This window comes from Ptychodera flava, chromosome 1, assembly GCF_041260155.1.
Source record: "Ptychodera flava strain L36383 chromosome 1, AS_Pfla_20210202, whole genome shotgun sequence".
NCBI lineage: Eukaryota > Metazoa > Hemichordata > Enteropneusta > Ptychoderidae > Ptychodera > Ptychodera flava.
Window position 1 is genome coordinate 11,388,150 of NC_091928.1, and position 144,179 is coordinate 11,532,328.

The 144,179-nt window shown below is 37.2% G+C and overlaps 4 protein-coding genes and 2 long non-coding RNA genes across 8 annotated transcripts; 1 reads left to right on the plus strand and 5 right to left on the minus strand.

The window, feature by feature from the left end:
- Positions 1-7,132: 7,132 nt before the first annotated feature.
- LOC139130126 (arylsulfatase B-like) lies at positions 7,133-45,609 on the minus strand. The gene is made up of 15 exons (XM_070695850.1): positions 45,310-45,609; positions 38,573-38,684; positions 38,201-38,252; positions 37,738-37,841; positions 32,320-32,426; positions 31,834-31,904; positions 31,207-31,308; positions 30,397-30,460; positions 30,159-30,256; positions 29,658-29,800; positions 27,485-27,543; positions 26,729-26,846; positions 26,051-26,094; positions 23,745-23,837; positions 7,133-8,123 (listed from the first exon to the last, which is right to left on the minus strand). Exons 4-15 carry the CDS (start codon positions 37,773-37,775, stop codon positions 7,948-7,950), a joined length of 1,113 nt encoding a protein of 370 aa, XP_070551951.1. The 5' UTR covers positions 37,776-37,841; positions 38,201-38,252; positions 38,573-38,684; positions 45,310-45,609; the 3' UTR covers positions 7,133-7,947.
- Positions 45,610-61,913: 16,304 nt separating this feature from the next.
- LOC139130132 (uncharacterized) lies at positions 61,914-68,605 on the minus strand. 2 transcript variants are annotated; one of them, XR_011551799.1, is made up of 3 exons: positions 68,012-68,605; positions 63,081-63,230; positions 61,914-62,918 (listed from the first exon to the last, which is right to left on the minus strand). It is a non-coding gene; the product is annotated as an uncharacterized lncRNA (long non-coding RNA). The 2 variants fall into 2 exon arrangements; XR_011551801.1 differs by lacking the exon at positions 68,012-68,605 and adding an exon at positions 64,965-65,167.
- A 3,511-nt stretch (positions 68,606-72,116) lies between these two features.
- On the plus strand, positions 72,117-78,099 carry LOC139130141 (uncharacterized). The gene is made up of 4 exons (XM_070695868.1): positions 72,117-72,374; positions 74,597-74,723; positions 75,885-76,085; positions 77,080-78,099. Exons 1-4 carry the CDS (start codon positions 72,321-72,323, stop codon positions 77,103-77,105), a joined length of 408 nt encoding a protein of 135 aa, XP_070551969.1. The 5' UTR covers positions 72,117-72,320; the 3' UTR covers positions 77,106-78,099.
- A 1,877-nt stretch (positions 78,100-79,976) lies between these two features.
- On the minus strand, positions 79,977-86,429 carry LOC139130147 (uncharacterized). Its single transcript, XR_011551806.1, has 3 exons — positions 86,324-86,429; positions 85,368-85,459; positions 79,977-81,889 (listed from the first exon to the last, which is right to left on the minus strand). It is a non-coding gene; the product is annotated as an uncharacterized lncRNA (long non-coding RNA).
- Positions 86,430-100,203: 13,774 nt separating this feature from the next.
- On the minus strand, positions 100,204-101,400 carry LOC139142886 (probable G-protein coupled receptor No18). The gene has a single exon (XM_070713072.1). The coding sequence runs from the start codon at positions 101,398-101,400 to the stop codon at positions 100,204-100,206; it is 1,197 nt and encodes a 398-aa protein (XP_070569173.1).
- Positions 101,401-139,784: 38,384 nt separating this feature from the next.
- LOC139130153 (histamine H3 receptor-like) lies at positions 139,785-143,921 on the minus strand. 2 transcript variants are annotated; one of them, XM_070695896.1, is made up of 2 exons: positions 143,760-143,921; positions 139,785-143,506 (listed from the first exon to the last, which is right to left on the minus strand). In XM_070695896.1, exon 2 carries the CDS (start codon positions 142,809-142,811, stop codon positions 141,588-141,590), a length of 1,224 nt encoding a protein of 407 aa, XP_070551997.1. In that variant the 5' UTR covers positions 142,812-143,506; positions 143,760-143,921; the 3' UTR covers positions 139,785-141,587. The 2 variants fall into 2 exon arrangements, with proteins under 2 accessions (XP_070551997.1, XP_070551990.1); XM_070695889.1 differs by having other exon boundaries at positions 143,723-143,921.
- Positions 143,922-144,179: the final 258 nt, after the last annotated feature.

Here is a 144,179-nt window from a genome sequence, read left to right on the forward strand (position 1 = left end):
GAATGTCTGTTTTCTTCCATTTCGAGCGAAAATGAAAAAAAAAAATTGAAAAGAACCGGCGAGCTTGCTTCTGGTATTGCAAGTATGGATCAATGATACGAAAAAACTCAACAAGGTACCTTGTTGATCATGAGCTTCATTATTTACTGTTTCATTAATAAAAACAAAATTCACACTTGATATTTTGAGATGCCGTACTACAATCGTATCCTTTTCGATTTTAAATATTGATTTGATTTTTGTAATTTTACATTTCTACCGCGTCTTTGGTTCGACAAAGAACACATTACTTGCGCCTCGTAGAAAAACAATGGCATCTACCAGCTGTAGATTCTTCGCCGCTATCGTGACCCGGTATCGTGACGACCGCTTGCTTTAAGATATTTATTTCATCAGATTTGAATGTAGAAATCTAAATCTGTAATGTTGAGACACTGTACTACTAGGGTGTTATTTTCGATATTTGGATGTTGCGTTAGTTCTATTCAAATTTACATTTTACTGTTGTGATTCGGCGACATAGTACGTTGTCACTCTGCCACCCCATAGAAAACAATGGCCTTTTTACTGACCGTAAATTCTTCGCCGCTATCGCGCCGATCGCCTGCCTCAAGATAGTGATTTATTCAGGTATGAATATAAAAATCTAAATCTATAATCTAGAGATGCTTTACTACAAGGGTTTTATTGTCGATGTTTAGATGTTGCGTTAGATTTATTCAAATTTACATTTTGCTGTCGTGATACGGCGACGTAATTTACCACGCCAAGGCCAACACAAAACAATATGCCATTTTACCGGCTGTGATTATTCACCGGTCCCGTGTCGATAGCTTGCTTGGAGATTATTATTCCTTCAGCTATTGATTTAAAACATTACACCATCAATGTTGATGTCATGTAATCTTATGGTTTTAGATTTTTGAAGATTTGCTTTATTTTTAGTATTGTTACAGACGCAAGTAATTCAGAGACATACAATGTCAAATACCCTATCGTTAATAAAGGCTTTTTCACCGGTTGCAATGCTTTACCGACCCCATGTACATAGCTCGCCTCATTATGCTCATAGCTGGCACAATGTAAACAAAAATTACACATATTATCTATAGATGGTATGCTTCAATTGCGAAGATTTCGATTTTTGAATGCTTACATAATTTGCTCATTTTTCCTGCATTTATATTGCTGGAATTCGGCGACATCAATATGCCCTACGCGATATTGTGAACATTGGCTGTATAATCAGTCTGCTGACGTATTTCAATATCTGACAAATTTGAGGAAGTATATCTAGTAAAGATAAATACAACAGTATCATGTTCTACATTTTCCCTCCTATATTAACAGCTGTTTTGGGATATATAAGTATTATAACTCACTATAGCGGCTTTTCTTTCTGGACGCCGCCATCTTGAAAAATCTCTTGTTATTGACAATGGCTAAAGCAGAGCTTAAACGACGGCGGCGCTGCACTGAACAATTAGAAGGTCATTTGCTTCGCAGCGAACATATAGCTGGCAAAACACTAAATATCAGAGTTTCTAACCTATCACGTCATAGCTGAAACATATTTCCTGAGGGACCATCGATCGTAAAATCTAACGTACTAACACTTCCTTAGTTTGGGGAGGGGTCGTTAGACCCCAATCGTTTTTCTTACACTAAATCGCCATTAGGGTTCTGCTATAACAAAATACAGTTAAAACTAAGTAGCTCAAACTCTGGGACAACACAACAAGTAAATAAATTATAATACAGTCACTGGACACGTATTCGTGTACGGTTATGTATGTGACAGAACAGTCACCTTAACGTGATTATGCGGCGTAGTAATATCTTTGCGCGCACCCAGTAAATTGATGGGTCAGAAATAACGACAAAAAGTAACGAAAAGGCGTAATTACAAGTCTGTGGAATAATATAGTATTATTTGTACATTAAAAAAGTGTAAATAAGAAGCTTGTGTATCCTTATAAATGCTGTTTAGAATTTTGCAAATGTGTTCGTGAAGAACAGGTTTTAATATTTTATACATAATACTGTTAAACAAGACAGTTTTCCTAATACCAATTTCGCATGAAGGAGTTTCGGTAGGGAGATGACACCGAAATCAAGAATTCCGTACTTTTTATTCCGTCAACTTTTATGATCGGCGACCCCTTTGACTTTTTTTTGACGTTGAACTACTGCCCGTTTCCCCAGCATAGGACAAATTAAAACCAGACTACAAATAATTCGTTGAAACATTGTGTGAATTCAAAGAGCGTCCCCTAGCGGTCTTGTACAAAACAACGCATACGCATGTCTAATAAAGTGGTTCTATCAGTCTAACAGTCTTTATTGAAATTGCTACTTTATCCTAAGGGATTAGTTGCTTTTTGAAGTAAAGTTTTGTTACCTACAATGGCAAATCAATGACCATTATCTCAAAAACAAAGTTTAATTGATCTTTAACTGTTTGTCTTCATCTTAATATCGCTATATAATATTTACATTTAACAACCTCAGTACACGGCTATCATATTTGCGATGTATGTTGGTTTCAGTAAAGACAGTCGAGAAACGTTGCTTTAGAAATATCAAAGCTGTAATACTTAGAGGGCGGTGGCCTTTTGAATCTGATTAAATATTGTAACATAAAAATATCAAAACTGTAAAACAGTTTGGAATGTAACAAAAATGAATTCTCTGTGAGATTCGTGTGTGTTAATCAAGGAAATTGTTGGAAATAAAACTATTTATAAATAACTATGTTCCACTTTCGCTGATGAGAGTATTTACACACGAATGTAAGTGACCGAACCCATCAACACTTCTTAAGATGTGGGTTTGCATGAGCTCACAATGGATATGAAATAAAAACCTTGTACAAGTCTTCATGTCTATAGCACATGTCTTTTAATGTCATACCTTTGTGTAAACAAAGTCATCACTATAGTTTTATAGTTTGATCATGCATTTTTTTAATTGAACAGTAACATTTTTAAGCACAGTTTTTTGTTTGTTTTCTGTCGTCTACAGTTACATCACTAGATTTGGCGATGGAAGACTGAGGGCGTGTTTGGTACAGGGCCCCATTTTGTGGTGGTTGTTTCACGTTGGACCGAGATCGGTCATCTTTCCGCTTATTTCATGGTAAATAAGCAATTAGGAGCTTTTTCCGAAATAAACAGCAACGATAATAGTTGCACGGTGTATAAGGTGTTCATTAACGTTGAACTCGGGGAAAGTAAAAATGGCGGCGGCGACGTCGTGAGATCAGTCTTGTTGCTCCGGCCTACTTTTGACGACATGTATTTAAAGTGAAAGCTCAATCAAAATACACTCTCTAAAAGTGTCCAAAGTTAGGTAAAGATCTTTTATGCGTATCGTAAACTATAATAAACCTTTACGTGCTTAACAGATTAACACCGCTTTGAAGAGCTTAGTTTATAAATTGACCACGAACAAACATGGTTAGCGACGTTTCAAGCTAACAGCGGCAAAATCCTAATTGAATCCAGCTTCTCCCAACAGAAATCTACCCTTGGCCAGGTGCGACTATCAGAGGCAACAGTCAAAACTTGTCACGTCTATCAATATTCAAAGGTTGTTTTTTTTCCTCTCTGCTATCAAAAACTGACTGTTTCGTGATATTGGTAACACATAATACATTTTAGCTGACACTATTGTAAGAACATCGAATTAATTTTAACTATTTACAAAACGTATTTCCCTTTTTACATAGAATATTAAAATGCATTGTGGCCAAGGTTACAAGCCACGTGGTAGACAGCACGTCAACAAGTGGTGTGTGCGATAAAGTTTAGCGCTACTACATCTGAGAGCGATGGCGCAGTGATAAATCATATGCTCTTTTTATTCACCCTTTCACAAGCATTGTGCAATGCGACTAGAAACTGACCCATGAAACCGCTCAAGAAACATTTGCTTCAAAGAGATTTCCGAGACACTGGTCTGGGCGACAGAGCCAGCATGGTTGGGCTTCCGCTACACAGGCAAAAGGAGCATAGGAAAAGAAGTCAGTATATTGTTGTATAATTTTTTTCCCAGCTCTAGGGTGTTAAAATCAGTCGGTCTACCTTGGCGTCTCAAACGGAATTGTATTTTTGTAACTGCTTTCTTTTCATTAAGATTTCACTTGTTAGCAACAGCATTATAATATTTTAAACCTCATAAATTCGCTCAATACCATAGCCTATTGTGTAAGGATTGGCATTCGATTTTTTTTGCGGCTATGCTATTCAGCAAAAGATGTCATTGGTTGGGCGATAGGATCAGCTCAAACCTGGCCACTTCCAGTCTGAAATGTCATCTGTACCTTTAAGCGTTCACATTGGTGTTGTTTCCTCTCCGACATTATCGAGTGAAACAGAGAACTATTGTCCTTGACTATATCTGTCCATTATTACATGGATTCATTACATGAGCAGTGATATCACTCAGTTATTCGGCTTTAACTTTATAACATTTAAAGCCTTAGAACTTCGCTAAAATAGCCTCTTGCTCAAGGATTGGCATGCTAGGTATCTCTTTCCTTCACTCTGTTTGATAAGTAGATCAGTCAGTCATCCTTTCCTGTTATCTACCCAAATTCATTTTTACACCTCGATAACGTACTGTTGCTCTCCATACCATCAACTTCTAAATTCTGTGCACAAATGATACATGCCTTGGAAACGAGGAAGTATGACCCCATCCTCTACCCTGGGCGTATAAGTCCCTTTGACATGTTGAAAGTAATCCAAAAATCTACATTTAACCTCAAATTTCTTGTCTGTTGTCAATGGTATTAGATTTTTCCCCACACTAATGCCATTCCGCAATTCACTCCCATTAATCACTTCTGAAATTCTAAAGGACAGTTGGAATGGTAAAGCTTCGTACATTTATCTTGGTTTGAATTGGCGCTAGGTTACACCTGTCAGGGGTACAAAAATCGATATCCAAATATAGCTTCCTCTTAGTCGTCTGTCATAGGATGTTCATAACTCCAATGCTGAGATCAGTAGAGATTACAAAAATTATACCATTTTCATACCCATCCAGCAGTTTTACAGGGTCAAAAGAAGCCAAAAGGACGGGAACTCAAAGGCAGGACCGTGGGAAAAGCAGGCTTCGTTTACGATCAAATGCAGCGAGCTAAATTCATCCCTAGAACCCAGCTTGTCCATTATAATAAAGAGACAAAGAAAACAAACAACTAAATCTCCTCGTTACCGTTTTCAGATCCCGGCATCCGAAGCTTAAAACAATTTAATAGTCAAACCAGATATGAACTGAATGTGCTCACGTATTGATATCCGGTGAACAGGCTAGAAAATTTTAGCATTCACTCAACATAACAACGTGTGCTAATATGACACCTGAATGGAAGGAATGACGAGTTATATGAATGACTTGTACAGATTTTGAGTTTGACAAAATTACAATTTTAGTTATCAAGCATTGAAATTGACTGCTGATGACTCGACATGTATTGACATTTATCAGACACTACTGGACGCATGAAATAATACAGTATGACATGAATTACTGCATTCTTTTTTACTGTTATGAAATTGTGTAAAACATTTGTACCTTTGACCTGTCTCAAACGACGACGAGCAAATCAATTGTACCTTTGACCTGTCTCAAACGACGACGAGCAAGGAGATGTTACGCAACATTTGCAGACCTCAGATTAATCACTAACCAAAACACAAGAACAAAGACAGACATTGTATATTCTGACAGCAGTTCAGTTGAGCACACGACGCGGAGTGGAAGACAGACTTCTGATAAGACTATACGTGTATACGGTTTACTGCCAGAGTAACTACCTTTGACGAGGATTTATTGTATTATGTTTTTCAATATTCCTGTCAATAAACTCAATTCATACCAATATAATGGACACCCGTGTGAGGCGTGTAATAAGAACCATTATCATATACCTACATTCACGTGCCTGTGTAAAGCTATGGGAGAAAGCGCCCTCAGATATATGTAATATCATTATATGAGCAGGTTTCATCAATTTTCCGTACAGTACTCTCAGAGTTAAATCACTAATTACAAAACTTTATTCAATATGTAAATGAACTAATTATTAACTTTACGAGCCCAATGCTTCTCAGTACAATTAAATATTTATCGGATCAATATCTGTAGCAAGTTTCATCAAATGTAATGCTGTAATTTTGGAGTAATATCACTAATTGCAAAGTTCATTAAATATGCAAATGAAACCTTAATTAACTCCACACAACTAAATGCTTTACACCACAATCTATCGGATTAGTATCTGCAGCAGATTCATCAAATTTGGTGCAGTTATTAAGGAGTTATATAACTATTTACAAAACTTCATAAAATATGCAAATGAGCTATTTTTTAACTTGACACTGCCAAATGCTTGTCAGTACAATACAATATTTATCAGATCAATATCTGTACCAGATTTCACTGACTTGGGTGCCGTAATTTCAGAGTTGTATACCTAATTACAAAGTTCATTAAATATACAAATGAACCCTTAATTAACTTGACACTACTAAGTGATTTACACCACAGTTAGATATGGGTCAGATCACTATCTGCAGCAGAATTCATCAAATTTGGTGAAGCTATATCAGAGTTATATAACTAATTATAAAACTTCATAAAATATGCTAATGAGCTATTTAAACACTTGACTCTGTCCAATGCTTTTAAGTATAGTTAGATATATATTAGATCAATATTTGTTGCACGTATTATTAAGTTTGCTGCAGGAATTTTAGAGTTATGTCACTAATAACAAAAGTTCGTTTTATAAGCAAATGAGCTGATAATTGACATGACACTCACAGTATCATCATTATGTTCTGAGATAGTCATCTGTGTAAAGTTTCATGAAATTTTGTGCAGTATTCCTTGATATATGCCTATACTGTCATTACCCTCTCCATAGGGAAACCATTGTACGGAAAAAATGATATTGCATAACTTCATAAATATGCAAGCAACACTAATCAAAATCTAATCAGTTCTTGCAAGTAGCATATGGTACCTGTGTACCAAATCTGACTTGAATCTGTTCAGGCGTTTTTGAGTTATCGTGTAAACAGACAGACAAACACACATAGACGGACAGACAGACAGGCATCGCTATAACATTAGCCCACGTGTGAACACGTGAGCTAATCAAACTTTAATCTTCTCAAAAAGTCAAACCAATGTACAAACGCGATCCCTACCCCGTCAATTATAACATATCGTCACAAAGCACAACACGTATCTGAGGGATTTGTTAGTTCACTGTAACTTATATTATGATTAGAAATTCTTGACAGAAGTAGGGATTATGAAGTGTAGATCGCTCAGGGGCTGTAACGTCTGTTAGCATAGCGATGACAAACAAAACTTTTTAACTACAACTGACAACGGCATTTATTTTATCTGAAAGAATATTCCGTTTACAATCAAAAGCATACTTTATTTAATAACTTGAAGAAGCTGCAAAAACAGGATATTGGTAAAACCAAGACAACACATACGCTACGCTTTATTAACCATCTTTCCACTGTACGCATGAAAAGACACCCATGTAGCATTGCACTTTACTCAGAATGAATAGGCAATGATGATGTTTCAATAATAGGCTTAACACAAGTGAATAACCAAGATGATAGCTTTTGCAAACAACTTTAAACCCTCTGATACATAAACGTAAGACTGTCACGCCACAATAATTAAACATAAGAAAATATCGTTTTCAAACCCTCCTTAATTGGGTTGATTGGGTTATAATATATATTACAATTCATTTCATTCTAACAGAAGAAATATTTTAAACATTGCACGAGAGGATTATTTTCCAAACGAAACAACATATTTATACAAGTCACGCATGGTTCCTGAAGTTTTAGCTGCAGTGTGATTGTAATCTCTCGATTTGCGGTGGCTAAACCTTTGTTTCTATTAACACCAACCAGGTGAGCACACACCACCAAAGCGTGCAGATGATGCCTCTTTCGTCAGGACAGGGGCTTGTAACGCAGGGTATGTCTTCTTTTTCAGTTCTTCAAGTCGAACTAACATTTCTTCTAATTTGTCCGGCATAGCCTTGCTGAGGTCGTTTCGTTCCGTTGGGTCATCTGTGCATGCAATGCCAAAGGAGAAATGTGTATTGATAGCAAATAAATTGTGAAGGATTAGAGGAGAAAACTGTTTAGTCCGTGGGCTGGAGGGGCCCACCTTTCACCCCCCTCATCCCTACTACATGGGTATTTTTTTGTCTTTTAGGACCTGCTGAACAAGAAAAAACACTGCATGAAAACCCAATAATTCAGATAAATTCACATTAATGAGTTGCCTGTATTATAGTATAATACACGTGAATTCACATGAATCCACGTGAATACAGGCTTGCTGAATACAAAAAATGGATTCTTGACTGTATTCATCTGTATATGCACTCTTCAGCTAAAATACAGGCAATAATCCATGTTAATACAGTAAGTATTATAGGGTTTTCATGCAGTGAAAGATGTTAACATGGATATTTTGGGATGCACTACCTATCTGGGCTGGTTTTTGATTTGCATGTACCGCAAAAAATGGTGAAAAATGGGTAGGGGTAGGGGGTACTATATCCTCCCCTACATTAAGTAAACTAGCATGATATAGCACAAACCGTACATTTTTGGAAAGCTCAGATTCTGCTCTTTATGAGAAACACCAAGTTTAGCAAAATTAATTTGTGTACATAGAATAGGACGACTTTAAAATGAATTTTTTTTAACAATTTTTGAAATTTTTTACCCAAAATACCATGTAACAATTGTGATTTACTTTTTATTAAGCAAAATTTTGACAGCTTTTTGTGTTTGAATTATTTATTTCAACATATCAAACAAGAAAAACAGTGTTAACATTAGATATTTAACTATACACTACTTCTCTGGAGTGAATTTTGAATTGCGTGTATCTGTGTGGGGTGTGCAAAAGCTAGGGGTAGGGGTACAACATTCTTTCCTTGATGAAGTAAACTGGCTTGAAATGCCATATACCTTATAGTTTTAGAAAGCTGAGATACTGGTCTTTCTAAAATGCATAAAGTTTTAGTTAAAAAATGATGTCATAGAATTGGATAACTTGAAATCAATTTTTTCTGGCAATTCAGTATTTTTAACCGGAAGAAAATACGATAACTATTGTTTCCTCCTTATGAAGCAAATCAAACAGATTTATGGATGTTCTTTACTAATTGCAACGTGCTGAAGAAGAAAATAAATGTCAAAATTGGGTATTTACTATGCATTATTGTCTCTAATCACTAAAATAGCAAATTTTGCTACACTGGTATATCGTGAATGGGCATTTTATTGTTATGCAATGAACTAATGCACAGCCTTAAAAAGAAGACTTTAAAACGTACACACATAGTCGTATTGCAATTTTCTCCAACAAGTAGATAAATTATTGATGACTGTCTATTTTAATAATTTAACTTTTAAATATTTTTCGATAAAATAATTTAGATAAGGCGTATTTGGAAAATTGTCTATGCCTCCTTGTCTTACTTATACAGCAAGCATTACTAACAATCTATTAGGCCGAGGCTAGAGGGGGCGTCTACATGTACCTTCCCCCCAAAAACCCCACAGGATAACAAACTTGTAATTTTCAGAAGCCTTGGGATCCCTAGAATAAGAAATGGGATTTTAACAGACAAAATATAGGGACTCAATAGCTGTTATGGTCATGTTTTGAAGGGTACCGCAAAATCACGATTTTGTGACCCACATGGATTTTTGTCAAACCTGTCTTCTTGTACGTAATCTGCTGAGCTTACTGTTTAATATGGCCTAGGTTGTGGGGTATCATTAGAAAGGTAATTTATTCTTCTTGAAAATGGTATATAGCAATATGCAATATCTTCTATAGTTTTTATGAAATAGGGCCATAATTTACCCCATATCCAAAGTTTTTGTCACATCTAAATTCCACCAATTTTTACCTATACATAATACAAAAGGCAATACTGTGTATTACCTTTGTGTTATTTGCTACAAGTACATGTTAGAAACTTGGAATAAACTTTTAACAGAAAAAATATTGGGATCCTGTAGCTGTAACAGTCATATTTTGAAGGGTACCGAAAAATCACAGTATTACTGACTCTCATTCGTTTTTGTTAAACCTGTCTTCTTGTAAGTCTTCTGCTGAGCTTATTTTGAACATAACGAGGCAAATAGGGTACCATTAGAAAGTTAATTTACTCTTCTTTAAAATGATATGTTGCAATATGCAATATCTTCTATAGTTTTCATGAAATAAGATCAAAACTTACCTCATACCCCAACGTTTTATGTCGCAAATTACCATCAAAACTAATCTAAAATTCCACCAATTATTTTCCTAGACACATTACAAAAAGCAATTCTTTGTATAAAATATCTTTTACTTGGTACAGGGACATGTCAAAAATATGAGTTAGACTTTTAACAGACAAAATATTGGTATTGAATGACTGTTACTTGCATGTGTTGAAGGGTACCGCGAAGTCAGAGTATTACCGACTCGTATAAGTTTTTGTTAAATGTATCGTCTCTTTAGTTTTCTGCTGAGCTTACTATTTACTATAGGCTAGCTTATGGGCTGCCATTGGAACGACAATTTATTTGGCTTTAAAATGACATATTGTAATATACAATATCTTCTATAGTTTTCATAAAATAGGACCAAACCGTACCCCATACCCCAAAGTTTTATGTTGTAAATTATTGATAAATTCTATAAAAAAGACAAACTTTGTATGAAACCTATTTTATTTGATACAGAGACATTTCCAACTATGAAAAATACCATTAACAGGATAATAATTGTGATTTAATAGCTGTTAGCATCATAGTTTGAAGGATAGCAAGATATGTTGCTGAAACCCGTGAAATTTTATTAAACAAGTTTCCATGAAATTTATCTGCCAACCTTTTTTTTATCCGTAACGCAGATTGTAGGGTATCGTCACAAAGCTTTTATCACTCTTTATTTTAGCAAATGATAAAGTGCATTATCATCTGAAGTTGTGATGAAATGGCAAAAAACTTACCTCAGCCCTTAGTTTTATTTGCAAACTACATCTGTTAGAAAACGTTGCAGTTTGCGAATTTGGGATATGGGGTAAGTTTGGTCCTATTTCATGAAAACTATTAAAGATATTTCATATTACAATATGTCACTTTAAGGCAAAATAAATTTTCTTTCCAATCATAGCCTATAAGATAGGTTAGAGTAAAAAGTAAGCTCAGCAGATGACTTACAAGATGACACATTTAACAAAAACACATACGAGTTGGCATGACTGACACTTTACAGTACCCTTCAAAACATGACAGCAACAACCATTCATTCCCAATATTTTGTCTGTTAAAAGTCTATCTAATATTTGTAACTTGTCTCTGTAGCAAATAAAACAGATTTCGTACAAATCATTGCCTTTTGCAATATGTCTAAGTAAAAGTTTGGTAGATTTGAGATTAGTAGTGACGGTAATTTGCAATATAAACTTAGGGGTGTGGGGTAAGTTTTGGTCTTATTTCCTGAACACTTAAGAAGATATTGTATATAACAATATGTCATATCAAAGAAGAAAAAAATACCTCTCTAACGATACCTCAATAACCAGGTTATGTTAAAAAATAGGCTCAGCAGAAGATTTACAATAAGACAGGTTTAACCAAACGTATGGGAGTTGGCAATACTGTGAGTTTGTGGTACCCTTCAAAATATGACTGTTACAGCTACAGCATCACAATATTTTTTCTGTTAAAAGTGTGTTTCAAGTTTCTAACATGAACCTAAAACAAATACACTAAATTTAATACAAATCAATACCCTTTGTATTATGTCCCGGTAAATAGCTGTCAGAATTTGAGATTAGTTTTGACGGTAATTTGGAATATAAAACTTTGGGGTATAGGGTAAGTTGTGGTCCTATTTCATGAAAACTATGAAAGATATTGTATATTGCGATATACTATTTTAAAGAAGAGTAAATTACGTTTCAAATGATGCCCTACTTGCTACGTTATGCTCAAAAGTAAGCTCAGTAGAATACTTTACAAGAGGACATTTTAACAAAAATGTATGCGAGTTGGCAATACAGTGATTTTGCAGTACCATTCAAAATATGACCGCTACAGCTACAGCATCTGGATATTTTTCTTTTAAAAGTTTATTTCAAGTTTCTAACATGTACCTGTATCAAATAAAAAACATTTTCTTCAAAGCATTACCGTTTGTATAATGTCTAGGTAAATAATTGGTAGAATTTAAGATTAGTTTTGACAGTAATTTGCGACATAAAACTTTGGGGTATAGGGTAAGGTTTGGTCCTATTTCATGAAAACTATAGAAGATATTGTATTACAATATTTAGATATTATTTCCTAATATTTTTCTTCGTTCAGCGAAGGAAAATACGAGTGACGTAATGACCGTGTCACCACGAGTCGGAGACGAGTGGTGACATGGTCATTACGTCACGAGTATTTTCCGAGCTGAACCACGGTCCCTCCACAAAGGGCCGAGGCTGAACGAAGAAAAATATTAGGGAATGATATACTTATCACATGCACAAGCCAAGAATTCGTTATTTTTTGCAAAATAAAATAAGTTTTCCATGACGATTCCGCGTTTAAACTTTTGAACTACTTTAGGAATAAATATCAGTACGCCGTGAACAAGTTGTCAATCATTTCCAGTCGTCCGTCGTGTGCGTTAGCGCTCACGTTCGTTCGTGTGTGGAGCAAATGACAGCTCTTTGTCTACACCTTCCGCAAAGTTATACTCTATTTCAAAGATATCATAGTCCTAGAAATTTATCACAGACGAAGATACGCTATTTTTCGGGAACAAATATCGACTGAATCTCGACGGCGCGAACACTGTAAACGTCGCGCCTGACCCTGTTTGCAATGCGTACGGAACCCCCGGTATACGCGACCAGCTTCGAGTTCGTTGTTTCCGCAAATTATTCACGTAATTCCTTCGGAATATACAGGCGGTACACTCTTGTGTTTACATTGTTCGGATTAGTAATGTCGTAGTCTGTGAAAATATCGATTTCATTACACGACTTTTGATCGTGGGAGAAACATCGGCCGCCATGTTATTTGTTTACATATTTACGAGCACACCGAAGATCGACAAAAAAAAGGTCCGACGCACCAAAATCGATGACATAGACGCGGGTTGTCGTGACGTAGAACGACCAGTAAATAAATCCCGTATTTTTTGTTCGGAGACGACAAACATGGCTTGTGCATTTGATAAGTCATGTTAAAGCCAAATAAATTGTCTTTCCAATGGCAGCCCATAAGCTAGCCTATGGTAAATAGTAAGCTCAGCAGAAAACTAAAAAGACGACACATTTAACAAAAACATATACGAGTCGGTAATACTCTGACTTCACGGTACCCTTCAAAACATGCAAGTAACAGTCATTCAATACCAATATTTTGTCTGTTAAAAGTCTAACTCATATTTTTGACATGTCCCTGTACCAAGTGAAAGATATTTTGTACAAAGAATTGCCTTTTGTAATGTGTCTAGGAAAATAATTGGTAGAATTTGAGATTAGTTTTGGTGGTAATTTGCGACATAAAACGTTAGAGTATGGGGTAAGTTTTGATCTTATTTCATGAAAACTATAGAAGATATTGCATATTGCAACATATCATTTTCAAGGAGAGTACCCTATTTGCCTCGTTATGTTCAAAATAAGCTCAGCAGAAGACTTACAAGAAGACAGGTTTAACAAAAACGAGTGAGAGTCAGTAATACTGTGATTTTTCGGTACCCTTCAAAATATGACTGTTACAGCTACAGGATCCCAATATTTTTTCTGTTAAAAGTTTATTCCAAGTTTCTAACATGTACTTGTAGGAAATAACACAAAGGTAATACACAGTATTGCCTTTCGTAGTATGTATAGGTAAAAATTGGTGGAATTTAGATTAGTTTTGACAGTAATTTGTGACATAAAATTTTGGGATATGGGGTAAATTATGGCCCTATGCCATGAAAACTATAGAAGATATTGCATATTGCTATATACCATTTTCAAGAAGAATAAATTACCTTTCTAATGATACCCCACAACCTAGGTCATGTTAAACAGTAAGCTCAGCAGATCACGTACAAGAAGACAGGTTTGACAAAAATCCATGTGGGTCACAAAATCGTGATTTTGTGGTACTCTTCAAAACATGACCATAACAGCTATTGAGTCCCTATATTTTGTCTGTTAAAATCCCATTTCTTATTCTAGGGATCCCAAGGCTTCTGAGAATTACAAGTTTGTTATCCTGTGGGGTTGGGGGGGAGGTGCATGTAGACGCCCCCTCTAGCCTCGGCATAATAGATTGTTAGTAATGCTTGCTGTATAAGTAAGACAAGGAGGCATAGACAATTTTCCAAATACGCCTTATCAAAATTATTTTATCGAAAAATATTTAAAAATTAAATTATAAAAAAAGATAGTCATCAATAATCTATCTACTTGTTGGAGAAAATTGCAATACGACTATGTGTGCACGTTTTAAAGTCTTCTTTTTAAGGCTGTGCATTAGTTCATTGCATAACAATAAAATGCCCATTCACGATATACCAGTGTAGAAAAATTTGCTATTTTAGTGACTAGAGACAATAATGCATGGTAAATACCCAATTTTGACATTTATTTTCTTCTTCAGCGCGTTGCAATTAGTAAAGAACATCCATAAATTTGTTTGATTTGCTTCATAAGGAGGAAACAATAGTTATCGTATTTTCTTCCGGTTAAAAATACTGAATTGCCAGAAAAAATCGATTTAAAGTTATCCAATTCTATGACGTCATTTTTTAACTAAAACTTTATGCATTTTAGAAAGACCAGTATCTCAGCTTTCTAAAACTATAAGGTATATGGCATTTCAAGCCAGTTTACTTCACCAAGGAAAGAATGTTGTACCCCTTACCCTAGCTTTTGCACACCCCATACAGATACACGCAATTCAAAATTCACTCCAGAGAAGTAGTGTATAGTTAAAGTGTGAGTCATGCCACATTTTGAGACTTTTTCGTTTGACTTGGGGCGTATACTTTAGTTCTGGTTGACAATAAAATTGGTATTAATAAAACAAACATTTACATACAAACTGAAGCTTATTTGAGCGGTTTTTAGACGGTTGTAAATATGTTATTTCGACGAAAACACGGGAAAAATTGCACTTTTCGATTTCAATCATGGCGACATTTTCCGGAAATTGCCGAGCTCGCCCCGTTTTGGCGTAAGTAGCTGTGACGTCACTAATAGAACGGGTGATGGTGACTTCGTGCATTGACTATGGAGATAGTGATAATTTCATGAGTGAAAGCTGTGCAACTGAGAATGTCATCGTCACAGAAGATATGACAAAGCTGTTCAGAATTTACAGGCCTGCAAATTTTAACAGTCGGAACCTTAACCTAAACGAGAACAAGAGCGGAACTCTTGTTGACCGTCGCGTCATTGACAAGCCCACCGTGACCACAGTCAAACACACCAGTGCACTACCGTACACACAACCACAAGCTATCAAAATATAAGTATGTCTGGAGTTGCCATCTCACCTTATTATTACTTCTCAACACAAATTGCCTCGCTCAAAATCTGTGTATAAAAATTTTAATTACGCCATGACGCTTGTAGATAAATGTATGTTATGTAGGTCATTCCCCCACACTCATCATGACCTGAGTTCATTAGTCTAGAACATTCTCAAGGTCACTGCCCTTAATGACCTCACAACCTTGAATTCAATTAGTCATGTTTGGAATGTTCTGGAAAGTTGATTAGTTGTGTAAGGGAGATAATTTTAGAACAGTAATTAGCATGTCAATAAAAGTTCTAGATTGTTCTTATATGCCTTTATAAAAGGGACGGTGCACAGCTTCCAGTCAGACTTTTGGGATCGTGTCTCTTGTGTGTTACTAAACTCCAGCAGTAGTCATTCTCAAGACTTTTCAAGACCTTCACTGCCAACGCTGGATTTATACTGTGGACTTTGTGCAGCTTCAAGCCTGCAAGCCAAAGGACTGTTCATTCATCCAACTGACTGTTACAACTCTGAGACTGGAGCTTTGCCGTCCCAGCTGAGATAAGTAATCTGTACACTTTTAAAGCTTGTACTCTATCCCTGACTTAGTTTTATTTTTGTAATAAATTTTGTTTTAAACGTTAACTGCTGAGTTCACCCTTTTGTTCGTTTTCTCTGCACGTAACAAAATTGGGGGCTCGTCCGGGAGACGAATATTTTGAGCCGTTTGACAACATTTTGCCTACCTTTTCAAAACTACTGTATACTGTGAACTCAGCAAAATTCAATCATGGCGGAATTCAAGCCAGACGAATTTATGGATGACCTTGATCAGGACACATTTAATTCCCTCAGAAAAGACAACCTCATAGCACTGGCCAATTTCCTTAAAGTAGATGTCAAAAGATCTATGCGCAAGCGAGAAATACAGTTCAAGATTGCAAAACATTTAGTTAATTCTGGCCATTTTGAGGAGTCTGCCTTAAAGATTATGAGCCTGAGTCTTCCTTAAAACTCAAAAATTGGAATTAGAAATACAGGCAGATTTCGAGCTAAAAAATTGGCATTAGAAAAAGAAAAAGAATTACAAATGAAAGAAAAAGAATTACAAATGGAAAAGGAGAGACAGGCATTAGAAAAAGAAAAAATACAAATGCAGTTAGAAATGGAAGAAAGACAGAAAGAGAGGGAATTGGAAATGAAAGAAAAGAATTGCAAATGGAAGAAAGACAAAGGGAGAAAGAAAGAGAGGAAAAAGAAAAGGAAAGAGAATTAGCAGAACACCGACTGCAGTTAGAAATGAGACGTTTAGAGCTTGGAAAGTCAGGAAAATTCTTCCCTTCAGACGGTTTTGACATCACTAAGCATTTCAGGCTAGTTCCCCCTTTCCAAGAAAAGGATGTTGATAAATATTTCCTTCATTTTGAGAAAGTTGCTCAGAGTCTGAATTGGCCTAAGGAGTCCTGGTCTATGCTTTTGCAGAGTGCTTTGGTGGGTAAAGCCAGAGAATTTCATTCAGTTGTCAGTAGAGCAGGCTTCAAATTATGATTCTGTGAAGGAATTAATTCTCAAGGGCTATGAGTTGGTGCCTGAAGCTTATCGTCAGAAATTTAGGGATTGTGAGAAGGTGAAGGATCAAACTTATGTTGAATTTGCTCGAACAAAAGAACAACTGTTTGATCGTTGGTGTTCTTCGGAAAAGGTCAGTCAGAATTATGACAAATTACGACAACTTGTTTTGATTGAGGAATTTAAAAGGTGCATCCGGAGTGACATCAAGACGTTTATCAATGAACAAAAGGCAGATACATTAGAGGTTGCTGCACGTTTGGCCGATGATTATTCATTGACCCACAAATCTTCATTTCTCAGCAAACCATCCCAGTCCTTTTCATACAGAAACAATGCAGGTAAATTTAACTCCTCCTTTTCATCCAAGAATTTTTCAAAGGAGAGTAGGAAATCAAATGACAACAGTTCACAAAATTCAAGTAACACTTCCACATCATCAGATCCCAAGTCTCAATCTCCTTCTGACAAACAGTTCGGTACACTTTCTTGTAATTATTGCAAGAAAGACGGCCATTTAATGTCAGATTGTTTCAAATTGAAAAGAAAACGTGAAGGTCAAAGTGGTCAAAGTGGATCTAAGCCCACCGGCTTTATTTCTTCATCAACTCAATTAGAGTCTAATAATGTGTGTAACACATTTTCTGAGGTTAAACCCCTCTTATCCCCAATTAATGAGGTCAAGGTCAATTCTTCTCAAGATAGCATTATGGGTATTTTCGAACCATTTATTCACGATGGTTTTATATCACTTTCTAGTGATTTTTCTTCCGCTACCCCTGTCAAAATTTTAAGAGATACCGGGGCTTCCCAGTCTCTTTTGTTGGCAGATACCCTGCCGTTTTCTGAAAAGTCATTTTCAGGTTCTAAAGTTCTTATTAAGGGGGTAGATTGCAATGACTTTATTCCTGTTCCTCTCCATAATGTCTATTTGTCTTCGGACTTTGTTTCTGGACCTGTGGCTTTAGGTATTAGGCCTTTTTTGCCTTTTGAAGGGATTCACCTTCTTCTTGGAAACGACCTTGCTGGGACAAGGTCATTACTAATCCACTTGTGACTGATAATCCTAGTTTAGATCAGGATCCAGAGCCAATTGAACAAGAGATACCCGATTTATTTCCTTCATGTGCCATTACTCGAGCCATGTCAAAGAAAACTTCTGAGAATCAAAATACTCTCAAAAATAATGTCACAGATGTTGACTTAAATGACACCTTTCTCAGTCAGGTGTTTGACACGGATCATTCCGTTATCCCTCGTGGATTTGAAACTTCCAGTAAAACTTCTGCTGACCAAAGTCAGACATTTTCTAGATCAAATCTCATTGCAGAACAACACAAAGACCCAGATATTTTGTCTTTGTTTGACAGGGTAGATGATGAAGGTAAAACTTCAGATAGCTCTGTTTCCTATTATACAAAATCTGGTATTCTCATGCGTAAATGGAGACCTCCAGATGTTTGGTTGATGACGATTGGGCTATAAAACATCAAATTGTGATTCCAAAGCCCTATCGTGCTGAAATATTGCGCCTGGCCCATGAAACGCCCTGGGCTGGTCACTTAGGAGTCAGGAAAACTTATCACAAAATTCTCAGTCACTTTTATTGGCCTAATCTCAGGCAGGACGTAGCACATTTCTGTAAAACTTGTCACACATGTCAAATGGTAGGAAAGCCGAAATCAGACCATTCCAAAGGCCCCTTTACAGCCAATTCCTGCATTTCAAGAACCATTTAGTAGGATACTAATAGACTGTGTTGGGCCCCTACCAAAAACAAGATCAGGAAATGAGTACATGTTGACAATTATGTGTACATCAACTCGGTTTCCAGAAGCCATACCACTGAGAAACATAAAGACAAAGACTATAGTGAGAGCTTTAGTCAAATTTTTCACTTTATTTGGCCTCCCTAAATGTGTCCAGTCCGATCAAGGCTCCAACTTTATGTCTGATATTTTTCAACAAGTAATGGATCAGCTAGGCATTAAACAGTATAGGTCATCCGCCTATCATCCAGAAAGTCAGGTGCTCTTGAGCGATTTCATCAAACTTTGAAAAACATGATTAGGACCTACTGTTTTGACACAGAGAAGCAGTGGGATGAAGGAATTCATTTTTTGCTCTTTGCTGTTAGAGAGTCAATTCAGGAGTCTCTTGGTTTTAGCCCATTTGAGCTTGTATTTGGACATACAGTCCGTGGCCCACTTAAGCTCGTTAAAGAGAAATTCCTATCAGACGACGATGATTGTCTGAATATTTTACAATATGTGTCAGATTTTCGTACAAAACTCTCTAAAGCATGTGAATTAGCCAGAGAAAATCTTGAGTCATCTCAGCAGTCAATGAAAACCAAATATGATAAAAGCACCTCAAAACGGAAGTTTGAACCAGGTCAAGAAGTTCTTGTTCTACTTCCAATTCCTGGCAAACCACTCCATGCTCGTTACTTTGGGCCATACCTAATTGATAAGAAATTGAGTGATTTAAATTACATCATAATAACACCTGACAGGCGAAACAAAAACAGCTATGTCACATAAATATGCTTAAGCCATATTTGGATAGGGATAATCCTACTATAACTCAGCCTGTCAGTGCAGTCAGTTCAAGCCATTATGAAGATAGTGATACTGAAACTGACTTGAGTGAAAATACTCTAAACTCAAAGCTGGGCTCGGTCAAGCTTCAGAACTCAGAAATCCTGGAGAAGCTGGAGTCTACAAAGTTGGCACACCTCTAGCCAGAACAACAACAACAGGTGAAAGAACTGCTCCATGAATATAAACACCTGTTCCAAGATGTTCCAACGAGGACAAACGTCATCTATCACGACGTTGATGTTGGGGACAGTAAGCCTGTAAAACAACATCCATACAGACTGAATCCAACAAAAGCGAAATATCTCCAGGAAGAAGTCAAATACCTGCTGGACAATGACTTTATCGAACTCAGTAAAAATAACCGGACTTTGCCGTGCATACTTTATGCCAAATTCAGTGCCATTTCAAGTTTTCCAACAACAAATTGCAAGAAGATAGTCATGGGACATCCTGTTTGCTACTTTTCACACAAATTTAACAAATCCCAGAGAAACTACTCTACAATTGAAAAAGAGTGTTTATCTTTGATATTAGCTTTACAGCATTTTGAAGTTTATGTTACTTCTTCAAATCAGCCAATAGTGGTTTATATTGATCACAACCCTCTTGTTTTTCTGCAGAAATTTAAAGGCAAAAATCAGAGATTGCTAAGATGGAGTTTAATGTTACAGGAGTTTAATCTTGACATTAGACATATCAAAGGCAGAGACAATTTAATTGCAGACTGTCTCTCTCGTATTTAGAGTTTACTGTTGTTCACTTTCAAGAAATTTTACTTTAGAGTAAAGTACAAAATTGAGTACTTAAATCCTTTTCAAGATTACATTTGTAAAAGAAAGATTTTTCTTTGAAAAATTTTCTTTTTTTCTGAAGAGGGGGTGTGTTATGTAGGTCATTCCCCCCACACTCATCATGACCTGAGTTCAATTAGTCTAGAACATTCTCAAGGTCACTGCCCTTAATGACCTCACAACCTTGAATTCAATTAGTCATGTTTGGAATGTTCTGGAAAGTTGATTAGTTGTGTAAGGGAGATAATTTTAGAACAGTAATTAGCATGTCAATAAAAGTTCTAGATTGTTCTTATATGCCTTTATAAAAGGGACGTGCACAGCTTCCAGTCAGACTTTTGGGATCGTGTCTCTTGTGTGTTACTAAACTCCAGCAGTAGTCATTCTCAAGACTTTTCAAGACCTTCACTGCCAACGCTGGATTTATACTGTGGACTTTGTGCAGCTTCAAGCCTGCAAGCCAAAGGACTGTTCATTCATCCAACTGACTGTTACAACTCTGAGACTGGAGCTTTGCCGTCCCAGCTGAGATAAGTAATCTGTACACTTTTAAAGCTTGTACTCTATCCCTGACTTAGTTTTATTTTTGTAATAAATTTTGTTTAAACGTTAACTGCTGAGTTCACCCTTTGTTCGTTTTCTCTGCACGTAACATGTAGTAGAGATCAAGTTAAAATTGTCCACCGTTCATAACACATCTTTCCTATCAACAGCTAGCTGGAAGTGGAACAGGCTGAGGGTCATGTTAGCATAACACCAAAGGTAGTATTCTCGCCGCAAAATCTTCAGTTTGGCGTTAAAAAACCTCACATGAACATTGGCACTTTTAAAAATATGTGACCGTAAAGACTTGTCTAGCCAAATTCTCGGGAAGAGATAAATTAAAATTGACATGATGTAAATATCGGGCACACTGGCACCCGAGGCCGGGCGGCTCAGCTGGCCATTTCTGTGATTGAGTGATCAGCTACGCTTCCGCAGGTTTTTTTCTTGATTAAGTGTCAGCGATATAAAGGACAGTGTTCATTGTTTCATGACTGCGAAATTCTCAAAGAAGCTAAAATATTTTAGGGGAGACTTAGTCTAGCAGAAGGGAACAGATGACGACAACGCGACTGCTTCGTCAACAGTATAAACTTCTTTGCTACACGTTGTGTCACTGTTACTGGCAGCGCCGTGCTGTATTATACACAACCTATCGTTCATTCTCGCAAAGAGTCAGTCAATCAATACGTAAACTTTTTAGGAATATAAAATTAGATATCTCCTAACGTTACTAATTATAGAGTCACACATGCATGAGATCTAGTACTTGTATCCATTTATTTATTTACAATCACTTTCGTAAAGCAGCTGAATCGGCGATCAGTCTTGGGGGATGTAAACACGGCCATACTTCTCCGCGGCCCCCGCATCCTTGACATGTTTTGGGCAACCTGTCGCAGTCTTGCTGCTGTTCTCGCTCTTGTCCACAGTTGATGATGATACACGCGAACGCTTTCTGGTGACAAAGGTCATACTGGTACGGCATTTCGATCACATAATCGATGTAGTAACTCCAGGAATTAAAGTCTATCTTACCGTACATCAGGCTTCCGAACCGTGTTTATTCGACGCGAAGTCACGGCACTCGAAAATGTGCACCGCAGAAAACGCTTGTCTGAATGCGTCTTTTCGACCCTTTCTTGTAATTTTGGCAAATGCGGCTAATACGGCATCCTACAATGCAATAAACTGACAATGGCTGCAGTTACTTCAGCCACCAAAGGCGTAACTTCTCACCATGTTGAAGCCACAGCGGTAAGCATTCGCTATGGCCGAGGTGAACACACTCACTAGTACATTCTATTAGTTACGTCATTTCCGGTGGCAATGCCCGCGAATTCCGAAAAGACCCGAATGGCAGCTAACTTCAAAGTCGCACAACATATTGCATTTTTATAATATTTAACAGCGTCGTTTCATTGGGGTGATGCATTTATTTGATAAAGTAGGGGTGGCCAAATCATATAGCATGGCTCATTTTAAGCAAATTAAATGCGGGACATACACTTTAAATATCTAATGTTAACACTGTTTTTCTTGTTTAATATGTTGGAATAAATAATTCAAACACAGAAAGCTTTCAAAATTTTGCTTAATAAAAAGTAAATCACAATTGTTACATGGTATTTTGGGTAAAAAATGTCAAAATTGTCAAAAAAAAATTATTTTAAAGTCGTCCTTGTCTACGTACACAAATTAATTTTGCTAAAATTGGTGTTTCTCATAACGAGCAGAATCTGAGCTTTCCAAAAATGTATGGTTTGTGCTATGCTAGTTTACTTAATGTAGGGGAGGATATAGTACCCCCTACCCCTATCCATTTTTCGCAATTTTTTTGCGGTACATGCAAAATAAAAAACCAGCCCAGATAGGTAGTGCATCCCAAAATATGCAATGTTAACATCTTTTTTCTTGTTCAGCAGGTCCCAAAATATCCAATGTTAACATCTTTTTTCTTGTTCAGCAGGCCCATGTAGTAGGGATGAGGGGAAGGGTGCACGGTGGGCCCCTCCAGCCCACGGACTAGTTAATGTCAATGTAGTGTCACCATTTAAGTTCAGCGCGACAAGGATGTTTTCTTCTGTTCTCCTGAAAGTTTTCTGAAATAATAATTTTATGGACTATAATATGCAATGCTCTTGTTTAAAAACGAATCTCATTTAGACTAAAGTGCATTTGTGAACAATAAAAACGAATATTAACCACATACACGCTACGTTGACTAGTTACACACTACTAATTTTAGCTAAGCATTAGAAAAAATGTTATATAAAGAGAACGAAAATGACGGAAAATACATTATAAAATACTGCTACTGGAGCCTTAAGCCGATCATACAATTAAATTATTTTGTTAAAATACTAGTGAGCTATACAATTTAATAGCCTTGTAACAGCGTATTTCTATAGGAAATGCTAGTGGTTGAAATTATTTCGATTGTTTTTTCCAAAGATTCAATAATGATAACGACCCATGTCTTATCAAAACAAATTAATACCGGTCATATAGTTTCGAGCACGGGTTAAATGAGGCGAATTGGTCGCCACTAAATTGATATTTGCAAGATTTTTGTTGATATTAAGGTTTGGTAACCAATGATTGCCATCTTCCGTGATATTCTAACACATCGGAACGGACACTCCTACCCTTTAGGTTAAAAAGCCTTGTGTACTCTTTAGAGATACGACCATCCTCTGCTTCTCCGAGGGAGTAGTTTTCGGGAGGAGGTAACCAGTGACCTGAAAACAGAAACACATTCATCAAAGATGCAGCAGACGTGATCCACCCTTCCATCAATGAAACCGCCAATTAAGATAGTTCGCGCAGCGAAAGAAGAAACTTTTGTTCAATCTTTCCTCTGGCAAATTTTCAACCATTTTTCAAAATTATGAATAAAAATTGGGATCACCGTGAGAGTTTGCTACTAGAGAAACAACATATCCCATACTTACCGATGTTTGAAATTCAAAATGGCGGCAATTCTTTCTTGTCTTTTTAGGGGGAAATAAAATTCTCGATTTTTACAAAGCTATATAAGCCTTTGAAAAGTGTATTTCCTAAATGATTTTCAAAATTAGACCTGAACAATTGCCGGGCTACAATGTCAAAAATTTGTGAGTCTGAATACTCCCCAGGGCACATTCTACCTTCCATAAGAAGTTGAAGAATGACTTCAAATTGTGTTTGTTGCCTTCTGCATTTAATTCTTTAAATTTGTACAATTATCTATCGCTGTGTTTGGATTTATATAAATTTTATAAATTCAATTGAAACAAATAACAAGACAATGCCTGTCCTTTAGTACAATAATATGCAACCATTTTCTGTAACTCTTATATATGTATAATTTTATGTTATGTTTGAAGCTGAAAGTCTTGATCATCAACAAATACTTTTGTCTGTTTAACTTTCTCCTTTTAGGCTGCAAAAATGTAAACTAACAAAAGAAATTTTAAACTCCAGCTCACAGAAATCTTTATACAATGCAATTGTAAAACAACCTAGTATGTAATCTAGTATACACACAGTTTGTGACAATTCGTTCTATGTGGAAGTCGAATAGTGTAGCTTGTGATGCCTATTATTAATATACATACTCTTAAAACAAATATTAACATTTAACATCAAGTTAAATTTCCTAATAGCAAGTTCATTACAATTACATCATGACTATATGGATTTTGTGTGATAATTGTACAGTTTAGGTTAAATGATGAATAAGTTGTACAAGTGAGCCAATATTTTAGGGGATCACCAACAACAAGTACGATATGCGTCTGTACATTTTCCATTCTTGTTTTTTTTTGTTGTTGTTGTTTGTTCTGGTATACACATAATTTGTGACAATTCGCTCGTTTGCCAATATGAGGCCTAATATATAGTCTATTTCTAAGTCAATAAAAGAAAGTAAACAAAATTTCAAATTGATAAAAATTATTTAGATAACACCAAGTACAATGTATTTCTCATATATACATTAGCGATTTCAAAGGTTTACTTATCTCCTTCCAGACATAACAATCCATAAATGGTATTTTCCTCCAAAAGAAGAGAAATTTGTTAGATAGAACTATCCGTGACAAGAATGTTACATCTTTTATTGGAGATTTAGTACTATTAAAGCATACTTTTAGGTTAAAATCATCAACTTGAAGGAAAACCTGTTTTATATGAGGGCATCTTTTGACGGATTTTAATAGACAGCTGCGGTCAAGGGTTACAATAATGTGTATTTGTTTGCATGTGAGTTTCTGCAACGGAAACCGTCGCTCTTGCGTACAATAAAAAAGGTTATAATATGTCTTGTCTACGAAGAAAACGTATTCTCAGAAACGTTTTCATTTGGTTGAATGCAACGCTTTGTTATTTAGCTATGGTAACATTTCACAGCTTGCTTGTACAAGGATAGTAGATTATCCATGTAATCTCTTCATGTAAAAGGTTTGCGACTGACATTGATGAAACAACGTTGTATTCAAAAGCGACACATAATACAATGTATTGTAAGACCAGCTTTCATCTTTCGCACCAAGAATACGTTTGACCAAAATAATCTGGTGTAAATCCAACCGTATTTTAGTCGGGGTATTTAACACCTCCTGTCCTGTGTTGTAGTATTGGTTTGCAGCTCTATCGTTAATAGGCCATATTTTTTCTGGATTTCCATAGAAAATACAACCTTGAAGCAGGTTTTGTACTGCAATGATTAAGTCATCGGGTTTAGCAATACAGGAGGTTAGATACAGTCTTCCTGACAAGGGTTGGTGACTTTTCAATATGTTCATGATGTTAAATATCATTGTAAATAGTGATTGAAGAAAAGTATTAAAACTAAATAAGTAACCGGATAGTAGCGTCGCTTTACTGATATGTGTTAACATTATTTGAGGCATGTGCGTACATCGAAATTTATCAGTGTTTAGCTTTATATGAATCAATTACGTTTGCTTACTTGGATTGCCAGCCCGTCCGTGTATCAATTTGTAATCTCCCATCCTGAAACATAATCAATGAATATATTTTAAATCTGTGAATTTGGTAAGGTAAAGATTTCAATCGCAGTTTAATCTGCAAGATTAGATATTCAACTAAGTTGACGGTCTAACTAAGCCTTCAACCTCTAGGAGGAATTAAACTGTTGTGAAAGAGTGTCATTTCCAGCTGTCGTATCGAGAATCTCATCCTTTTGGAGCTACATATAGTAAAGGTGATTTCGCTAAAGGATCGCGGGATCTTTCCGTGTATGAAGTACAAAAATTTATGGCGCAGTTCAACTCTTCCCGCTTTATAAAGAATGTGGCAGTTTTTCTCACAAAAACTCACAACTCAAAAAATGTATATTCGTGTTGTCACAATTTTTCAAAATTGTGAATGAGATTAGTTTTGTTCGTTTACAAGTTAAAACCATTAACAAAGTTCCAAAGCTCACCATAAACATAATTATATATTGGTTTGAATCGAGATTTGTGCCGCTTACAAAATTCTGCTGTTTGACTTTCAGACCGTTATCATATCATGTCCCTAGCGATATTGATTCCTGCATTTTACGATAGGATGATTACAAAAAAATAGATGAAAATTTCAGCATTATTATGTAAGTACTAAAGTGATATATGACGTGACGACTTACCGAATGGCTCGCATAGGAATATCAGTTTCTTCGTCAATATTGTAAACAAATTCTGTACGAGGTGAAGGGTCACCTTTGGATATTGTGTCCCATAAATTGAGACCGTCCATGTCTGAATCTGAAACGAAGTGAGGTTTACATTTTAATATATTGCTTCGTAGAGTCGCTAAAGTAAGGTCAAGAATGTAAGTGCTCTTGCTATGCTGTATATCTGAAATTTAAAACTAGAGTTAATGTAGAACAAGAAGAATGAAAAAGCAGCAATAAAAGAGTAGTACATAAAGGCGTGATTAAATCATTATAACCAAAAGTTGAATTGCTTTTTAACAGTATTTAAAGAATGAAATATGAATTTTTTGCACAACGTGACCCTCAGGGTGAAGGTATGTTCTTCAGAAATTCTACATACAGGAGGAAAAAACCCAAGAAATCCGGTGATTAAAATGCATTTGCATATATTTAAAATTGTGTCTAATCTCATCAAACTTACGACGGCTAATTGTGGTAGAAGTGAACCCGACCAATATAACATTTTTCGTCGACAAATTAGTGGAAAGTTAAGTTTTCCTTGCAAAGCGTGATTTAAGCAAAATACGTCGAGTTATGTGCAGCGACCCCTTACACGGACGAAAAAAACTAAATGTAAAACTAAAGAACGACAGAATAAGTACATATAATTGTTTACAAAAACATCTCTTTCAAAGTAGTCTGACGTAAACAATCTTTATGCAAATAAGAATTTTGAACTTTATTTACCTGATTCACCACCGATTAAGTTGACCAAAGTCGGAAACCAGTCAACAATATGCATCATCCTGAAATATCGCAATGGACCCAAAAAATCGTCAACAATTTGCTTTTCAATACACCTTACAATGAATTGGTGGAAAGTATTAGACATCATTTACCGTATGTAGCGTACGCTTTGAACTACCTCGCGAACTCACATATTCGCGCAATATTTTCTAGTCTTCTATATGTGTGCGCATTTTGTAGCTCTTTGAACCAATAAGGTTTTCACCATCTTATTATTGGAAAATCAAAATGTTATTTTTCCGATAGAGTTTGCACATGCATGGCAGCAATTTGGAATTTCTGTTATCTGTATTTTTAGGAAAATGTGTTGCTATAGTACCATATTCTCACGACGATCCCCGATGTTGAAGAAAATGATGGAAAATTTATTTGGCTAAAATTTGAGCAAAATTGTGTACACCATATCACCAGATATCTATCAATGTATCTATGTATGTATCTATGTATCGATCTACGTATCTCTGTATCTATCTATCTATATCTATCTGTCTATGTATGTATGTATGTATGTATGTATGTATGTATGTATGTATGTATGTATGTATGTATGTATGTATGTATGTATGTATGTATGTATGTATGTATGTATGTATGTATGTATCTATCTGTCTGTCTGTCTATCTATCTATCTATCTATCTATCTATCTATCTATCTATCTATCTATCTATCTATCTATCTATCTATCTATCTATCTATCTATCTATCTATCTATGTATTTATCTATCTATCAGTCTGTCTATCTATCAGTCTGTCTATTTACCAATCTACCTACCTACCTACCTACAAACTAATAATATCATATCATACAATACCATATTATATTATATTATATTATATTATATTATATTATATTATATTATATTATATTATATTATATTATATTATATTATATTATATTATATTATATTATATCATATCATATTATATTATATTATATTATATTATATTATATTATATTATATTATATTATATTATATTATATTATATTATATTATATTATATTATGTTATGTTATGTTAGGTTAGGTTAGGTTATGTTGTGATATGTTATGTTATGTTACGTTACGTTATGTTATGTTACGTAACATTACGTTACGTTAAGTTACGTTACGTTAAGTTACGTTACGTTACGTTACGTTATGTTACGTTATGTTATGTTACGTTATGTTATGTTATGTTATGTTATGTTATGTTATACTATGTTACATTATGATATTATTACGAAAGTACCGCCGAGGATAAACGTGGACATTGACGCAGATTGGCGCAGCGTGTCATCTTACCCAAAGGCCGATGCTTGTCGCAAATGTCCAGGTGCATTCTTTGCGGTATTTTCGTGATAACCTTATTATACATAAACATACACGACTAAGAAATCAAATTGCCCAAGTATGAACCGTTTTTGTGCTTTTTTGAAATGTCAAAAATGATTCTTCCGATTTATAGCACAAGTGTCGAACGCTATCCCGGCGGCGCCTTTGGCTAGTCTGTGCACGACACGTAAGATATGTTCTGTCAATCGACCAATGGGTCCTTTGAAAACATTCAACAGTGAATGCGCAGATCTATAGCCGCCAGGGATGGGGCGCCTTGGAACCGTAAATTTTTGGGGACGGGCCGGCGTTTCGTAAGGCTTTTGAGCACACGGAAAATTCTATTGTTCTCGATGGTAGATGTATCATAATACATTTTTAGCATAAATGATGATATTATGTGTGATCCTGGTCTTACATTGCCTTCGATAGCAAAATGAACCTAAAATTTTACCAAATACTCGTGTTTAGAAGATTTCGTAATCGACATTTTGTATATATGTTAGCTTTTCGCCATCATATTATTACTTTACAGTCTCATGGTGTGTGGTTGTGACGTATATCACAATTGCATCACTATTTAGTAAGATCAAGGTCATTCTAAAAGAAAGATAACCTAACATGAGATAAAAATAAAGATAATCACAAGAAACGATCGGTTAGAGAAATGAGTTCTCTTTTTCTTGTATCGTTGGTTTTGCATAAAGAATCGGGCATAATCTAAACCTTTTGATATGTCACTTTATTTTGTAAATACTCACTTTCTTCTGCAAATACAGAAACTGCACAAAACTACTCACTCGTTATTGATATAGCCAGTCTTCTTCAGCATTGGACCATGAGCGAAAGTGACAACCCGTGTCCCGCCTTCCCACAGGGTTTTCTTGGAACCACGAAGTGGCCAGTTGTTACCGAAGTTATTATCGTTTGCTGCTCCCCCATTCTAAGACAAAACATAAGCGCTTTAGTTATCGGTTTGTGGCTTAAACTGACAGGCTTCGTAAAAAGAGGACGCAATTCTTCAGTGTCCTTGAAAAATGCAGTGGTTGCTGTTGTCGGGTAATTTATGTCTTTGAATGAGCGAAGGTTCACTCAAAACATTTTGTACCACGAACATTCATTTGTATCTGTTCGACTGTTTTCGATAGTTTTTGTATGCATGTATATATATACGTTTATGTCTTTCTATTGGGCACCAGACTATGAATGGCCAAATTGGTACTCAGGCAGTCATTCTATAAAACCGCTGATCTGTCACCCTGTTGCCAGTTTACCAATTATCCCCTTCTTGTACTACATACATCTGACTGGAAAATCAGCAGTGTGTTAGTCAACAACCCATGTTTCTTGAATGCCTTGACAAGACCAGCCACCGAGTCGTCCATCGCTGTTATCATGGCTGAAATAATCCCAAAAGGACAACAGACAGAGTTATTCAGGAGCATGTTGCTAGTTACCATCTACTAAAATGCTAAAGAATATCGACCATTTACGTAAGCGACAAGACAACGTTTAAAGAAGAATAAAGAACTAGTTTACCTAGTTTAGTTCTTCGTCCCAGATTCTCCACAAACAAGTACTTGTTTAGGTACTTCTCAGGAACCTAAAATACGTGACAAACAAACAAATATTGAATAAACATAAATATGCAATGTAATAGAATGAAGTTTGAAAGAAACGTAAAGACTGATCAGAAGTAATATAATCACAGAGACAAATTATTGTATGTCGGTTTACTGTGCGGTGATATAGACACTGTATGTGTATTTCATATATTGTCGAGGTAGCTTAAATTGAAAGTAAACCCTCTTTTCAAGCAATTGTGATATACATGCTGGTGCATCTGAATTCCTCGACATTAAACGTATGGCACGGTTTTCTGCTGAAGCGGCATTGTATATGAAAGGCTATGTTCATATGTTTTATTTCAGCGATATGGTAGGTGAAAGTTATGACGATTTTTCCAATGTCTGTTTTGTCTGTCAACTATAATTCTTGCGCTACTACCCAAAGCATGTTGAAACACTAAGTGTTTAGTTTGTAAACACATAGTCAACATATGTCTATTGCACAGTTTTTGTATACATTTGAATTCATGGCCAGACACTATTTTACTTGCAAATAATATCAATGCAAATTACATATACAGGCTGGGTTGTCAATGTCAAGCGCAATATGGTGTATCTCAACAAGCCTGTTGGAGTAAAACAAGTTTCGGCAGTAGTCGACATCTAAAACTATGACTGCGAAAGTATCAGCAACTGTCGTTTAACGTAAGATAATAAGCTTATAACCAGTTTAGGAAATTAACTTTTGAAACACAAACATTACGGTACATGTACAACATACCTGCAGTGGTCCGTGCACACTTTGCAAAGAGTAGTACATAAACAACGGCTTACTCTTGTCGTGATTGGCCACATAGTTGGAAGCTTTCTCAGAGAACAGGTACTGTAAGGTCAGAGTGAATTCACAAGATAGACTTGGTCAGCATTTTCGTGTAAACAGACAATCCCGCAGACGATAGGCATGTTTTCAATGGCAGTACATATCACTTACAACGGAGTCTAGTGCTCTGTGGAACAGACAATTTTCTGTCGATAAAGACGGTATGCAACCGTCCACTTGTGTATAGCCCAACTTCTCAAGAAATTGCAATTTCGTACTTATATCCGCTCTAACAACTCATGAACAAGTCATTTGGTCACACATTAGGGAAAGCATATTTCCCTAATGAGTAGTGTATGTTTTACAATGAACATATTTTACAACTATAGTTTAATACATTATATTTTTCTGTAATAACTATGTTAAGCTTTGGATTTGCATAGGAAAGAAGTGAGTGAGAGAAAATTGCAAAGTATAATGTAAGAGAAGAATTACTTTTAGATGATAATCTTTTATTGATACTATTAGACATTTTTCAAACGAATTACATAGGGATACTATTAGATAAATATTTTGGCAAAAACCTACCGATGAATAGACGCCTTTTTGATCCCAATCCGGCGTAAAGTCTTCTCTTAAATCTAAGAATTTTTTCGCACCTAGAAGATGTTATCACAAATGACGCCTTTTTTTGAGTCGTCTTTTTGAGCCATAGTCAGATACGAGAAAAAGCAAGAGGCAGCAACAATGACAATGGTGACCATGGTTACGTCCCGTTGACAATGACACTCCTACTAATAATGACATAAATTTAACTTTATCGACAACCCTCATGAGCACAAGAGGCGGTAAAGCATTTTACGAATCCTGCTTCTAATAATTTTTCGGTGATAAATGCTTAGCAGAGAAATATCAGACGATAGGCATAAAATATTTTGCCGATGTAATCATAGAAAATGTGCTTTTATTTGTATATCATCGTGATGCTGCCATATATTGAATCAATCAAACTTAATGACAAGTAATTACAGTAACAATCGCAATATGCCATGATAAGTAGTAGCACGTACTGACCAGTTCTATGTGTGTAATAGTCAGTAGCAGCCGTGTAGAAACCGTAGAAGTGATCAAAGCCTCTTCCATTTGGTGTATACTCATCTTTACAAAAGCCCAGATGCCACCTGAATGGGAAGTGTAGTGAGTGAAAATATCTCTACCTTGATGTACTTTTTAATATGTCAGTAAAACAGATAAACATGTACTTTCAAATCTGTCGAAATGCCTTTTCTTGAACTTTTCGACACGCACTGTAATACTCAGTATTTTGCACCTGCGTCTGTAGGCTATGGAGTTTCGTCATACAGTAAGTTTCGGTATCAGTGGACGAGGAGTCCAATAACTTTAACACGGAGTACAATAATGCAGGTGCTATTGAGATCTATTTGACGTTTGAGTTCATCACACCTTTACGTCAACACAGGTCAGAACAAGAGAAGATTTACATTTTTACAAACAAATATTTTACGAAACTTTCAGTACTTCACGCAGTGAATAATAGTCAGTCAAAACCATTGAGTTTGAGTAAAATCATTCTGCTGACCTACAATCTCTACCGCGCACCCTGCGCTGCGCGATTAGCGGACTCGCTGAAGATGTTCCAAGTCTGCTCGCGATTGCTCTAAGGAGTGCGCGACAGGCGGCAAAAACGCCTTGAATTCAACTTTGTCTGGTAAAATTGGACTAAAAGGTGTATAATTATAAAGTTATTCACAAAATACATGGACTTATGTTCAGTACATCGTGAGGCGGATGTATTTTCCAAGACGCATAGCGTCGAGGGCAATACCTACGCCGCACAATATTTACGAGGACATATATCCTCGTATTTTGTGAATTACTTATTATTACATGCCTCGTATATCGAACGTCACGTACTCCATATGATTCAATGGTAACTCGCCGATGACGTCGCGGGCCGTATAATCATCACTGGACAGAAAGAGAACTGGAACTATTTTCAATTTGACAACATTTGGATGTAAAAGTGTTCAAATTTCATGTTTCGCATAGGAAGTCCGATTTTAGGAAAATTTTGCATAAAAAATTGATAAACCGTATACAGTACGTGTCAAAATAGGAAACGCATGTACGGTACGGATACTGTACGGTACGGTACGCGTACGGTTCGGCACGGTTCAGGTACAGATCTGGTACATGCACTTTCATGTTGACCATATTGCTCAGTACGATACGGTACGGTACGTTAACGGGTACGGTTGACGAAATTCTGGTGGTATTTGACATAGCCGCATGGGCCGACAGTAGTAACAGTAGTTTAAATATATTAATGCTCCGTTTGATGCTGAAAATCGTTCCATTTTAACAGATTTTCGTCTAAGACGAAAGTAAAACACTTGATTATCATTTACCAATAAATCTAAATATTTTGAGAGAAACCTGTGTAAGAGAGGCATGTATAGCCCAAACAAGGGAATATGATGTACCGTCAGGGCAGGAGACAATTTGTCCTCCTTACCTCGGCAAAATGTCACCTACCCTCGGGCACATAGTCCCGTGTTTGGGCTATAATATATAATATTGCCAGATGACGCGGAATTTAATATTTTAAGGTGTTACTTGAGTTTGAGTTTCGTCTTAGACGAAAATCTGTTAAAATGGAACGATTTTCAGCATCAAACGGAGCATTAATATATTTAAACTACTGTCACACACGTAGTAAAATAAGGAAAGGGTTGAAGATCACATACACTGTGTCACGATGTCTTCCGTAAAACTAGTGAACGCTTAGAATATTCATGAATTCGTAAGTAAACAGAAAGGTACACAACGTATTATTCATAAATAAACGGTAAAGGAGCTCCCTAGTGACCTGCCATTGAGAGAAATTTCTGAAAAAAGTCAAAAATCTGAAAGCCTTAACCTCGCAACCGGTCGTGTAGAGAAATGTTGGCAAAAATTCCACACTTTACATTAACAGCCCACGATCGGTCGTGGAGAAAAATTACCAGGGAAAAAGTCCAAAGCCTGAAAGCCATCACCTCATGACCGATCATTGAGAAAATGTCGGGCTAAATTCAACACATTACAGCCACGACCTCACGGCCGGTCGTTGAGAAAAATTACCGGAAAAAATTGAAAGCTTGAAAGTCATAACCTCATGACTGATCGTTGAGAAAATGTTAGGAAAATTCAACAATTTATTACTAGCCGTATCAATAATCAAAAATGATAAAAAATTGTATTTCTACCTCGCATAAATGTAGGTCTCAGTAAGTTTTAATTTTATTTATTAGTAAAATATGAAAGTCTGACAAGATCTTCAATCTGAATTTGAATTTTTCTGAAACATTTATTATGGAGACATACCATTACATTTCCCTGTTTCTAGAATAAAATTGAAAAAATTATCACTCAGAAATTTTTCTTTTCACCTCGTTCAATTTTTCCTCAAAAATATTCAAAAATCATTGCAATTTCTCTAATATTTGCATTTTTTCACAAAAATGTCCAAAAGGCCATGGTCTTCGTAAAAGGGGAATTCTTTTTCGTTGTGTTTTTTACAAAAAGAGAACATACGTCTAACCTTTCAGTATCAAACGCATTGATATATGGTCAGTTCAATACATGTTTTGCTGCTTAACTGCGATTTCTACCACGTGCACTGCAATACGCGGGTTGAAGTTTCGTTCTGTTTGTTTAGCGGACGCGAGGATTGCATTCCCAGGCTGCTCGTGATCACGCTGCTCAGAGCGCAATAGAAATTCTAAACTAGCGTTAATTTCTACTTTTGTGATAAAATTGGACAAAAACGTGTATAATAATAAAGTATGTCCTCGTACATCGTACATTTCGGTATTGTCCTCGACGCCACGCGTCTCGAACAGTACCTCCACTGCACAATGTACATGTGAATAGTCTTATATTATTGTTGACAATAAAATGTCAGTCCGACACAGTTTGCATTTGTTGATAATGCAGTACATATCTTACATAGAGGGTCGTATTTATAATTCCGATATTTTCAAATCTGTGTGCTTTCAATAATAGAAAAAATTAAAACTGCAAGCAGCGTTGGCGGGGCCCAAGCGGTTAACATTGTTTTAAAGTTCTTCAACTGATCATAAAATGTACAAAATTTGAGCTTGATAAAATCTTTTGCATATTGTTAAGAAGGAAATTGAACATGATTTCATAGTTACTGTTGGTTTTCTAGTAAACGTAAGTAGGTTTACGCAAAATCCAATACGACGGCAGAACCGCTTGACAGATCCAAATGTCTTTTGCAAGCATGAAAGAAATCACTCTAAGGATGACATGAGTAAAATTTCAGCTCAATCAGTGGTTTAGTTTTGAAAAAGGACAATTTTGAAGATTAAAGTATGATTTCCACAAAATCCAAGATGGCGGCCAAACCATGAATTAGATATGTGCATATTTAATGAGGTACCAGATATTTCACCATATGGTCTCCCATCATACCAAATATGAAGGATGTAGCACTTGTGGTTACTGAGTTATGGACATATATGTATATTTGAGGTCAAAGGTCATCGTGGTCATGTGACATTTTGTCAAAAAATTTCTATCCAATACTTATCCCCCTATACCAAGATCAGGCCTCTAGCTCTATTTGCTTGCCCAGAATTAGATATGTGATATTGTAATGACGTGCATGATGTGGCGTCATAAGGTCTCCAATCCTACCAAATATGAAGGGTGTAGCACTTGTGGTTACTGAATTAAGGACATATATGTATATTTGAGGTCAAAGGTCATTGAGATCATGTGACATTTTGTGAAAAAAATGGTATACCATACTTATCCCTATATACCAAAAATCAGACCTCTAGCTGTATTGGCTTGCCCAAAATTAGATATGTGCATATTTAATGAGGTACCGGATATGGCACCATATGGTCTCCCATCATACCAAATATGAAGGGTGTAGCACTTGTGGTTACTTAGTTATGAACATGTACGTATATTTAAGGTCAAAGGTCATCGAGATCACATGACATTTTGTCACAAAAATTGTAATGCTAAGTTATGCCTATATACCAAAAATCAGACCTCTAGCTCTATTGGCTTGCCAAGAGTTAGATATGTGCATATTTAATGAGGTACCGGATATGGCACCATAAGGTCTCCCATCATACTAAATATGAAGGATGTAGCACTTGTGGTTACTGAATTATGGACATATATGTATATTTGAGGTCAAAGGTCATCAAAGTCATATGACATTTTGTTGAAAAAATTGTATCCGATACTTATCCCCATATACAAAAAATCAGACCTCTAGCTCCATTGGCTTGCCAAAACTTAGATATGTGCATATATATTTAATGAGGTACTGGATATAGCACCATGTGGTCTCCGATCATACCAAATATGAAGGATGTAGCACTTGTGGTTCCTGAGTTATGGACATATATGTATATTTGAGGTCAAAGGTCATCAAAGTCATGTGACTTTTTTTAAAAAAATTGTTTTTCGTAGTCATCCCTATACACCAAAAATCTGACCTCTTGCTCTATTAGATTGCCCAGAATTAGATATGACTCTTACATAGGCCAGAATTAGCCATTTGTATAGCTTAGCTGCATAGGTATAGGGCAGGTCAAAGGTCATTGAAAAATCAGAAAAATAATACTTTAAAAATCTTCTTCTCAAAAACTGCCAGGTCAAATTCCTTTAAATTTATTATATAGCATCTAGTAGTATGGCCTTTAAAGTTTGCGAAAAGATTTTGGTGTTAGTTCTGGAGAAGGTATTTTTCGAAAATCCAAGATTGCGGCCAAATCATGTGACCGATCCAAATGTTTTTCGCAAATTTAAAAGAGATCACTCTAATGATGACATGAGTAAAATTTCAGCTAAATCTGTATGTTGGGTCTGGAGAAGAAGATTTTTAAAATTAAATTGCGATTTTTGAAAATCTAATATGGCCGCCAGGTCACGTGACCAATCGAAATTTGTATACCCAGGTGCACGAGATCTCATAGGTACCTATTAGCCCTGCAAGTTTCAGAAGTTTGCGGTAAGCGTTGTTTGAGTTCTAGGTTGATAAAAAAGAGCGGAAGAGGAAGAAGAAGAAGCAGAAGAAGAAGAAGAAAGTTGAACTCCCTAAAACCAATAGGGGCCCAGCCGGTCGGCTTGGGCCCCTAAAAATTACGTGCAATATGGATCAAAATCCTTGAAAATGATACAAAGGTTCAAATATTTGTTCGTCCAATACAAATAGTATCTTGAGGAACTAATACGCACTTGTGTGGGTAATCATAATTTTTGTCTTTGATTGAAAACATGTTTCATACACTGTCGTTGTAACGTTAAATTTCCGTTTCTAAGACCATCTTTGTCTATCTCTGATTCTTTTATTTTTCTCCTTTCGTGACTCTCATCACCGCTGTTTAATTTCCCTTTCTCCAAAGCACAGGATATCGACACTGTATCAGCTGCTGTACTTACTTTCCCACCATATACGTAGAATACCCCTGCTCTTTCATTTTCTCTGGTAGGACTGTGAACTGTAACGGTATTCCGGTCGGGCTGTTTTTTACCAACACGTTATGCTGTTGGAAAAGCAGAGAGTGTCGTTTCTTTGCACTGCCATACGGGTATATCTAACATTTTCTGTGCTCAGAGTTACTTACAGTTGTAGCGATCTGACTATTGTGACCGATGCGTCGATAATTTTACAGTATCAGAAAAATTACAGTCCTGTGATATTTAAAGTGGGCTGACTGTCTGTTCACCGACATGAAAAGAGACTCGTTCTAGCTTATTTTTTCTGACGAATCTAGTCTTGTGAGTAATTTCCTTGTATCGGACAGGGATGCACTATTGTCCGATTCTCAAATACCGACCTTAAATATTAAATATTTTAAAATTCATGATGACAAACTTCCAACAACACAACGAACGATAGTACCTGTAATCAAGTGCGGTAGGCGAAATATCCAGTCATGAGAGATGCACGTGACCTTAACAAAACAGAAGGAGAAAAATATTGTCAGTACTAAAATTCCGATGAATGATTAGTTGTCTGTCTGACCGGAAGACTGACTGACATACTTACTAAATAAATGACTGAGTTTAACAGTGTTAAAGGTTGGTAATCTGAGAATGAAATACCGTTTTGATATACTTTGTCAATTACTTGTACAAACTGATATTCAGTAATTGTTTGAAGCTATTGTGTAAATGAATATTTAACCGCTTTGTTTTTGTTAAAGCCGAAAATGTAATCCCCCTCCCGAATTACTCAACTAGCCCAGGGCCAATAATCTTCCTTATTACTCACGGTGTACATGCGGGCAGCGTGTACGACTGGTTGAAGATGACGCCATCTCGTGCCAGCGCATCCAGAGTCGGTGTGATGACGTATGGATTGTTGTACCCGATATCATTCCATCCTGAAAATCAAATTTGAAGCTATACAATAGTTAAGTTAATGACGTCTCTTTGTCAAAACCCACTATAATACAACGACATTTATTAAATACTATTATATAGGGCTCAGCCCTTGGTGTCGCGCCAGGCGTTGAGATTAAAAATGTTATTTGTATCGATTCATGATTAGTAATCATAAAGGATAAAATAGAATTAATTGTTACTTTCTATATACCTTTGTACAAGTATGACCGGTTTACCCTCTAATGACAGTTCACGTACACGATGTCAGACCCTGTAAGTATAGATTTTCCGTTATGTGTAAAAAAGTTTGACATAAATGTTCAATATTTACTATGATTACTATCTATTGTGTTAATAAGGGACGTATTATGCCATCATTAACTTTGCAATAGTAACTGTACTGCCCAACTTCCGATATTGTAAGCTGAAAACCAGCGTTACTCCTAAAAACGGGTAAATTTTGCACATAGTTATTGACACAGAGGGCGCCTTTCTAAGATTCAATCCCAGCGTTCTTTGCGAATGTTCTTGTTCATATACACGACAGTTTTCCTCTTCTTTTAATATTTAGGCGTGATAAGAAATTTTGTATCAGCGACAGGGTGGATAATACTAATTATTCGCTAATAAAAAAGATATATTTTATTAATGGCATGTTATAAAATAATACAGAGCACGTTTCAAATTAGTTTATTTACGAGCACTCAAACAAACATGGCGGCGCCCACGATAGAAGGGTATGTAACCTCCACAAATGTAATAATCTCCACAAATGTAATATCAACCACAATTGTAACAAAATGCACCCATAAATGTAATATCGCCCATAAATGTAACAAAAATCAACCATTAATGTAATAAAAACACCAACCACAAATGTAATAAATGGTAACCATAAATGTAATAAAAAAATCACCCATAAATGTAATACTTGTCAACCATAAATGTAATAAATCTATTTTGTCGTCGCAATTGAGGAATAAGCCCTTAAATATTGATCTATGTAATAAGGAAAGCAACTCCACACATTATTCATTTCTTAATTGTTTGTGTTTAGCGTGTTTTGTATATTTGAGAGTGTATTTTACCTTTCCCTATTTTGTGTACAGAAATGATCGGCCACGGCTGGACACAACTGTAATATGAATGTCAGTGCAGTCTCTACTCCAGCATGAGAGTGGGGAAGACTGTATAACACTACAGTCCTTTAACGTCGTTTTTTCGAAAATTGCCGTACTTTCTTAGTCAATCGCCTCAAATTCGTCTTCAGTGGATAAATTGTGTGGAATAATAGATAGATTGTCTGTATTCCTATGTTGTCCAACTTGAAGTTTGTTCCTTCACTAGGGATGCCAGGATGTCTAATTTTGTTCTACTGTGTTCAAGGTAGTGTTCGTATTGTTTTTTACTAGATTGAAATATATGTTCTCGTCAACATGTTTTGTGTCGTAAGTTTCTGTTGTAAGGTTTTATATTTCTCTGTTATTTGTTCTGAGTCATCTGTCATAAACTTTGTTTGGTATCACTGGTTGACGAGTATTTTGAAGCTTCCTTATTATGTAATTATCAGTGTCTAGAACTGCTGTTCCACTTCCATTATCTAACGGTTTGATCAGTACCTCGCCGTTTTCTGATAGCGTTCTCAAAGTATTCTATTCTGTGTTTCGGAAAGGAAACCTAGTTTCAGGAAAGTATGCAATAACATTACACTAGTCTTATTAAAGTTATTATTTACTCAGGGCATTGATAAACAAATGATCACATATGCAAGTTCAAGTTTACTACATTTATGGTTGAGTTTTATTACATTTATGGTTAATTTGTTTATTACATTTGTGGTTGCGGGTTGTTACATTAATGGTTGACTATTTTATTACATTTGTGGAGATTATTACATTTGTGGAGGTTACAGGGTACACTTCCGGTTACTCGCATAGTATATTATGAATACGCGCATGCGTAGTCAGTAAGCCGCTGGCGCGACTACTAAGATAGTTTCAATGTCCTCAAATAATTTCAGAGATTAAATGATTATGTATTACTTCATTAAATCCATTCCGGTACGATGCTGAGTTTCCATAGCCATGTAAAATCCTTACCTTATGGGTCAATTGCTTGCCTCGCGTTGATACATAACTTATGGCTTTAATTTAGCATTTGCAACTGTTACAGTACTGCGATCGTTTGCCTCTCATGTCGCATCGTTCGCATGGCTCGTACTGCACCAGCAGCCCTTGGCAATTGACTGACATAGTGAGCTTTAAAGGCACATGACTTGCAATCTAAAGCTATTGCTAAATTCTTGTAGTGTTGCAAAAATAATAATTTGTTAATTGTAAGGTGAGGGGATTGAAATTTAAAATAAGTAGGCTGCATTCACAAGCACCTCTGGAGAAGGGCAGGAGATTTCAGGGGAGACATGAAAAAATATAAAACATGTCAGGGAGATAATAAAGAATTGACATTGCAAAGGGTAGGAAACTTGAAATTTATTGAATATCAAATTCCTTTCAAATACCTTCTGGCACTTTCATTTCCAGCCATTTCCATTTGCGGCGCGACACAGTTATATGTACTTTAATGAGTGCATAAAATGTAATGTACTCACAAGCACATCATCTGATCAAGTATAACTATGTCAATTATTCAGGGTCCATATATGCACAACTATTGCAAGTTTTAAATTGGTAAACAATTATTCACAGTTTTGTTATAGACTCCAATGTATAGGCATCAACATTTCTTGTACACATATGTACTTTTTGCCTGTCAATTCAAGCAAAGTACATTTAAATGAACTATCACACATGTAAATGTAAAGATATAGCTTGTTTTTATGGGAAAATGTTAATAATTTGCCCAATAGACTCGCATGTATTATGTCCGACATTTTCGGACAAAGCAATATATTGGCCACATTTTGCTTTCCAAAAGGGAGAACGGCTTGAACAGATTGTGATTTTAATTTAAAATTTCTTAGGCCGTTTTTGAAAAAATCTGAGAACTTTGTTGGGAATCTCCCCGTACTTCCCCTCCAGAGGTGTTTGTCAATGCAGCTTAATGCTTCAGTGTAGATAAGCATTCAATCCGTAGTTTAGTGTATACAGTAAGTACATGAGGCACATTATAACTGTAATTTTGAAATATATTTTGTTTGAAAATATTTGTATGTGATTACACATAAACATTGACTTTTGTTTTAAACCAGATGTTCTCTTTACATAATGTAAAATGTATATGCGAATATTTTTCTGTAATATGTGTTACTACTAAATGTACACACTGAAATGTTTAATTCCATATATATGTCAATAAATGGTTATGAATTGTAATTAAATTTAATTTATGCCTGTCACTTTCATTTTTGCCACAAAGAATTTACTATCACCTTTATCTGTTCACACATTCTATATTTACACATATTGTCCTCTAGTTATTGTGATTCATATATGAAATTTCTAAACAGTCATAACTAAGTATGGCAAATAGCATTAGAACAGATGAGTTCACCTTGTGAAGTGCTCAGTGTTCTGTGTTGGAACAGACCAGTTCACTTTAATGAAATGTTGCAATTTTTCGACAATCGTTGACAATCTGAATTACCTTACACGGAAATTGAAATTGTTTGTCATATAAGGCAAGTACTGCTAATCAAGTATGTGATGTGTGGACTTTTGCTTGGAAAAAAAATGATTTTCATGTGCAGTAATTTCTCGGGTCAAATTTTTCATCAGAAAATGTTACATGGCCATATTTGTATCAAGATGGACTCTCTTTTTTCAAAAAAAAATAGAAAAATGAAACAACATTAATTTGTAATAGGATTTTCAAGCACTTTTCTTTGAAAGTTTGAAAAGAAAAAAATTGATTCCATGATTTTTATGAAAAAAACTCATTTCACCTCAACTTTTCGTAAAGTGGAAACTGTTTTTCGTTCTGTTTACTACAATCGTTTGCCTCCTATGTCGCATTCTTCGCATGGCTGGTACTGCACCAGCAGCCCTTGGCAATCGACGGACATCGTTAGCTTTAAAGGCACATGAGCTGCAATCTTTGACATTATTTTCATGGTTTTATCTTTAGATTAAAATTAGTTAATAGAAATGTTCAGAGCTATGTTTACTCAAGTATACTTATCTACTGAATGGGACTTCAAGGGAAGTTTCAGTAAGACAAATGAACGGGTGCTGCAGCCAAGTATGGCGTCCTCCGTACAACTACATGATAAACAGCGAAAGTGGTGCATGTGTACACATTTGAATCTTTACAAATACGTACAACACGGTGCAACCCACTGAAACGACGGAAACGGGATCCATTCCATTTTGACAAAAAATTCTACGTTTTTCACATAACATGGCAAGCTTTTGAAAATGGCGGGAAATTTGAAGTGCACAAAAATGTGTTCAATTTCTTGCCTATTCTGCCACAAGCTAACGTTGTTGCGGCATAGTTAATGACTATATCGTTCAATTTTGCAGATTGCAATGAATGTCTGAAAAAAAATTGAAGGTACCTAGAGGTTTGACAAATGTCGTAGAGTTGTAGCTTATGGGTCTTTAATATAGGTTAGTATGTACACACAGAAAGCTGTGTATGTCAATCGATAAAGATTTATGAATCTTAAGACTTATTTAAATAACAATAGTTTAACATAACGATCCAGTTTAAAGTTGAGACAGCTGAGCCATATAAATGCATTATGATCGAATATCACATTTCATATCATGTTTTTATTAGTTGTCAAAAGCGTGTCGCTTTACAGCCGCAAACATATTTAATTGGAGATGTAGAAGTGTGGTTTCAGCCAATATGCTCCCGCGCATTCTCCAAGAATGTAGGCCGTGTGCAGAGTCTTTATTTAAAAATGATAGATTTCCAAATGAACGACTAGCCTGACTAGCCTAGATAAGCTTTAATCTTTTAAGTATATTTGTTGCTTTCAATACGAGGGACACTGCTGTAGTCTCTTCCTTTTGAGACGCGAATTGAACACTTTGCATTTTACAACTGACACATGGTTAATTGTAAATGAAACAGCATGGCAAGAATTTAATACCTATTGCTTTCACAACTGTCTTCAGGACACTTATCCATATCGAAAGCGCATGCTGCACTTCGTGTGAGAGTGATCATGGAGGTAAGAAGAAAGACCTCTATGGTGTGATGATGATTGTCACAACGTCTGTCACTGGGGAGGATCCGCTTTTGATGGGGCACGGATAGAAGGTGCCAATCACGTCTTCAGCACGTGACCTGGACTGTCACTCGTGTCGGCGACATCATGTCTTATCAGCTTCACAAATATCGTAGAGGTCTTTTGTTGTCGGTTGTTTATTTAACTCATAGGGTGACCAATTAGACCGTTAATTTTCCAACGCGGAAAATTTCCGAGTTGACGAATTAACGAAGGTCGGATTGTCCCCGCCAATCCTATGCTGCAACTGATAATGAACCGTTACATTAAAAAACATGGCGCCTACTAATTGCACATACACACAACGTCAGTTCTCACAGTTGACCTTGAAATCTATGCTCGTTTACGTCATTCACATACAACAAGTGCGAGAGACGTGTAAAAATGTTCAATACGTACATTCTTCCTAAAACTGCGACGAAATTCTTCGTTAGGCCTAAGGTAGTTCGCGCCTCGAAAGTGAAAGACTTAGCTTTGCTCAAACTTTCCTTAAGAAATCTTTCAACCATTCTCATTTAAAATCAAGAATAAAAATCGCGGGGTCACCTTGCAAATTTTGGTACTAGGGAAACAAATAGCTCAAGATTTACTGATCTTTAAAATTCAAAATGGCCGACAGCCCTATGTTAACTCTATGGAGAAAAATAACATTTTCGAATTTCGAAAAACTAAGGCGATTAAACGTTTTCTTACAAAAGAGCTTTAAAATGAACCCTCACAAGTGGTATATCAGAAAATAATTGTAAAAGTTTGAGAGTCCAAATATCTGTCCCCGAGGCGCGTTCTACCTTAAGGTAAATATTTTTTTTTTCTATGCAGAACTGGTAATTTGTAAAGTTGACTAGTGATGTTGATGTACTGAAATGCTATTGTTAACATACACAAGTCCTTACTGTATCTAGGATGTAAAGGAAAAGAGTTGCAATAACAATATGATTTGTTTTTTGATTGCAACATAACTGGGGTTTTTTTATTTTCACACGATTTTCAGGTGACTGAAGTTTCTAATATTTGAAAGTTTTGCTTAGGCAAAACATTGTGTTTCACAATCTTAACTTGCACATAGCGTAAGTTCGAAGTCTTTGGTTATTTTGAGCAGTGAACATAAGTCACTTTTGTCTAGTATGGACGATATCTATAGACAATGCTCCATGTAGACAAGCTGCTTTTGCCCTTCATCTACAAAACCCTGGTGTAGATTTACATGAAGTCATTTGCAGCTCATCTGTAGATCTACTGTCGTCTACTGTATACTTCGGCTTTCCGTAAGGGTACGTAGCCTCCGAGCTTGGTTATCGGGGTTTTTTGAGACAGATAGAACAAAAGTATAATTTGCACCTATGTGCATGTAAACGAAAACAAAGAAATGAAACTGCTGACGATGTTCAAGTTTGAAGTTAAAATGCTGAAAAGAAGACACTCCTTACCAAGGTCATCAGCGAGGATAAATATGATGTTTGGCGTCTTCAGTTGGTCCGTCTTCCTCTTTGGAAAAATGTACCAAATTATATATCCAAAGGTGAGCAAAGTTAAAATGACGAAATATCTGAGAAAAGACATCGTGAGATTGTGATTTCACTGGGACGCCTCTTTTCAACTGGTTCACGGAAAGTACGAAGCCGACGTTAACAATCCTATATAAGCGAGGTATTTTTCAAAAAGTTCAGTTGTATTGTTTGTCTCGCTCAACATTGCCCTGTAGCAAGTAACAGACTGTAAGGTAATGCATTGCTGACAATAAACGCAAACCGTTACATTGAATCCGGGTATTCTTCACAAAAAACACAAAAGGCTCGTTCATGATGCCATTAATTTAAATAACAAAAGGATGATGGTAAAACCAGTGAGTATTTGCGTTGTAATCCGTTTTATTTGCACTAAATGAAATTTTTCAATCTGACGTCAATCTTTAAAATCTATGCGTAGGCCTCAGGTACATTGTAGACTTAAATACTAAAACTTCCTCAGCGTAGCATTAAAGGATTGAGATAACATATGCAAGCTCGCTCCTTCAATTCATTAATCTAATACAATCGCACCCGACGAGTGTACATCCATATCGACAGACAGACAGATAGATAGAAAGATAGGTAGATAGATAGATAGATAGATAGATAGATAGATAGATAGATAGATAGATAGATAGATAGATAGATAGATAGATAGATAGATAGATAGATAGATAGATAGAGACTGATAGATATAGACGAATAGATAGATTACATAGATAGATGTTTTTAGGCATCGATAATTCAGGCATATGGGATTATCTAGATACTAATTAGTCAGTTGAATCGGACATTGACACAAAGGTTGCATACTTGTGGAAATGAAGTAAAATATTATGTTAAAAAATGGGTTACGATGTTTTTGTCTAAGAGATAGAAATGCAGCTTTGGCTTCTTTGTTGTGCGTATGGCATTTCTGATGTGGCTATGCCACTTCTTGAACGTTGCCATATTTTTAATTGCATACTGAATGCCTCCACATCGTGCATCGAACAAAACAAAATATATCGATCCACGGTCCTCGGCGTAGCAAGGCCACGCCAAACGAGCTTGTAATCTCCACAAATGTTATGTCAATCAACCATAATTGTATTAAAATGTACCTATAAATGTAATATCACCCATAAATGTAAGAAAAATCAACCATGAAAGTAATAAAAACACAAACCATAATAAATAGTAACAATAAATGTAATAAAAATATCACCCATAAATGTAATACTTGTCAACCATAAATGTAAAATCTATTTTGTCATCGCAATTGAAGAATTAGCCCTTACATATTTATCTATGTAATAAAGGAAAGCAACTCCACACATGGTTCATATCTTAATTTGCAAGTGGCGTTTAGCGTTGTTTCGTGTATTTTGGAAGTGTATTTTACATTTCGCTGTTTTGTGTACAGAACTGATTGGCCACGACTAGACACAGCTAGCTGTAATCTGCTTGTCAGTGCCGTCTCTACTTCGGAGTGGAGAGACTGTATAACACTACGATCCTATAACCCTTTTTTTCGAGAATTTGCCATACTTTCTTTATCTGTCGCCTCAAATTCATTTTCAGTGGATACATTGTGTGGAATTATGGATGGAACGACGGTATTTCTGTGTGGTACAACTTGAAGTTTGGTCCTTCACTTTTGGTGCTAGGATGTCTAATTTTGTTCCACTGTGTTCAAGGTACTGTCCGTATTGTGTTTACTAGATTGAAATATAGATGTATGTTGTCGCCAACATGTTTTGTGTCGTAAGTTTCTGTTATAAGGTTGTATATTTCTCTGTTGTTTGTTCATTGTTGTCTGTTGTAAACTTTGTGTAGTATCAATGGTTGATGAGTTATTATGACGCTTCCATATAATGAAATCATTGGTGTCTTGAACCGCTGTACCGTTTCCATTATAACGGTTTGATCGGTACGTCGCCGTTTTCTGACAGTGTTCTCAAAGTATTTTATTCTGTGTTTCGAAAGGGTAATCCAGTTTCAGAAAAGTATGCAATAACATTACACTAGTCTTAATAAAGTTTATAATTTACTCAGGGCATTGATAAAGAAATGATCATATACATAAGTTCAAGTTTTTTTTACAAAAAATCACTTTTATTCATCTTTCAATTATTTTTAAACTGTACACAACTTTCCCAAGACAATACAATTGGAAAAGTCAGCAAGGGAAAAAAAAACCCAACAACAACAGCAATGAACAAAAAAAAAATACAACGCAACGGTATTATTCACAAAACTAATCCATTATAAATACTTTATCATTTCTTCTATGTATTTACTCTTCTTTGTGATTTTTAGATACATTAGTTCTTCCTTCAGAAAACGTTCAATACATTTTTCATTCAATATCTTTGTCTTGTATACTACAAAGGTAGCAATATTTATAACTATGTTCATCTCTTTAAACGTATCAATATCTATCATATAACCATACACCACGTGTTTCCACAGTATTTTAAAGTTCGTTTTCCACACCATATTAATAATCTCATTGACTTTTTGCCAGAAACGGATTGTAGTAGTGCACTCAAACAGGAAATGATCACAATCGTCCTTCTTATGGCATGTCTTACACTCAAAGTGGTCTTCTATTTTTAATTTTCCATAAGTTATACCTATGCGGTAACTTATCATGTAACATAAAATAATTAAACTGGGCAATTTTCTTTATATACATCACCTTCAGCTTAAAACACCATATCTTTTCCCACATATACGTCTCTCCACAAGATCTTTCCCAGATTCTACAGGCATATGATTTTTCTGATTTTGCCTTGGCAAAATTAAAATAGTAATCTTTACAAGAGCAGTGTAATATATTTCTATATTTGCCATCATCACATCTCATCAACATGTCTATTCCTTGTCTTTTTACATGTATCTTTCTTTGTACTTTTCCATCTCCTCAACCCACGTCTTTGGAATAGCCGTTCTCAACACTTTTAGTTGTGAAAACCACTTTCTTTTACATTTCAAAATCTCAAATAAACTTACAGGCGATATAAAGTTCCCATTACTAAAAACATCTGCTACGTAAATTATTCCAGAATCTATAAATTCTTTGACAAAGCTGGGCTTAATACAATAACGAAGAATTTACCTTCTTTTTATAAAGAGATTTTGAGTAATTGGTTGGAGGTAAGAAAGAAAAGAACGATTCATATGAAGTTAACACCAAACAGCATTGGGGAGCAGATCATATGGGGAAATAAGTTCATTAAATTCGAAAACAAGGCTCTGTTTTTCAAAGTTCATTACATTTATGGTTAATTTGTTGTGGTCCCGTTTGCTATGTGAATTGTTGACTATTTTATTAGTTGCTTAAGCCTATCGGCTGGGCCCCTATTGGTTTCTGTGGGGGGTTTCTTCAGCTTCTTTGTTCTTCTTCCGTCAATTTTTTGCCAGCCTAGATTTTGAAAATCGCTGCATTTACACTTCCAAAACTTGGCACAGTGATCAGGGCTAATGAGAGGTGGCGCACCTTACCCTTGAAATTTCAATTAGTTCCGTGACCAAGTAGCCATATTGCATTTTCCAAAAAACCTAAAAGTGGCTTATCCTGGTGACCTAGGGGTCTGGTCAATTTGAAATTTGGTGTATAGCAAGCATGTTCACTGTTGTTTCAAATTTACGAATAATATTGCGAGCAGTCACGTGATCTTGGCCGCCATATTGGATTTTCACAAAAACTAGATTTAATCTATAAAATTCTTAAACTCCAAATCAGCACATCACTTGAATTGACTTTTTGCACACATCATCAAAAAATGAGTGCTATCAAGTTTTCGTAAGGCATTTGGGTCGGTCACTAGGTTTGGCCGCCAGATTGGATTTTCAAAAAAAATCCATTTAATCTATAAAAATCTTAACTCTTGAAACAACATATTATTTGGACTGAAATTTTGCTCATGGTATCTCTACTATGAGTAATATAAGTTTGCAAAAGGCATTTGGAATAGTCACGTGGTTTGGCCGCCATATCGGATTTTTCGTGAAGTCCAATTTAATCTTCAAAAATCTTTCACTCCGGAACCAACGCACCATTTGAACTAAAAATTTACTCATAACATCACTGGTGTGAGTACTATCAAGCTTGCAAAAGACGTATGGATCAGTCATATGGTTTGGAAAAATAATCGCAATCATACCAATCCATAATCCAATGACAGTAGGTCGGAATTCGGAAGACAATAGTTGTAAACATAGACACAAAACAGCACAGAACAGACAGTAAATAGACGGTACACAAAAAAAATCACATTCATGAAAGAAAGATATATGGACCTCTGACCAGAAGACCAAGAAGTGATGTCAGGTGTTTCGAAAAGCGCATCCTGCCCCACATGTGGGACCCGCTATATATCAATCTATAAGTCAGATAGGTAGTGGTCACTTACTAAGGCCCAATGTCACCGATGCCATCAGTGATCATTTGTCGAAGAGAGATATTGTATTTATCTACCAGCTTGCGATACCTGCCAAAAAGCGTTTGAATGTAGAGACAAGTCTTGCTCTGGTGTAACCTTGATTTAACAGTTTGTAAGAGAGATGGCCATGTCTCTCTACAAAATCACCATATGATCTGCATGCTCTAGCATATCGAATAAGCTGGGAAATGTATACCCCATAAGCTGGTGAGAGTGGAATATGAGGTGTGGAAAATTGATGATACTAAAGTTGAAATCATCTCTCTTGTCATATAGCCTAGTAGAAAGGTGACCATTAGAGTCAAATTCAAGTAAAATGTCCAGATATGAAGCAGAAAAGGCCGTTTCTGTAGTTTCTTTAATCTCCAATTCTGGAGGATAAATCATAGCGAGATATTTACTGAATTCAGAGTTATTCATAGAAATAACATCGTCTATGTATCTGTATGTTAGATTGAAAGTACGAGCTACAGAGACCTTTTTCTGTTTAATTCAGTTCTGGATAAATTCTGCCTCATATGAGAACAGAAATAAGTCTGCAAGCAACGGAGCACAGTTAGTGCCCATAGGAATTCCTATGGAATTCCTATTGGAAGCAATATTGGTTTTTGAAGAAAACCTATGGTAACCACCGAATAATGTTCAAAATCTTCTTCTCCAGAACCAGTGCACCATTTGATCTGAAACTTTACTAGGATCATCCTTAGGGTGGGCAATTTCCAGTTTGCTAAGGGGCATATGAATAGGTCACGTGGTTTTGCGGCCATATTGGTTTTCATGAAAACCTAAAATAATCACGAGATGGTATTCAAAAATCTTCTTTACGAGAACAAAAAGACCATTTAAGCTCAAATTTGCACCCACGGTATTATCGGTACAATTACTGTCAACCATGACAACAGCCTGGGCCCCGCCAATGCTGCTTGCAGGTTAAATTACCTTAAGTAGTTGATTTTATTACAATCGTGGTTATAATTACATTTATGGAGGTTACAGAGCTTACGAAGAGAGGGGAAGATAACAGAAATCCTTCATCTACATGCTTAGTAATTCCAGTAAATTGATATTTAGGGTCATAGTTCCTTTTAGGGCACATTGAGTATTTTTTTGTATAGAAAACATTTGAAAAGGTCAATTCAATGGACGACCGACCAACTGAAATCTGAGACTCCGTGATTTTTGACAAATCCTATCTACAGATTATCTTTGTACCAGCTGCGTTATCTAATATGAAGCCCACGGATGCAGTTTTATAGTGTAAATGGCGACTTGACTAGTGTCGGTTACATGTAGTTGACGTGAAACACAAGCCGTTTGGCAAGTCCAGTCAACAGGTTTTTTCTTCGGAATGCATTTTTACGATGTACTCAGAAAAATACATTGAAATTTTATCGGAATCTACCTTTGGGATGTATAATTTGCATAACTCAAAAATCCCTACCAAAAGTCCGACAAAATTACATAATTGATCATATTACATGTTAAACAAGTAATTTAAGTGAGTTCAAAGCCTAACATTACTTTTTTGGCATTTGGGAATCATTTTGGAGACATAATGATTCAATATACACTTTGCTAATTTGCATAATTCAAATATAGCTGCCAGCATTGCTACAAAGTAACATTTTCGCCAGTACATAACGTAATAAACAATTTGAAGGTATTCCAGTGATTTTAAAGGTAAAATATATTTCGTTGGCAAAGACAAAGATTCTAGAGGTACAATTTTTTACATAAGCACTTTGATAATTTGCATAAATCAAGTATGGCGGCCAACATTCCTACAAATGTCATTTTTGGTATTAAACAAGCTATTTCAGTGATTTTAAATTTTAAATGTCATATTTCTTTAGCATGAAAAAACACTTTTTGGAGGTTCAATATTTTACATCGGCACACTGATAAGTGGCATAAATCGAATATGGCTACCGAATTAATGTTCCAGTGATTAATAGCTTTCTTATAAATAAGGTTCTTGTATATTGTTTGACACAAGAAATCTATCAAAAAGAAACTGTTAATTGTTTGGCCATGGATTCTGAGTTCTAGTGATTTCTAAGTGTATTGTCTATGTTTCCGATTATTTTGTATGCGATAATCGGTTGTTTTGAAAATAGAGTCTGTAATATTTTTTTTCAAATTCACACCTCTTTTCTGTCAGGGTTTGTTTTATTCTCTTAGTTCTGATCGATGTATGGACTTCGTCGTTGTGAAAAAAGATTTTCGTTCTTGTTTTGGTTTTCTACTTCCTGTCCCACTTGCCTTCTTGCTTTACGTTCCCCCCCCCTCCACCCCCCTGGAAAATGTGTTATATTTTCCTTTATTTTTGCATTGTCGGTCTTACCGGTTTTTCACTACATTATTTCACTTTCTATGTAAAATCGTCTTTGGAGTTGCGTGTGTTAATGTATCTTAATGTTTCACTTTTACTTAGGACATTGAATGCAATGGACTAGAGTAACATGGCTATCTGTGTAAGAACTAGAAATATACCTCCTTTTTGTGTTCCGTGGCGAGAATCTCTTTTGCTATGTGTCGCTAACCTTAAATGTATATATAATTGGGCTTGAATGTCTTTTTGAATATCCGTTTACTCATTAACAAATCCATTGTGACTTTTACATGGTGTATTGGTTAAAAGAGTCCATAGCGTCTGGCAGCCGTATAACGTCTAACGTTCTCCATTCTTGATTTTGAGACCTTGCAAGTTGATATCTCTGAACAGCAGTTATCAAAGTACAGTTTTACATCCATGGTTGCACATTGATTGCCTTACGTTGTTCTATTAAGGATTACGTCATAATGGAGTTATTAAGTTAAAACGAGCAGCCGGTAGACCCCAGAAAACAAATTCCAACTTTTCCCCACACAGAAACTGGCCAGATTGGGATTGTAACACATGCATAATACTATTGTTCTCGATGTTTATCTACATATGTTAGATCAGCTCAATGTTTTGACACCTTTCACGAAGCGCGTATGTGATTGGATAAAATGGCTGTTCTTAGTATTTGTAATTACCCCTAGGCCTATGTACTGGTCAGACATCATGTTGCCTATATAATAGTAGTTCTAAACGTAGACAGTAGAGGGGGAAGTCCCCCTCTACTGTCTATGTTCTAAACTAAACTACAAAAAGCTGTTACACTACTAAAAAGTTTCGTTTGAGACGCCATGCCGAGTTCCTTCTCAGTGGGTTTAACATAGGGGTGGATTTAGATCAGACGCTAAAGACAGCAAAGGATACAGAAATTGTGTGACATCCATTAGAACTGAACATTCATCTACATTGAAACGTTGAATAATTGTACAGTATAGCAGTCGAAAAATCCGAACTTCGGTCATATGATTTCACCGTGACGTGACAAATATTGAGGTAGCTCCATGCAACAAATGACTCAATCGCCACGCTAAAACCCGGATGTTTCGCGACGAGAATATAGAGAAGCTGTCGGGGATGTTGGTGACGAGGGGCTAGAACTGCAACAAATCGACATCAAATTTTTCAAGTTGGTGACGGTTATATCAGTTCAGTAAAGATAAAAATACAATCAAATTTGTAACACAAAGAAAACTAAATTCCATGGTGTCTCACCAATCCACATAGTGGATCCGTGGAGTAAAAAACTATGATGTCCCCTACATCACGGACAAGGTCTAGCTGTGCCTACATGGATTGTTAATACTAGAGGAAATTCTTCAGGGTCCGTTTGTGTTCTCTAAAAAGTTGCCACAAGCTTTAACTAGGTGCTAATTGTATGTTTTCAATTCCTCTCCATAGAGAAATAAGTCTCATGTTTTTCTGATGCACCATAGGTACGATTCTGTGCGGACCTTTGTGTACATGTTCCGTTCACTATGTTACCCTGCACTACAATAGAGGGAAACACTCAGGTGCAGCCAACTGGTAAATTTCATGAATTTCTCAAAATCAACGCAAAACATGTTTTGAAGGCTGATTACCGATTTTTCTTATTTTTGACCCTGACCTAAAATTTGGAGGGGAAAGTGAGAACTGTTCGTAACTGCCCTCCCACTGGTATACACTGAAAATGTGTTCTCCCACTGAATTTTGATGCCCACTGCCCTCCGGTATCTACAGTCTGCCCGCTCCCCACTGCCCACAACAATTCAAGCTCACCGCTGCCCTCTCCCACTACTGAAATTCCCCATTGCCAACTAGATCCCCACTAGGCAACCCATATCAACACAAAACCATGCGAACTTTTAGCAGTATACCTTGGAACATTGCTCCCCTCTAAGTTAGGCCCTTAATGTCTCCTCAAGTTCTATTAAGCACGCCGCTTTCCCTCACTCTACGTATTTTCCGGTGCCAACTATCAAAAATTTTCTCCCCGCCCGCTGAAAGTAATGAAATTTCTTCCCCGCCCACTGTAAATATTGATATTTTCCCCCGCCCGCTGATTAGTTTTGAAATTTGCCCGCCCGCTGAAAAACTTCGCACCAACACCTTTTTGTACGAACAGCTTCGTCGCGGCACCTGAACACTGTAGACGAACGAAAATCACCATACACAGACTTAGATGGCTGCAAAGTTTGCGAGGACCAAAGACCACATGTACAATAAAAGAAGGGCCTAGGCTATTTCTTTGCCGTTTACACAATCAGCTCTGCGTGGCAGGGCTATAACACGGCTACTGCGTATTCATAGCCGAGCACTCTTGACTCATACCGGCCGTAGGGCTAATAGTTGACCATCGCACATCGGTTGACACCGTGACAGAAAATTACTTTAATAGTAATCCCCGTGACTCTATTGTTAGGTCACGCGTACGTCAGTCCAAAGAGGTAAAAAGTTCTCTTCTACCTGCATGGTTATGGATCAAGGAGTGGAGCTAGTACCTCCATGCTATACGGCAAGCATTGTGGAATATCTTGGTCATTGCATGCTCCCTGTGTTTCGAATGTCATTACAAACGGCTTTGCTAGGTCTGCATAGTTTTCCCTGTTTGATGAACGTTAGTGTTGTAATTGTAGGGAAAAGAATAAAACCAACACATTTGTCTTGCTTCATTCGGAATCGCAACTGTCTTAACAAAGAGCATGAAGCTAGGTCCATGCAGAGAGTAATCTGAATTCGCTGCCCACATGGCAGATGTAATAGCCATTCCCCAAATTTTCATCGATAAAGTGTGTGCGTAAACAAGAAAAGTAAACTCATGAATTTTAATAGACTTGGTGGGTATGGCCGATTTTGCCAAAATAGGCCATAGCTACCACATCTAAATCTGTGTGGGGAAAAGCTGTCATGAAATCGGAAAGGCTCAAACGTTCTTCTCCGGAATATGCAAACAGAGAGAAATATGTCAGGCATAGCTGTCATCACACTAGATTTGTCATGTGACTAATTTTAATTATTTTTGCGACTTCTTATTTGTGAAATTCAAGTCACAAAATGAGAGCTTTCATGAAAATAGAGATATTTATCATGAAGAAACAAAACATACGAATGATTAAACGTGGGACAGCTACACACATGTCATGTAAATATTATGGAACAGACGACGTCGGCAAAAAGCTTGGACAAACTTAGTGCATGTGGTAAGAAGCGAGGTAAAACTTGACATAGAAGAAAATGATGTTTCATCGTACAAATGTTGACATGCTATTTTGACATTACAAATCAAGCCATTGAATGCATAAATAAGAGTAAATTTAAGCTTATATCGCTTAAAATCTAAAGTTGGATAAGGAATGCGAGGGAGTTTTAAGAGACATGGCCTGAAAGGGCGCCCTCTGTCGTCGACCGCAATGTTGTTGTTTGATAACTTCGGAGATCTCTGTCTTGTAGGCTCCTCTTTTCAGTACCTTAAATAACATTTGTCTTGTGCTAGGAGGGGTGGGGTGGGGAAACAACGTGATATTGAAATGCATTGTTGGTTGAACGTCGACTTTTTTACCATAACAAGAGTTTGAGACGGTGATTTCACAAACATTTCTAACACAAAATATGTAATCGCTGTTTGTTTGTGAAACTAGCAAAACTCATTCATCTTTTCATCTTTTTAGGCATTGCATGCATTGAATTCCTGTATAACATTAAACTCTAGTTTTGCTTCTGTAATCTTTTGCTTTTTTTCACGTAGCAATCCGCCCTAGGCCAGAAAAATAGTGCTCTGTTCCGATAACCGACCTACCCTATTTTTTTGCCTGCCGACCCACAGCACAAACGCTTGAGGTGCGAACTGACTGTCAATCGGTGATTGCTCTACAAATTTAGGGTGGTGTCACATTCACAAACATTGTGATCTTTTGTTTTACTTGATTGGTAGTTACTTTAATCTCTGGGGAGCCATAAGCCATTAATTCGGTAACCTTGATACATGGTTTATGACGGTCAATCCCCTCATGTAAATTTTTAGAGCTACGTAAACACGGAAGTAAAAAAAGAAGAAGAAAAACACAGTAAAATCACGTGTTCGTTGATTTTCGCTTGAACGAGGACGTCTTTTATGCTTTTATTCCTTTTATGTGTATGATACGTTTTTCTGGGAATGTTGTGACCAGTGTTTGATCGCCCTGAAGCCCTGTATGCATATTCAAAAATAAACATATTTTGGAAAAAAAAACTCTGCCGACCTACCTACCCTATATTTGAGAGCCATGTTATCGGAACAGCACATATTATTTTTTGGCCTTATTGAAAATACGGTTTACTGCCCTACTTATTTTATAACTTACATCTACGGGAGGGAGAATTGCTTTTTCAGTGCAGCTGCACTATGTTGTCAAAAAAATGAATTAAAGATAAAATACTATGAGCTGCACTATGTTGTCAAAAAAAATGAATTAAAGATAAAATAGTTCATCCAAACATAAACATTAATACAGCTTTTGAAATAATCATAACAGTTTAATTCACACGATGTTATGATTTGTTAATCATAACCGATACGCTACAAAACCATAATATGAAATTATAAGGCTCGTTTATAAAGTTCAGATCAAAACATATGTCGTCAATAAATTTATCGATTTTGAAAACATGCTCGTAAAACATAAACATAACATCTTTGTGACTGCAGCGTCAATTTTATAGTATGAAAACAGTTTGTTGTCCGCATTCTTAATATAATTCGAACATGTGTTGTTTTCGTCAATGCTCTCAAATCCAAAATAACTCATATTTGACCTATGGTGTTTTAATTTAATAATACAGCATTTTGTTGTTGTGCCAATTACCGAATGGTGTACTAACCTTGATGTAAGATACTGTCGAAAACACGGAGGAATTGGTTACCTCTGAGACAACTACGCTTACTCAGTTGCTTTTGAGCCCGGGAAACATCCTCGGATTACCCTCTTGAACCGGGTAAATATAACTTTGCATTTTAAACAGTTCGCTAAGCTCAGTGAAGCCTGTACCAAGCAGTTTATTCACCGTGTAGAAGTGACATGCATGAGGGCGTTTGGGCCCTTTAAAGTTTCTTGGCAATATTTGGCTTAAAGATGAGTTTTCATTGAATTTCTCACAGCCTACGTTCACATATAGTTTTCCCATTATGATACACTTTTTATCAGAAATAAATTAGGTCACAGTCCCTCTTGGACTGTGATTAGGTTTACCACACCTTGTCCATTGTAATCGAATGATTGCCGGTGATTTACCCAAATATTTCTCAACAACTTATTGTTTGATTGCACAGCTGCGTATAGTATATCAAATTACACACGTTGCAAGCGTTGTGTCAACAGCTGAGTACAAAGTCATTTACTGAATATATGGAAACATCCGATCATTATAGTATTCAGCTCTTGGGAAGTTACAGGACCGTTTACGCACAATAGCGGGATTACTGATTACCACTCATTTGATTGCATACACTGGGCGGGAGTTTTAGAATTTTCATAGCATCGTTTTGACCGTATGATAAATTTGATAGAATCATAATGGGCACTTTCGTGACATATGCAAAGAGGAGTCAGATGGACGTACAGTAAACTCATTTTAAACATATGCGTTCTCCAACAACAAAAAACGGAACATCGACTCAAGTTTAGTCGCTATATATTCACAGAAATCATAATTATGCAAGATTCAATGACAATGAACGCCTGAAATATGGCAAAATTATGTGATTCTGGGACCAAACATTGCACGTCCGATCAGTAGCGTGGCTTTTTACATTTGCATAGATTTACAATAATCGGGCTTTTGTAGGGAAAGTTCCTGTTTAAAATTGGCTAACACTTTCCTCAACGAAAAATTCAATCAATCTCTTAACAAATAGAGAATAAAATCTGGGGTCCATGTGCAAATCTTGGCCGTACTAAGGAAATAAACTACCGAAATTTTAGGGATATTTGAATTGGCTGCCATCCTTGTGTTAGCACTATAGAGGGGGGTTAGATTACTTACAGCACTGAGACAATGATTGTATCCCCTCCAAGAGCTTCAAAATGAGCCCAAACAAGTGGTTGACCAGAAACAAATTGTAAATATTTGATAGTCCAAATGGCTATCCCAGAGGCGAAATTCTACCTTTAGCGTTAAGCGATCATCGTAAAAATTAAGAAATGGATCGGTGAGGATGATGCTACAGCTAGAGCAGAAAATAGAGCCTATCACAAATAAAGCTCATCACATTTGTGACCATGCCATTCAGAAACATCTACTTGCCCTGTGAAGCATCTTGGAAAAAGGGGCAGGGGACTGCCTTGTCTTGTCGATTCCTCAACTTTCTTCAGTCTTGAATCAAGATGGTCATTGTCAAGGTCACAGCTTAAAGTTGTCAAAACACCGAAATGGCCAACGTCAAAGCTACTGACTGCTGCCTGAAAAGGAATTATTGGCTTTCACTTCGCTTAGATGCATTCCTATATTCCTTCAACGTTCCCCTTGATACCGAAGGACCCATACTGCGACTGCGCAGTAAGGCCTTCCGTTGAACAAGGGGAATCCCCGACAGTTTTATTGGCTGTCTGGTTCTTTGAACTCACAGCCACTGCAATACAACAACGTTAGTGACTCTTTATACCAGAAATTCACGTGCAGAATTAACCCTCTTCTTTCTATCTGGCTAACATAAGGTTTCATTATATATAACGTTTTTGATTGTGTGGTTTTTGTCAATTCCCTTTATCAAAGGACAAGGCTTTGACGGGCAATAAATTTTACTTATCCAAAAGTTAGGGAAATCTTCAGCACAAACCATAGGGCCATATAGGGCCTAATTAACGTTTAGAGAGTCTGCCGAGGCAGTACTCTGACCCCGCATCAAGTTACTGCGCAATGCCGCTGCAGTGTAACTATATTGACCATATTTCTGAGGGTTTGTGCTACAACTGAGTGAATTTGGCATACTACTGATCGATTTGAGTGCTGTAGGGTACTTTTGTAAGTTTACAATAAATGACAAAAATATTGATTTTTTTATCAAGAATATTAGTAATCATAAATTTACTAATAACAAGGTCTGTACTATAACTGCGCGAATTTGGCATGGTGGTCATCATTCAAGATTTGAGTGCGGAAGAATGCTTTTGTAAGTGCACAATAATGCAGAAGTCTTTAATTTTTGTCGACAGTTTTATTTTACAATTTTGCTATGACTGATATTATCTTTTGGCGCTGTGCACAAAACGTGTCGAAATTTCCAAGGTGACACTGAGTGAACTCTAATAATGTCATATAGAAATCACTCTCATACGAACCAATAAACCACCATATGTCGCGGTATGTCGAACATGCTTGTTGTTTTACGGTGATTCTATGAGCAGAGGTAAACCGGTCTCTTGGATACACGTCTAGTAAGGACACATGTAGGCTACTATACCATACTATATTTGCGATATAGATTTTTGACCTAACGACATATCAATGGTGTAATTACTTCAGATTACTAGGTGTACGGAGATCATGTAACTGATAATCCTGGCATGTGAATGATATTCTATTTTCGGTGTTGTGATTTACATGTTGTCAGCAGTGTATACGCGTACAATTGTTTAATCGTATTGAGGTCAGTGACATATCACCACACGAGTTCATCTCCTCAGACACAGTCATTGCTAGGATTAACTGTTGATATCGGTTGATGGGCCTATCTTTGGATCACACTATATAGGATACCGAGAACTGATTTATTCAAACACTAACCAATATCATGTCCCTACTCGAGGTCGATTTTCACTTCAAATATCGAGAACTATCTAAATGTACCGAGGATGGAATTGTTTACGTTTACTTGAGCCCTAAACTCCTGACAATAATGAGAGCAAATTAGCAAACAAAGGTTGGATAATTTTTATACGTCCGCGATTGATTTCCTAATGATGATATGGGATAACACATCTATTGCCTTCTTGTTTTAACACAAGAACTTAATGTCAGGCACTAGCGACAAACAATTTTGGCCGACTTTTTGGCCGATTAAACCATCGAACTGTGAAAATAACAACATTTGATAACGGTGGAATAACATATTATTCGGCTATTATCCAAATCTGTTACTTTCACCTATTTGCTGGACAGTGCCTTCTCGTATATAATTACACAATAACATGATCGGAAGCAGGTTCAGAAACTGCACTACAAGTTTTACCTTATTTTGTTGATTTTTTTGTGACACAAAGCAAGTCATAGTAGCAATTTTCGCAAAACGTACAAGAGTAATTATGTAGGTGTTTATCACACTTCCTTTGCATTAATTTTAAAAAAAAAGACAAACAAAAAATATCAATGACGAATTTGATACAAACAGACACAAGTACGTACGTACGTACGTACATACATACATACATACATACATCCATACATACATACGTACGTACGTACGTACTACGTACGTACGTACATACATACATACATACATACATACATACATACATACATACATACATACATACATACATACATACATACATACATACATACATACAGACAGACAGACAGACAGACAGACAGACAGACAGACAGACAGACATACAGACAGACAGACAGACAGACAGACATACATACAGACATACAGACAGACAGACAGACAGACAGACAGACAGACAGACAGACAGACAGACAGACAGACAGACAGACAGACAGACGGACAGACAGACAGACATTCGACATACAATGCATGTAATGCATCCCTTCAAGAAAACAACTTGATACTGCTATCAGTTTTTCAATTATTATCTTATTATTATCATTATTATTACGAACAGCCAGAAATGATATTTCCTATATATGCTTTGCCAAGCACGACGATACCCAGTCGATGAACCTGATATCGCTTTAGTCCAGTCATATTATCGTATCTGTTTGTGTTGTACAATATATCAGACACTAAAGTAGTCATAGACGTAGGATGGCCTGAAGTGAACGAATAATGGCGAGGCAAATATTGCAGAATCGTGTATTTGAAACAAAGCACGTAGTAGTGTATTATAAAACTAAAATTCAATATTGGACACTTGAAATATACTCTCGTACACAGAAACGAACAACGATAGTTAAAAATATACTTTAAATGAAATTGTACATATACCCTAATAGATTCAAATAAATTTAGTAAATTTAAATCTTCGAGTGACACCAAGTTGATTAATTAAACTCTTCAGTTAAGCTCACTAGATATCAAGGCGTATGACTTTTAACACAATATTTATTTGCGAATTATCATACATGTTTCGTTATTCAAAAGGAGCGTTATTATCCTGTCTCATTGAAACAGTATCGATGTCGATGAGAAGGGAGCCGAGGCCAGGCAGTGAGGACCCGTGCCCTCGATGCCGGTGACAATACGATGGTTTCAATCGGGTTCAAACTCACAACGTACGGTACCCAGTCACCTAGCGAAGAAGCCACAGACAAAACCGCTCGGCCGAATCCCAACAAATCTCAAGGAGTGCACAAAGAGTGCATTGTGTTTGTCGCTGCCTTCCCTACATGACTGTGTCATTCATAAGGCCCTCTTTACGAGTTTATTTTGATAAAACAATGCGTTGTTCGCTGTTCAAAAAGGGGAACTAAACCGAATAAACCATTTTACTGACTGTATGAGTCATCGTCACGTGACTCTAGTGCTGCATGCCTTCTTAGCGTGTGACGTCAAACACAATCACTTTGAATACGGGTTATTTAATAAAGAATTTTATTTAAAAATGTTTCTGTCTCTTTTGATATTTTACAGGAATAAAGCCCAGGTTTGAAGGCCAACAAGTTATTTCTTTCAATTTCAAAAAATAAAACAATAAAATTATTCTTTTCATGAAAAACAGAGCGCATCCCGATTTCGTGTTGTTTTCTGTTACCTCAGCAGATTCAAAATGTTTCCAAATACGTATTAAAGTATTTGAAATCAGATGAACACTTTCGGTATTGGAGAAAAAGATTCCATAGTGTGTAATTAAGAATTCACGTCGAGGGGTATATGTGGGAGTGTATATAATTTACATTATTATGAATATTTCGGCATCTATTTCAATAACTCAACACAGTGGCAAAATGCACTGAGCCCATAATCCTCCAAATTAGCACAACAATTGTTGTAATAGATTACGAACATCTGAAATAAGCCCAGAATTGTGCATATTTGACGATATCATTTTGTTCATCATTATCTCCTCTCCATATGCAGGACCTACGTGGCTGTATAAGAATGCTGAATGGTGGGATGAATAGAAACATAGACAAATTTTGAATTCACCATTGAAAGTTCAATGAGCAAGAATATCTTACAGGAATTAATGTTCTTGTTAAATAAAAGTGTGCGCACATTTTCAACAAAACACATATACCGCTATCGGGGCACGTATCAAAGTTGATTGCAACAAATTGTCGTCGCCACAATTGAATTCTATGGCAAAGGAAAAATTTCCGCCCTTATCACTGAATTCCTTCGAGCACTGTTTGTCGAAACATTTGGTCTTGCAATATACAATGGGCAAATCTCCGTCTCAAGTCATCGAACAGCTTCTCGCCACCAGAGGGCACCCTTCGGAGGAAGCCATCTCGGTTCAAAAACAACAGTCCAATCCCATTCATGCGGAATTGCGCTCGATCCACACTCCCTAGCTTGTATTGTTCCTGTGCCCAGAGCAACCAGGATACCACGTGATCTCTCGTCCACTTTCGAGGATCTGGAATTGTTGAAAAATTAAAAAGCCAGTATTATTTCTTTGATTTGGTCTCAGAGCCCATGTCTTCGAGTATGGCTTAATTACCCACCTAAATGATACATCGTGATATAAGAAGAAAGATACTCGTTGAGACATTTAAAAATTGCCAAATCAAGAACCTACCTAAAGGGAAAGCCGATCTTTTCGTTGGTATCACTATCGCTTTCAGGTATACACTATCTTTGAATTCAGTCTGCGATGACACGCATTTGACTACAACATTGTCGTGACATTCAATCTCAGCTTTGTCCATCTTGACGCAATCCGAGTGGTCTGCAAGGGAATAAAACAAGAAAATGGTTTATAGTCTTATGTATTTATGCCTGGGAGCTTGATGTTTGCTTTGGCAGTGTCTATTAGACAGATACAGGGAGGGGCATAGTGACAGAAATAAGATTGAATGTCTAAGCAAGACAATGAGGCGGATTCGACGCACTGAGATGGGCAGATACAGAAATGCGCTGATTCTATGGTTTGGTGTACGAGATTCAAGTGCTGCAACCAATGGGATGAAATCTTATTGACAAATTCGGCGGGACTTAACGACAAATTCCAATTTGAACCTGTGTGGCATTACGGCAGCTTAAATGTTAAAATAAGCCGCACATACAGTGATGTAACATTTAGACGTCATGTGTATTAATAAAGAGAGAGAAACGTTTCGATTCCTCTTCCCATCGACTACACTTCTATTGGACGACAAAATTTCAAGGGAAATGATACACTGAGCTCACACTTTGTAGTATATTGTGCAAACTAAACAAGGGAAGAAGAGACCTTATTATTTTTTAATCAGAGACAAATACGAGTATGTCATTGATTTCATACAAATATCGGTAGACAAGTACAGTTTTAAATCAATGTCACCGCACGTCCAGGAGAATTTTCCTCCTATGTTTAATGGTTGTGTTTCTTTTTTCCACTCTGTATATTCTAACTATACTGACCAGTCGATAACGAAGGTTCCAGTAAATGATTATTTTTTTACTATTGAGTCCACTCAAAATGTTGAAATGTGAGCAGTTCAAAAAATACACAATAATATTTTTGTTTTTGCACACGCAAGTTTTAATTTTACTTGATTGTTTCCATGTAAAATACGTATCCAATCAAGAACCAAATCAGAAATCCTTTATTATTTACACATTACTGTGACATTCTGCAAGCATGCATTTGTTTTGATATGCTCAACAAAATTTGTACGATATACGGTAAATTCGTCATTTTTTTGAAAATTTTCAAAAATGGACGTAAAGGAAAGAAATTAATTACCTCAGCCTTCGAATACTTCCTATTTTCATTCTCATTACGAAAATGTTTCTATTAATATTTTTTTCGCGCCAAATACGAGAAGTCACTGGGAGCCTTATCTTTTGGCATACGTCCAGCCATTTCATTTGGAATGAGAACAATGCAATATATCTATTTTTTGCATGCGTAAATACATGGTTGTACGAGAATACCGCTTTAAACAAAAACTCGTTTGAGCGTCATGTAAAACTCGCCCTAAATGTAATTATAAGGCGCCCGAATTCATTTGAAAACGACAAGTCGACAATGTCTCGCCGCCACCAAAATTAATAACAATCTTATGAATCCATCAGTAACGGTAGAACAATATCTTGTCTTCCTACAAACGGTTCAAACTTACGAAATGAAGAGTTTGTAGCAATTTTCAAATTTTCCTCAAAAGTGAGTAAAGACCAAAACAACAACAACAACAACAACAACAACAACATCAACAACAAAATCATCAATATCGTCATGAGAAGTAAGAAGAATCAAAAATATTTCTAGTACGATGACGAACAGTTGCGATAGTTTGCTAAAACTCACAAGGTTCATTTGATGCTCTGATGAAATATATTCAGAAAAGTGCACAGTAGATGTTTTGTATAAAATCTAGACCTCGGGTTCGGAAATTATTTTCAGAAGTATTAATAGCGTAGAATGAGAACCAGAGAAAGTCAATGATGGTAGCTGATAGAAGTGATCATCCTGTGTTACCTTATTTGCTGTCGCTCTCCGATATCCAGGACAAGAAACACCAATGTTAAAGCTTGAACTGATGCCGACTTCTCACATTTGTACAAATTTATAATAACAAGTTAGCATAGTCCGTGACTCAATAAAATTCACCGTTTTCACGGGCGACATAACACATAATATGTGAGAGCACAACTTCGTCAATCTTTAGAGGTTACAAGTGATGATTAACGTAATAAAGTCACCATGATATTGGTTTGGGTGGAGCATACGATCAGTGTCAACAACTTTTCTCTTTTGTTGGTTTATTCATTTTACTTCCATGCCGTTTCTACTTCCCTTTTTTAACAAAGCTCAGCGTCAACGGTACGCCCACTTCATACGTCGTGTAGGCTGGCTAAAACATCGGTATGGCTACGATTATGGTAATCCCGGAAGGGAACTACATGTCTGAAAAACGTGTTTGACGTTAGTTGTAAGTCTTGTTTACGTGTACTATTACACTCAGAATAAATTGCTTCATGGAAAACTATATTTGATCATCCATATGAACTGTACATACATACAACATTACAAGTAGATAGATATATAATTACGTGCATACGTACTTGAATACACGTAGATAGATATAGTGATATATAGATAGATAGATAGATAGATAGATAGATAGATAGATAGATAGATAGATAGATAGATGCACGCACTCACGCGCGCACACACACATACATACATACATATACATACATACATACAGACAGACAGACAGACAGACAGACAGACAGACAGACAGGCAGGCAGGCATGCATATACATACATACAGACAGACAGACATACATACATACATACATACATACATACATACATACATACATACATACATACATACATACATACTACAGTCAATTACACTCAGTTAAATCATAAAATGCTCAAACTAATCAACATGACATTCAACTTGAACGTGAACGCAATTTTTTAGAGCTAAAGTGATCACACAGCTCTGCCACTGCATCCGTTTTAACACGATGTTAATTAGTAAAACGGTTTTCGTAACTGTCTATTGGCTCAAATGCGTATTCTTGTTATAGTAATCGTGTGTGCAAAAACTCGGTTTGACTATTTTCTTTTGTCTTGATATTTTCGGAGTAACAACGGCGCTGATTCGTAACAGTGCTTTAACAGACTCAATAGTTCACTCTGTGTGACACGACGCGTAAAGCGAAACAAGTAAACGACATGATGGTATTTCATGAAGCCCTCAATCAATTATTGTAATATTAAATGCAAATCATGTTTGCAAATAACCAACTTTCTTTGCAGCCTTTCTATGACGTAATCTTCTGTTGGTAAAAAATTACCCAAAAGGGATTTATCATATCCTTCATATACTATTCTGTAGACTCTCAGGCATACTGAGTGGTTTAAGCCAATTTTGTCGTTGTTGCGGTTTTGGACTAGAAAGCGACAGTGATCTGACAATCTGACAGTTGTTTAAGTTCAGTTTATCCATGTATCCAATCTCTCATTTTGGTTTAAAATAATGAAGTTTGATTTCCATTTGATATGTCGTTGATTTCTTCGAAAAGAATGATCTGGAGTCTTGCAAATGATAAATCTGTTGGTCGTTATGGCGTCAAGGATATTTTCAAAATATCACAAGTTTTCGTATTTCAAACTTCAAAGAATATCCCATACCTCGGATATTGACTTCATCTTGCCATGTTGATTTCTTCGGAAACAAAAATGTTGTGTCAAACTGGCTGTAAATTTAAATCTCACTAGATATTGTAAATTTCTTTAAGTCGTTTGAACAAGCAAGGAGAAATTATTCCGAGCTCGGAGTTCCATGAAACTCCTGAAACATATCCCACAATTTCGTTTGACGAAAATTGATGAACTTTAACCGATAGCCATGAATCCAAGGATCTGTTCTTGAATTTTGTGGGCATATCTAAAGTTCGTGAAAGCACAGAAAATTGTAACACCCTCCAATTCAATGACCGATATCTTGCAATAATCAAAATATCTCTATCTGTGACGTTCCGCGATCTCAGTAAATATGAAATCATTATTTTTCCAGCCTTTAGTACATCCGTTTTATCACCTTGCGATCGATAAACCTGTACAGGGCTTTTTGCGTTCTAATGGTTTTCCGAACATCGTTATATTTTGATCATTATGGGAAAATTTACTCCTATTCTTGTTTGTCGAAAAGTCCCGTAAAGAATTATGAGTCTAGTTATTACACAGCACTGCAAGGCAGACATAATATTATTGGAATAATATTGAAAAGTCCCTCTTGTTTTATTCCGGGAACTTTTAGGGGGTTCGAATTTTGAGTTTGATAAAAACCGTCTGTTCTCTAACACGTGTATATCACACAGTGATGTATTTTCTCCCTGTCATTTAGGCTTTGACTCAATAGATTTCGCTCCTGGGAATATGAAGTGCGCAGATATACGACACAATTTGTGAAGGGAGGAAGTAAACACGAAAAATAAACAACTGAAGGGTTTGTCTCTCCGTCAAATGGTGGCGTCTACTGCGGCATGTATGTCCGACATGTCATGGTTTCCTTTGTGGATAGTCTCGTTCCGCTGTTTGCAAAACACTTGAAACTATATGTCCAAGATTTGGTAATTTCATGATAGCAAACGCACGGACAGGCAGTTTTATACGAGTCTAATTGATTCTTTTAATCCATGCAGACAAAAAAAAAACATGATCGATTGTTCGCTTGAAACATAGTGCGGGTTATCGACTTGTCACGTGCTCTCAGACTCTACAACTGGCTAATACTGAGTATTAACGATACAGAGCAGTTCAATTACAGCGAACAAGAAAAGAATACAAGTTTTCTAGGTGCACCAAAATTTTACTTGATATTCTCTCTCTCAGGAAAATGTGCCGTACCTGATACGACCAGATTTGCATAATATTCACCGTTCCAGAAGGTAAATTAAAAATAACCGCGCCGATCAAATAGAGAAGTGTTAGCATTTATTGCTGTGATCCATGAATCACCAATATCGTGACGTCAGAAACTGGTAAATACGTGGTAGACTTACCTGCCAGTAAATTGTGCACGACGTCCTTTACAGGCCCTGCTTTGCCACCAGCTCGGAAACCAGTCTGAAGCTCGTCAGATCAATGTAGTCCGCTCCACATGTACACGACACGGGTCCGAACAGTCAACACTCGGCGTACTTCGGCTTTCCCAGGCACAATGATTTCGGGGCAATATATCACAGCTTGCACGTTAGAGGTACCAGTTACAAACAATGTACAAATCCGATAATGTGCAACCAAAGGGCTTCGGAATCGATATTCGCCCTTGGTGTTGATTCGTTACTGTGTTGTATCAAATGCAGTCGCGTTACGTCTGATTCAAAAATAGGCAGCTGAGAGTGTACTGTGTTTATAATTGAGTCCCAGCCAAACGCATACCACCTGCTTTGTCGAGTTGACCTTTGTTGAACTTCCTCTTTTCGTTGTTGTTAGGTAGCCTGTAGTTGGGAGCAGAGCGTGAATGACCCTTTACATTGACTGGACACAGAAGGCGGGTTAATAATAACTGATCTAGATTCTATAGCGTAAATAGGTCTCACTCTGTGCAGTGCCGGTAGTGCTGCGTCGGTAGTTTGTACGCTGTGTTGTTTTATGATACAGCATGTTGTGTCATGAGACAGTGTACTGAAACAAACAACAGGTAAAATCAAAGAATAAGACACTATTTAATTAATCCACAAGCACGAAAGTCAGAGTACCGGGTTTCAGTGGGAATCCCAGTCGACCTGGCTAAAAGTGATTAAATTAGGCCAAGCCTTTTTACTTGTTAAGCAGCTTTCAGTTGTCAGCGTCGTTTTGTTTCGTTTTGCTTTGTAAATTTTTATTCCTCGGACGATGCATTCCGTACAAAAGTTTCACGATGTCTGATATTTTTAACTTATTACTGGAAAATTTGGAAAATTTTCTCTGCTTAACAAAAGAAAGGATTAAGTTAAAATAAGATAATTGCGTTTTTGTTGCCGTATCCTCACATTTGGAAACTGTCTTCTATAACGTATGCTCAATAAGTAAATCAGTTGTCAACGATTCGTCATTCTGACAATTTTACAACAGCTTCATACTCTATGGAATCTTTAAGCACTTTATAATACACGTAAACGATGACAAGACAGATTATAAGTTGGAGTAACACAAACTTACAAAACTTACAAAACTTAGCATAACGATTCTTTTTATTTTTTCTAAACTATGATGTAGCACCATACGATATCGCAGTTACTAAGTCTAACTCAGATTGAGATCTGAAAATGTGCGATAAATCCCTGGCAGACATGACAATGACAAACAGACGCAAAACACACGCACCACAGTGCCACATTTCTGTCCCGCACTCGATTCCGACACGGAATGAAACAGACATTTCCAAACTCGTACAAGACATTCCATGATCTCAACCCCTCCTTCAGTTTTCCAACTGTCAATATGTTGTCATTTGTTTCGATTTGAAGGTGGATTGTAGTGAAACCCATATTTAATATGTCCCTTATCATAGGCTTTCGTGAAAGTCGCGTCGGGGCAATTATTTATATAAGGGGAATTTAAGGTTAATGTGCAGCATCATGTGAACTGTTATCCAATTGGTTGGCTGAATCTTGCCGTTATAATTGCATAATACAAATGGACTCCCTAAGCTACCGTGAATAGTGACAATCGACCAATCAGATATAACCTTCCGAGCATGCTGCACACCAGCGGGGATTTTACATCCTTTTGTTTGGTATGGCACAGGACGGCATAGCCTCGACTCATTCTGAAGCCTGTCACGGTGGAGAAAATTAACTTGAAATTTTCGTCGACTACTTTTTTACGAAACTCTTAAAATCATTTTCCCCATGGGAGTAACACAACTTAGGTACATGGCCAATTTCATCTTATCAGTAAATTCTAAATAACCTTCTCTCTGAATCAAAACTTTGCACGGTTACCCTTGCATTTATACTTGATTGTGAAAGAGAGTAGTTATTACAGTTTCCCTGATCAGAGGGAAGTTGAGCAAAACCTTTGAGTCTCTCAGTTTCGAGAGTACTACCATTACTGCTATCTATGTCTATCGTCTGGTGACATTATGAACTGTTTGATCTTTGGAAATTTTCCGCAAAATTGATATCAAAATTTTCTTGTTTTCCTATCATAAGCTAGGCCTCTAACAACGGACTCGTCATATATGTCGCATCGGCACTGGTTCGTGTTTCTACGGTTGTCTATAAACGATGATTCATTGTGCCTGATGCCTAGTCGTGCATTCGATGGATGTGTGTTAGCACAGTCCCTCCACTGTGTGGTGACGTCACAGGCATGACATCATAGGTGCTCGTGTTTGTGTTTCATTTTTTAAAAGTGCGATTTTGTACTTCAAGTTTGATAGATGGCGTTTGTGATGTACCGCAGCGACTTCAGCCTTGTCTTGTCCGATTCTTATTTCTTTAATTAGGTCACTTTACTAAAAATCAGATTCTTACTGTTGAATATTTTTGCGGCCCCTTGAAATGATTTAAATTAATCGGAGGAAATAGGAGAAAGCCTGATTCCTTCAAATTATGACAGTATAAACAGTTGTAATTTTACGCGTAAATTGCGAGTTCTTGTTACCATTTGTTGGCAAGCTAAATAAATCACACATTGTGTTTATATATAAAAACATCATGCAGCCTAGGATTTTGTTCGAGATTTGATGTGCCAGTATTCAATTCAACAGTCTGTAAAAAGCCTAAATCTTAATGCAGTTGGGCCTTGAACGAATTTATGCGTGCATCAAGTAGTAAAATAATCTCGTTGAAGAGACAATTTTCTATAGTAAACCCACACTCTACAATAAACAAACTATGAGTTCATTAACTCGAAAATATCATCATGGCATAATATTACATATTGACTGTCGCGATACATCAAATCCTTTCCAGTTAAAATGCTTGATAACAACAATAGAACGCGTTGGATTTTGCACATATTATGAATTTGCCGCATAACCTGGCTAATAGCATCTGTGGGGCTAAAAGATCACCTCAGACTGTGTCCTGAATATCATGTAAAAGACACTGAAAGTTTCGTTTTCGAGCACTTTTTTCGAGGTCATACAGTAAGTCTGTTAAAAACTATGTATCAAGAGTCGTTTTCAAGTCACGATATGAGCAAGCTACTGTAGCCGTAGGCTCGGGACATGATTCAAATAATCTGAATTCATCGCTCCCACTGAAGGGGGAAGTCACAGTAAAGGGTATCTACCTAACCTAGCTAATGTGCTGCTCTTTATTACGACAACGAAAGATGAGACGCTCTGAATGATTTTCTATTTTTATGGCGATCATCGCATCTTTGTTACAACCTTTGAGAAGAAAAACGGAAGTGACCTGGACAAGGGTCAAAATGTTTTCTTTCTGTCCTCGACTCTTGAACTTTGTTCGATGAGCACAAAGGTCAATTTAAAGCAATAGCTTACTCTGTAGTCTCCTTAGCAACACAGTTTTCCCATAGTTCTCTGAGTACTATACTGTGATTTCTAAGCATCGTCATGTATGCATGTTCAAGGTCTTCGATTTCATTGTATCATCTTTGCAGTGCCGGTAAAGTGAAAGAGAGAAAAAATTGCACTATTTCCTGATCATAAAATCTCGTTGATGGCCGACATTTCAGCGTATGTGCACGCGCAAGCTTTAAAGACCAGTTAATGCGTGCGGCGACAAATTGACACTGTTTCTATTGCTTTCTAAACATTTTTTTCTTAAGGTCATTGGCAACTGCTATTTACGGTGTGAGCGAGTCTATACTTATATCTAATATGTACAGGCATGCTTTCCAAACCAAAACAGACTATTTTCTGGTTCGGTTTGGAGTCGCATGGTTCGTAATTGCGTGCAGAATACTGGAACATTTTGGCCATGAACGTAGTTTCCAGTCAATCGTCACTGTCTTCTAAGAGAATTTTACTTATGTAACGTTATCTAATTTAAAAGAAATTAGCCCAATTTTTTACCTATTTCAATAAAATCTGTGGAGGTAATGGTCAAGTTTTTCCCCCAGCAGGGACATGGGCAGCAAATCTCTAGTTTCGGTGAAGTAAATCTTCCCGTCAAAAATCATTCATGATAATTATGCAAATACCTGGCCAATGCATAACAACGACACACGGCCTGAGCATCTGTGCCAGCGATGTCCTGGACCTAAACGGGGCTTCCCCTCACAGCCGACTCTACTCGCATATATGTAGCCGCAGCGGTTGTATCGGTATTTCTACCCAATGTATACATCAACATTGCCTCACAAGCTGCAATCAGATTGAGAGCTTGAGTCGAGCAAGACAAATACTGGTTCATGGTTGCAACTGAAGAGGGTGCGATAGACAGAAGCGACCACGACATTCAGTATGTAAGTAGTGATTCACATAGCTTCTGATACTTTTAATGGCCGCTTTTCGGAAGGGAAACTGCTACTGGCCTTATGCATGGGCATTTAACTGTGGTCGTTCAGCGTTGTATAACTTGAGAAAGACCACAGCACTGTGAATAGTTTTAAGTTTAATAGACAGGGAGAAATTCTTTTCTTCCGAAATAAGTCGATAAAGCAGTGTTATAGTTCGTAAAAAGTAAATCTTCAACCAGGTAAAATTTAAACAGAGTGTCTGTGTTCTTGGATATTAGGACAGGGATCAGAAAGGAGTCGGCATCCATATTGTGGAGGATAATACGCTTATAAAATGCCACCGGTATGGCAGACTTTACATAACGTGGTTTTTCCTCTTACATCGAGTTCATCAAGCTTCAAAGCAATATGGCAGGATTCCCAAACTTAAAACTGTCTTCCCCCGTCTTGAACAGGAACCATCGCTTACAGGGAGGGGGGGGACAGTGGGGTACCAGGAGACACTAAGAAACCGATACTCGTAAAGATAGACAAACCAATGACGAGACAGACAGATTGCCTCAACAAACAAATAACATGTAGCTGTACAATTTGTCTTTCATTTCGACGTATTGCATTATCTTTTCGGGTTTTCTAAATTCGAAAAAAGCTCACAAACAAAAAACTGGCGCTAACAGATCCGACTGCAATTGTCTCTACATCGTTTTCAATTCTAAGAACTGTTCACTTCTTGCTATTGTTTAAACAAGTATTCGAAAAGGGGATTAAACTTACGCGTCGTGTTTTTTTATTAGGGGGGGGGGGTTCGCGGCAAACCATGATTCAAGAAGGTAAAACTAGAATTATGTACGTTTTCAGCATACAAAGGTCTGTTTTTCCTTATCTCGCAACATTATTGCCAAAATTTGAACCCTTTAGTTTTACTGTATTACATCAAAAGCGAACAATTCTGGCAGCTACATGTACCCAGGCTGCACGGGGACGAATATTTTATGCAGCCAGGTCCACTGTAGGTATACCCTTCACGTTACTTTTTCTGGTTCCCTGAATGTATTCCGGTTTAAAAATTGGGCATCTTGGCGTTACATTATCCTATTGTGATCATATAATAGACTACCACCCACCCAACCCCCAACCCCCCATGTTTGACATCAAGGTCAAGGCGACGGAATGGAACGGAGAAAGACAATATTAGCATTCACGCGCAAGAATCAAAGTAGCCCCTTTGAAAGCTACTCTGACGACGTGACAAAAAGCGCACATTGATGAATGTTGCAAGGTTAAAGACATGCAATCCCGCTTTAAAACCCTTCGATAAAATCAAATCTACACAGGGCCGATCGTGCCATAGTAAACAATGATTGAACACTAAATAGCGAAGGGTGAGGGAGGTCGATCGGTGACCCCAGAGTATGCTTCCTCTTTATTCTTTGTCGGCGCGTATTTTTTAAGATATATATAGAAGTTGGAATTCCCTGCAACTGATAACGATAGCCCAAAGGCGACACAATTCAACGGAGGGCGCGACGTAATTCCAGAAAATTGAAATACATTTACTATCATCCGTAATTCACTCTCATTCTGATTGTTAATGCATAAAATGAACCCATCCCACGTCGACAGTGAAATTCAAATCGCACCTATGAGCGATCTTTTTGTTTCGTTTTTAACTCCTCACTGCAACATTTGCGAAACTAATCAGGCTGTGGAGAGAGAAAGAAGCGCATGCGCGGCGTGCAGTGGGGAATCCCGTGTCAGCAAGAGCATGTTTGAAATAGAAAAATAAATACGAAATTACTCTTAGTTCCCTTTTATTGGGTGCCGGTCTAAGTAGCACTGGTTTTTAATTTTAGGGCTTATGAGGGAGACCTGGTCAGGCAGAATGCATCATTTAGGCCTCGTTGTGTTTGATATGATTGAATCCTAAATTTGCACATTCCAGCGCTGCCTGGTGCGGCAAAGAAGACAATAAATCAGTGACCAGTCATTGCAAATTCTAAATAAAGTTACCGCCTAATAATGGTTGGAATATGATGCTGTTTGCGACAGTCGAACTCATGGAAATTTGCAGAAATTCTCACAAAATGGCGTCGTTCACCCATGCCTTTCTGTTTCCTTAATACTAGTAGACATACATTCTAGAGTGGTCACTCTCTAGTCATGTAAGTGAACTTGAACATTGAATAAGGTAACTCTGCTGACGTCATGATTTTCTTCTTTATTCCCAGTTTCTTGTGAGCATTCACAGCATGATGGACGACACGCATGTGCTGAACGAAGCTATAGAGCAATATAAGGACACGGCCATCTGGTCAGATATCCGCGAAGCGTGTGACAAGTACGGACTACCAGAAGGTACAGGACCGAAAGCCATTTTAAGTCTTTTTTCAAGCACGGCGGTTATAGTGAAAATCTAACAAGGCAGATTTCAATTCTCACTGCGTGTCTCTCTGTCTCTCTCAGTCTGCCCGTATGTCTGTTCGGCTTGCTATTTGAAAAATTAAAGCAATGTTACTCCTATTCATGCAGAGGATATTAATGCCTGTGGCAGAACGACATCTCCAACTGATCATCAAATCAACCTCTGGTCTGAGAACAGAATTTCGTAAAAAGTAATGCATTTTTGAAATTAGTTTCGAACAATTGCAGGCAAAGAAACATATGGTTTATGGGTGTTTAGAGTTGAATCTGTATGGCGAAGAAATAGTGATTATCGACGCATGCAAATCACGTTCGAGCACGTTAGGTAGAATGCACCTCTAGGACAGATATTCGAACTCTCAAACCTTTTTCCGTGTCTACCAACTGTCTTAGATTCAAGTTTTTAGAATCTAAAATTTTATTTTTCCCCCATAGCATTAACACAGGGATGTTGGCCATTCTGAATTTCAAATAATGGTAAATCTTGGGTTATTTATTTCTCTCGACAAAAATTCGCACGATGACCCTCGCGATTTTTATTCTTGATTTTGAAAGAGAATGGCTGAAAGATTCCTTGGCGAAAGTTTGAGCAAAAGTTGACGTCTTTCACTTTTGAGGCGCATAGGCCTACTACCCTAAATGAAAGACAAGGAATATGCAACAAATGCAAAGTTTTGGTTCATGTGCTATGAACTCCAAACTATCCCCAACACTGTCATTGTTACAGAGTGTAAAGGTTAAAGGTCATCTTGGAAAGTCAGGAACCAGAGAAACACACTTGTTAACATTTACCGATATTTGAAATTCCAAAATGGCCTCTAGGCTTTAACTCTATGGGGACAACTTATGAATACCATTTAGGATTTTCAAACACCTAAGACAGTCAAAGTTCTTTATTCCAAGAGCTTTAAAATTAGCTTGCGCAAGCGATAGACCAGAAAACTTTAAGAAGCGATAGACCAGAAAACTTTAAGAAAAACTTGATGAGCGTCTGTCCCGTAGGCGCATTCGACCCTTTATAATTTTGAAATGTGTAACACAATGCAACTATATCACTGCGTGCTAATGTTCACGATTTCTTTTTCCTGTATACAGATGTTAACCAGTGGACCGCTAAGGATTTCCTCAGGTGGTGTCAGTATGCCGGTGAAAAATTTGCCCTTTCAACTTTGCACTCTGTCGGTGACCTCTCAGAAGACAACCTGAAAACGAACATGGCGTCGGAAGTGGGCTTTCGTGATATTTTCTCTGACGACTATGACGTCATTTACAACTATTGGCAACACTGGCAGAAAGGTGAGACACACTGTTTTCAAAGTTTGCTTTGTCTCGCCACTTGAACATCAATAAGCAACCTTAAATAACCTTTGCAAAGAGCCTTGCACGGCATGGATACTTTTAAACATATTTCATGAATTTACTGGTTTGTATACTTGTGTGGGGTAGTAAACTAATGGAGGGTATAATGTATAGAGTATATTTAATGGACAAATGAAGTCAGCAAAAGTTTTCATTTGAAATTGCTCAAGACGAACTCGGCATTACGGACTGAGTGTCAATGAAACCTGGACCATATCTACACTACGGAACCGATACGCACGTTGACGTATGGCGAGAAAATTTTTATAAATAATTTTATTGATAGTTTTCAAAGTAGGAAACTAATGATGGGGAATTTTTGGAGTTCCATCCTTACGTACTTTTATCGATGGCCCATTTATGTAGATTAGAAATCCAGTGGTTTATTAATCCGATTGAAACAAGAGGTAGGGATAGGGTAGATCTTCGCTGTGTAGGCCTATGACTTGAACGTTCACGTTTTGCTGTCCTCGCCGCTCTTCATTTGAACTTGTATACACAACTGAACAAATCATCTAAAAATGTTACATGGTTTATCTTTCTGATATTCATTTGTATGTTCTGCACATTTGCATTGCAAATCTGTAGAAAAAAGGGGAACTCGTCTCTTTTCTGTCAAAAATTTCCGGGTCCCGATATAACCTTTTTCCATGCCACGTGCAGCTCCGTCCGGCTGTATATCTGTCCATCTGTCTCTCTGTCTGTCAGTCAGTCACGGTCAGTTTGCCTATGTAGATGTGTTTCAAGTGAGCACAATTATACAAAGGGTTCTTTCACCTATTTCCACGTCAAACCGTTTGTTATTACGTATCGTTTGCTCAGAATACAGGAAGTTCTCGATTACCGAAACAAGAACTTGTCATCCTGAAGAATTATAGAGCTGTTATTTTTTATAATTTTCTTCATCAATTTCTCTTTTTTTCCCTTACAGTTGCAGCGTCAAAGATTTACGATTGAAGTTCTATCGCAGGCAACATTGTAGTTATTTTATACATCGTATTTCATATGTTATCATTCTAAAATTATTCTGCCAGAAATTGTTCCAAAGCACGTACGAGTGGCCTTTATTTCGTAGGTGAAGCCCCATATGTAAAATATTTTACTGAACTTCTGTTGAAAGGGGCATAATCTCAAAGAGGCAATCGACTTTGTTGAGAGGAAACCTTCACGTGCATGACTTTTTACTTCTGCATAAAGGTTTCATTAAATGTTACGCGACCTACAGTTTTCATGAGGAAGTGCGGATCAACTGGACACAAGTAGTTTTGACAATTTTAAAGACTTTTCAATCTTTTCAGACCATCTTTATATTTTATGTATATTTAACCAGCAATAATACTGCCAAATATTCATGTGTTTTCGTTGAAGTTAGAGAGTAGCTTGAAATATGACAAGTCATATAGTTTTCCGGAGTTTATTGAATTAAGATCATTTATTGACTAAGCGGGTGGTGTTTTCGGACCCTATAAATTTAATATTCAGAATGCACTCGAGTAGAAATCCACGTGTACTTATAAGGATACAAACAGGCCTATTGGTAACTTTATCGAAGCACGCTTTGAAAGACGAGCAAGCAGAGTTTGGCTATATCCAGATGCTTACACAGATAGAAAGTTCGCGGTCAGATAGGATCTGTATTTTGTAACTATAATTTCTCCATACGTACGTTATAAACTATTCGAGAATGCCTGAACAGACCGTCCAAAAGTTCCAATTTCAACAACATAGAATAAAAACAAACAATGGAATAATATCCTTGTACTTCTGCCTTGATCAACTCGAAGTCAACTCGTCCCTTTCAGTACTACAAGAGTTTCATCATCAGTTTTTTATTGCTGTGATACTTTAACCATATCGCCGCATATTTTTCCATATCAATTTTCTAAAGCTTTAAGCAAAGTGTACAAATCACCACATGTCGCTAGAATTAAAACAATATAAGCAAAGTGAATACCTCTGACCTTGTAATTTCACCGGGTGTGTGTGTGTGTGAGAGAGAGAGAGAGAGAGAGGAGAGAGAGAGAGAGAGAGAGAGAGAGAGAGAGAGAGAGAGCTCTTTAAAATGTAGAACAAATAAAGTTTATTTAAAACCTGATTCTACAGCATAGACGGTATCGGAACACACATTTGTGCTTCGCAGCAGCCGTATAGTTGTCATCCTCTTACATACATACAAGGAGCACTTGGACACGTTGTGAACAAACAGTGCACTAGCCGTATTCTACTGTAGACCGGCCTCCCGATCAGTTCCGCCGTAGAAACACTCAGCCCGAATAATCGCTATTTCTGCATCGGTTTCTTTCGTTTAATTCGTGCTTTCTACTAAAATTTCCCATTGTACTCGCTCCGACATTTTAAATACCCTGTATCTGTCTTGTCAAGACAGTACTATATTTGCAAGAGTTGACAAAAACCTGCATTTCCAGGACGGGCCAAATTTCAATCGTCGACAACATCAATTCACTTTGCTGTCAATCGTAAACAATAACAATTTCTCACTATTTCCAGCGTATAGTTGTCTGACGAACCAAATATTTGGCTTTGCTGTTCCTCGAAGGACATCCATACTACCATTTTTTTCAAAATGTGAAGAACGTTTCATACAACAAGCTAGTTACTCTTATGAGCTATTAGACTTAAAATTTCCACTAAAACACCCCCTTCTCATTAACTTTATATATCGACCTCATTTGCCCTTAAGGTAGATTGCGCATCGAAAATGAAAGACTCAGCTTAAACTTTTGCTCAAACTTTCCTCAGTGAAGTCAAACTTTCTCTTACCAAATTAAGAATAGAAATCAGGGGTCAAAGTGCAAAGTTTAGAACAAGAGAAACAAATTACTTAAGATTTTGCGATATTTGAAATTCAAGCTGGGAAAAAGTTAAATTTGGGATTTTCGAAAAAACTAAGACGGTGAAAAATTTGCTTTCTCCAAGATCTTTAAAATAAGCCTCCATAATTGGTAGATAAGAATATAATTGTAGAAATTTGAGAGTCTGAATATCTGTCCCCAAGGCGCGTTCTACCTTAACTGAAAGTAGTTCGGGTGCGATATTAAGAAAAGATGATGCAAGACGTTTAAAGGTGGAAATAAGCATTTTCTTGGCCGGACACGTAGGTTCGAACTTCGTTTGTGTTATCAAATCTGGATCATAATTACAATTCAGCTTATAGCAGCCTATATTCAAGAATTTTTTAACTCCTTGTTTGTGTTTTGTTAAGATAACTCCAAAATATTCTGGGTACTCATGGTGAATTTACCTGGCAGAATATATAAAATGCAAGTAGTTATTTATATTAGGAGAGCTTCAGGTAAATCTATTTTTTATTCGAAACGCATAGATATATTTTCACTAATTGCGGCGCAGGCTGGTTTGAAAAAGGAGAAGTCGACAATGTATATCTCTAGAATCAAGTGTGATTTATATTTTACAACAATGAGATCTGCAAATTGACGCCTCTAATGAAATTAGCATCCGCTGGTTCGTGTTCAACGGCTGTATCCTGTCAAAACCTTTCACTGTTAGGTTGCTTGTTTCCCGCCAAAAACGGCCCTGCACTATGTTGCTGTTCGTCACTGAATCTCGCGGAAATCTCGAAGGAAATGAGACTATCCTGACGGATGTCAATGATGAGAACGCGACGGCGAATAGAAAGATGGTATTGTTGACATTCATTTCAGTGGTCGACGCCATATTTTTAACTGTTGATCATTAATTATGCAACGCAGATGATTTTACATGTAAAGCTGTTGACTGAAAGAATACAAAATGAGACGGATATTGAAAGGTAACCTTCAGTCAATAACAAAAGTTGACAAATGTTACTGTTGTTTATCATGTACACGTTCTTTAATCCGGTAAATTGAATAAAAATGAGAAATATAATAAAACTAATAACTGTAACTGAAGAAATAAAGTGTACTTTTGCTTTAGTTTTCCTATTGCACATATCCATGAATACATAAGTCAGAGACAGGTTAATGAGGAGACCAGGAAAGTTCTTGAATGCAAAGATGTGCCATTCTCACACCATCATGAAAGGGATAGTGAACACGATTGGAACCAATTTGGGATAATTGGATGGTGAAGTAATATCGATTTCATCTACAAATGTAATCTCATCTGCTTTTCTTTTTACGTTACACGCTTGTTTTTATGAGTAATTTGCAATATTGCAACATTCAGCTATACGGCACCTAACACGTTGGAGAAATTTGAAAAATATGAAAATCCAATTATGCAAAATCAATTCCAATCGTGTTAGTGGTCAAAGTTAGAGAAATAATTAGTAAAACAGAGGAAAATATTTTTGAGAACTGGTATCCAATCTTCTTTGGAATGGAACATCTCCTCCATCATGAAACATTTGTGAAAAAAATATAATTTTTTCAAAATCCTTGTTTCCTGTTAAATATTTTAAACTGAAATAATGAGATTGTTATAAGTACTTCTGCTAGCCTACTTCCTCCTAAAAAGAGTTGTCAAATTAATGATAATACAAAGTAAACACAAATCTAAAGGTTGTCGAATTTTTGCCGGTAAAAATTGCATATTGCGTGCTCATAGGTTCTAACACCTGAAGTCGATTATGAATCTGACGCTGTCTCTATAAATTCAAGGCGTATAAATAGGTACTCTTCCTGTGGAACAAACTCTGTTCAAATGCCTACTACTAGAAAATGGCATGGTAATAATTAAGATTCATCGTGTATCGTTCACGTCAATCGATAGACGGGAAGTAGTTTATCGGATTGTGGTGTTTACTCGAAGCCACACACTTCTATCGAGGTGTCCCCGATTTGGTTATCTTTCAGTGACCGCGAGTAGGGAAGTTGTAATCCCTTCCCTATAATGCTCGTCATATCATAAGGCTTTACTTTAATTCAAAATGTCTTAACAGTTATTCTACTCGTCGACGTCAATCAGTGACTTAATTTCACGTGTAAGCTGTCGTTGTGTAATTCTTAATGGAAGACTCTTTGCCTGGCTTGCAACAACATAATTTTTAAATATTTGTAGCGTTTTTATAGTATTAAAACACACAAATTATCCTCTCAATCAGATTTGAATAAATAATAAAAAATAAATAAAAATAAGTCCTGCTAACTGTCGCGAATTCAAGACATTGTGAAAAAGGCAAATGAATGATTTTGCGGCTTAAAAATACAATTGCCAACAGCGTCGATCCAGAATAAATTAAGCAAAATAAATATTCTTTGGTTCCTCATGGTTGTCAACACAGGCATGAATATGTCAACGCAACGGAATGCTAACTTCTGTCATACTTTTTGATTTCAGAGAAATATGGAACGGCCGCTAACTTTCATGTTTGAAACGCAGTATGTCTTGATTTTAGCCTGCGCATGAACAAATAAGTTCAGCGTTGAAAGTGTTTTGCTATATATGAGAAGGTGAAGAAGAGTGTTATAGCTTTAAAAATCAAGTATGGGAGATTGCCGATGTCTGTCGCATAGAGCTGTATTTCATATGACGTGGAATGTAGCACTTTGTCTTGTAGCGTTTCCACAGGACTGCCATGAGCCTCCTCCTGAAGTCGTTGAAGAGGATTTCTCCCTGGGCTTCCGAGGGCGTTCTGGCGATAAAATGGTGTTTCAACAGAAACGCCAATCCCTTTCCATTCATTTGGAATCTGGATAGGTCTACCGGATCCATGCCATGACTGTGACACGTTAGCTGTAACCACGTTGCAACGTTATCTTTACTCCATTCTCGGGGATCTGAACATGTGTAACGTATGCAGTGTGTATATGGGAGAGAGAGAGAGAGAGAGAGAGAGAGAGAGAGAGGGAGAGAGAGAGAGAGAGAGAGAGAGAGAGAGAGAGAGAGAGAGAGAGAGAGAGAGAGACAAACAGACAGACACAGACAGACACAGAGAGACAGAAAGACACAGAGAGAGAGGGATTAGGTCTGTAACGATATCACTTGTACCGTGTATTACAATATTACCATATTTTTAATTAACAAAAGTTGTTTTCCGAAAGAACATCGTATTTACTCAACACTGTATCGATGCAGAAGTACAACAGAAATAACATGTTGTCATTATTCATACCAATGTTCATGAATAGTTGTCGTTTAATTAATTCGTGTTCTCGCCATACGCGCATCGGATGACGTAATGAGTTGGGGGAAGTAGTGGGCAAGCTGAATTAACATGTAAATGCCACGTGCAACATGAGCGCCCTGGAGCTAGAAATAGCGCAGAGCTTGATAGTCGACAGAGACATTTATGTCAAAGAAAAACTTATTCGAAAAAAATCTGTAGCGGAGAAAGCAAACGCTGTTTAACTTTTTAAATGCCGTAATTATTCCAAACAAAATTTCATGCAGCAACATTTTGACCGATTTTTATGAATTATTAGGTAATTTTTTGATAATTTTGGACCAAAAGGACGTCACATTTAATTGACTAAAAGCTTTTATCAAAATTTTGGCAAAAATCCGAACAAATTGACTATGCTATGTTTTATAAAGGTGACAAAAATTGACTCAAATGATTAACACTTATAGGTGCCTTTGTAGCATAACCCCGATAACACGTCGTCCGGAGAGCTTCCCCTGGGCACACAGTGTATTTATTCGGATAATAGAACTCTCTGTGCGTGCTTTGACATTCTTTGTTTACTCTGTGTACATTAAACCCATCTTTACGATTTAGGTGACCAGAATATTAAGCGTGATTTAAAAAAAATTAAGTCGGTCGGAAAATACTCTATGGAGAAAAGGGCTCGTGTCTGTCTGAGATATTATTGAAATTATCTGGTTTAATTATCTGTTTCTGTTTAATAAAAGTCGTCTCGATGCCATTTTATGGGGTATTAAGATTAAAAGCGTTTTCATGTCATCACGCGGAGATTCATTAATAGATTTTTTTCAAGAACAGTAAGAAACCCGATATAAAAAATCAAATCGTTTTTCCGTCAGTGTGATTGATTTTGTTTCGCCTGACATTTTACTTGTGCATATTACAATGTGGAACACTAATGTCATGACCTTGTCTTTACAGTCCCATTTATAACATCTGCGTTTCCTTCACTGACAACAAATTGCAGATTTCCGGAGATAAAAACGTCTTGTCTCTCTTTAGTTCCGTTCAGTACCGTTGTCGTGTGTTTTAATGTATTTGCAAAGGCAGTGCAATTTCTCAATATCGGAAGTTGGGAAATTTTGAGGTAGAATGCGCCTCGGGGACAGATATTCGGACTCTCAATTTTGTTCAATTCTTTTCAGGAATTCAGGTCTCTTTCTTGTTTGGGGATCATTTTAAAGTTGCCGTATAAGGAAAGTTTCACCCTCATGTTTTGTTTCGAAAATCCAAAATAATACTTTTCCTCAAAGAGTTAATACAGGGAAGGCGGCCATTTTGAATTTAAAATATAAGTCAATGTCAGTCCACGTGTTCTCTAACATCAAACATTTCACGCTGACCTCTGATTGTTGTTCTTGATTTGCTGAGACTGTCGGTGAAAATTCCATTGAGCAATATTTGAGCAAAAATTTGTCTTTTTCGAGGTACATAGTACCGTAGTACCGTGAGTGCGACTTGTGACCTACTGAATATCGCATTCCAATAGCTTCACTATTCTCCACACCAAATATTAACAAAATAAAAACAACAAAATAAAATGTCCTCCAAGGGAAGATGGTTACAAAGAAAGCAATCACGAAAAATATAAAGACACCAAAACGATGAAACAAAAATACTAACCTAAACTTTAAAATCAGATCAAATTATTGACAAGAAACAAAAATTTTGCATCGACTGGAGAGTTTCCGTTCAGTAGCTATTTGTTCGCAATTTTAAATTTAATGTAGCTCCGGTCTATGTTCAAATGTTCCACTCATCACCGCGGCTCTCTTGAATTATCGTCTTTACCCGGAGCCATATAGGACCCATGTGATCATAATAATCGAGGTCATCCTTAGATACTACAATTTCTCATTCATTAAAACAGAACGCCTTAGAACCGACGTTTACTCAGTTTATTGAAGCATTCTCTCTTGTGTAAAATGCAAAGTCAATACGAACGACAGGGTGCATCTTAGTGTTTCAAAGACCAGAAAGTGTTAATGCAATGTGACTGTACCTAACTACTTTTACCAGCGACTTAGCATCTCACCGTGATTGCAATATTCGGTGAGTACGGCCAGTATTTCATTTTACCGTTCATTATGGCACCACATCTAAAAAAAACATTCCAATCTATAAAAATACCAAGCGAAGTATGAGAGGGGCTACAATGTTACTACATCATACGACAGAGCATGGAATTTAAACTCTCCAAAATCCGTGCAGGGGAAGCAATCACCACGTGTTGATCGCATCACTCTACCATGAGTCTTTGCGTCTGTCCTTGCATTACTCTTAAAATGTATACTTTGCATTGCATGGTATATATATATATATATATATATATATATATATATATATATATATATATATACAATAAATATGAGAACACATCAAGTATGTTTGGTACCTATTACTCGAGTTTCACGCATACACGCGATCGTCAGATAGGTAGATTTTAGATAAAATCTACCTATCTGACGATCGCTTGTATGCGTGAAACTCGAGTAATAGGTACCAAACATACTTGATGTGTTCTCATATTTATTGTAATATTGCTCTGCATCCCTGCATCGAGCACTTTACCTCTCTGAGAAGATACAAACAAGTTTTGGTATATATATAGCTATCACTAGCTGAGTCAATCAAAATAGCTTGCATCGCAGTAAATTAAAAACAATATTGACAGCGTTTAGCTATGCGCAGTTAGTATGCATATATACATATAAATATATATATATATATATATATATATATATATATATATATATATATATATATATATATATATATATGTATATATGCATACTAACTGCGCATAGCTAAACGATTTTTCATCACTAGCTGAGTCAATCAAAATAGCTTGCATCGCAGTAAATTAAAAACAATATTTTTCTGCAAAGGCTTGTTTAAACCATAAATCTTTGAGCGCATCATATTATGCCTTATTGCTAAAATGAAAACAATAATTCAACGTGCAGAATTATGATTTATATACACGACAATTGTTAAAACGACAGAAAGGCAAATCGAGATATAATTTGAAATGCTCATTGAAATGCTCATAAAAATACACACACAAACAAACAAACACGAGAAAGAAAATTGATAAAGTTGACACGAACCTGTCGGAAGAATCGTGTTTGTCATGACGTCACCAGGAGAAGAAACTTATCGGAGAATTTTGAGATACTGTTGCAGCTTGCTTTTGACTTCCCTGTTAAAGAATAAAGTAGTGATGTCATAAATGTACACGAACCAATCAGAGGCAAGCGCGCCTTTCCAGGATACAGCTGCGCACTCGATAAACTTCATGACAAAAATTTACTTCTTTGTTTCAATAAAGGGAATTTCCTGAAAATAATACTGCAGCACCTGGTGTTTATAAACAGGTCAAAATTTACAGTGCGTAAAAAATCGAGCGAAAAGCAACTTACTGTAGTATCTAAGCCAGTTGTTTGTTTCTTGTTTGCCTTCGATTTGTTAACCTAGATTCCCTTGTGCTAATATTCGTTTACTTTTCCATCAGAGGTATTTCATTCTGGTCACATGTGCGCGTGATATTCAGTGTTTTATTATTAAACCTTCACATCCATGTACCGCACTAATGGCCGTTTTATTTTGTATCGTTTCAACCACATGGAAATATCTTAATGTTTGTTGCATTGGAGGCATCGTCGCGTGCGATTGAACTGATTCGAAAAATAGCCCGCAACAAAGGATGAGGTAAATACCATGCACTACGAGGGAGCGTAAAGTCGTAAATGAAAGTCCATAGTACTTTTATACAAACGAACGATCAAAATCTATTGTTCTGTATTTTTTCTGTAATTTTTTCTGCTATTAATTCTGGGACAAATCTAATATTCTTGGATGAATCTATCCTTACACAAAATTTAAGTGATATAGCACACGTGTCAAGATATTTAAAGAAAAACAACGCCGGTGCACATGTAGTTCAGAATTGTCATTTCGTAGTAAAAGTTGTAAGTGATTATGAAATTTACAGCCCGTTTGCGGAAAATTAATTTTCTCTAGTCGGGACGATTTAAAATGTAAATGTTGCATGATAGGTACCTACCTTGGAATAACGTTTATAAGTGAGGGCTTTTAAACTGTTCCACTGTTCTTCGCCGGTGCGAGGAAAATTAACGCTGTTCGGCGTGAAGATCAAACCCAAAAGATATGCTTAAGTGAGAACGCATATGTATATATACTCAATAAAAGAGGAAGACGGTGAAGTGGTAAATGGCGTGGTTGTTAGCAACTTCCTCCCGCTAATTGCGTAAATCGAAATTCATCGACTTCCCTCTTCGAAATGATGATCAAATATATCGATGTCGCGATCAGCTTCAGCCTGATATTTTGACATTTAATTCCGCATTTAACATCAAAAACATCGAAAAATACTTTCAAAGTATTGCGATGCAAACACACACACACACACACACACACTCTCTCTCTCTCTCTCTCTCTCTCTCTCTCTCTCTCTCTCTCTCTCAAACAGACACACACACGAAAGCGCATAAAACACATCGATTGCAAACAAGTGTATAAGACAAGCGGAATTGGAAGACCCATTTTTAAATATTTAAATATTTAATATATTTCAACTCGCGAACTTGAGAGATTGAAAATAGATGTGACATCAGCGCACTATTGCTTGATTAAATGTGTACCAACTGATCCCTTTCTTTAGTATAGCTGAGAAGTACCTAGTTCTCTTCACAATATTTATTTTTACTAGGGGACTTTTGCAACAGTGACGAATTTTTCAGGGCCGGCGCTCACATCACATGGCAAATGATCGTCATTATTGAAAACTTCCGTGTGCGCACACAAACAAAAGCCTTGCAGAAGTTGACCTGCGCTTTCAGTGAAAAAAAATCTCATTTATTTTCGATCTTCAAAAGACAAATTATTAGGAAATAAAGAGACACTTTGGGCAAAGAATGAAAACCAACCCTACTGGCTTGCATGTAAAATTAGCTTCGAGTAGGGATACGTAGTGTGCGATTTTACACGTTGTTAAGTCATAGTGTTGTCAGGGATTGCTATTCCCTGTCGGCGAGGATTTCAAACAAGCTTAGTCTAAAATCTAAAATTATCTGTGTATGACTGTAATCATCAAGAAAATGCAATCCTGGTACTTGATAGGCAACGAAATGACAGGCATAAAAACATCAACCACACACACACACATCGGTGTCTTTGAACACGAGCTTGCGTCAGCGTCGGTGCATGCATTACGGAGGCGCTTAAACGATCAATCCTCATGGCAGCAACATATTATTTTCATAAACACCATAGGAACTAATTTGGGAGAATTGGACCTTCACATCTTTCGAATTTCTCAGTACCCGGTAATTAGATGTTGCAATAATACAAATTACTCATAAAAACAGTAAGTGTATAACTTGAAAAAAGCAGATGAGCTTACATTCACAGATTAAACCGACATTACTTCACCATCTATTTATCCCAAATTAGTTCCAATTGTGTTCATATTTATTGAATTTATTTTCTCATTGAGGTCCCAATTTGTTTTATTGCAGTTAATCTTTATTTTTTCCGTTTGACTAAATATTCGTCAATCTTCAAGTTCACCGACCCGGAGTATTTGAGGATCCATAGCTGTAGCCTGTACGGTCAAGGTCAAATCCTCTCGTGAAATCGGTGGTGATCTAATCCACTGTGATCCAGCAGCCATTCTCCGACTGCAACGTTTCAGTGTCACGCTGGGGAAGTTCCCGTTTTCAGCTTAATTCTATAAAAGTGACATGTATTTTCTCTGAAACTTCATTCGCTTTTATCGAGAACATCAGCATATGAACATCTCTCGCTTGCCACGAAAGGAAAATAGCCTCCTGCCGAGTACATTATGGCGGTAAAATGAAAAAAGAGCAAATTTTGCTACTGTGATGTAAAACGCAAATTTTCCTCTCTTCGTCGTATTAGTATTCACGTCCATGCAGAATCAATTTAATGACAATTGCATCGTACATAGAAATCACTTTGAGAGAAGAGGAAAATTTGACTTAAGTCATGTGTGCACATTGATTTCCTACTCACCGTTATTCAGACTTTGATCGCTTCTCAATGTTTCGAATAACAACAGGTTGCTTTTCACATTATTCCCTTTTGATCTCGTAAATGACGTTTTTTGTTTGCTTTCAAACATCTCTGAATGAAATGTCACTCTTCACAAAACTAAACAAATGTAAATACACAACTATGAAGAATTATAATCCTCATGATAACTTAAATAACAAAAAGAATTATCAGCCAATGATTTTTATAAATGCCGGTATAAATCCAATATTAAATATTAGGAAATAAGACTCCAGCCAAGGGAACTACACTAATTACCATGGTTACCGTCCGATGACAAGTGTGGAAACAGCGAATATTTCACCCGCTAATTGGTAAATGATAGAATCGAAATTAATGCAGAGATTAAAGTGAAGCTTTGTCCATTGTGATAAGGTTTGCAATGAAAATACTATACAGCTCGACTTGAATTATTGTCTTCCATTAGCGCCCGATTTCGGTCAAAGATTGCAGAACAGGGCAATTATATAGAGCCTGCTGTTAGTTTTTGTCGACGTGAAGGCTGAAAAAGAGTTGTCAAATGACCTTGAAAGGAAAAACGTGTCAATGTTAGCGGTCGCTTACCTCCATAATTCTATTGCTGATTACTTTTTACACTTGTTTCAATTCCCCTATCGGCAGTGCCAGGGCTGGTGAAATTAATGTTCTTGATATTTTTATTTTTCACTAATTTTAGGAATCCTTCTTCCCGCGCAAACAAACGTAGAAGAGATTGGTTAATAACGTAGACTCAATCAAGGAATTCCCCTGTGTCGATTATTTCCTCATTTGAAGTACGTTGGTTAACTCAATGTGAGAGTTTCATTTCAGTGTTATATAGGCCTTGTTACGCTCGACGCTTGGGTGTCATGGTGACTCAGTAAAATTTATCGTAACTATTTTAAATATGAAGCGGGTTGAGACGTTGACAGACAAAGCAAAAACAATAAAGCTGTATTTATGTATACGTATAAACAAACCATAGATAGATAGATAGATAGATAGATAGATAGATAGATAGATAGATAGATAGATAGATAGATAGAAAGATAGATAGATAGAATAGATACATAGATACATAGATACATACATACATACATACATACATACATACATAATACATAGATACATAGATACATACATACATACATACATAATACATACATACATACATACATACATACATACATACATACATACATACATACATACATACAGACATACAGACATACATACATACATACATACATACAGTACCTAAATAAATATGTGTATGTTGTAAACATACATCCACACAGCATAGTAAATTGAAGTCCCAATTTTTAACAGATTCCCCGAAAAATTTACGTTTTTAACTAATTGTAGTTATTTCCTTAGCCAATTATAGAGAAAATTAAACAAATAAAGGACTACTTTTGAATATACTTAATTCCAGGCGGTTACATTAGATGTTGATGGATGACAAATCAACTAAAAGTAGAGTACGTATTAGATTAAGTCGTAGAAAGGAAGGAGATCAACAATTATTGTGGTCCATCGTATTGTGTTCGGTACTAAGTGTGACCAAGGCCATGTCGGTGACGTGACTAAGGATCACCTGCCTCCCAAAAGGCTCCTCCGACTCGTAACATCGATTGTATCGATTCCACACTAACTTTTATTATTCTATTTTTGACAAAAGTTCTTTTTCAACAATCAAAACAATATTTGTACGTGGCATACTGATCAGAGCCCTAAGGAAATTTTCAATGCCGTATATTTACGCACTATCAACGAAGGCAGTTATTTCCAAACCCTATATTATACGTTCACTAAAGAACTGACAAACTCAAAGAGAACACACGTATGATATATGTATAAGATACACTCCTTTGATAACGTCACTCCTTTCTTTCTTGTCGATATAACCTTAATGAAATATCTTTGTTACGTCTCATGCGCATTTGCCCTGTCATTTTTTTTCTAATGACATGCTGCATTTTCATGGAGGTTTTTCAAATTAAATTGTCTTTAAGTGGCAGCCTTTAGACGCTGTTGAAAAGAATAATATAAATAAATAATATTTCGCCCACTTCGACCGTCAATTTAATATTTTATTATAATCTTCTTAAGGGGATGTTGTCTTCATTTTAAATTAATATAGTTACTTTGTGCTTTACAATTGAAAATCTACTGATGTTTCCAGAGACAAAAACTACGATTCTTTTAATTCGCAAATCCCTGATGGCCTCGAGGACAAGCATTTTGATTCTCAATTTTTCCCGATTATTTTCTGGTCTACCGGCTGTGGGGGCTTATTTTGAAGCTTTTGGGGGTATGAACAGTTTTCGTCGTCTTAGTTTTATTGAAGGTCAAACATTTTAATTTTTCCAATAGAGTAGTGGCCGTCATTTTGCATTTCAAATTTCGATAAATGTTAGGTATAGTGTGCTGCTTTTTTCACAATGTGCACGGTGACACCTCGTAAAGAGAATAGTTGAAAGTTTCCCCGAGGAAAGTAGCAAAAGTCTGAAGTATTTTAATCCCAGAGTGCGAATTAATCTAGAAACCCTTCCCTTATTTATCTCTAATATCAAATCTTACGAGATCTGCAGCTGAAAAATGAATAATCTCGCGGAATTTTTACGCGTTAACAATTCTGGGACAACTTCTACAAATTCAGCGAACATGTGCCTTTCTCCCCCCTCAACGAATAAAAATATAAATTTTTAATGCGTTGTCTGATGGTCCTTTCGGATCCCTTTCTGCTTTATTTATATCTATATTATGCAAATAGATACTTCAATTGTGATATTACTAATTCATTATGAAGTCGACCTGGAAGTTGCTTCATTGAAATATTTACTTCTTTCGCCCGCTTGTGTTACATTAATGGTTAGTTGTCATGCCTTAAAAAGTAGTTTTTTGGTATTCTAGTCCGCAGAATGAGACAAGTAACTTAAATATGAATGTTTAACAAGTGTAGCATACATAATAATATGACAAGATGGCGACTTTGCCACTATATTAAGTGAAGTTAATTTGTTTAACAACCCCACGTTTGTTTTAACAGACCGACGGATATTTTGGAGTGATTTGTAAAACGGAAAGTTCTTATAAAGAAACAGGTAAGACCAATGTTGAGTCACGTGTTCATCTAGTCAAAGCCGTTTCAATTTACTCTCATTGTCTGTGATTTAGACAATAAGGCATATTGAAATGTAAGGCCTTGGTGGCGGTTATAAATACCGACAGCAGATGTGGTAAATGTAAAATAAGAAGACAATCCCCTTGTATGGGACAACCAATTGCATTTTAGTGTACAGAAATTTTCTGATAAGAGCAACTGTAGAAATCGATGTGGTGCAACATTAAAATCGATGTAGTCAACTATTTTTAATTATATTTTAATCAACTCCGTTTGCAAAAGCTGATACATTGTCCAACAGGAGGTCAGACGTCAGTAACCGGTGTTTGCAGATTGGATGGTGTTGTTTCGCCGGACTTACTGACCTCCTGCTAAACCATGTTTCAAATTTTATAGACAGGGTTGGTTCCTCTGTTACCGTCTAGCCGATGATTGCACCTGACAGTGTAATATTATGCAGTCTTTACTCATAAAGTGTACTTTAAAATCATTTACCACATCGGTTTTAGTGTTGTACCACAAAACCACATGGATTTTACTGTCGTTCTTACAAATTTTTTGATAATATAAAATGCCAACTGCTTGTAAGTCAGCACGAGTACATAACAGGATCACTGCTGGCTGCCTGTAAGGTGTGTGGCAAATAGTGCCAGCTCTCTACGTCATGTCATGTGACACATCCCACCACAGTGCAAACGTTCAGTTTCCAGACATGTCCAGGACCAGCTGCTGTACACAAAAAGACAAACATGTTTTGTTGCTCTCGTCACATTGACCCAGTAGTCTTGTTGCTGGTATTCTCTGCCCGTCCATGATTCGATCGTACACTCAACCAATACATCACATTAACAATGTATGCCTGTCATTATTGAGGGTAGTGTTTCTTTAATTCATTATAGTAAGCTGTAACACGCGGTAAATGCCCTTTGACACATTTTCACTGATTGCGGTAAACATTTTGAAATATTTACGATACACGACGTTTAGTGTATAGTATTGTAATAAATAACTGTTATCATCACAGTACATCTGTCACCACAGATTGCAACAGATGCATTGATGACCTGAACCAAAGGGAAAAATAGCATTTAGGGAAATTCTTGTAGTTTCGAGATCCGCTTAACTATGATTATTAAACCACCCCTGGGTCAAATATATTTCCAAACGCGATAACAGAGCATAAATCGAAGACACGTTTCCTTACGAAACCATCAAATTATTTTTTCTAAATCTAGACTACAGGCATATTGTTAGAATTGCATGAATCAAGAACCTTGAAACACTCTTTATAGCGCAAAATCACAATTTGTAAACAGGTGAAATGACTTAACCAGTTGATTTTACCAGGCACTCTACTTATTTTACGAAAGTTTGGATCATTGCCAAGAAACAAATTCCGGATGGGCATGACATAACTAGCTAATTCTGTGCGTGTGGCGGCCTTCCAGTTGAAGCGATTGTAAACGGCTAAAAGGTACCCTCAATTCTTTATTTGGGTATCGTGTATCTGGTATTCGGCGATAGAAACCGAATGAATAGCAGTAAATTGGCGAACACAGCCTGAGAAAGTACAATTAAGATGTATTTTGAAAGACGGATAGTTTATACATTAACTAATTCATTAAGAGCAATTTCAACTGATGAATGGTTAAAAAAGCACGTAGTACGGCTCTCTTCTGAAAAAAGCTAAGGAAATTGTATAAATCTTTTCAAAAACAAATTGAATCGAATTTGTCGAAATCATGGCAAGCCTGCTGATTTCAGTGACCACATTATGGGGAATTATAATGTAAAGAATATTGTCTGAAGTCAAATACATTTATTCCAACATTAATTTTCAGAAATGGCGCGTCCGATGGGAAGCGTGCCTTGCTTATTCTGGTTCAACGTGTACAGGTATAGACAAACTTTATTCTGAGAGAACAACTTGCCACAGGGGATTGATGAAATGTATTATACTTTGAGAAGCATTTAGAATATGTTGTTCTGTGAAGCAATTTACGTTTTCCTTTTCTTTATCTTGATTATGTTGAAATGCAAATTGTTAGCCTTAACGCAGTGCATGACATCTGTGACAATTCACATTGTGCAATGTTTTTATCGACAAATAAATTCCTGTCTGAACTGAAACTAACTTTTAAACAACAATAACTTTAGACATGGTCAATAAAAATCACGTTGAGGAGGAAAACACCAAACATTTCTACATGATTCGGGACTTGTCGACTACGACAAGACTCCGAAATTTGAAGAGCAACAGAAAAAAGAATGAAAATAAATTAAATTTAAAAGGCAAGCTTTATTATTTAATTGGTGTCTTCTCAAATGTGGCCCAACAGAGAGACAAGTATGGAACTACAGTTAAGCGATATTTTATTTCTCAGAAGCTTTTATTTTGCTGACGGATACTCGCTGAAATATCAATTTCTTAGATCTCGGTTCCTATCATGATAATCCTATCCTGTCAAGAGAAAAATTACTTATACGATGGGAATTTTTGTAATTTTATTTTCAAATTTGCTAGCAGATCGTAAAGCCTGGTTAAAGTACTGAATCTGTCAGACTACATGGCAGTGTCATAGTTTGGAACGGTTAACGATTAACAATTATCAGCCTCAATAAGCTTAATGATGAAACAAAGCAAAACAAACAAACACAAGCAAAAGACACACAAGAACCACACGAGCTGCATACGCCTTTGGAACGGTTAACGATTAACAATTATCAGCCTCAATAAGCTTAATGATGAAACAAAGCAAAACAAACAAACAAACAAACAAACACAAGCAAAAGACACACAAGAACCACACGCGCTGCATACGAAACCAATTGCGTAAAACTTCGAATGTCTTCCGCATCCCCTATGTTTCGTGCAGAGTGAGCAGGGAAGTGTGAAAAACCGATGATGATTAATTGCGACTTGAACTTCTCAAAAGCACGATAAACGGATTGCTGAAAGATTGTCAGAAATTTAAGTCTGCTGTTCCGTTTTTCAACGACAAACATCTCAAACAGAAACAGTACTTCTAAATGATGCCTATCACACTTTTACACATTTTGTGTTGGTGTAATCGTTTTATACACATGATTAGAGCGAATTGCGAACAAAAATCGACATTAAGCAAAACCCTTATCCCTAAGGGCAATAAATTTCGTATGCTATCGCCTCTTTCAAATGTTTCTGGCCTTGTAATCAACTGATGCTTACATGTATTTCCACATGCCTGTCTCCGTTCTCCCTTTACAATCTCTTATTATTTATATTGTCTAATGTTGTTAAGGGTAGCACACTGTTGATCAACTGTTTTACTGTAACTTTAGCTTTGAAAGACAACAGTCTCCTTCATCAGATGTACTTGCATAATGGACAAAGAGCACAAGGCCAAATGCATTGTGGGTAATGGACAATGCCAAAGAAAGGTGTCAAAGTGAAACAAAGGGCTTGCACAAAGAAAAGAGAACACTGTATGTTGAGTGAGAACAATGGTAGGAACAACTGAGGCAAATCACAGCCAACATAGTTATTTGTAATGTGTTAAAAATCCGTAATCTCGATTGAGTCCTTCTTCGACACGGTCGAAATATTGTATGATTTTGAGATCTTCATTCTCTCTTCGGATGGTGCATTTAATATGGATCTGTTTTCATAACAATATTACTAAGGGTAGCACACTGTGGACCAACTGTCTTTATAGTGTCTAGTGAGACATCGGAAAATGTTCATTCAGGACAAAACTATCTCAAGACCCTTACTTTATATGTGAAGTAAAATCTTCTTTCGAAGTTTGAGATTTTTGTCTCAGACTGCCCAAATTACATGAATGATAATTTCAGACGCTAAAATCTTTAGGATTACCTTTAGGCGCTTTAAATAATATTCCTTGTTTGCCATCCACGAGCTGATAAGTGTTAAGAGAAAATTAAGAAAACAAACACGACGTTAACACTTTTACAAATAAAAATATTATTTTTCAAAAGAAACCAAACAAAATTTGAGCTTGTGTTAATACACTAGTGTTTTTGTCTATGTTTGTTTTTTCGCCTGGCTGGCTGGCTGGCTGGCTGGCTGGCTGTCTGTCTGGCTGGCTGGCTGGCTAGCTGGCTGGCTGGCTGGCTGGCTGGCTGGCTGGCTAGCCAAGGCTAGCTGGCTGGCTGGCTAGCTGGCTGGCTGGCTGGTAGGTGTTTCAAAATCAAAGGACCGTGACGGCAAACAAAGAATTCAAATGGCCTTATCATAAATACCGTTTTTGTTCTCACTGCTAGCTGGCGGGATCTCGCGAGACTTGTGTTTTCACTTAGCAAGTCGGCTCGTTGGCATGTAAAAGCAAGCTGGGTTTGCAACGACAACATGATATATCAAAAAGATTAAGACTTCAGTGTAAATCTTCAAATATGTGTACACAGTTTCCCCATGTCGTTTGCGGCAGTATTGCCAGCGACTAGGTCTGGCTCCCTGCCTTGCTACAGAATCAGTGCTTTGTGTCCAGGAATGAGTTCAGGTAGAGGTCATCACTTTGCTGGGTCATATCCTGAACCAGCGGCATAGCAATATCTCTCTGTCACAGGTAAAAGACTGATGCATACACGGTACGTGTATGGAGAAAAAAGTAGGTAAATTTTAGAAAACCATACAACTAAGACCGGCATCATAATGACAACCGACAACCAAGATTGCAATATGAGAGAGAAGAAAATAAATAAATAAATAAATAAATAAATAGTAATTTATAGATAAGTAGATCGATAGAAAATAGATTGAACATAAATAAGTGAATGAAATAAAAAAAGAAAGTATGAAAGATAAATATACAACTTGGACAAGATTGATACTGACCCATCGACAGCCAAAATCGCGATCTGAAAAGGTTGGAAATGAGTAAATAAATAAATAAATAAATAAATAAATAAGTAAATAAATAAATAAATAAATAAATAAAATAGATTTACTGACAGATAGACTGCTAAGCAGGTAGATGACAAAATGTATGAACTAAATGAACGACATAAAAGAAGAAAAGAATGAAGGAAACTAATGTTCTATTCACAAGTTCGGTGTAAAAGTATAAATATAACGATGTGAAGAATCAGTTAGGGAGTTTTCTTCATTGTTAAGACATCCGGTTTAAAGAAGACCCCTCAAAAAAGTATGTGTATTCGCACAACACCGGGTGCCGCTCATGTATTTTGGGTTTCACCAAGTTTTTGCTTAGTCATCACAGTCAAAATCCAATTATGAGAGGAAAGACAAATAAAAACCTATTGCAGCACCGGTACACCTACCCTAAGTCAGACAAAAACGTCATTGTACATTACTTTTCATTTTAAAGGGACGGAGTCATCGGAACTGCGCGTGTGCGACTTTGTTGTTTACGAACAATGTATTTCCAGCATGGTATCGGGATGCATGACATCAACATAGCTGCATTACATTTTAATTTTACGCTATTCATTGTTAACAAATATGTTTTAACTTTCTTAATTCGCCAACGTAAACTAGATAGTCTTTACATCGGCCGTACGGGTCTCAGGCAACTTTTGAGCAGAGTTCCTACGACCCCCTTCCTTTAATCAAACTTTAACGCTAAATGATCCGGCAAAAATTAAATGAGCGAAATCCAGATCTCGAAAATAAAGAATATCGATATATTGAGCTTTTACATTCTCAAACATTAAGTTTTAATTGCATTTACGCCAAAATTTCTTGTGCAGTTGACAATGTTCAACTTCTGGAGACATGTTTAATAAGTTAAAGAGCATTATTTATCAGTGTCACCACTGTGATTAGTCCTAAGTGAGACTTTAATATATTTTTACTTTTCAACACATTAGTAATCACAAGATCTTTCATATAGTTAACATACATGTCTAAAACCGGGCGTATTTCCTCACGCATCAACAGGTATTTCTATGATACAAGGAACTCTGCATGGCAAAACACGCGTTTGATCCGTTCCTGAAGGCACGCAATGTGCAATTGATATACGCTTCACGCTAATTCTGCTCCCCCACCAAGGAAAAAAAGAATTAAAACTGACATTCTCTCAACACAGACTTCACTCAAGAGTGGTATAGTCCGGTGCCAACCTATCAACCCTGTGCTATGACGTATCTGTCACAAATGTATGGAAATGTAGCGTTCTTCTCTCTGCTTTTCTAAACGATAATATTAAATCCGTGCATTGTGTAGCCATCAATAGCCCTCAACAGAGCTTGAAGGGACGAAATTCAACAACAGAAACTACGAAAGGGTATAAAGACGAGAAAACCAATATCCTTTCACATTGTCTCTTACATAAATACTAACCTTGATTTTTGTAATTATACTCGGGAGAGCATGAAAGTGTAATATTGGAAAATGGCGGGAAATTTCATCATGTAAACATAATACATGACAGTGAGAAAGAAGCAATATTATTGATCCAGAACAATAGTCTACCTTGCTCAAACTTTTTATGTAGTTTGCCTAATATTCATCTGATGCTTTTTATTATCATGGCTGGGTTTTTGGCCTGAAAATTTCCCCACTTAAATATATTGCCAATTCTATGAGAAATCTCTGTTGTCCTGGCAACACGCGAGGTTTCTTTTTTCCATTTCTGTAGTTAACATTAATTTTTCCCCTGGTAGAATTGCCGTCTTTAAACACCCGGATGTGCCTCGTTGTCGCCATCTCGCATCCATGGAGCAGAACGTATTCACCGTCATCGTTTCTATGCACCTTTTCCCCCCACAGGATACAAATCAACTTTTCTCAGTTTGCCTGAAAAATTACCACTTTAGACTGTTTTGGTGATAATACTTGTATAACGCAATGACTTGGTGATCGATGAATAAAACATTTTGCAATGTAAAGTCCGTATTCAATTGGAATATCACCCTAAAACTGCACATGAGAACTTGTACCAAGATTATAAAGAGCTACAATATTTTTCTGTCCAGTATTTGTAAATTATTACCAAAGAGCCAGTTTATAGTTATAGTTTTGTAAAAAATTCGTCACGCACGAATATTTCCAATTCAGATAAAAGCTTTAAATTGGTAGCCTGGTTGTTTCTATATATTTTTCTATACAGTTTCTTGATGTACAATTCCTGTACTAATGTAGTAAAAGCAGCTTGACATGCATCTCTCATTGAAGACATTGACCTGTCATAATAGTTGGTTTTAATCTAAAATCATGAAAATGGTGTATAATGTTATAGCCACTGGGGCTTTCAGAGAAAACCGTATTTACTATTGTGTGCTTTAGGCGACTGGATATAACATAAAGCGCGCCCAAGTAATGGAAATTTATACTATGGTACGCATCACGACATTGATGCCCACAACAGCAATTCTCCGTCGTAAGTATAATGGCCAAGAGGTTCACGATTTCTAAGACTTCAAGTTAAGTTGTGGCTGCTTGACGACCTAATTCAACGATGCCCTCCACCAGACTGCAGCTGAATGTTCATCGTTATTCACGATGCATAGTACAACTTTACACAGTACAAAACCAACGCAAAAATGTTCAACGTTGTCATCATGATTCCATTTATTTGATGGATGAAGGAATCAAACCACATCAAATGACAACACATTGTCTAACTCACCACAGTTTCTATTCAATAAAGTGTCTGTGTCTATTTCCCGACTTTGGCGATCGGAAGTCGTTCGCTTATTATACTGTGAATTCAGGAGTATATTGTACTCAGGTAGATCGTACTTGTACCGAGGAGTACATCATCATTTCACTGTTGTAAAAAAGCATGGGGCTTTATTTCCCTTGACGAGGGTGGCCTAAGGGACAATACACTGCAAGTCGTTATTCATATCGCAACGTGATTAACAGGGTGATTCCCATTTCAAAAGGTCTTTTTTCATCTTCCTAATTTCTATCAAAATTACCACCAGCCTAATATTTCAATAAGATACAGTTATCTTAAGTAATCACAAATGACAAATTTTTACGACAAAATTACGATTGCAACTGCCATTATGAACAACCATGTCATACATAACAAACGATAACAGAGTCGCCAGCGGCGATCAATGAAAATATCGTGGCTAACTTTTCACAAATATGCACACATTATACAAGGCACAATGCACATAAACATTTACATTATAATTGTATGAGACTGATATATCGTTCTAAAGATTTACAGAAACAAAATGTGTGTGTTTTCTGTAACATGCGTCTAACAAGTCCTCTAAACCTGTCGGACTAACCTCTTTTAAATTTTTGTTTGTTCCCTTTGACTTCAAGAATGTCTGGCAGGGAGGAAAATTGAAATTCGAAATAAAAAAGTAGGGTCGAAGATTTCAAACATATAGGTCTGGTCACTGGAATCACTCATATTTGCTATGATATTGATTCAATATTATCATCGATGACGTAGTCATCAAGCGTTAATTAGCTTAGACACCACAATCGATGTTTTCTTATTGATTTATCGAATGATTACACTGATTATCAAATACCTGATCGGACGATTCCAGCTCGCCGTAAAATATATTCCTACTTAACCTAAACATCGGTTAAAATAACCCGTTTGAACGATAACACGCAATCCCGGGTCGGGTCACACATGTTTTTCAACGAGAAACAATAGCTTATTCTGAAGCAATTCAATTGACCAAATCATTGGGCGACAGATGGCAAGGGATTAGGTGCAGTATAATTCTCCCGCTTTGTTCAAACATCAAATGTCGGCTGCCAAAGCACGAAAGTTGTGTTTTGGCGCGCAAAATTGCGCGAGTCATCACGGTCTCCTGCAGACATCGCACGATCGGCAGAGAAGCAGTTTCTTAAAGTTTTGCCGAATGCGAGAGTTGCTCCAGGCGTAAAGGAATGGGTTCAGGGCTGAATTAAACCAGAGGAGACGAAGTGACACCGTCCACATCATAGTTGGTATACAATCTTGACAGAAAAATGTAATTACGAGGGCCATATTGTACGGCGCCCAACAAAGAACATACGCTCCCACAATAATCAGAAGCACCTTGGCTGTTTTTATATATTTTCTGTCTTGTCCAGAAATATTCGTTCTCCGGTTGGCTTTGTTCTGGCCCCTCTCAGGCTCGTTAACGTTGCTGACCGAGCCGTGTTCATGTGCTCTTGTATTTTTCGGCGATTTAGAAGCTGTAAATGCTATGGACTGTGCCGCTGCTCCTTGTTTTGTCGATACCGTAGCGATATTGCACGCTGTCTGCTGGGTCGATGCTGCCGTAAGCTCCAGCTCCCAATGGGATGGCGATGTCTTCTGGCTTCTCTTTCGGACGTTGATGAATACCTGGGTGTTCAGATAGATCAATACAACCAGCGGGATGAAGAACGACAGCACAGAGTAGGCCACACCTGAAGAAGTATGATACAAAAACTCGAGGTCGCAGGTGTAACGGTAATCAATATATTCGACTTCCACCCACTCCGGATAGCCCCAGACAAGCAAGATCGCGGTCAAGGTGACGATAAACCAAGTGACCGCACACAAACCTACCGTGTGTCGTCGGTTCTGTTTCATTTTGTACTGCAGCTCTTTCGTGAGTAGCCAGTATCGGTCGAGACTGATCAATATAATGGCAGCGATAGACTCCCAAGTGGCGATCAGGTCGACGTTGAGGTAGAATTTACAAAGATTCTCGGTGAGTCCTCCTCCGTTCAGGTCTACATACCCGGCGACGTTGAACGGCAGCGACACGCAGCCGACCAACAGGTCGGCGCAGGAGAGGTTCAACAGGTACCAGTTGCTGACGTTCGTTCTGAGTTTGTCGTCGATCACGAACGATGCCACAGTCATCACATTACCGGCGACTGTTAGGATCATAATGACGAAGAGAACCGCCACGATCAACCCGTCTTCCGTCCCGAAGTTGACGGGATAGCTATCGTACGACGCATTAGTGTCACTGTACTCACTGAACGTGGAAAGGTTCCCCTCGTCGCCTAACTCCTCCATAGTTTTGTCGTCTGCCGTCGAATACAAATGATGAACACTCGTTGCGAGGCAACTTAGAATACAGCCGAAGCTTAAACAGCTCTTTCTCTTTCAGCAGCTAAGGAAAAGTAACATTGGAGTCAACGTAAATAGTCTCACTTAATAGATTATTATGAGATGTCACGTGATAGCCAAGTCAAATTCTACGGATTGGACAGTACCCGACCAGCGCACGCCGACGTTTCCGATATTCCTTTTTCTACTGGATGTCGAATTAACGCATATCCATATGTGGTCGACTTTTTAAATAGATAAAGATTTGTCATGACTCGTTGATATGCAATGGCATTACGATGGCAAGCACCCGACAGCAATATCTGCATATTATTAGTATGTTAATTCACTAATACACAGCTGCTGTATCTCAGCATTTTTGAAAACTCGTCTTCAAGGCAAATATCAGGGGTGATGTTCGAATGAAAGTGGGCTGTGAGTGAAGTGAAAGGAAAGTGTTACCCCTTTTTATATTATGTTTATGGATGTCAGGGAATTTAATGCAAATGTATTACCCTTCTATGTGTGTCAAGCAAATGCACACTGCCTATTTTTACTGTCTTGATCAAAGAACTGTCTGCGAGGAAGCCCGATATTTGAGGCAGCTTGCACGTGTCATTCACAAACAACTCACTAAGGAGAGGAACAACGATTTTCAAGGTGTGAATAATGAGGTAGCTTGCGTCATTTTTCGAGGGGGGGGGGGCATCAACCTGTGATTCCCACTTTCAATGTTTAATCCTTTACCCACATATTGATCATTTTGCTCACTGGTGGCGAAGCTCTAATACACTTAGTTCATCAGAGCAATCGGTTGACTGAGCATTGTTCATTACAAATATCAGAAGCATTCCTGTCTTCAGCGCAAATGTCCCGCCTTACGAATACGCATTTCAGGTATTTACAGAGACAACACAGAAAGTTGTTAATTGCTTAATCATTGCAATTTAGATCCGTACGAGACAGACCAAGACAAACACTGTGATGCATCGGAACTCTGCTCATCGTTCGACATTTGTCGGACGTTGGCTAATACATTTTAACTTTGAAGTTAGCAGCATTAAATTCGAAATATAATATTTATGCCTTGCACGTGAAAACTTTTTGTGCCCTCTTGAAACAATAGAACAAAGAGTAAAACCTATATGCTCTTATTTCCCGCCATATTTTATTCCGATGACCGCCATTCAAATTCATGTATGCTAATTATTATTTGAAACATAGCTATAATAAAATGGTCAAAGATGAGAAGAAGGTCTCCTAATCCATCGTTTCGAGTTTCGTTTTTTCCTTAGCTACCCAGATAATATGAAATTAAAGACAGCCATAACAGTAATGAATATTCAATCATCAGGAATTCAGCCATGCAGTAAGTCGTGTACCGTGTATTTTGCCTCACACAGCTGAGTGGATCAACGCCGAATGATACGTTGATTTATATTCAAATTAGTGTATCTGGATAGTGCGTTGTGTTGAAGGGTTGGTACTCGTGGTGAGTATCGCCATAGGAGCACTTTCTGCAACTGAACAACTGTGAATGAGCACCATTCAAACCAAGTATGGTTTGATATATAGTTCTGACTAAATTACAAAAAATAGGGGGGGGGGGGGGAGGCTGAGCTCCTATTTCGTAGTTGTCGAGTTTCTTTTCTCGTCAGCTATTTTGATAATCTGACATTAAACACAATTATTGCAATTACAGAAATTAAAATCCGATTCGTCAAGAAATAATGCGCCATGTAATTGCCTTGTATACAAATGAGTGACTTTACGTTTAATGTCACGTTGACTTTTAATTAAATTAACGACATCCTATATTCATGGCGAATATTGCGACAGGCGCACTATTTTAACAACAGAGCAAGGCGTCATCGGCGGTCACGGTTTTAAATTATGAGTGAAACAATCAGTCAGAGGAATGTTCAACTATTATGTGTAAGGACAAGGATGTGTGACTGTCATGATAAGGAAAAACATATCGTTATTTTCAATAAACAATTATCCTATTTTATGACCACCCCAAACGCAACATCCAAACCTAGAATTCGATAATTCAAAGCGTTCTCAGACATGTTTTGATATTGGTATTCCAAAATGAGGTTTCCTGTTTTATAAAGAACGTAACATTAGATTTCTCGGCCATATGTGTCTTTCACGAAGTGTGCTTTTATAGTTTTCATTGAAATAATGACATTAAGGCCTTAAGTATCGCGTCCTTCGTTCTCAAAAAGATTGCAGTTTTCTAATAATTAGAATACAAAATACCTATAGTCACGTTTCCTAGTATGTGTTTTGTCAAGATGATACCACGTCATACAACGTATACTTCAGCTTAATAAGATTTACGCTGAGAAATTCTTATCAATCTTTCTAAGTAAATAAATAACTAAATAACTAACTAACTAAATAATAAATAAATAAATAAATAAATAAATAAATAAATAAATAAATAAATAAATAAATAAATGGCAATCAGTTTGATGTTGAAATAAAAAGACAATAACAAGGGAAAATTAAGTGTTGTTGCCCTACTTTTTTTCATCAGTCTTATGTGGAAATTTATCTCACCCTGTTATTTATAATCTAGAGCAATTTATGGAAATTCCTCCCAACCTTTGAGCTGTGATAAAGAGTCATGTGTACAAATTCAGTCTCGACAGTATAAATAAATAAATAAATAAATAAATAAATGGCAATCAGTTTGATGTTGAAATAAAAAGACAATAACAAGGGAAAATTAAGTGTTGTTGCCCTACTTTTTTTCATCAGTCTTATGTGGAAATTTATCTCACCCTGTTATTTATAATCTAGAGCAATTTATGGAAATTCCTCCCAACCTTTGAGCTGTGATAAAGAGTCATTTGTACAAATTCAGTCTCGACAGTATTGGCAGCTGTTGAAGATTTGTATGATATTTGTATTTGTGTATTAAAAGTGATTTTCTGGTTTCTTAGAAAGTAACGAACAATATATATTTGCCGGATATCTACATCAAAATTAAAGAAAAGCTGCAGCACCAGCTTTCTCGCAGACACTTCTTAAAGAAACAAGCAATGTAATCAAGTACCCTGACTGAATCCTGATGTCCAGTACGTTGACTCAATTTTTGAATTAAGTGTCCAAGCGTAGCCGATCTGTAAAGGGGCGTCCCGTTTCTTTCTCCGTATTATTTGGTTTTTTAACTATAGTATGCTCCTCGAAAGTAAAAGGCTCAATATAAGAGAAATTTATCCTAAATTGAACATTCAACCATTTTCTTACTAAGGCGTTTTAAATAAAATTCTTTGTCTGCCGTCCGCGTGCTGGTAGGTTTTCAGAAAAAATTAAGAAAGCAAACACAATGTTAACACTGAAACAAATAACTCTTATTTTTCCAAAAGAAATAATTTGAGCTTCAGTTAATACACTTGGTGTTTTTTGTCTGTATTATTTTTTCACTGACTGGCTGGTAGGTTTTTCAAAAATCAAAGGACGGCAAACAAAGATTTTTCTTTAAATGGCCTAAATCAAGAATACAAATCGGGGATAACTGCTCGAAGTTTGGTTCTCTGGAAACAAATTTCCTGAATATTACCGAATTTGTGACATTTTAAAAAGATTGTTATCCAGGTGGCGACTCTTGGTGGAAAACTTTCGACTCAAAAAAACCCAGCAAGATAGTGAAAAGTTTACATACTCAAAATGAGCTCTAGCAAGCGCTTGACGATAAAAGTGTTGTGAAATTTTGAAAGTTCTGATAGCTGTGCCTCGCACGTCACGCATTCTTCTGACAAGTCTTCATAGACATTTTACACAATTTGGTGTGTAGGGATAGAGGTCAAATATATCACCGAGCAGACAAAGGCATTATTATACAACTGTGTCTGTAACATATTAACGTAGTAACGTATTTTAGAACGAGTGCAATATTCATAACGAGGAGTAGATTATGATTGTTTGTGCTATAAGGAGTAGCTTTGTGACTTTGACTTCATAGGAGCTTTACATCAATACGGGGAAAACATGATCAGAATGTGCAACTTTTCTTCAATAATTATACAACCGACGATCAGTAGGTCACGCAGTGAATAATGGTCACTCCAAAATATGCGAAATTATGGTGCAGTTCGACTACAAATTCTAGTGCACCGATTGCGTTGAGTTTTCGTTCTTTGCGGTTAGCAGGACTCTCTGAACGCGGTTCCAGTCTGCTCGCTGCAGCGAGTACGAAATTCTCAAGGCGCTATAATGTTGACCTTCTGATGAAATTGACTATAAAAGGTGTATAATTGTGAGATTATTCACAAAATACAGTGATTAATGTCCTCGTAAATTGTGACGCTTCGACGCTGCGTGTCTGGGACAATACATCCGCTGTACGATGTACTCGGACATAAATCCCTGCATTGTCTCATTGGTATAGTAGATCATTGCTACAGCCTTAAAGACAGGGCAAAAAACTAAATACTTTCGACTTCGGTACTATACGATTTAATGATAACAAGAATATCAATGACATTTAAGACGGCGAAGCATGTTATCACTCATCCAGTAGAAATCAATCGATAATGTAATATTATCGTTAATTACAAAGAAAGCAATTACGATAACGAATATACTGACATTATTAGAGCTACGCAATGGCGAAGACACTAAAGCCAATCAAATGTTACTGTATTATTAGCTTGGAGCACTTTGTTACAGGCTGCCATGCTTTGTCAAGTGACAAGATTAATGGAGCAATTTGACTTATTCAAGGGACAGGAGGAAATGGAGCTTGCCGTGTCATAATTAAACCACGGCAAAGAAGGGCCTTTTGACATCTGAGTCACGACGTCAAATATTGTTCTGAATCAAAGCGCCGAAGGAAAATTAACACCGAGTGATTTCCATGACGCCTCATTTGTAATTACCATTAATTTTACCTTGTATGCAAAATGACAGTGTTTCGTTCTACAAAATAATGTCAAAATGTCTGACAGCCAACCTGTATGTGTCTCCTGTTCAATACTATTGTTGACAAATGGATTATAACCCAGATGAGTATTTATTTGTCAATAAGGAGCTGGCACTGCATCAAAACGCAATAATACAGATAAATTCACACTTGACTGTGTTATAGAATAATACAAGTGAATTCACGTGAATCCACATGAATACAGGCTTGCTGAATACAAGCCATGGATTTTTGATTATATTCACCTGTATATGCACTCTTCAGCTAAAATACGGGCAATAATCCATGCAAATACGGTAAGTATTATCGGGTTTTCATGCAATGTGGGACTGTTTACCATTACACCATAGGCTGTATTTGTTTGGCCAATGCTCTTTATTTCAACATACATAGTAATGAGAAGAAGAAAAGTGCAATTTTTCCGACCCCCTTAAAATGGCAAACCACCGAATGTTATTGCTATTGTTCCATTAACATACAAGTCCTACTTATGTTTTGTTTTGCAGGGGTTAAATGCTTCGCGGCATTTGTCATCCCTTCATATTATCAAGAACGTTGAGGAACATCAAATAATTAAAGCTTTCGCGCTCTTGCCATGTCATTGTATGTAGAATTTGGTTCACAATCCCTTCTAGTTACATCATGTTCTTCATTGATAATTACTCAAAAGAATGGATTAGGCTTACTCAAACACAACAGCTTAAATACTACGTAAATGAACTCTAATCGTCCGTTCGTAAAGAAGAAGATGGTTGATAGGCCGGCAAGGTCCGAGACAAAGGTTCGTACTCACACATGTAAACCCATCCCGGCCACGGCCCTTGTTGCATGTTTAGGTTTTACCTCCGGACTATTCATGTCGTTTTTGTTAATTGCGAGGAAGACGAATAATTATTAAGTTTTGAAAATCGCAATCTTGTTCTTATTTGCTCACATCATAAACTAGGCCGTGGCAGAGAGTCTCAAAAGAAGGGGGTTCAACACCCCGCCGCTCACATCAAAGCTTGGAAAATGGCGGAAACTCTACCCAAAATCACCCACAATCATCATATGTTTTGCCGCAAAATTACATTAAATTTGCAAAAGCATTTTCCTCGCTAAACTAATTCGCGTTTCTATGACTTCGAATTTTAAACACTATACATTCCCGTATTGCTACTGTTGCTAAGCAATTTGAATCCTTCGATACGGCGTCAAAGTGTCATTTATCATTACTTCCCTTTATTTTCTCTCTTCCGGTTTCCACGGTGATCTCTTTCTCCTTCATGCGAATCCTGAATGCACTCTTATCGCCAAGCATGTATTGAACTGCACCACCTTACCACCGTGGGAACTATCAACGATGCATGTATGTGCCGTCGCCATGACTCCGGGATGCCTAACTGTGTAAATATCGCTGTGTGTACAGGTGGATGACGCCGAGAAGATAAGAAGGCACGTTGCTTTGGGAAATGTGTGCTTCACTGCCTGGGCGACCGATGCTTTTCCGCTCCACTTTTCGTAATGACAAAATAATATTGAGCTGATGCTAAGCTCCAGGATAAAAAATGATCTTAGGGGGAAATGGTCATATGAATATGATTTTCACACTGAAAATAGTTATAGGCAAACACTGAATTTACCACAGTGTGAATATGGCTCAATGTTCTGAAAGTATACCCCATCTTTTACCTCTTCTACGTTCCAACCCTTTTTCTTTGTGTTTCGCACTTCCCATGCGGCTCCACGAAAAACACGAGTTGCCGAAAAAAAAACACAAAATGCCGTGCTCTCATGACATTCTAATAAAAATGTGACCTGACAAATCTGGACATGGAAACAGAGAAGGCATGTACAACGAAATTTCGAGTCGCTAAAACTATAGCTATTCCCAAGAATGGAGATACCGTCGATCGTTTTATCGGCTCCAGTCGAGTCTTAAGGCTCACGTGGACGTCGTATACCTGGCGATCCTGTTTGGCGATAAACCCGAAATCTACACCTCAACGTAAGTTGAACTGAATGTGAGGTATAATCGTCGGGAAAGCGACATAGGAGGCAATCGACTAACAACGATTAATATCCTTCATCACAAAAAAAAATCCGTAAATTCTCGCATGGAATCAAACCTGCTGTAGCGAATACATAAGCTGTCGAGCTGTAGTCTAAACTCTGCAGTGCAGCCCTGTGGAATCCGATATGCGATTTATTAATGAAAGTATATCCTGGGTGATTGGCCGCTTTACTCATTAAATGAAAGTAATCCGCGTAAATAAAACACAAGTCGCGACGAAATTCATGCAATTTGCTACAATAATTTTGATCCATCTACTTTAAAATAAAAATAAGGAAAATGTTCACGTGATCAATATATAATGCCATGGAATATTTCTCTTTTTGACGTCATCGTATACTGGTACCTTCGTGGAGCAGCACAACTTCTCGCCTTCGGCTGATAGTTGTACGGCTCCGTATATATATCGTATACGATGACGTCAAACAGAGAATATATAATTATATATATATATATATATATATATATATATATATATATATATATATATATATATATATATATATATATATATTTTGTACATGAAGGTGATGCCAAAGGTTTTCAATCTTCTGCGTCAAGGTTTCTTTAGGAAAGTGTTATATCAAGGAATTACCGGTTTGAGCGACTGTGGACGTGCCACAGAATGCAAATGAGATTAAAAGAAGGGTCAGTGACCCGGACAATGAAACTTATCGGGAAAAATGAGTTTGGAATTTGACAAGTGCCCAATATAGCTATCCTTGTCCATGCCCTCGATCATGAATGTGATCGACTGTTACCCTAAAGCTCAACGTTAACAACCCTGCGAACGCCGAATCATTCAATATCGCCGTACGTACCGGTATATGCAAATCCAGTGAGACTATATGTCATTATCATCAAGCTGAATATTCTTACATAGTGCATTACGCATGCAATGTTCAAATTATAGTATAGTTGATATTGATTGGTTGGGCAGGTATGACGTCAGCTCAAACGCTCGGGATTCTCTTGCTATATATTGCCTTACTCTAGGAAAGGTTGTTCACTCTCCTTGGCATGAATGTCATTTCCTCTCTTTAATCACCGCATTTCCGCTTTTTAATAACACTTCAACATTTAGGAGAAACGCCATCATATCTGGAGGAGTTATTTGCATAGTTCTCAGTAACCGAAAAAAGGACAATGACTATAATTTATGTTTTAAGGTCCTGTTTTCACGTTAACACAGAATGACGTCTGAGTCACTATACATGTAGGCATACTCTTATAAAAAAGCTCTCAAGTATGTCATGATATTATCAGAGAAAAACTGCAGCTCAGACAAAAATCTCATTGTTCCTAACTCATCGCCGGTTCTCGAAATCCGGGAAATTCTTCTCGTTGTCATTCAATATTCCAGTTTGAATCTCTCTGTCAATTGGCATACATCAATAAATCACATGCATGCAGTACACCTTCAAGTGATATACATCGTCTTCTGGTTGTTGTTAACGTTTGCAATGCAATAACTCACCATCTCGTGTTTCCGCTCCCAATACGTAGGCACTGACAGCCGTGCCAAGGGACTTTCCCCAACGCAGTAGGAACATTGTGACAGCGTTCACGCTTAAGGCGAAGCCTCATGAAGAGAGAGAGAGAGAGAGAGAGAGAGAGAGAGAGAGAGAGAGAGAGAGAGAGAGAGAGAGAGAGAGAGAGAGAGAGAGAGAGAGAGAGGAGAGAGAGAGAGAGAGAGAGAGAGAGAGAAGAGAGAGAGAGGGGGGGGGAGGGAGAAATAAGGAGCGGATGCAACCAAAGCCACCTGCTGTTGAATCCCGGAGAATAATTCATACCGCTGACACCATGATCACATTAGTTCTTTTTTACATGTTTATTTGACTTCAATAACTGTATTTCTATAGATTAAAATGAAATACAAAGTTCACTTTTGAGAATGGAATGGCTTATATATGGTCTTCTATTTTACATTCACTAATTTTCTCAGTTTCAGTGACGGCTTGAAACTGAGATTCTTTTCAAAAAATATTTACAACACACTTCCGTATACATTTCACAACAATCACACCAGCTCTATGTATACAGATAATTTGACGATGGAAACTATGGTGACCGTCGAGCGAACTTTCATTTCAAACAATATCTGCGTGCTCCGGCGCCTTTCGTGGTTTTGAAATGTTTGTTTGTCTTTAGCAATAACAATAACTTGAAAGCCTTAGTTCAGGGAAAAGGTGCGAAAAACTACTTGTTATTGGAAAAACAGTTACTGATGCAAACCATATCACACAAGTCAATGACATGATACTTTTGCATTAACTCTTGGTCACTCTTGGATGAACCTTGGCCATGTGTTAGTTCGATCAGGAGATCTTCTGATTTCGGGAGTATAAGGAAGGCTTCAGATAGACCGTAATTTGGCAGGCCCATTGTAAGGAACACCTTGATATCAGCCCTCATTGTTTTGCTTATCTTTACCTATCAGCCTATTGTGTCGATGAAATATTTTCAGTCAGTGGAAAGTCAAAGTATTTTACCACATTGAGGCCCAGGTGGCGAGTAACAGTTCATTCACCTTGTATTATTAATATTACGACTAAGTGCACGAAATACATCGATATTAATTTGAACACGATGGCGCAATGTTCTACGTTGTTGCGGTAGTTCGGGCACTTTAACAAATCTCGGGCCGAGATCTGGGATGTGCGTTATTGCTTAACTCTGATTTATTCGCTTCCAAGTAGTATGTATGTCAATAACGCCAACAAAGGGAAGGTGCAAATATAGCCACGATATACCTTGTTAGCTTTGCCATTTGCTTGCAAGTACAAAATGCTTCATGTCACTTGCATTTCAGCATTTCAGAGGAAGAAACATGCGCCAACACCACAACATCTTGTCTGTCATCACAATATTTGAATTAATGATATTGATAATTTACGTCTCTTAAAAGTTAACCTCATTTTATGACGTGCGCCATGCAAGCGAAGCGATTTTGTGAGTCTTGATGACTTTATGATAAAAAGCAAATACTTTTACCTCGCCTTTTTTACTAGTCGCTTTTTATGGTTCTGTTCACCCAGCAGCTGTGTCTACTTGTGTGCTCTACCTGGTTTACCCATCAGCATTTCATCAATCAGATCATGACACTGTCACAAATTCGACCGACCATATTCTAACCTGGCGCCTTTCATCGTAGTTTCTTAATCTATAAGGAAATTAGAGTTGCTCGAATTTAATTTTAGTCTGCTCTTGTAGCCAGCACAACAACATACTGACTGGTTGAAGCCTTGTAGTAAAGCCAACATTTCCGACAACATCAGCACAGCCAATATTGTACTACAAGTTTCTTTGTGACGACGAACCGATCGTGACAATTTAGTATTCTTGTTTTCATAGAAAATATAGCATTTTGTAATACGTCATTTGTCATGACGCTCTTAAAATAATATTAATTCGTTTGTACGGACCAATGAACATTAATCTTGTGTGAGCCATTAGTCTGCGGTACAGGAGTTCGGGTCAACACAGGGGCAGCAAAAATGTCGATCGCTGGAAAATTTGTTTGCAAGCTGTATAAGTTCTTGGTAGTCTGGCGGGGATATTTTTGTAGTCCCAGCGGATGAAGAAATTTCCCACTTAGGCTTGGGGTGGTATAGATTTCGCAAAGGATGTTGAGAGGGGAACAAAATTACGCGTGTAGGTTGATGACCTGGTGATGAATTAGAAGTTGGGGGTAGGGGTGGGCGGGTTGGCAGTAAGAGCAACGTTTTGCAGTTTTGAGAAAGTCATGGGAATGTTCCGCGTGGGAAGTGGGGAGAAGTGAAAGCGAGTAGGCGGTTGAATTTCTGTCAAATGGAGCTCGAACAGAACATTAAGTAGAACACGTGACTAAAAGTTATCGAGAACGTCTGCTTGAACAATCCCCTTCTTGTTGTGCGTTTGTAACGTTTTTATACACCTGTCCAACACATTAAGACTCTTATTACTGGAGTTTCAGAGAGATCGACCCTTTTTCAAGTCGAAGATATTGCACATTCTTCCCGAATGTGCCGTATAATTATGTTGGAGGAAAACCGTATTCGAGAATGATGTGCCTTTGGGACTCGGAGTCTCCACAAGTCAATCAGACATTATCAGTGAAATCCAGGAAATAATGAGACTGAACGGTCCCACTTCCCCAAAAAAGCGCGACCCCACCAATGCACTTCCGATTTTTCAAATAAACACACTGACAGGTTCCTTGATCAGAAATTCAGAATACAGCTGCATGGCTTGTCCGTTATTTTAGGACAAAATCGCAGCGTCCATTTGATCAAGAGCAGCCAACCAGCCGATTTTAAGAAAGCATAAGCAGAGGCGTTTAATATGCAATTATGCTCTTCTGTTTACTTGGAACAAAATCATTTACGGAAGGGGGGAGGGGCAATATACATGATCACTGTTCTCTACTTTTGAATTTGCCCCCCCATGTCTATACAATGGTTTCTTCACCCTTTCTTCCGAGTCCCACTGCAAATCCTCCCGCTCCCCTCTCCAAACTGCAATTGTTTCCCACTGCCTCCTCCCTTTCCAATCGACAACCCCTGAAAACAACCAAATCATATTCCTTGCCCTCCCACTGTTGCCAGCTGAATGATAGCCTAGTCAAGAAATTTCCCCGCTCGCTACCGAGAAACTTTTGCCAGCCCACCCGCCAATAAATAACTCTCGATCACATTTTCAGCGAAAAGCTAAGTTGTTTTCCCGTGTGTAATGATGAAAACCATTAGCAAACTCATTACTTGCATCATACAAGCCACACACTTAAAATGACCAATGGCCCAAACATTCAAAATAAATAATGATTTAATTCCCGTTTTCACCATGAAATATTTGCCAGCCCGGAATTATTTTTCATTTCGTGTATATACACATTTCATCATCATAACACTGTTATAAAAAAAAACCCATTAGAATGATAGTTTTAAAACAACTGAATTTCAGCGTGAAAAAAACCAAAAAACATCGAGATCACACATTTTCAGATTGGACAAGTCAGATTTTAGGTTATTACAAAAAAGGCCCTGCAAGCTACGGCCTGAAATGCATAAAATTGACCTAAAACATTCAGTGTTTTGACGTCACCATTATTAATTATTGCCAATTTGTTTCCGACAAAGGCTTGCTACAGGGTTTGACAGTCACTTAAAACTTTAAGCTCTTGAAAAACTGACCAAATGCATAATGGAAAAGCAGACTACTCCTAAAATTGAGACCGGAATGGTACAATTTCGAGTGTCATTTTTGTATGACCCACAGGACAGAACGACATTCATTTCAGTCTGCATGGTAGTTTTCATTGATCCAACGTTGTGATATGAGCGCGTATCATTTTGAAACACACAAATAAACCATGAATACATCGGCAGCTTATCTTTCACGTCGAGTCCCAGTGAAAAAAGCATATATTATAGGAGGGAGGAAACAAGAACACCGTTTTTACAACTGTTCATGAAGTGAAACAACAAAATGATGTATTGTCACAGCATAATATCAACGTAAGACTTTTACTGCTTTTCAATATCCATATACTTTGATTGGATCTCAGCCAGCTTTTCTGGATTACCCTAATGCCTTATTAGTGTGAAAGTTTGGCGTCTGGTTATATTTTCTCAGTATCAAATCCGTCTTTCTTTTTTTTTTCAATTGTGTTTGTCTTGGCTCGGAAGTTTATATAAACAGTGTAATAAAGCTTAATCGTCCTTCCCATAATAATCGCCCCTGGATGTACCCGTCTGCATGTGGAAGCGTCTTTTCATCAGCCAGAATGAAGCTGTTCCGAGTGGGACGGACGAGTGCGCAAACACAGAAGCGCCCTCTGACGTAGAGGGATGAGTATTCACTGTTGACAGGTGAGTTTGAAATCGCGTATGAAGGACATCTAGAAAGATTGTTATGTTGATCCGTGCCTGGCAATATTGTGACTGGGCTATGAGACCGTGCTTCATTTGCACCCATCCCAAAAATAACATCCATCAGGGCGATTAAAATTAATTAAAATTAATAATAAATCGGTAAATTACAATTAACATCATAATCGAAGAATGACACAAGAGTCTTATAAAAACCAGCTAGCAAATACATGTATACCAAGACTTCCATTCCCTGGTAGTATAATATTCACAATAGTATCACAGCTTCGTCAATACCATTGGCGTTTAGGCTATGACTTCATCCCCAGATTATTACTGATGATGTAACCGACTATCAAATATTGTGGTCCAAATATTTTCTACATATACAAAGTCCGTCGCATTGCCAACGCTACAAAATAATAGCAATATTGTACCCCTACAAGCACGGACTCAAGCAAAGTTTGTACTCCACAACCGTACACTCGGCTTCGCCTTGTACATTTTGTCGGGCAAAGTTGTCTTTTGTCCATACTGATCCTGAGGGGGTGGGGGGTAAAATTATTGCGTAAAATAGTATTCAATCTGTTCAACTGCTAATCAAGAAGAGCCACTGTATCGTTTCATGAGTTCGTTTAAAGTTAAAAGAGTCAAGGAGCTCTAGAGGGCGCTATTAATACCGATGTTTACTCCACATTTCATATGCGGGGAATCGACTCGTATACCTAAGAGCGGTTACAATGCCGCTGACAACGATGGTGCATATACAATGCAGCTGTCCATAATTCATCACAACATAGTATTGCCCCTCAGTCCTCCATCCCGATGCAGCTGTCGCTCTTTTATCAATAAAGAAAGTGTCCTTGTTTATTATTTTGAATTGTAAGACGAACCTTGTAGGAGAGAACAACGATGGTTTGGAATGTTCTGTCAGGATGCGTGTGGTATACATAACGGAAGGGTGATTAACTTCTGTGAAGTCTACGACACGCATAAAGACAGAACACGTCCGAACAACTGATCCCCTCTCCCACCAGGTGTCATGGGTTCGTTAAGTAAATTAAATACTAACAGTATGATGCAGTAGCGTGTTTTGTTTACACACTAGAGTCAATAAGCGACGTGAAAGCAACAAGCACCATTATTCTGACACAAGACGAGCGACTATAATGACAAGTTCACAGATAAGAACCGTTCGGTGCATAATATTCCATATTATGATTATTTTATTTTCAACTCAACGCGACGTGCTAGATACGTGCTCGGTCAAGATCAATGCGCGTGAGAATTAATAATAATTTTAAAAAGTAATATTTTCTGTTTTGACCTAAGGCAAATGTATGGTGACGTGTACAACAGGGCGACATCGATATTGGGAGTTGTTGCAAGCTATCCAAGTTCTAATATCGCGATCTTCAACTTGACGAGCGCTGAATGCGCGATCATGCCTGAACGTCCTTGTCGTCAACTTCGGCTTCATCATGGCGCCCCGGGCGGCTGTAAAAGTTTGACTTTCTTTTTCATGGCCCTCGTTCATTGTATCCTAAACCTTTCATTCATCAAATTATAAAGATAAAAAGTATCATTTTTAAATGTGCTGTGAGCGTCTGCCTGTTCTAACCACACCTCCATCTCACTGTGTTAATGAAACAGCACTGAATACTGCGGCAGTCTTCATGAGACGCATGATTCTCAGTACACTGTTTTCTAAGCAGACATCAACATTTCGCACTTTTGAACTTTCGTTTAGGGGAGGGGGAGGGGGATTTGATCTAGACGAAGGAATTTCGTTCCTTGAACATGAGACAATCTGAGACGGTCCCTAAGTATAAGACTCTCTGCAGAAACATCGATTGTTCTCTTTTGATTGGTTGAATCAATAATTTCTACGATGTCGTAATACTCTCAAGAGGAGCAAGCCAAAGATCCTCATTAACATAATGACACAAGCACCTTACATAAGGAAATCCACGGATTAACATTACCTCATTCTACTGTGCAATCGGCAGAACATGGGGTTAAAAGCGTCTAAAGGACAGCGCCCTCAATGGTGAGTTGTCACTTTTAGTGGATATTTGACTGCGACTACTCTCCTTACTGTCAGCACGGATGACGCTCATAAGTTTTTTTATGAAAGCCACATACTTAGTACATTATTACAATGGGACACAATAAACTGCACTTAGAGATTAATCTTATCACAGTGAAGCTGGCTATTTCTTGGATGTGGTCTATCTAAATGATAAATGACATGATTTCTTATTTTGTTCAATACAGGCTAATCGTCTATACACGCACGGAAAGCCCCCGAATCTCTACTTGTTAATCTGAATCTGTCCTGACTCATTAACAATTTATTTAGCAGGCATAAAATATGAAAATGGTTTGTAAAATAAGTACCCCATAGCCAGGATTAAAGAAGCGGCAAATAGGTATTTTGCAAACATTACCTAAACAATTCTTCCCGTTTGATTGTAACGTTTCTCAGTTTTCTCTGGTCACACTAGTGTCGAATTCCTATATTTTCGAACACTTGCCAAAGACATCGATGCTGTGTTGCTCGTAGACGTAAAAGTCGCATTTCTGAGACGTTTATGTCTTGGCGCTGTGTAAAAGTTTTCGAAACTCAGGCGACTTCGAAAATACTTCTGAGGCTTGACAAGATATTATGCAGACATGCGCATTTAGGTGCTGCGGGCGAGTGATGTACTGTATCCTCGTCAGTTTAGTAATCGCCATATATAATTCTTTGTCATCGTTCTGACACGTGTTGCAGCACAGTTTGGTGAGGGACTGTGGTTTCAGATGTCGGCTCACAAGGCTGTACTGTGCCTGAGAACAATTTTTGGGATCCTATTTATGTTTTTATGAGTAATTTGTAATAATGCAACATTCAGTTATAGGGCACCTAACACTTTTGAGAAATTTGAAAAAAATATGAAAAACCCCAATTATCCCGAATTAGTTCCAATCGTGTTACATGTCTAAGACTTCAAATTCAAAGGTTTGTCCCGGATCGACAAAACGCTGACAAAATAGCCCGTCAAGAGATAAGACTGTTTCCAGTTTCACAATTGATACACCTTTCCATGTGTTACAAAAGAAAAGTCGAAAGACAAGGCGGCTCAGATTGAAAGATACTGAACATAACTAATATTTTGATGCCGAAACTTACACAAAGGGAACATCACAGGGATCGTAACAGCATCTTGTTCTACTCAGTTGTGCGGAGATCATTTTCAAAGTTGAAGCTCAAGGTAAAGTTTAGTAGGTAAAGTTTCCATCGGCTTGTTTTTGTGAAAATAGAAAATTTCGTTTTCCTACTTTGAGAGTCGGGTTATTCGTTCTTTTGGTACCAAGTTTTGCACGACGACCCCTGATTTTTATTGAAGATTTTAAAGGGAAATGGTTTAAACTTACACATATATAGGAAAATTTGGGCGAAAGTGAAATTCTTTCAATAATTTGATAAAACGTTTAAGTAAAGTACATCTGGTGATACAAGCACTTGCCGCTCGTGTTAGCATTACTGCTTAAACATATCGTCAACATTCATATTTTACAGAATCAAGGAATTGACCTATTTCCCGACGTTACTCGCATGCAGTTCTTGTCTAGCTTCCACTTATCTGGTGCCATTTCTATAGATCTATTCCCTTGGGTAGAATGCAAATGTCGATTATTCAATGGAAAATTAAAGTCTGTAGTGTCAATATCCTGCGGTAAGCGGTATTGCTGCTCCCAGTCCGATATTCACTTAAATACATGCATGACCAACGATCGCGAAAGTGAATATCAATTGACGAATTTCAATTCATATTCGAGTTGTTGAACAGCTCAATATCCCGCTCAGCCGTTGACGTTCCTATTCCATTTTACCATTCATTTGTACAAAACACTTTAATAAAGTGCCGTCTCCGCCTGGGAATTATCTCTATATACGATACGTTTCAGGTATTGAGCATTGCATGCTTGTCGATCGAGACCAAAAATGTGATTTTTTGCTTCAAAACACCTTTCATTACCAAGTTTCTCCAGAGAACCAATATTTGATTCATTCTCTCTCTGTCTCTGTCTGTCTGTCTGTCTGTCTGTCTGTCTGTCTGTCTCTGTCTCTCCCGTTTTCCATACGAGGCGTAAGCAAGGGTCTTATAATGCTCCATTTTGTAGATTAACATTTAAGATTATCCGTGGGACACGAAAACATTGGCATAAAGACGTGGATATATTGGAAAAAATCCTTACATCAGCTTTGTCTAACAAGTGGAAAACTTCGCTACGAGGCATATATCTCATTGGAGAGATAATTAAATACGGTATACGCAAGGCATCGGGATTATTTTGCAGCATGACATACATGTAGAACTGAGATTCATGAATCGTGACCATATTTGGTTATACTTGTCTTGATTCAATTAATCCGTCGAGTATTCGTGTGGAAAACAACAGCTGCACTGATAATGATTCAAGTACAAGCTGTAGTAACAACGCTACTGTCGTCAACAAACGCATCTTCGTCAGGAAATTGATAAATTTAACTCGTCGATCTTAATTACATGTCATATAAAACGATTTGAGTGAAGTAAAATAATTGCACTACGGTCGTTATAGTCACTAAGTTGTTACATGTTATAATTTGTTACAACGGGGTTCAGTCACGGGGGCCTTGTTCGGACTGTGTTTCTGCGATAAATAACATCATCGCCGATGGGAGGATCTTGAGGGACGTGTATGATTGCAAAAGACTTGTTAGTATTCTAGTCGTGAGAGTACAATTGGATGAACCGGTGTGTAGTTAGTTCTCTATTCGTCGTGGCATACTGTGGTAACTGCAAGTGACCAGGTAGCGACATGTTATCGATATCAGAATAAGATTTATATCATGCAATGAAAACTACTGAAGATACAGATACACGTGATTGTCACGAATATTGGAATACTGCATGATAGTTGGCAAAGCCAAACATTTTGAAAGATTACTAGTGAAAATGAGAAATTTCCATTTATTAAGTTATCAAAACGCCATAGTACAGATAAATTCACACTAGTGAGTTGCCTTTATTACAGATTCATACGGGTGAATTCACATGAGTTCTCATGAGTACAGGCTCCCTGACGTGGATTTCTGACTGTAGTCATCTGTATATGCACTATTCAGCTAGAACACAGGCAATAATCCGTGCTAATACAATAAGTATTATAGGGTTTACATGCCGTGAATTCGATTTCGTCTCAAAGCGTTCGTATAGTCTCAGATAAAAGAAGGAAATGCGATGAAAATCGTAATATCATTGATAAAATAATCGATCAAAAGATACTATCAATTTGTTAACTGCCATAACATTGTTATCCGTTTAAACCCTTGATGCGTCATATTTTATGTCCGAATCGAGGGGAGACTTTTATTTCAGTGTACTCAAACTTCTGTAACGTTATGATTTTGTATTTTACGGGCATAAGGTCACATTACGCCAAGAATAAATTCACCCGGTCTTTCATCAATTCATCTACCTATTTATAGTACAACGTCGTATTGACCTATTTTCTTCTGTGATTCTGTGGCATTAAACGTGGCTGTATGGATGTTTCAATCGAAGGGCATCAAAATTGTCGGTGAATATGCGTTGTTCCCTTGCTATGTCAGGTTATGGGCAATTACTTGTGACGTTTGCAGAGACATGTCAGTGAACTTATTTCCAAGACATATTCAAATAACGTTCCCTTCAGGAAACTGGATCTTCTTGAGAGCCATAATCAAAGATTAGATGAATCATATTACCATCTTGAGAGCAGAATTCATAAACATATTAATGATTCAAGGAATTACTGCTCTCCATTTGTCTCAATTATTTGTACCTCCGACTTTGAAGTGTTAGAGTTTTCCGGTAAGCTTTACAAATGATGAAAACAACTCTCAAGGGAGAACGACTGGTGAATAATTAATATATTGATATTCAGAAGTAGAGTATGTATGTATGTATGTATGTATGTATGTATGTATGTATGTATGTATGTATGTATGTATGTATGTATGTATGAATGTATGTAAGTATGTATGTATGTATGAATGTATGTATGTCTGTCTGTCTGTCTGTCTGTCTGTCTGTCTGTCTGTCTGTCTGTCTGTCTGTCTGTCTGTCTGTCTGTCTGCCTGTCTGTCTGTCTGTCTGTCTGTCTGTCTGTCTGTCTGTAGTAGAATCAGGGGACATTTAGGCCCCCTACATAAAAATGATGGGGGATATGACAGTTTTTAGGTGGTGACTTTGAAATGCACATAGTTTCCTAATCACAGTTTATCATTCTATACTTGGTTTACTCTCTTCTCGCGGGAGTGCTTTTCCCGTCTATATTTAAGGTACTTCGGCAGTCATTTCGTTAACACTTACCACAGAAGTGGTAATTAGTATCCAATTCTCAACTAAAATTGGGTAATCCGAAATTTGTAGGAAAGGAAGAAAAGCCTAAGAATCTGAATTTGGTTTCACAAATTTGCATTTCTTTACAGGGTTAAGATCATGGAGACGGGACGGAGATTACAAACACTGCATACAATACCTCTGCATATCACAACCATGGATTAGTAGAGGGAGCACTCTTTTACAATTTTAGCATTTTACTGTATCATTTAAATGACTCCGAAAAACTTAATCCAAGTTTCCATACTTCTTTTCTGTATTTGCACATTAATAATTCCCTAATAACTATACTCATTGATCTGTATTATTTACACTCTGTCACAAGCTGGGCAAGTTTTTGAAAGCAGATTCCTCGATATTAAAGAAATTAAACTGTTTTCATAGTATCCAAAAGCACAAGCTTGCAAGATGTTTATATTGAAAACATTACAAAGGTTATTGAAACAACAGGACAGAGCAATTTGAAGTAAAACATCGAAAATAGCATTAATAATGTTTTCTTTTAAGTCACCCAATCTAGAAACAGACTCAATAAGTCTAATCGATCTGTATAAAATTGTTTTCATAGCAGATATGGAAACGGGCATTTTCATTCCGTAATTCCCCAGTCTGCCGTCTTTAATCACTAGAAGTTGAAGTTTTGCAATCAATATTTTTAAATACTTATTTCCCTGTCATCTGATTGTATCATATTTGCAGCGGTACGACCACTTTCATGACGTCGCCAACGTATTTCAATGCAATGTTTGCCCAGCCCTGTAGTATACACAGTGCCTTTTAGAGAGATACCAATCAGAGATACGAGTAATCTACATCCTTGATGTCGTTAATGCACTCCAAACTACATAACCATTGTCCATAAAAGCATTTTAACAGTCTTTCCAATCAACGGCATTGCTAGGAAAACAGACTCCGCTATTACTAATGTTGATCATTACGTACGTCATGCGTATATACGGCCATGAGGTCATGCATTGACTCGAGACACAGTCACATGAATGCAGCAATAGTTTTGACAAAAACACTACTGTGCTGTGATGGGTGACAGACTTAAAACATTAAATTTAGTCTTACCTTAGGTTAAGGAAAACCTAGTCAATAGCAAAAGGAAGACGCAAGTACATGTATGTATCTCTACACTTACAAGTGTTATAGCTTTGCAAATGCATCCCTATCTCTCTTCGTGTAAACGGTGTATCCTTTCTAGAGGGAGGGTACACATTACAGGTCGCTTAATGGCATAGTAAACCCAATTCAAGAATGGTAAGTACGATAATTGGACTGGGTACAAAATCCAAATCTTTGTAACACTGCCCTAGCTCATAAGGCTTTACATCAATCCGTCAGTCACTTTACCGTCAGAAACAACATCTTACCATTAATTTGTGATGTTAAATTTCTTTCCTTTGCGGCATACAAACAATCTAAAAATGATATTTAGGCACGAGGAAACGTCGCTATACCCGTTATACCTTCACGCATTTTTCTAGGCGCCATTCAGGCCTCCTCGACAATTTTTGCTCATCCTTTTGAAGACAATGACGCGAGACTTCGTTCATGATTCAACAATGTGTTTATATTGTATGTATGTATGTATGTATGTATGTATGTATGTATGTATGTATGTATGTATGTATGTATGTATGTATGTATGTATGTATGTATGTATGTATGTATGTATGTATGTATGTATGTATGTATGTATGTATGTATGTATGTATGTATGTATGTATGTATGTGTGTATGTATGCATGTATGATTTTTAAAGATTAAATTGGTATTTTCGAAAATCCAATATGGCCGCCAGGTCACGTGAACAATGAAAATTTTACGGGTCAGGTGCACGAGGTCTAATTGACACCTATTATCCCTGCAAATTTGAGAAGTTTTCGTTTAGCTGTTTAAGAGATCTAGGTCGACAAAGAAACTGCAGAAGAAGAAGTAAAGAAGGAAGAGGAAATAGTAGAACTTAAGCAACAACAATAGGAACCAAGCCGGTAGGGTTTGGCCCCTAGGGACTCAAAGTAACAGAGAAAATGTTTGAACCACATGAGATATCGTTCAGCAAAATTTGTTGCAATAAGTTTACAACGTGCATGTTTAAAAGAATCTGAAATCGCGAGAGTTCTAAAAGACAGGTTTTGAATTACCTAAAGTCGCTGATATTATGTGTGCGGTGTGCTTGAACCCATTCAGAGAAAAAATAGGTCCTTGACCGATTAATTCGACATTCATGCCACAAATTATGCTCGATACACTGAACCCATGGGATTTATGTTAATACATCTCAGTCTCTATATTTCAGCGAGGAAGATCTACATGCTAGCTGTACACACCATTCATATCAGTCATCGTTTGCAATCCTTTTCAAACGTTTTCAAAAGTATCAACATCGCATTTCAAAAGGTTTGGCAGATAACGTGGTTTGCAGAAAACAGTCATACATTTCCGAAGAGGCTATTCTCCTAGTACCTTGATATGATAAACTGTAATCGGTGATGTAGTCGTCCGATATGACATATCTTCTGGTGGATTTAAACTCAAATTAAGCGACAATACATGTAGGCGGAGTGTGATTCATTTTCCGTACTGACGTACTGTATCCAAAAGACAATCCTTCTTGGGCCAGTGTTGATCAACGGAGCTTATTCGATACGGATGTTAGCAAGCGCTACCGACTTCACTGTAAACATTTAAATAATCCAAAATTTTGTGAAATGCACATTTGATATAATATGACAAACAAAAGTATATCTTTAAATTTGAATATTAATCTAGTTGTTATCTTTTTGACTGCGTTGAAAAAATGTATTCTTGAAGAAAATTATGTCAGTTTAATGGAAAATGATAGAGAGCCAATCTCCGGGATAATTTCAATTTGTTTGTCCTGCATTTTAAGTCCTGGGTCAAACTGAATTGTCAAGTGACCATGAAGCTGAGATACAAACTACTCAGGCGTTCTCTGCTGAGAAACACGTATATGTAAATCGGCACCCCGTTACATAGTTCAAAGGCTGCAAATTTAGCAGTAGACATTGTCGCTGGAACGTGTAACGTATTTTTAGAAGATTGATTCGGTGTGCGGTTTACAATTACGCAGCTGTTCAATCCACCGGATTAATTTAAAAACAGCGGCGGTCACAACAAATATGTCGATATAAGATTAATCTAATACATATTATACTCGATTAAATTGCAAATGAACTTGAGTAACCTGATCACGCTGACATGAAGGCAGGAATGGGACCGCTTTGCGTAAGCTATTATTCTCATTAATCATTGTTGACCTGCTTAAAATGGAAAAGGGGATGAACTGGTCAAAACTTTACCAAAACAATCGATACCATCTACATTACTGTTTTTTAAATTGGTGGTTAATTTCTGGACTACTATGGTGTTGCTTGCCAGAGAACAGTATATTGGGTCATTGTCTTGAAAACGAGGCTTTACAGTTGTACTTTGTTTGATCCATGGCCTTTCCTGTCTCTCATAGTATCATGTGCAGAGCGTTATCCGACTCTATCAAGATTCCATTCATTCCTATTGTTCCTATTTTATCCAACCTTCCTTTTCCCACCCATACTTATGCTCTCTTCAAGTATCTCGAACTTTTTAAATGAAACTTTCAACAATTCTGTAACCAAATCAAAAAATAAAATCACAGGTCACCTCAAAAAGTTAGAAACTCGAGAAACAAATAACATAACATTTACCGAGATTTGAAATTCAAAATGACCGCCATCCCTGAGCTAACTCTATAGGGAAAAATAAAATTTTCTATTTTTGAAAAACTAAGACGGTAAAAACGTTGTTTAATCCATGAACTTCAAAATAAGCGGTAGATCAGAAAAGAATTGTAAATATTTGAGATTCCGAATATCGCATTCTAACTCAAGTGTAAACTATGGCTTATCTGCAAAATACCTCGATTTAAGGACACCGTGATGCTAAAATAGTTAAAATAGTTAAAATTATATCAACTCTAAGTGACGTCATATGAAACCATATCGATCAGTTTACCAATAATTCTTTCCCTAAACTAGACTTTGGTCAAGTCAAAGATTTTGTAAAATAAATTCATTTCAGCAAGGATTTAACGCATTGCTTTTAAGTCACGGTTGCAAGCATGTGAAATGTTTTGACAGAGCTTCGGCAAGAAGTTATAGTTTTTGCACGTACGTGGAGTAAATATGATCGGTAGTAAGAATCTTGCCATAACTACACTAAATCGCAGTTAAAACATATACTTGTATAGAGATTCGTATGTGATTCCTTCACAACTATTTGTTTGAAGATCTGGAAACATTTACGGCTATTGGAATGCAACTCGTATAGAATACAGGTACATTGGTTACTTGCTAACATAGGCACTGTTTGTACAATCAGTATGCTCAGTCATTGACCTTAGATTTGTATAGTGTACACACATACCGCGATCTACATTCTGTGCGTGACCACGGTATAGGAAGTTTATGAAATGCGTGCTCACGTGTACAGTCACCATTTGGACAAGTAGGCCTATCATTCAGTTGTTATTCTAACTGCCATAGATAGTAGTTGAACAGTTCTTGCATGCCCCTGTATAATCCTCTGACTGAGGTCATTAGAAAAAAGACAAAACTATGTTCTCTTTACTTTTCCTATGGAATTAAGAAAAATCGTGTTATGTCATGAGGTATTTTGATATTCCACTTAGCTCTGATAAATTCCTTATTGACCAAAATTATGTCAGTGATCCATCTGTGATAGCAAATTCGTTTAATAATTACTTCAAGTCTGTCGTAGATGACTTGTTATTGGCGAACAGCTTGATTTCAAACCCCAACAACAGCCACGACAAACTTAGCGAGCTAGTCGAAATGCGCAAAAGTCCCGTTTCATTTTTTGATATTCCACTTATAACAATGGATTACGTCACGTGTCAACTATTTTCCTTAAGTTTAAATAAGTCAACGGGTACTGACTGCATTCCAGCAAAATTTCTCCGTTTGTCAGCAGGTGTAATTGCACCTTCTCTCACAAATGTCCTCAATTGCTGTATTTCAAAAGCATACTTCCCGTCTGTGTGGAAAGTAGCAAGAGTTACACCTATTCATAAGAAAGGGTCAAAGGGTATATTAAGTAACTACAGACCAATTAGTATTCTGCCTATATTCACAGTAGTTTTAATTCTTACATGGAATATAACAACCTTTTTCTCAATAACCAATCGGGTTTCCGAGCAGGCCATTCCTGTGAAACTGCGCTGACTACTTTGGTAAGCAGTAGGTCACTTGACATTGATCAAGGAAATGTGATTGGTGCTGTCCTGTTAGATTTAAGTAAGGCATTCGATCTTGTCAATCATAAAGTTTTACTTTCAAAACTTAAGCTTTACGGATGTACAGATCATGCACTGTCACTTTTTAAATCCTATTTGACTTCACGAAAACAATTTGTAAAATTTCGAGGTCGCTGTTCTAAATCACAAATTTGGAGGTTGGCGTTCCAAAGGGATCGATTCTCGGCCCTTTACTATTCATTACCCACGTCAATGATTTGCCACTGTATTTGAAAAACTCAAAATCAACATCATTTGCTGATGATACCACAATTTATGTTACTGGTAATAATATTGGAAAAATTACGACGGCACTTAACACAGATCTTACGAACATGCGTGACTGGTGCTTGAACAATAGATTATGTATAAATGCAAACAAATCAAAGTCTATATTAATAGCATCTGCGCACAAACGTTCTCACTTCAATGCGCAGTCTCTGTCTGTTTCTGTAAATAATATAAATTTAGACTGTGCTAAGAGCGAAAAACTACTTGGTGTCATGATAAACCATACACTGGATTGGTCTGACCATATCCGATAGATTGAATCTACAGTTAAGCCCAAATTATACCTTTTATCAAGAGTCAAGCGTTTCTTGACTCTACATTCAAGGAAGATATTTTATTGTAGTTTTATTTTACCTTACCTTTGTTACTGCTCTATTGTTTGGGGTTCAACATCAAATACTAATTTACAGATTTTAGAGCGTCTACAAAGACGTGCAATTCGTATTATTCTTGATACTGATTCCAGTGTGCCAACCAAGGATCTTTATCATAGATTAAGATGGTTACCACTCGCTTTCAAAATTCAATTAAATAGGCTGGTCCTAGTTTTTAAAGCTAAGAAAAAGCTCGCGCCAAGCAATATTACTGAACTTTTTAACGAATACCGTCCTTCGAGAAACCTACGATCTGCAAATAAGCATCTTTTAGATATTCCAAGAGCAATAACAGAGTTTTTCAGAAAGTCTTTTCAAGTAACAGGTGCAATTGAATTTAATAATTTACCTTTTTATCTTAGGGAGCTGGAAGATGTTAATGATTTTAAAAAGGCTTGTCATAATTATTTATTAACCCAGTACATCGAAACTTGTTCATGCTGTTTTCTCACGCACTGTATCATTTCTTGCGTGATTTGTACTGTGTCTCTTTAATGTTTGATTGTATTTGTGTTTTATGTCTTTTTGTGTCTCGACCTCCATGAAAAGAGGTTTTCGTAACCTATGGAGTTATCGAGATTAATAAATAAAGTTTAAATAAAAAAAAATATTACATCGACCACAGAGACAGTATATCATCAAATCAAGAAATCGTTAATCACATGAGTCGATTCTCCTTATCTAGATCTCGATTCCCGCGCAAAGAGACCCTTTTTTCTGACGGTCAAAGACCTTTCCCGTGAAGTACTGTCAACTACGTACTGTTCAGCCGTAACATGTCTTCATACTGGAGATAAGAGAGAACATTAAAATGTGTTTGGCATACTCTTAAACTCTCTCAGCTTAACTCATGAACCGATGCTGGATGTGTCTTGTTGATATTCAGAATTTCCCCCAAGGGTAATGTAAATGTTATTCGTTTTACAAGGTCAGCTTTACTCTGCCAGTTCTTTGCGTCGCTTTAGAGAAACCCATGGCTTTGACGCATTAAATGATGACAGACTGCGTTCAAGGAAAGACGAAATATGTTAATAAATTTTAACGACAACATTTTTACGCTTCACACATGGTAGTTTTACGATCTTCTCCGCACTGTCTGAGTTTTAAGTACCGTTTGAGTATTAGAGTGATGAGCAATTTTACACTGGCGGAATGCAGTTGTTTTATTTCCTTTCTGTACGAAGGAAAGAACATAAAATAAAATATTTTAACATAGTTGATGATATACGAGAAGCAGGGGCAAGTTTAGTAGAAGCGGAAACACTCTCGGATTATTAAATATTGATCGACATACAGAGTCAGATTTAAGATTACCGACGTTTGTAGCGTCCCGAGTGGTTTTACACTTACGCTATATAAAGTCCGGGCTTGGCGACAGCCTGACAGTCAATCTCTAGGTGACATTTACGATCAGCAGGCGATCAATGTGACAAGCATTGATATGGTGGCGCCTTTGTAAGAGGCATTCCACTGGGTTTGCACGTCAGAGGTCTGTTAGAATGCAATTTACTAAAAGTCTTTAACAGAAGATAACTGTTCCTATAGACATGGTCGCAATATTTTCCTCTGCCATCTTTATGAGATCCTCTAACTTATGTTTGAAGGTCTTGAAGGTCAGGAAGTAAGAAATTCAAATAGGAATATCAAATACATGCATGTATATATATATATATATATATATATATATATATATATATATATATATATATGTATGTATATATATATATGTATATATATATATACATATATAATATATATGATATAGATAGATGGATATACGTTATTTTATAGTTATTTATATACACATGTATACGCATATGTGAAGGCTTATATAAATACAGTCTATCGTCCCGATATGTAGGGCCTAAATCTTGAAATACAAAACGATGAATTGCATGTTTCTCTTTGGAAAACGAAGACGATATATCTAGTACTACGAGTTAATATCAAGTAAACATCGTAAAACAGCCAAATATCTGTATTCCAGGAAAAAAATATTTTAATTAGCAGATTCCTCCATCACGTGCACGGTGAACGTAAAGTGTTCATGTATACATCGAAATCACTACACATGTTACAAATCGTTGGATATAAATCTGTTATGTTGTAACTGTACCTCGCCTATAACGATCATGGTTGACTAGATTCAGAGTGTTTATCAGCGTCGCGAATCCGGTTCTAACCCTTTAGCGGCTTTCAACCATAGCTGTCTCGCGGGACAAACTACAGTCACGTCGGCGACTATATTTAGTGCAGGGACACAATTCTGATAAGGTATTTGTGATTGAATCACATTGTAACATTATTATTACATAGCTGATTTAATGATTGTAAAACCGCGTGCAATTAATTGTCTTCACTCAAATCATTTTATATGACAGATTATGAAGATAGACGAGGTTTAGTTAATCAATTACCTGACATAGATATGTTTATTGACGGGAGTAGTATTGTTATTGCGATATGACGTTTGAATTACAATCAGTGCAGCATGGTAGCTCTTTCCTTATACGAATTCTCGACGGGTCATCTGAATCTACATAGGTGCAGCCAAAAATTATCATGACTTCGCATTCCTAAATCGTGCGACGAAATAACCGCAATATACTTTGCAGAGTGTTTTCGGATTTTTTTCAAAGGTGTATGGCTCCGCATCAAACGTGGACATGGCTTTGAAGTAAATCGTTTGGCGTTTGAAGGACGTTCTAACCTATTACACCTGGTCCCGAAAAAAAGAAGGATTATCCGTTCTGTATTGCATTACAACGAGAGAGAGAGAGAGAGAGAGAGAGAGAGAGAGAGAGAGAGAGAGAGAGAGAAGTGTGTGTCTTTGCAATATTATCCGCATATATTATTCGCAGCACGTAAGGTTGGTGCTTATACTATGCTTTTACACCTGACATATATACGCTAGAGTTGCTGCATTGCAAGTGTGCGAGAACCTGTATATGAAGTGACACTGTTGAATTATTTAGCGCATGGTCTTGAGTAGAGGCAAATCCACGTCTAACAGGGCCTTGTGGATTTGCCTCTACTCAAGACCTGGTCCTAGAGCTATATTTTTGTTATGTCCTCGTCTACGTCTCGCTAATACTTTTGCTGAACCAGACATTTCTTTTTTAATCCGTTTTATATCAGAAACAGGTAGCCAATGGAAAGTGAGAGGTCAATGTGACATATTTACCCGAAGGACAAGTGGGATATAAATAAACGATGAAAGGGAAAATAAGATACAATACCGATATTTTCAAATGAATTCCAGTCCGGACTTAAATCGGCGTCAACTATCACAGAAGATATACAGATGCACGCCTTGTTGTCCATTTTTACACAATGCCGGGAGAAAACACGAAGATTAAGAGTACTGGAAAATACATCGACAGTTACAGCTGAGGGAGATAGTTTTAACTTGAATTACGCGTCATCTAAAACTTTAATGATCTACTCCAGGGCCAGAATTGATAGAAAACCTTCTAGAGAGTGTCGGACTGTTGCACTGCAAAAATAAGCAGCGAGGTTCACGGCAGGCATAGAAAGGATATACATATATGTGCTGCTGTTTTGATCCCCCTTTCCTGCCTCATGAAGACTTATAGTATTGAGATAATGTAGACTTTTGGCTCCTGGTTTTGGATAAAAAAGCACGACTGGTACTTTTGAATCATCATTTGGTAGAAAACATAGGATGTTCACAACAGTTTTGACTGCCATTCAACCGATAATTGATGAGTTTTATGCTTCGTAGACTGAACTGACAGCTTCCACTTATAACCAATTCGGGACAGATTGCCATCCCCTCGCGATGAACAGAAATCGACAGAACAGTGGGTGTCTAACATGCAGAAGGCACGGTGTTGACAGCACTAACACACCCACAAGTAATAATGTAAATGAGACTATTGATCTTCATGAGCCTTGCCTGATTTATATGCCCAGTTCAGTTTTATCAAAGAATGTAAAATATTAATCAAAATGTAACTTGTCAATGCAAGACAACGTAAATGATATTTGAACACGCCCGACAAAATTCAGTGTCAGACTTCTTCTTTTTATGATGTATCGCCTATTACTTTTCATCATATATTGCTTTCTGAAGCTAAGTGTTACTTGTCTTTTCAACATAATGATTGTAATATAATGTGTAGTGACACCGGAATCGGTTTTTGCCAATGTATAAGAAGACGAAGACAGTTTTTTGCAAGGATGACGTCAACGGACTTAATTGATCACACAAGATGATGGCCCGAATTATTGCGCAAAAAGCAAAAGCTATCCGTGTTTGTCAGTCTGTACTCATGGAGACTAGTAGGAAGAACACAAAAGTCTTATAAATACTGGATTATAGATACTCATTTACTTTGACTTTTACAGCAGAGTGCTTGAATCGAACATCTATTTGCTCGACATTCACCCCATATCACTTGCTCCCTTGTCATCTCAGCACAGACGTCACCTATGCTGCTTAAGACACGATACGACGCCGTGATCATGCAGTGAGACTGACATGATGGGAAACAAGATAAGATCCAACATGGTAGAAATTTCACTATACTTAGCAATCCAAAATATCCCCGTTCTTGACATAACCATTGCATCCCAATTTCCTGTAAAGGGGTCTATTCTCACCATGTATAAGTAACAAAAGGCACCGTGGGGTAGTGGTTAGTGTACAGGACTTACTGTCGGAGGATGGTGAGTTCGAGACTCCAGTACGGTGTTGTGCCCTTTAGCAAGGTACTTTACTTCCCATCGCTCAGTTGGTTTGTGGGTTACGGGTACCTCATCCTGTAATTGAGCGCTCCTCTGTTGGATGATGAATAAAAAGAAAACATCTGTGTTTAATCTTGGAATTTACGGTGAAAAAATTTAAGTTCTCCAGAAATCTATGAGGGTATGATCCTATGTTGGAGCGGAGTGCCAGCCATTTTTATTGTATACTGAATTGTTATCAGTAACTGTTAACTTTGGCAACTCAAGGCATCCCAAAACTGATGACGTATATAACGTGCACATCTCGAAGTTTACTTTAAACATCACTGTTGACCGATATTCTACGGTAATTTTCACTGTGATTCAACGAGAAAAGTCTGTCTAGGGGATATCATGATTGCCGTATATTGTCAAAATAAATTATGGACTTCTATGCACGTTAACATATTGACTTATCACTAAAATATTACACAAAGGTCATAGAAATGATAAATCGATTTAAACTGACACTTTACATCTATAAATTTATTAAAAAGCAGTTGTTTTACCCCGGGGCGCGGAAGACGGAGACAAAATAAGGCTTTTAGTTAGTGTAGGCAGAGAATTAAGGAGAGAGAGAGAGAGAGAGAGAGAGAGAGAGAGAGAGAGAGAGAGAGAGAGAGATTTACTAGTGTTAGCTTGGACCGTTTGTAGGGGTAAAGGAACAACAGCCTGATAGCTTCGGATCACAACACATTTAACGACCATCTGGGATATTAATTCAAGCAATAAATACTTGTTATTTGATATAAGCTGAGTCATTTCCCCGTACGTGCAAGTCTGACAAAGTGTTAAACCCAGTCTTCTTGTTCTTAAAATCGGTAAGTCCCTGAAGAAAAATTGGCGGGTCATAACACTGGATTGTTTTTATACTCTTTGACACGATGACCCTCACCATAAACAGAGTCATTACACATGAACAAACGAAATAGCAGTAAAACGCGCTATAACTACATATTCACCTACATGTATAAGTGCCAGCTGACTGATACTCTAAAGACATAGTATGAGGCAAGTTTACGATTGCTGTGAGGGAAGAATTGACCGTGTCTTATTTCACGATCGCATGAAAGGCTTGTAAGATTGGACTTGTTTTACTCACAGGCAAAGCCTGTTATAAGGGACGACTAACATGCTGCCAAAGATCACAAAACGTTCGCTTTTGAGGTTTGCATGATGATTTGTTTTGAAAAGGTCGTGAGAGTTCACAAAGTCATGCCATGTGGTGGTTGATTACTGAGTGTTGGGAGATGTGTGGAGCAGCTGAAGAAACAAGTCTTATGCAATGCGGAGAATACATGGTATTCGTTTACAGTTGAAAGCAATCTGTTACTTAATTTCGCATGTTACTGTAATATTTTTAACAGAACACTACTTCATCAAACACTAAACTCCTTTAATTTGTTGAAAGTGCTTTTTAGGCACATATCTTAAAGCACATTAGTATAGATTACATGTCAAATCATGACGGACGGGCAACAGCTAGTAAAGCTAGATGTCTGAGTAAATAAATAAGCACATAACATTAATGAAGGAATTAAATAAACACAAAAACAAACAAGCAAATATTTGAATAAACAATCAAGACAGAACTAATTAATTTCATATATTTGTTAATATCACCAATTCATGTGTATATATGAGTCAGATAAGAGGAAAGTTTTCTCAAATATCTTGCCATTAAGTATTTACATGTATATGAAAGTTGTGTAAATTCCGTTTTAACATGTGATCAATAAGAGTGCAAAGATGTTTCCTAAGTCACGGTTCACCGTTCTTTGTGACAATAAGATAAGAAGATATCTAACAGTTCGATCATTTTGTCCATTAGCAATTAAGAATCTTTTTGATTTCATATATTTTTTTCAATCATAAGTGCATTACAAATTTATTCTTTCGGTAGAAATACACACAAAACTGTTCGCTCAATTTTGAATTTTCACCAACGTCAACTGCTTTCTAAGCGTTTTAAGCACTGACATTGTCAAGCACCCATTGCTTACCAACTGAAGACAGATTACTGGTGTTTCGTGATCGACAAAAACACTTGTACTAGCTGGTAACGAGTGTGAATTTTTAACGACAGATTGGTGCCCCTCTCATACATTTCACCAGTCGATCATTTTACCAAGTCCTTGTAAAGATGACCGTGAACCATGGAATTCATGACTGCTCAAGGAAACATCCTGTACAAAATTTAATTACCGGTCGTATGGACAAATTTTTCTAGCGATTTAATTCTTTTATACGTTTTAACCTTGTTTTCGACATCTTCAAAACCCAGAGGCGTTTATAGAATCTGAAATACCATAGCGTGTCTCGGTCGTTGTTCTTATGGTCATCGTAGGCACAGGGGGATTTAAAGCGTTGAAAAAAACAACACGTGCAGCATTACAAAAATTCCTTTCCTCGCTAATGACCTATAAGATTATTTAAAGAAGGTTGCGATCGTTCAATAAAATTGTATTTTTGCAAGTACGACATTCCAAAGGCTTGCCGTGGTTTGCCAAAGTATTACATTGAACGAGTGTAAACAAATAACTGTTCTAGATTCGGAGAATGTTATCGGCTCAGACAAATAATGCTGTACATATCCACACTCGTCAAGTATTGAGCATGTCAGTTTTATACTGTCATACGACTTCTCTTATTAAATTATATCATATAATTATCATATACCCACGCCCATTGATATCGCATGGCAACATCCTGGTTACGTTTAGCGTGAAATATCGTGGAATTTTGTCAAGTGAACATCTGACTCGAGATTATGTACGATAAACGTCATCAGTTTTGGAGTATTCCAAAAAGTACATTTGAACACAGTCCCGCCACCCACCGGTCTGGAAACAGCTGCCGTTTCTTTGTTCCGAGCCGCGTTACGGGTAAACATATCAATTACAAAAAATCCGAAAATCCCTGAAACCTTGAAGGTGACAAGTACGTGAATATGCATGAAAAGTACTCTAATTTTAAAAAGAACGACCAGAGTGCACAGCGATATTCACTACAGCGATTTTGCTGAATAAACTTGTCCAGACCGAAATATATTTCTTTCACACTTTTATACGTAATAATTCATTCTGTTGGGGAGGACTTTCTACTACAAGGTGCCTCTAGCGAGATCAAATTTAGTGGGTGAAAATTCACGGAAAATCATGGACAAAAATCTAAAAAGAAAATACTCTCAATAAACACATTTACTCAGTTGTATAAAAAATCCTGGCTATGGTAACAAAGTTACCCGAGCAGCGAAGAAAATGACAATAAATCAAAATACTCCGCACTGCACTATGTCGCCAAACGCTATTGATGGCGTTCTCAAGCAAGCGTTTACATCAGCAACGCACTTCGCATCCACAGTAGAGTAATTAATACCTTTAAACAATAACGCACGTGTCGCGTTTCCAGACCCATGGGTGGAGGGACTGTGATTTGAAATTTTATAGTGAACAAAGTAAACAAATAAGATATCTGGTTCTCTCCGGCTAGTATGATGGGTGTTGCCCGACATGAACAATTGAACGGCTTTGAGGAACAAGGATATTTCGGCTAGTTAAATACAGGAATAATATGTTGAATCTTATAATATTATCCCGTCGTTAATCCGTTGAAGTTCTTGTAATTCTTTAGGCAAGCTCTAACAAAAAGTCTACAAAACAGTCTATCTTTCGCACGGCTCGAAATCAGGAAAAGGAATAATTTTAATCGGTAATGATTGTGATAAAACGTTGCACAGTTGCATATATATATATATATATATATATATATATATATATATATATATATATATATATATATATATAATATATATATATATATATAAATATATATATACATATATATATATATACATTGAATGCGTTGATTCCATAATAACCTTACCTTATCTATTGCTATAAAATAAACCATTTTAAAATTAATTTTTATTAGTAAAAGATATATGCCAGACGTTAAGCTGAAACATTTAAATTTGTACATCAGTGTTTTAACCAAGTTTTTTGTCGCAAAGGTTGACATTAAAATAAAGCTAGGAGGCTGGTTAAAGCAATTATGCAATCTCAGGAAATATTATATGTAAAATCCGCATAAATCTGTGGCAAAGTACGTGTGAATGGGATTGAGGTTCATGTTATTTCGAGCGCACAGACAGCCTGACACACGGATTGTTTGAGTATGTTCTGTGGTGTAAAGAAAAGCCGTCGACAAACTATAGCTCAGGGCAGTACACGACCAGTCAACCACGAAATACTGCGTAAAGCATTTTTACGTAATAGTGTTTATTCTGATAATCATTTTTTTAATTATGTAAGTTTTTGATGGTCTGCCGACATAGTCTCGACAAGCCAGTCGGAACCAAAGTTTTGTCCAGTGTGTCAACTTAAAATTTTTTCTACCATGTCGTACCCGTCTAGGATATATAATGTTTCGTCGGAGGCAAGGCATAAATTTAACCTTAATTCATATTCAAAGGCCCACAAAGATTGAGATGGACGTGTTGCCAAATTGATTCAAGGTTTCATCCTACCACTTTAAACGCTGTTTGTTACATATATCAAGTAAGACCGTTGCTATGACAAAACTATGCATAATGCCTGCATAGATAGTCTTTACCCTGTTTATGGTGGTCGGGTAATTATTAGCTCACTTGTTAACACACGTGAGCTTTAGTCACGGCGATGTCATGTCTGCCTGTCTGTTGGTGGGATATCATAAGAACAGCTTATCGGGTCAAAATCAAATATGGTACATAGATTCAGTTTGCAAAATATATACCGAAACACGGGAGCATTTTCAGTTCACATTTCAGAGACTTCTAGCAATACACGTCATAGCTTTTGAAAAACATCATAATTTCTTTAGTGATCCTGTACATCTTACAACATTCGTTGTGTTTAATGATTCATCTTACCACGTGTACATTAGCCCTTGATGTGTGACCGTAAAGACTGAAGCAGTATAGACAACACGAGGACACGCAGTCATCGACTTGGAAACTACTTTGCAGCTTTTACTTTTCTCTAGAGACACAAAGACAATTACTAGTGCGTATAAGTGATCACAAAGGTCTTTCAAGCTTGTGCAGCAGTAACACACTAGACTCACATACCCACAAGGATAATGGACTGTCGGATAGACAGGTTACGAAGGTTGTTGAGATCTTGACATGGAGCACTTAATCCACTGGATCTTTTTCTCGAATTTCCTATCACTCAAATGAAAGCCGGGAAACGGAAGAAAAATAATCCGTGTGTCCCCGTTTCGAATTAAGTAATATTTAGTCATGATACGAGCTCACAAATGAGAGCCTCCACTGTAATTAGCCTTGAGGTCAAATGCCATGGATTTGTTAATGGAGTTGATTGAGTAAATGGCTAGCCCCACTCAATCTGTGTCAAAATGGTAAACAAAGCTCTGACTTGAATCATTGATGAGTGGAATTCTAAACCTTCGCCTCTGTCAACATATGGTTCATTTATATTGGTCGGTTTTATGCCTCGTAAGGCATTTATATTGATTTGTTTTATGCTTTCGCGGCAAATCGAAGACATATTGTTCTTTTGGCATTTTCAGAGGGTTTTTGGGTATGTGAGAGACCTTTAGAAGACTGTTATCACTGTTTAAAGGTATAATCAGCTTAGGCACCGAAAACTGTTAAAATTAAGCCGTACTCAAGGTAACTTTGAGCTCTTCTCTTTCATTATCCAGAGTAAAATTATGGATCATTGTGCGTTTGCGATAAGAATAACAAAATACGTTATACTGCATTTCAAATACCAATAGTCACTGTAGTAAGTGTAAAGTCTAATGGGTGTATCAAATTTTCAAATAAAACATGACAATGAAAGCTTCGTTTACCCAGTAGCCTGTAAGAAATGTATCAAAACACCTTGCGTATCCCAAAACAAGTGTCCCGTGCGTGTTTTACCTTAAAAAGTGCTGCTGTTGAAAACTCCGGACTTAAAATATGTTGAACCCTCAGAGAGAGAGAGAGAGAGAGAGAGAGAGAGAGAGAGAGAGAGAGAGAGAGAGAGAGAGAGAGAGAGAGAGAGAGAGAGAGACAGAGAGACAGAGAGATTGCTCAGTGCGCACGATTTATTGGTTTAAGTAGTAACACTGAACAACCCCATAAACTGTGCCATGTGGCCAATAATTTTAATTTGTAAAAATGTCAGACAAGAATTTTGAAATACGATCAAAGCGTTTAGGTTGAATGTACCGGTATCTGTCAGATTTTTCACCGATGCATCACTTTTCATGTTGTTACATGTAATCGTTGTAGATCCACTGTTGTGTTGCTACCTTCAGTTTTGACCAAAAATCCCCAACAGAACAAAAGATAAACAATTCAATCTGTAAATAACATTTTTCTGTTAGACTTGGAGCCAGTCAAGTATGGCGTGCCTTCGATGTCACTCTACCGAAGTATAGTGTATAGAAATAAACATATTCTATCAAACAGTAATGGTCACTGTTATCCGAGGACATAAGTCACACGGAAACAGAGACATTAGTGCATATTATATCTCTTGACGAAACATTTCAAAACTTCCTACGGGTAAAGAATTCTGATTCACAAAATTAATATATAAATGATATAAAACCGGACCAGGAAAATGAATTTTTATTTTCAAGTAGAGAGCATGCTGAAATAGTGTGTATTTGGCTTTTTACAAAGCCTGCTTAATTCTAATAAAACTATTGAACATGTTTGTACATGATCAATGTATATATGTATATATATATATATATATATATATATATATATATATATATATATATATATATATATATATATATATATATATATATATATTAATACGTCTCAAAGGTTCAACATGCTTAAGTAGGCAACAGTAGTATCACTCACCCAATAAATGTACTGAGAATATTGTCAAAAGATACAGATGATGTCATTGGAATTTTGTACTGATGTTGTTTAATGAATGTGTATCCCCTACGTATATCAACTAATATAGCTAAATGTATTATAACATTAAAGTTACATCATAGTCTAAAGAGTTATTCAAAGAGTGTTAGATACATAAGGTTTTTGTTATTTTATGGAAAATTTTTAACACCATAAGCTTTTGTTAATCATGTTTTTCTCAGCTCTGTCCTCGTTCCCCCCGTAGAAATCGACGGCTCCCTAAGTCAGGAAAAATTGGGTAAATGTTATCCGAGTCGAAAGGGAACAATGTCTGATAATTAACTTAACTTACTTGATATCAGATGGCCGTTGCTTGTTGACTGAAAACGTCGCGTTTCCCTGGCATTAATACAAGAGTACGATATCAGATACATTCAAATATGTTATTGGATCCATTTGGTAACATGAATCACGTATGAATGATATAAATTATAATGTTGATCCCTTACATGAGTACCGTGTACTACAAGGTTAAAACAAAGTCCATGTGCCCTTTAAAGTGACAGCGCATTAGGCAGCGGTCGATGTTGTGTTATTGATATATAGACGATTTTTTGTCAGAGAAAGGAAAAGAATACTATACCTTAACATGAGATGAGCTATTCACTTTGGCATTTGTGTTGGTGTTTTATACTGCACAAAATTCTATTGCATAAATACATAGTTGAATGTCCGTGTCCTGCAAAAACAACTGAAGTCGAACGAATGGAATTTCGGAGAAATATTTTGAGTGTTAGAAAACGCTTTTGGAAAACAACAAGTGCCCCCGCGCCAAATCAACACATTTGTTTTCTGGTGATTAAGTACCTGATACTGGAAGGTTTATCACTGGAGGGCCATAGGTCATGATGCGATAAAATGTGAGACCCATGGTTGTAATTCACCCAATGTATTTTATGACAGGAGTGCGACCATGATAACTCAATGGCGATGTGGATACTACGCAAGGAATTTGATAAATTGAGCAGTGATTCCATGACACCTGCCGTAAATAAATCAGTATTGCGCTCTATAAAATTCCGAATAGTCTTGAGCTTTTCTATAATTATCACCCTTAATACTGCTCCTTTAAATATATAAAGTCTCAACTAAAGCAAAATAATTTACACTCATTAAACAAGAGAACTGAGATGCTAGATATAGTTATATATTTACCCTGTTTTAACATAGTATATACACATATACAAATATCGGGCACACACACATACACATGCGTGCTTTATACAAGCAACACGATATTCACGGTGAGTTCATGGACGTGAATCGCAAAACATTTGCCATCCTTTATATTTGCATCAGAGATTGATCCTCCTCAAAATGAGAAAGAAAGATCCGCTCTGAAAATGAGGAGTATAGCCAAACATGTTATATGGGTGTGATCATTCACATTCTGTAGTGAGAAAGATAATGAACTTACTCAAGCTATGAAATCTTGTTTGATCATCACTTTTCAAAAATATGTTTATTTTTGCCACACTTTCAATTTTTATAGACTACAAAAATTCAAACAAGAGGCCAAGATGTGACAGTGTTATATAAGACCGGCGTTCTACGCAAACTGGTGAGTAAGAATATACAACTGTTCAAATGTACTGACAATCAAAATAGAATCACATTCATAGGAAACAGTTAGAAAAGTTATAGTCTCAGCCACAGATATAAACATAGGGGTATATATCGAGGAATTCTAATATATCAGATTAAGAAAATTCTTGTGTGAAAAACACTTCAGACAGAGATCCAAAATTTCAGAGATAGAAATTGATATGTTATTCGCACTGCAAATATGACTTCCAGTAGCGAAAGTGTGAGATTATTATTGTCTATACTAGTACAGAACACAAACAACGAGCAAAAACACAAACGGTGAAACAAAAGAAAATTCACTTCAACTCATCACGTCAATGAGCCGTTGTTGTGCTGTTTTTTCAATAAGAAGGCAAATTCAATCGGTTTCAAAGACAAAGACACAGAAAAACCAGTGCAGATATTCGGCAGGAATTCTTGCCATTGCTACTCGTAGTTTCTCAGCGGCCGGAGAAGCAATCTGCGAAGTCAGAGACCGATAAAGTGAATACATAATCGTGATGAAACCACACCGCGGGCACGGGTTCAAGGTCTATGAATTGTCATTTTTACCTCTTCTGAAGACCGACAACACTGTTAGACTATAAAGATACTAATTTTGCACCCTTACAATACGAAATACTCGGGGGAAATTATAAATTTCAAATAGGCTAACCGTCAATTTTCAGAGGCATATCATCCTTTCAGGCGCTACCATACTCTTCATTTTAATTCAATACATTTTAAATTCTAATGGGACTGGTATGGTGTTTGTATAACGAGTTAGTCACCATGCAAGTCATGCACTTCATATAACTGTCTATTAGGCACGTTGACTGATGCACTTGTTGTCGTGCGTGTTGGTTATCTATGCCCTGTTTCCGTATCATGCCAAAAGATATGTAAGTTGACAGACATAAATATAATTCGTAGACTGGGTTTACATATGATATCTTTCTGCTTTGACATATATCATTTGGTAATTCCATCAAGCACTGCATGCATTGAATTCAATTTTTCTGATCAATCACGATTACACAGCTCTTGGTCAGCGAAATAGCTCTGCACGACATGTTAAGTTGTATTAGTTCATCCTTTATATGTAAGACAGACAAAAAGGATAGACTTTTAGACTAATTGAGGTGTTTGACTTTTCGGGCTGCAACATGCAAAGAATAGGTACAGACATATAATCCTGCAATTATTACAATGTTATTGTACTTCTATCAATTATTTTTCGCAATATATTTAAATGTGATTTGATATTGCCCACGCTTGATTCTGATGGTCTGTATTTGACGTCGTATTATATGCCTATGCGCTAATCCTTTTTGTCAATAAAAGAAAATTATGTCGTTTGCGGAAGAGTTTTGCATTTTCATGACCCGCATATTTTAAAGTTCTCAAGATCAGCGTTCACCAGTGGCACACTTGTAACGTTGCAAACCCCGGGATTGTATTGTATGCTCATCTTGGTTCATGTTCCATGGGCGGTCGTACATGTTCGCTCAAAAGAGTCGCGCCCTGAAACTATCCATTTTTTCTTCAATCTCGTCTGGCCAGCTCATTATTTCCGGGTCAAGTACGGACTGTCGGCATCACGTTTAGATTTCATAAAACCCCAGAACATAAAAACCTACATCACGAGGTGTTATACTGCTGTCTATTATTAATACTGTCTTCTTACACATTTACAAGTTAGAATTTTCTTGAAAGTTTGTCTAAAGCCTGGATGGAACAGACCATAAAGGATAGGGTTTAGGGTCGAATTGATCCACAGTAAATAGCTAACCACGTCCCAAGCAATCTCCGTGACGCAGTACTCGGAGCACAGTTGGTCTACCACAACAGCCATGTTGTGCGGTGCCCAGCATATGAAGAAGACGACCACGAGCACTGCTAGCGTTTTTGCAGCCTTTCTGTGTCTTTTCTCCCTATGGTCAGAGTACGATGACGACGTGGCCGTCGAAGCCGGGTTTGACAGCCGCTCTCCAGGTTTGTTTTCCCTGCTGGGACCTTCTTGAGTATTGTTGCTCGAAGTAGTGGCAGGTCCGGTGCCAACAGCTTGAACATCATAGTGTGATGCATTTATATGTCGGTTGTCGTCGCTCATCATATCGGTAGCCTGTATGGCGTCCATGTTGACGATGGCCACCTGAGTCTTGACCACGTCCTTGTAGAACTGCTTTGTTGGGTTGTCGGGGACCACAGTCTTTGCGCGCTTTCGAATTCGGTAGTAAATCGAGCCGTTGAGGTATACCAAGGTCAGAAGAGGGGCAATGAACGTGACGACAACGAAGGCTACCGTCCACGCAGTATCATAGAGAAATTCGACATCGCAGGTGTCGTCGTAGTCGAAGAAAACTCGACCCGTCCATGCGGGGTAACCCAACACGAGGGGTAGTACGATAACGCAGGTGAGTATCCAAGAACAGGCACACTGGAAGAATACCCGCTTTCTTGTCTGCATGGTGACATGGCGAACCTCGATGGTAAGTAACAGGTAACGATCCAAGGAGATCAGCAAGACTGCAAACACCGACTCGATTGTAGCGATGTAGTCCACCGTCGACCAGAAGCGACAGACATCCTTGCCAAACGGCCAGTACCCGTGGGCGTAGGCCGCTACGTTAAGGGGCAGAGACACCGCTCCGACCAGAAAGTCCGCAAGAGACAGGTTCACAATAAACCAATTGCCCAGGTTGGCCCGGAGTTTCTCGTCGATTGCAAATGCTAGGATGGTTAAAGTGTTTCCAAATATCGTGCCGATCGTAATAATGCTTAATACTATGGTACCTGGAAGTCGATTTTCATCGAAAGGGGTTTCGTCGTCACCCTCGCTGCTCGCATTAATCGTTACCGTAGATCGGCCAAATGTGACGGGGTCAGTCATTGCGACAGGGAACTTTCATCTGAACTTATATCAATGCATTATATGTCTGCAAATTTTGCCGTTGGGTGAAATACGACTGTCTTTTCTCATTTATTTGAAATAAAAATCCGTCTCAAGTCTGTTGACAGCCTCCAGTTGTATTGAAAATTTGATTAAAGGGGATTTAGAACAGCTCAGGTTTCAATATGTCTTGATTATCATCGATTTTGGGGCAAGCAAGATAGAACTCACCCGCAACACAGGACAAATCCATCAATATGAGAGAAATGTAACCAGTTTCAGGAAAAACGCAAAAACATTGTTTTAACTAAATTGTACGGTGCGACATCACGAGGAGACAATCCGACAGCAGCGACGGACGTGCGTATACACGCGAGTAGAGATGAGGCTTTCGGTCCAAATTCACAGTAAGGTTGGTATCACTGACGTCGCAACAGATGGCAGTACACGAGATACCGTAGGCCCACTAAGCTCGCGAGTCAGGTTACAATGTACATCATGGATATAGTAAGATTATGATAAAAGACCAACGCTACAAAACTCGCATCTTCTTAAATCCTATTGTAGAATCAGTGAAATGTAAACAGATGATAGGAATGCGGTTCAGCACTTAAGTCTGAGAACGGGGTTTCCTGTAGATGTCTACTGCTTATTTCAGCACCAGCATCAAATGAAGAAGTGAGGTTAGGTTTGACCTGAAAACCAATGATAGATAATAACGCAGTTTATAAAAGGTCCAGTATACAAAGAAAGGGTGAAACTCATGTTTGAATATCAAATTATGGCGCAAAAACATCTATGCATTTACGCCAGCTTACACACACCGGCATTTTGCGTCTGAGTAATGGCAGTCACGTATCGGTTAATGAGTGCATGAGATTAAACCCAGAACGCTATGAACATTATGTTACCGATATCAGTTCGACTGGATCAGTTTGCTTCGTTTACCTGAAACAGGCAGTCGGAATACCATGGGTGTTTCCCTTTTGTCGTTTGCTGTGTATCACTGGTTAGCACGTTGCTTTCTGTGACAGATTCTCCGCAATTAACGTGTGCGAAGCGATTATAGTTGCTTTAGTCTTGACGTGTGTACTGCACTGTTAGAGTCTAGCTGTACATGCTCCGAGCCATGGGATACGTTAGCACGCGGAAGATACCATTATGCCGGGAAAGACGGGGATAAAGGTTGCATTTTGACGAGCTTTTTCAGTGCTGGACGGAACCACTTTCATTAACTGTTTACAGTTACTACCTATCTATTATGTCGTAGTATGATCGCATTTACCGCTGAAATGAGATGGGCGGGGACGAGAGTGTCTGCACAAATGTGATAATATCCTCAGTAAAAATCTCAGCTGTCGGACATTT

Coding starts and splice junctions, on each gene's coding strand:
- LOC139130153 (XM_070695896.1), bottom strand. CDS start 142,811: ATGACTGACCCCGTCACATTTGGCCGATCTACGGTAACGATTAATGCG.
- LOC139130141 (XM_070695868.1), top strand. CDS start 72,321: ATGGTTGCAACTGAAGAGGGTGCGATAGACAGAAGCGACCACGACATT. Junction 74,724..75,884: donor CAAGTACGGACTACCAGAAG/GTACAGGACCGA, acceptor TCCTGTATACAG/ATGTTAACCAGTGGACCGCT. Junction 76,086..77,079: donor TTGGCAACACTGGCAGAAAG/GTGAGACACACT, acceptor TTTCCCTTACAG/TTGCAGCGTCAAAGATTTAC.
- LOC139130126 (XM_070695850.1), bottom strand. CDS start 37,775: ATGAAAGAGCAGGGGTATTCTACGTATATGGTGGGAAA. Junction 31,905..32,319: donor CTATTACACACATAGAACTG/GTCAGTACGTGC, acceptor AACATCTTCTAG/GTGCGAAAAAATTCTTAGAT. Junction 26,095..26,728: donor ATTCCTATGCGAGCCATTCG/GTAAGTCGTCAC, acceptor ATTATGTTTCAG/GATGGGAGATTACAAATTGA.
- LOC139142886 (XM_070713072.1), bottom strand. CDS start 101,400: ATGGAGGAGTTAGGCGACGAGGGGAACCTTTCCACGTTCAGTGAGTAC.